Genomic DNA, 144,179 nt, shown 5'->3' with positions numbered 1-144,179 from the left:
CCAGCAGATGTGCAGACAGGCTCAGAAATCTCTGTGCTGAGTATTTCTAATCGACAATTTATCCGATTTTTTTTTGGAAATTGTTATATTGCTGAGTACTGGACTGTTCTCTATGATGTGAAATTATGAGTTTTTAATTATTGAAATGTGCCAGTTTGTACCTTTCTTTTATAGTAGATATAGCGGCTTTTTGTAGAACAAAATAACTGTTCTTTAAAGTTCAGTTATAGTTACAAAGCCTAAAAATCTGGAACAAAAATTTCCAAGTGACCTAGTCCCATTTTTTTTTCCCTTTCACGTTGGTCTCTCTCCCCTGCAGGTTTTCCTCTCTTCATCCTGATTAAGGCTAGGAAAAGCCTCACAGATTCTCTTTCAGATGGGAAAATTGCTTCCTATCCATCTCTGGCTCTGAAGCAATGTTAGCAATAGTTATTGTGTCCTGGTACTGTGACCCCCTGCGCCAGGGTGGGCTATGCTGGAAGCAACAGCCAGTGAAGGGAGCAGAAGGCACACGAGCTACAATTTGGATGCACGGAGCCCCTGCAAGGTTGCCTACGACCTTCACCACGTCTCAGAGAACACAAGTATTCTGAGAGCTGAATCCCTAGACAATTTTTTTTTTTAGCAGGAGCCACCTGCCACTGGGAGAATTATAAAAAGGAAAGTCTATGAGGGAGAACTCAAAGAAATGTATTTATCCCTTGTTTAAAAAAGATGAAGTGCTGCAGGGAAGTGTTGGTCTCTAGTGGGCACTTCCTAGCTGCAGCAAGTTTTCTTCGTAGTTAGGTAGTTGGCAATAGATCATCTACTGCTGTAATAACATGACTCTGAAGTACAATTTCTGATGCTGGCTTGGAGTTCATAGAACAAAATCCTTGCTCAGTTATTACTACACTCTCCATATGTCTTAAATAAGGCTGAGAACTACCTTCTTAGGTACAGGTCTCCTGGCAAGAGAACAATACTTGCTGTTCCTTGTGCTCATGAGGATGGGGCCATTTTTATAAAATTAGATCAGCATCAAAAGTGGGTCAAGAATTATTTCCATGTAGTAGAGACTGGTTGTCTGAGAAATCAGTGGGGTATTTTAAATGGTATTTGAAGTTCTTACTGCTTAAAATTAGACTGGAAATTCACTGGAAAAATACTTAGATAGTATGGCAGACCAGGTGAGGTAAGAGGTATGTTTTTTATCTGTGACTTAAATCCTTTTACAATTCCTTGCATGGGCACTGCCTTCAAGGTGATGGAGTGAAGGAAAAGATTCCTTCTTGTAGTAGCTGAAGACTGGGAAGTTGAGGTAAATAAAAGATTTGCCAAAGCACCTGTCAGGGGCACAGATACACACAATGGAAGAAAGCTTAACACGCTATTTTATAGAGGAGCAAAAGGCTATAAATACTAGGTAATCAGGTTTTTCGCTTTTATGGCTCTACACACCTATCTATCCCTTGGACACAGGACTACATTATTAAAGACAAGCACTGAACAAAATCACGAAGCTCCAAGTGCTTTTCAATTGCCTCATATTCCCAGCCTGATATTAAAAAGAAAACAAAAAAAGAACCAAAACCCAAATGAGAGACAGAAAAAAAATCCTGCTAAACATGAAGTGTAGCCTTAGACTAGCCCATCGAATGATGAATTATTATTATTATTGGCATGTCACGGTATTTTTTTTTTTTAATGGGAAAAGTGTGTTTGATAGGCTAGACTTGTGTTAGAGAGTGCTAACAAACACTATTAGCCTAAGCCATGCAGGCGTGGGGGTGGACATCTCTCCTGGTCAGACCCTGAACTGCTTTGACATATTATTCAGAAAGAAACTATGGAAAGGGAGGCACCCATGGCTGAAACACTTCTGGCCAGCTTTGGGTGTTTATCCACTGAATATCAGCATCAGTACAGCTCACTGTCAGCACTCCGTGTGCTGCATTTGCAGGCAGAGAATCAGGAATCCACAACGTCTTGAACCACCAGACAGTTGACGCTGGTAAACGGATTTTCAAACACAGAAGGGTCAACGCGTGTGCTATTTGCTAATGTTCTCCTTACAAACTGAAGTACACCTTTGCTTGCCTCTTCCCACAAACTTCTGAGTAAGTAAAAACTAGGATTGGTGAGTGGGCAAAAATGTCTTCATTTCACTTATTCCTGTTCCTGAGCACTATTGGTTAGAAACAATAGCTGCAATATTTGGAAAACCCAAATAAAATAGTGTTTCAAACACGGTAAAATTAATTTCCTTTGTCCTTCTTGGTAATGGAAAGTATTGAAAAGGAAGGTGGAGCAGCAAGCTCTGTGAGGCACAAGATAAATATTCACTATACAACAGGAAGAAAAAATCTCTAAATAAGAACATCACCTTCCTTCATCCACTCTGAGTACCTCCTGGTGTTTTAGCTCTTCATGACCTAGACCTTCTCGTCCATTTTCACTGCCCAGTGTAACAAGTTAGTGAAAAGGAGACTCTCCCCCTGTGTTGTAGCTGGATCCTACGTTCTCACTGAGCTGCCACCAGCCTCTTGTCCTCCTCCTGATGCCTGTGGCGCAGGCACAACCAAATGTCCACCAAAATATCTTCACTTAGGATAACCTGGCAACTGCTCGGAAGTAGAACATTCAGATGGAAATAGCTGCCACAGCCACGTTCATAGAAAATTGAGTCATAGGCATTCAGAATAAGATTCACTGGCCGTCTCAGTTTGCCCAGGTCCCATAAGGTGATTTTATATATAGTGGAGAGCACAGGCATTACACCTAACCTAGCTAGACAGCTGCATTAGAGTGAGATGAATCATCTTTCGAGGATTCCTACTCCTAAAGGAGCTACGGGCAGACTAGCTCAGGCTTTTGGTGCTATGTTAGATGACCATGTTACGGCAGATGAATCCATAAGAGTTCACAGAATTTCTTCTCTAAGTTCCTTCTCAGATCACAGAATGTCTTTAATATCTGGTACCAAACTTAAGTCTACAGTGAAAGGCTTAAGAACATAGCTATAATGGGACATGGAAAAAAAGCAGGAGAGCTCATGAACATCAGCAGTGCTCTAGATCCTTACAATAAGAGCGTATATGTTAAAAAGAAAACTCACAGAAGTTCTTAAAAAGTTGTCCAAGCTCCCGTGCTGCAGTCAAAAAACACCCTGCAGAGTTCCCTGCCAGTCTCACCCGGAGGAAAACTCTCTTGGTGGCCACGTGGGGAACAGCTTCACCTGTGGAGAGACACATTGCAGACATTCAGCAGACAATAAACTAGAATCTTTTAGTACCAGCACTCTTCCCAATGTCTGTCCTCTCTGTCTGAAGGGTCTAGAGATAAATGGGCCAAGTCAAAGCAGATGAGCTGGCCGGCTGAAAGTGGCTACAAGAGCTTCATGATGTGTCCCTACTCTGCTAGGTGCCTGGAAATGTGAAAGGTATTTTGTATTTCAGCATATTCAAATGTGTTTCCACAGTGGTATGGTCTTCAAGTCTTTATCCGTGTTTCATGTTTTGGTAGATAAATGCAGCTTGCTTTGGTTTAGGAGGAAGCATAAACAACCCACCAGCAAGAGATGTGTAGAAACACAAGTCTGAACAGTATTCAGCAAGCTGACCTTGGACTTACTTCAAGTAACTGAAGCAGAGATACACTGGCCATTCTCTACACGGTTCCCACCTTGGACGGTTGTTTCTCCAGGGAAAGGACAAGGGCTTGCAATGCAGAGCATCACACGCACTCTGCTCGCTTTCCCGAGACACTGACGTCTGCAACAGACCTACTCAGTGTGAGTAGCTGCACTTTGCAGCACACACATGCCCGCCATAAGGATTGAGCCTAAAGACAAGAGGAGTATAGATTCCCTGCCTCAGGGATGCTCCCTCACTCCTAATGGCAGTGAACTGTTGTTATAAAGAAGGACTCTCTGTCTGTCTGAAGAGAAGATGTTTTGCCTTTGAACTGCACCGTCTGTGCCTGTATGTACATTAGGCATATCCAGATTATTTTCCTGCAGCTTTCCATCCTTCAGGTTTCAGGAGGTGCAGGAACCCAGCCTACCGGTACATCTTTCTCTCTCTTTCTCTCTCTCTGCCTCTTCTGCCACTCCGGTGACACAAGTGATACACTGTGCTACACTCCCCATGCACTCAGCATGTCATTCTTCACCAGCTTGAAGTGTACCACGGGCCATTCCTACCACGATACTTAACAGCGCTCAGTAGTGACAGTAAGTCCTGAAAAGCTACCCCGTAGTGAGTCACAAGTTTGTCTTGGCAAGTAGCAGGCTGTTTTATTGGTTATAACAAAGGATTCCCTAAAGGTGGACATATAATAGGTTCCCAATTCCCGCTTCTGCTTAAATTTCTTATATTTTCTGTGTAGCTTGTGGTGCTAAAGCAGTTATGATACAAGGAAAGATTTTTGTTTTGTTCTGGTTTTATGTGGAATGTCTCCGAGTGCTGAGTGACTCAGCTAATGTGGCTTTTGAAAATGTACTGCCACAGCAAGACACTTGGAGATATGGGGATTTCTTCATTTCCTTCCCCTCCCACCCACTTTCTCATTGTTTGTAATTTCTCTGCCAGATGAGCTGAAAATCAAAATCTTACTGCTGGAGGGAATATAATGTACATCTGTTTCCAAGTTCAGAAATTAATGAGATCATATTGTTTGTGGATCTACAAAAGACATTCCCTTGTTCTAACAAAGACTAACGCGAGTCCTGCCTTGTTCCTGCTGCACATGGTTATATTATTGGTGCTTTATATTTTCCTTATTACTTTTGAAAATTATTGCACTTCATCTTGATCATGAAATTGGTATGACACACAACACCCTATAGCTGCTTAATTATGCATGTGAGTGTTTGGTTTATCAAAACTATGCCTTTCATGTGCAAGTCTCTAGTAAGGCAACGACTCCCATGTAGTTGCCTTGTGAGACACATCTCTGTATGACTTTGCAGCTACCTGCACCAGAGTGTCACAACATTCACATCGCAGCGTGCAACAGCATGCCACCATGAAACGCAATGAGAAAATAGGAAAATACTGCTATTATGTCATGCTGACATTGTCTACTGTAAAATTCATAGCAGCCACATTTCCCTGGCAAAGTACAGGACTCACTCTCTCAAAACCAGCCTCATCGTGGAGACCAAAACTGAGGAAAGAGCCCGCGGGTGCACTTCAAACATCATACAGCTACTGTTGCTGTCTGCAGCTTTGTTGCCTTCAGTGTCACCCCGTGCAATGGCACTGTGATAGAGGGAAAAATTTCCCCTTCATCAAGCTCAGGAGGAATTAATTCTCCCGTGCAATGACTCAGACCAAAGCGGACTGGACACCATTTCAAAAATCACCCCAGATGACACTCCTGGTGGTTTCAGCACACAGCTAATGATTTAATACTCCTTTTACTCCCAAAGTTGGCTCTCTGGGTATGGCAGGACAGTGCACAGAGCTAACACTGCCGGAGTCTGTTCTGAAGGTACTGTGAGGAGAGATTGAGTCATTCTGTCCAATTGCTCTCCACATCTTTCAACACTATCTTGTCAAAATATAGAGAAACACCACATGATTTCAGTATTTGATTGTCCTATATCTTTTGTAGATTGGAGGATTACTTGTCAGCTAGCACTGTCCCCCTTGATTTCTGTGTTAGACAAGTCTTGGACAAGGAATGTTATGCTTCTTAAACTATGCTTCTGCAAATCGTTTTCTTCTTTGGCTCATTAACTTGTCCTTGCTGTTGAGAAAGGACACTACTGCTTAGGAGTTAAACGTCCACTTCAGCTGATGAAGAATGCCAAAGATATTAGCATGGCTTCATCTCCATTTTGTCCACACTTAATATTAAATTTCCTTGCAGGTTAAGAATTATGTAAAATGCCTTAAATCACTGCAGAACTGTTTTGTGTGTGCTGGCCTGTCAGCAGTAAAATATACTAATAATAACACCGCAAATGGCAGATGGGCAGAACAAAGAGCTAGAATATGGCAAAGATAGTCAGGATAATGACATAGTGATGAGCAATGCAGCAGGACAAGAGGCTGTGGACCAATTTGGAAAGTAAATTACAGTGAGGAAAGTCTTACTGCAAATAGTCATGATGAATATGTCATTTTCCTACAGATAAGTGTCTAAGGATCAGATTAAGGACATTTCCCAAAACACTGGTAAGTTTATTTTAGTGAATTATGGTGTAATAAAATAAATTTTCCTATGACCGTTATCTGCTTTTCCATGTGCAATGACAGGTAGCACATTAACACATGAAAGACACTTCAGATATGAGGTGGGTTCCAATGTTCAGCAGATCTTGGCTGTGGACCTCCCCTTCTTCTCAAAGCCGGGCCCCTTCCCACCCTGACAAGTTATAATGGGATGGTGCCTGCCAAGGGCTCACTTTTTACCTTCAAAACTCCTTAATTTTATATGTTACCCAGAATTCCTTGCTTTCTAATAGCTGCAACTTAGTTTTTTTAAAAAGTAATTAGACTAGTTATGTATTCATTCACCTTTTGATAGAATTTTCTCTGCATCAGGGACATTACATTTAATAACCTAAATTCTGTCGAGTTACATCAATATAAATGCTACTCTCTCAAAATACGTAGTTTCCCACTCTTGACATTCAGTTGAATCTGTTTGTTGCTACTTGTGGGTTTTAATTGTTTTAATGATAGCTTTGGTGTTCTTAGTTTCAGGAAATTAGCATTTTAGATGGATTTTCTCCCTTTTTCTTGGCCTTTGTATAGACTTCTTTACTATTCAATTCAGACAATCAGGATTCCGTACTAACCATATTACTTAGACCATGAAAGCAGATTGGCAACAGGATTGCTACTTCATTTTATTCCTACAAACAAGAAAATCTGTCCAATTGCTAGAATGGATTTATAATGATTCATAATGGACTAATTGTTCACACAACCCTACCAATTAACAATACACCAGAGATTAATTTGTCTTGTGACATTTAGGGCACATGTTGCACCTACCAAGGGTATATGTGGTTACCCATTAAGGTAACCCGACAATCACATCTTTGACTAGCTCCAAGTCTTTCAGTGAAAATCCACCAGTACCTGTAATCACCTCTGTGGAAAACAATAATAAAAAACTATATTCCAGGCAGCTGTTGCCTTCAGTATTTTACATATTAGCTGCACTAGTGTTTTATATCACAAAATGTCCTTAGCCATAAAATAACTGCCATTTGCAAATACTTCTACACATGAAAAGAAGAATGCATGGAGTGTTTCTACAAGACTGCACCCTTTAAGTCCCTGATTCTGCAAATGTTTGACTTTGACGAATGTGCCTATTACTCGTGTTTCTAAGGTTAAGCATATTCATGTCCACAGGATCACTCCTTAGCTCCCAAGCATCTTGAAGCAGGAACATTGCCTAGAGATGAGTACACCTCTGGGAATAAATTTTCATTGATGTGCTTCCATGCACAGTGTATAAAAAATCAATGATGTATGTATTTCTTTTCTTTTAATGAGAATAAATCCAGCCTGTGTCATCAGCAAGACTAGTTTATCACCAGCACATCACAGCTAAATGAGTCACAAGTCATCTAAGGCCAGTCTTGCCTCCTCAGACCTCACTGTGTCCCATGGCGGTTTCTACCCACAGAAAATACAGCCTTTAACAGCACCTCATCAGGACTTACTTAGCAGAGGATACAATTACAAGTTCAAATCTGTGTGTTTTATATATTTCAGGTAAATATCATCCTATTTTTATAGGGCCACACTGTGATGGAGCTCAGACAGGGAGGTTTAAATTAAACTGCTGTGGCAGTAGACAACCCAACGGGTTTGAAAGGATGAGGGCTGTAAAAAACATTAGTCACATATCATTGTTAAATATCTTTGCAGAAGAGCATATTGAGAGTTCATTCCTGCTAATTCAGCAAAACAGAAGAATAAATGCAGTTTATTATTCTTCACACAGGCGTTTACTGTTTCAGAGGATCAGGATTGCAGCACTTGAGCAGCAGAGCAAGAAATACACAGGTTTGGGCAATCACAATGTTTTCACTAGTACAAGAAATAGCTGTATCTGCCCAAATACACTCTGTAGAGACCAGCAGCCAAGGTCTCAAAAATAAAGTTGTAGAACTGGGTTATTTGTTTAAGAGAGGAAAAAAGCCAACAACTACCCCACACACCGTAACCTCCAGCATGGCACTGCACACACACACACACACACACACATATTACTGCAACACCACCTTCATTGCCTCTGCATCTGCCTCAGGACTGGAGAGCAGAACCAGAGGCTTCAAAGCACAATCCAGTCAATTTTTGTGTGCACACGCACAGAGAAATTTTGAGGGTTCGGCTCAGAAATAATGCTCTGAACTCCTGGGGCACAACTAATTCATCCCAAGGCTTGGTACTATGACAGTCACCCCACCAGCGCTGCCGTGGGGAGGATACCCCACTCTCAGGAAGGCCTCACCCAGCCCCAAAAATCCATTTGGCTTCCCCGCCACTGGAAAGATCCCCGCTGCTGCCCACCCCACCCATGGGCATCCTCCACTTCATCCTTCACCCCAGACAGTCCTCAGACATGGTGGCAGCGCTTCCATTGCCCTCTCATCAGCAGATATCCATGGCAACCTGTCTCCAGCCCCGGGAGGAGGTGGCTAAACTGGACTGAAAGTCTCCCTTCTGCTCCTGCCTCCATCATGCATGGCAAAAGGACAGGCAAGAGGTTTCCTCAGCTCCCTCAGATCAGGATGTGCATTTCTGCCTCCCTTCGTTCCCTTCTTTTGAGCCGTCACTGGCAGTCTCACCCGCAGGCACCCTCACACTCTTGATATTGCTCACTTAACAAAGATACAGTTCGCTGGCGCTCCTCTCACACCCTGCTGAAATTAGCACTCGGTAGCCGAGCCTTGCAAATCACTGACAAACACAGAGGCTCTGGCCATGCCAAGGCTTTTGTTGTGCTGCCCTCAGAAACCGGGCAGACACGTAATAAATAGATTCTTAATAACACAATTAAATTGGGGGATCAAATAACTGTAATCATTGTAAAGTGGTTGTTGATGCCACAGATATTTAGACAGGATAACAGATTGCACATCGTGTCCCCTCTGCCTGCCAGCAGCTAATTTGCACACCGTGGCCCCGTGGCACAGCAGCTGAGCCCCCAGTGGATTTGCAGCAAACCTGTCGGCCATGGACCATGGGGTCCACAGACAGCAAGCACGCACAGATGCAAGCCTTCGCACTGATTTCTGGTAAATTGTGTTATCAGCAGCCCTGGACCGAGCTGGGCTGCCAAAGAATTTTGAACTCTGTTCGGGGAGTGTTTCCGTCCTCATTTGTGAGCTAATATTTTTGGATATCCAGCTAAATCTGAGTTGCAGTTTGGCTTTGTGTTCCTCGAATGAAACACTTTTTGTTTCACTCCGCAGCACTCCTTGCCAGACCCTTGGTAGGAGGAAAGACAGCGGAGTTTGATGGGAACATAGCGCCAGCACATAGTCCTGCCTCAGTGAGGCCGCAGCAGTTCAGAGACTGATGCTAAATCTCTGTGTTGCATCCAACTTGCGTCTGACTCCTGTATTACCCTAAAGAGAGGCTGGGAGGCAGTTGTCTTACCTTATTTTTTCCATGGAGAGACCTGTGTCAAATGCCTCTGAATCTACATTCCCCAAAATCTGCCTTTCCTTTGGCTAGTGCACACAAACCCCTGTACAGCTCTGCAGCCTTACAAAGGTCTTTCAGGATTAGTCACTGAATACAGAATCCATTAAAATGCCTTAGAATATACCTATGAAACATCTGTGACAAATTTAAGTTTTAAGAAAATAAAATGCATAACTATTTTATATATTAAAACATGAGGCTTTTCTTTTTTTCCCCAAAATACACAGAAAATTAAGAACATCTGCAGTCTGAAGAACTTCTTTGTACCCCCTTCTCAAATTCAGAATTCTGACGATTGTAGCGGCTGAGTTTGTGAATAGCATGGGTCGCGGATGTGCTTCAGGTGACTGATTGACATAACTGGCTAAGAACCGACATCTTCTTCAGCTGTGCTGTGAAAATATCAACTATAGCAACAACAGAAACCTGTGTTTTCCCCAGACAGATGCAGCGGATGGGCCACATATGTAGCCTATTAATATAGAGAGATGATATATACAGGCTTCCTGCCTCATCCTTCTAAAAAGGTTATTAACTGTCGTGCTCACATCTGAGGGGAGAGATTGGCCAGAGCTGTCATATGTTCCTGTCGGATTTTTCATACTAGCACTGCAAATTAGGGCTTTGGGGAGTTAGCAAAAAATAAAGATAGGTGCTATGGAGCTGGGAGGAGGAAAATGTTGAATGCCATATTTGCATAGGGTTTAACAAAAATGGGATCAGAGTGAAATTCAGCCCCATGCAGAGGGCTAGCTAGAGTCCCATGAAACACCCCATTAAACTCTGACAGCTTGCATTATGCACCCCACAGCTAAGGTAGATCCTTCGCACATAAAAAAATACTCCCATTAAAAAAGAGCAGTCTGGCTTTGATGTCCACGACTTTTCCAGCTGGCTCCAAAACAATACAATGAAGTATCAGCATACACCAATACCATCCTCGAGGACAACAAAGTACATAAAACGCAGCTACCACTAGAACCTAGAAGGGGAGACAGAGAGAAGGATCATAGCAATTTTCTCCTACACAGGAGCAGCCATTATTGGTCAGCAGCACAAGAGCTATAGAAGTGATGGATTTCTGCACTAGGAGTCCAGTTACAAGACTCCTCCACTTTTGCATGATCTGTTCACTGCATGTTCATATGCTCACAAAACCAACATTATCAGGCCTTATTCTTTCCTGCTGGCTATTTCTATATGATATTCTACATGTCACATCTTGTCATAAGTCTGGGCGTCTCAGAGGCGGCCCTGTGTGTAATTCAGGTCAGCAGGTCAAGGTGGGTGATTCTGCCCCTTTACTCTGCTCTGGTGAAGCCCCACCTGGAGTCCTGCGTCCAGTTCTGGGGTCCTCAGCACAGCAAAGACATGGACCTGTTGGAGAGGGGCCAGAGGAGGCCACCTAGATGGTCAGAGGGCTGGAACAGCTCTGCTGTGGGGACAGGCTGAGAGAGATGGGGTTGTTCAGCCTGGAGAAGAGAAGGCTCTGGGAAGACATTATTGTGGCCTTTCGGTACTTAAAAGGGCCTGTAAGAAAGATGGGGACAGACTGCTTAGCAGGACCTGTTACGACAGGACAAGGGGTAATGCTTTTAAACTAAAAGAGGGGAGACTCAGGCCAGACATGAGGAAGAAATTTTTTACAATGAAGGTGGTGAAACAGTGGCCCAGGTTGCCCAGAGAGGTGGGAGATGCCCCATCCCTGGAGACATTCCAGGCCAGGCTGGACGGGGCTCTGAGCAACCTGATCTGGTTGAAGATGTCCCTGCTCATGGCAGGGGGTTGGACTGGATGACCTTTGAAGGTCCCTTCCAACCCAAACCGTTCTATAAGTCTATGATTTGAATGTTTCTACTGAATCAAAATGCCTTATAATATTTCAACCCCCTCCTAATTTAGCCTGAGGACTTTGCTTCAGCCCCGTTTTGGCTCCCCACTGCCTTCACAGGTTCACTGCTTGTTCCTGCCTCTGCTTGCGGTCTTAGCTCCAGTGCTCAACCCATCTGACTGCATCGATTGCCCTGATGAAGCTGTAATAACTGCCTAGAGATGACTTCTGAAGAAAAGAAATGCAGAAAAGATGAAATAATCAATTCTGGTAAGAGTAGGATTCACGTTGTGAGTTGCCTGAAACCTGACAAGCCTTAAAAAAGAGCGTGACTGTTTCAAGAAACTGGCTAAAAACCTGGAACAAATAGTAAAAATCATTAACTGCTCACGTTTAGAAGTTCAAAATACAGAACAACCACAGGAGAGTTTATTTCCAACCTAACTGAAGCTTCACTTTCTCCTTTGGTTAGATGGTACAGGGCAGCTGGAGGCAAAGACTTGTCATTTTATTTATCTGTAAAGTACCATGCACACCTCTTGCCCCTTATATACAATAAAATACTAATAGTCATAATAGCAGCAATGAAAAGCTCTTGTGAAAGTTTGCTCTTTGGAGCCTTCAAGAGCCATCCCTACCCAGTTAAAAAAAGAAAGGAAAAAATAGTCCAAATACATCAGAGTAAACTACAAATAAGCACTAAAAGAGACTTCAGGATTTGAGAGTTTCTCAAAGATTTACTGTGCATCACTGGAAGGCTTTGCTCACTAGGAGAAAGTAACAAAGCTTGGTTATACAAGTAGCAATTTGACTTTAACAACAATTTTCCTCCTATTGTTTTTGAAGATATTAATGTTTCGTTAAAAAAAGAGCTTTCCCTACCCAGAACCTGGCTGTTTCTGCTTGATCCTGCAGTGAAGTCATCATAATCCTGTTTTATGATGCCACAGTCTGTTGCCATGAAAATAATTGTTGTGTCATAAATTCAGCGTTATAACTTTACTGTGGAATGAAGAAAGAGAAAACAGGCTCTGAGGGTAAAAATACCTGGTGAAGCAAACAAATGCCTTTGAAAAGTAGCCACAGAGGCTCAAGGGAAAAAGAAGACAGAACACCTGAAAAGTAAGCAGATGTCAGCAATGACACAAGTGAAAGTTGCCCCCTGTGTGAAAACTCCTCCACACAAGACTAATCAGAGGATCTAGGTCACAGAGTAGTCATGCCTGCGTGAAGGGTGGAACATATGGAATTTTTTGCTGTTGATTAGGGTGTGCCTATGGCAAGGCCACTGCAGTTAGGTTTGCTTCAGTTCAGAAATCCTCAGCTCAGCATAGTGGTCTGGTTGGGATTCAGAAAAGAAAACGTTGTGTGGGTTTGGTTTGGGGTTTTTTTGGTTGGTTGGTTGGGGGTTTGTTGTTGTTGTTTGTTTGGTTTTTTTCACAAATGCCAGAACAGACAATGTAGAAATCAGGAGGAATAACAATACAAGGAATGAAAGTGTCCTCACAGTCTCCAAGCTGGGGTGGTGATGCCCCAGGTGAGAGACCCAGGTTTGGGATGCCAGCTAGGACACAGGTCCCATACCATTCTGCTTAGGGTCAGCTTTTGCTCTTCACAAAATGAGAATAGTGATGTTTAGTGACCCATGTAAAGTTCATTGGGTTGGGATGAAGGGGATCTGGACTCTGTTCTTGTCACTTCCACCACTGGGTGAGTGATGCTGGGCCTGTTATACTGCTATACCCCAGTTTCCTCAGCTTAAACAGCGCTAACAATACTGATCTCCTCTATAAAGAGCTTCCCAGTACACAAAAATCTGGATGTTATTATAACGATTGGCAATCACATCACTAGGGTGGGATTAATTTGTTCAAATTCAGATGTTTAAAATATTTTAACTCTTTCATATCAACTCTAAGATCATTCTTATAGTCAGTTTAGACGTTAGCATTCTCTTTTGTGTCTGTGCACAATATCTACAGGACTTGAACCAATCACCAAATGTAAATGCAATCCTGAAAATGAACTACATATCATACATACATAGAATCACCTTTTGAAGGAACTGTTGAATTCTCAGGAATTGAAATCTTAACCTACGAAGTGAAACACTCTGGCTCCTCAAAGAAACATGTTATATAGCCAGCTCGTCTGGGCTTATTTTCCATATACTATTGAGACAGTAATAAATAGAAGTCTTACTTGTGACCCCTAAACGAATCAAGGCCATCCATATAGCTCTTATGGTGATGCCTGTTTCTCCAGTGAGATGGTTTTTTCACTTTGCTCTTCTTCTCTGAGTTGAACTTCAACAAAAGTTCAAATTCGGGACTAACAGTGATGTGGAGTTCTGTGGACTTTGGATAGAGTCTGTGCTGAACCATAGTGCCACGTCCACACCGGGCCTCATACAAGCATCAATGTGTCTTACAGATGACTGTCCTTGTCGTGGCCACCCATGATGTATCTTACAGGCCTGGCAAGGTGGGACAATATGACGCTTGGGGAAAAACCTCAAGTTTATTGAAGTGCCTCAATGCTCATAATGAACTTAAGAGCTGAAAGAGGCTTCTATTAAAAAAAAAAAAAAAAAAAAGGCTTTTGAATTGTACTCTCTCACCTGAGCATGAATGGGTCCAAATTAACATTTTAAATGAGGCAGTTTGCTGTAGATCCAAGCAGGTGATCAATCACACTTTATCTAGGTCTTTGCAGGGGAAGAGACAGTGAATGGAACTGCAGCATTTAAAAGAAAGAACAAAGACACAGATACACCAGCGGTGCTGCCTGTCATCTCCAGAATAAAGAGAAGGAGATTTTAGAGAGTCTCCACTACAAGGAGATGCCCTTTTATGAGCAAGCTTTATTGAAAAAAGCTCACAGCTTTCATTTCTGTGGTAAAACCTGAGAAATGGACCAAGCAAGACTAGCCAGTTCCATTCAAGGCACCGTTCTTATGGTCCATTTCCCTTTGACGTTTTCTGTTACACATTTTCCGTTACCGCACCACGTATTTGCTAGTTCATTTGGCAGCCTGTTCTGCCCTATATGCAGACCTCCTTATTATATCAGGTCATATATGGGGTTCAAGAGCAACTCAAATGTGAAAGGCAGCCCTCATTTAGTTTCATAGTTGTGTTGCAAATGCTGCACAAAGGCACCTGAAATTTCCTGAAGGACACATTGACCCACAGACCACTGTGGGACACCATGATTTTCCATCAATGTTGCAGGGATTGAGAAGTTTGAAGGTTTTTGTTGTTGTTGTTTTCTTGCAATGATTTAACAATGGAAATTTACATCACATGAGATCTTCCAAATATAGCCTGCACTGATGAGAAGAGATATATTTATCTCCCTTTGTACTTCTCTAAGACCACCTCAGATACAAAGAGCAGAAGTTATTTAGAGTGATGTCCCAGCTGTCTTAGCCTTTCTATAGTGCAGCTGAATACATGAAGTTGGACTTATTGACTAGGTTTACACTACTGAACACAGGAGCCCAGAAAAAGCTTCCTTCACTGAACTGGGGAAAGAGATTGGATTAAGGCAACAGAGATTTTGGCTTTTATTCAATTAAGAACTTAAAAAAAAAAAAAGACAATATAGAGGAGCAAGAAGATGTTTTCCGCTGCATATTTGCTTGCAGTCCAATGTATTAGAAGCTTGTAAAATTATTCATGGCCTTTTCCTCTGAGATACCTATCAGAGAAGAAAGAGGGTATCTGCTCTCAACTACTTTCTCCTAGGCTTGAGATAGTCTCTGATGTTGACTAGATTACTTGAAGTTCAGCATCCTGTGGCTAGAAGAATCAAATATTAGTGATGAAGACAAAAGCTGGATGCTTTATTCAGATAACCACCCATATTTTTTCTGGGTTATTTGAAATACACAGGATTATATCTGAAAAATTCCTGAAATATACACAAAACCCCCAACAATTTCAAGACTCATTCTTGTTGTCATGTCTGGGCAGACTCTACAGTAAGACATCCTTATTCCTTATTTATGCTTATTGCTACCATTACAGAGCACTTAAAATTTTTTAGCATAGATTTAATGAAGGCCATTCATTCTTGACTGTTTTCACCTCTGTTTTACCACGTGGTAGGTGAAGGACAGCAGTCTCTCCAGAGCTGCTTCTGTTACAATCCCCTTCGTTAAGTTACTCTCAATTAATTTCATATTTTCTGCTACTCTCCCTTCAGGGTAGGTCAGGTTTGAAGCAGTGGTTGTGATGCTATTTCACTGATAGCCATGTCCAAGAAATAAAAAGAAGAACACGGTTTATCTGAAAACAATACCTTTACTCTGTAGATTCAGCTGAGCTGCACATTTCTTAGATGCAAAATCTTTGCCTTTCGGTATGGATAATACCTTTCCTTGGCCAGATTCCAGAGGGATTTCATTACAAGTCTAGACATGGCCACTTAATTATCTCATGCCAGAAGGTAGAAGATTTATTAAATAAAACATTATTTGATTTAATTATGTTTCGGAACTGACTTCTCCATTGATGATCTAGAAAATACAGGAGGCAACGTAAACACTCACATCCAGAGGCCAGTGTGAGCAGTAGTTATGCTACCGCTTAAATTGTGTTTCTTGAACAGTTTGCAGGTAGAGAAAAAACAAGAAATATTTATTAAAATTCAGCTAGTCTTGTACTTTGAGGCTTAAAGACCACCCTTGCGAATTCGTTGGCAAGAATCCCCAATCCGAGTCAATTCAGCAGATGGGTGAAGAAATACAGATGAGTTTTCTAAAATGCAGAAGTATTCCCTATCTATTGCTGTCACTATCTGCACTTAATGTGAGTGACGGACATCACAAAAAGTGCCAATACATTACTCAAATGGTCCATCCCACTCGGAAGTAGGCAGCTACAGTAAAAGTGATGCTTGGACAGGCACTTTCCATTGGATGGGATTTAAACTAAAAGGTCCTCCCACAGCCCCACCGGCATCCCTCCAGAGAAGTTTTGCTGTTTTGTTATTTTGGTTTGGTTTGTTTTTTAATGATATAAACGTTGGAAACAGAGGGCCTAGATAGTATGCATGATCCACAAATGACAACTTCAATCATCTCTTTTCCTTTCCCACACCAGACTGACGCAACATTTGTAGGCGGCCTTGCTGAAACCCACGGCAGACTACTCCACCTCACCCTGCCGTTTGGAACACAATTGCCAGCCTCTCTCCACAGGCCGCCCACAAGTCTGGTCTCTGTCCCAGGCCCACAGATCCTCATCCCCGGGCTGCAAAAGCAGCTGCAAATTCCTTGGATATATACTGAGCAGGTGGCAAGTCCCAGATCCGTGCCAGGTGAAGGTGTCTTAGGCCTTACCTGCGTTCATAGAGGCAGAAATGGCTACACCGCTTACAGGACTAATCAGACCTGCATCCAGAGAGGCAAAATGCATACTTTGGAGCCATGACAGAGATCTGAAAACGGTTACTAGAATAGGAAAATGTGAAAGTGTGTGTGTGTTGGGGGATGAAAATTGGTGCAGGCAGCTGCCCATCACACTGCAAGTATACAGTGCACTGGGCAATGCTCGCAGAGGCACGAGGATTTATTTTGTCCCCACTCTGTCCGCTAGACAGTCCATGCTAGGTGGCTACTTGCCAGTTACCAGTTCTCCCCAGTACAACTGGAAGAGCCAAGGATCACGTCTCAGCATATGAAATGAAATTAAATAAAATCCACTTTTCTGAGGAAAAACAATTATCTCATTAAAGACACCATTCCCCATGTCAAATAACAGCATCAACAAAATTGTCGCCCGTCTACCCAGGTAAAGAGTAATTTTCCACATGTAATATGCCAGTAATTGAAGGAGCGGAGATCTTTGTGAAGAGACAGGAGTAGTTGTTTTTTACATATCTGATACATTTTAGCTTCACTATTGTGATGGATCTTGACAAAGGAGAGTTAAAATGTCAGGTGTGATTCAGTTTATATATCCGCATGTGCCAAAGGTCTGGTGCAGTACCTGTTCGAAATGAGCCACCTTCTGCCACAAAGGACCCCCATGTTCCTCATGGGAGGGGATGGAGTCAGTACCAGAGTCACCTCTTTTTCCCCTTGCACTTATATCAGCTTGTATATTCTAAGTATACACAAATGTGTTGTCTTCTTAAACAACAGGCTTCAAAAACAAGGAGGAAATATGTTTTCCCAGGTCTAGACAGCTCAAAGGGTTATGCAGCTACAAAGATCTATCCACAAGGGTATTCACATGAGAAGACACACGGGATATGATGGGGAGAATAAAAAGAAAAAAATCAAGGCAGCTCACGAGACTAAGAAAAAAGAAGGCATTAAAAAATGTAAAAATCCCTAAACCTGATGCTTTTCGTGATCCTAACCCATAACTGTTGAAGCTCTGAGAAGACAAAGATCATTGAGCAGGAATATTGGTAGCAGTTCTTCCACAAGGAAATAAAAGGTCATGATGACGTCTTCCCTTCAAGATGTAGTTTCCTAATTTTCTCCCTGGTACCAGGAATGAATTCACCAAGAAATCCATGCCCTTGTGGAAGGCGTGAAACCTTCTGCTTAATATTTACATCTTTACTGAGGGGTAACATGGAAAACAGGTTTGGGGAATGTAGAAGCAGGCAGCTTGGGGAATACTCTGGCCTGGGCTGAGCCTCTGCAGAGGCAGACAGCCACCTACTGCCAAAAAATGAAATAGAAAGCAGCCACACAGGCTTCCTGAGAGCTGCATTACAGAAAAAACATGATTCACATGAAACAGCTTTGCTTGGCACACCAGGCAATCCATACTAGCCAGCATCAGGACAAACCTATCTCCGGAAACATAATATTTTTCTCTCCCACTGACATGTTCGTGCTGCATCTAGGGGAAAAAAAAATCAGAAGTAGATGATGGAGTGGAAGCCTTTTCCATACAGATACGCTGCAGGTTTTCAGTTTCCATTTGTGGAAAATCCCTTCTCCCTCTCCCTCCACCCCGCTCCAACGCGCACAGTCGAATCCACGACGAATCCCCACAGACTGAAACGCTCTGAGCTCTGACAACGAAGGGCAGCGAGGGGAGGTCAGCAACGCAAATTGGAGCAACGGGAGCACAACGCAGGTAGCTGAATATCAGATTATCCAGGCACCGCAGCCTACAGCTTCCACCTGGAAGGAAGAGAAACAAAAGCCTCCCTTTGTGTCCCAGGGTTTTGCAGGAATTAAAACACAGCTCCCCTTTGTGGCAATCCCAGGCTCTCGCCAGGAACAGGGGGCAGCCAGTAAACTCCCCAGGCTGCCCTCCGGGAATGGCCTATTTTAAGCCTGCTTGCAAACATCCCCCTGTATATGTGCTGTGTTGTCACGGAAGAATAATTTAATCTTCATTGCCATCATTAATTTTTGACAGAGAGCACCATACGACATCCTGTTTACAGCCCACTAAATCTCCATTATGAAGCCATGCTTACAGAAAGAAGAACAATCTGAAGAGCCATGTTAACTTTTATGATTACATTCCAACCCTGAAATACAGAAAGATGATTAAAGTTACACATACACAAAATGTAAATTAAAAAAAAAAAAAGTTTTCAGGCTCCAGAGCAAGAAAATCTTGAGTAAATAACCTACAGTAATACAGCAGATACCTTTAAAATGCATGTGTAAGATATTGGCATTTATTAATTTATTCTTATTGCAATATTTACCCTGTTTTCTCCAGAAGCATTGAACAGCACAGGTAAGTGCTGCTATTCAGAGCCAACCAAAATTCTGTGACCGAAGCGGAGATTTAACTCTGGTCAGTGGTATTTTGCTGATACTTCTTGCACTCATATCCTTTCATTTAGAAACCTGAGGAGAATTTTGGTGAGAATTGTGAATTTCCCCTGGGGTAAAAACACTCAGAACCAAAACCCATCATCAGTGAGGAGAACTGAGGAGAACCGAGGAGAACCAAGAGCTCCAGAAGGCTTAAAACACGGAGGTATCACGCACAGACAGGGTTATGAGAGGGACTTGTAAATTCATCACCAAATTTGACCCGATAGCATCCACTTTTGCACAAAACCTACAATGAGGTAACCACCACCGAGCTGGTAGTTTGGAGAGTTGATGAGATCTCTGGTGCCATCACCTGCTGCATACACATGGCAAGAGCACGCAGTTGTTTCACAGAATCACAGAATCACAGAATGTTAGGGATTGGAAGGGACCTCAAAAGATCATCTAGTCCAATCCCCCTGCCAGAGCAGGAACACCCAGATGAGGTTACACAGGAAGGCGTCCAGGCGGGTTTTGAATGTCTCCAGAGAAGGAGACTCCACAACCTCCCTGGGCAGCCTGTTCCAGTGCTCTGTCACCCTCACTGAGAAGAAGTTTCTTCTCAAATTTAAGTGGAACCTCTTGTGTTCCAGCTTGAACCCATTACCCCTTGTCTTGGGCTGGCTCCATCCTTGTGACACTCACACTTTATATATTTATAAACATTAATGAGATCACCCCTCAGTCTCCTCTTCTCCAAGCTAAAGAGCCCCAGCTCCCTCAGCCTTTCCTCATAAGGGAGATGCTCCACTCCCTTAATCATCTTTGTTGCCCTGCGCTGGACTCTCTCCAGCAGTTCCCTGTCCTTCTTGAACTGAGGGGCCCAGAGCTGGACACAATATTCCAGATGAGGTCTCACCAGGGCACAGTAGAGGGGAAGGAGAACCTCTCTTGACCTACTAACCATCCCCCTTCTAATACACCCCAGGATGCCATTGGCCTTCTTGGCCACAAGGGCACAGTGCTGGCTCATGGTCATCCTGCTGTCCACCAGGACCCCCAGGTCCCTTTCCCCTACACTGCTCTCTATCAGGTCGTTCCCCAACTTATACTGGAACCTGGGGATGTTCCTGCCCAGATGTAAGACTCTGCACTTTCCCTTGTTATATTTCATCAAATTTTTCCCTGCCCAACTCTCCAGCCTGTCCAGATCTTGCTGGATGGCAGCACAGCCTTCTGGCATGTCAGCCACTCCTCCCAGCTTGGTGTCATCAGCAAACTTGCTGATAGTACACTCGATTCCCTCATGCAAGTCGTTGATGAATATATTGAACAATACTGGTCCCAGTACTGACCCTTGAGGGACTCCACTAGATACAGGCCTCCAACCAGACTCTGCCCCATTGACCACGACTCTCTGGCTTCTTTCCTTCAGCCAGTTCATGGTCCACCTCACTACCTGATCGTCCAGTCCACACTTCCTCAGTTTAGCTGTGAGGATGCTGCGGGAGACGGTGTCAAATGCTTTACTGAAGTCAAGGTAGACCACATCCACCGCTCTGCCGTCATCAATCCACCTTGGTTTCATCACCATTTCCCAGTGCAGCCACGTTACCGGTGTCAGTCCTGGCTGTGGTTGGACCTTCTCGTCTCTGGTAGGACTCCACACCGAAACAACCTGCAATGCTAGTGCTGGGCCGGCTGCAACCTGGTCCTACACATCTAGCCATTTTAGCGACAGTCCCTTGAACAACCAACTGCCTCCATGTTCAGGGTCTGCTCTGAAGAGCAGGAGATCCCTGGCCTAACACCTCCATCACATGCCTGTGCTCTGCTAGCAGGTCCAAGCAAGGTGGGTCACAGGCAGACACTTTATCCTTTGGGGCACTATGTGACATGAGAGGTGCTCACCAGCCAGGACACAGCACGCAACAATAGCAACATTTCAACAGGAGGGCAGTCTCATCGCTTAGGCCTAGGTTTACCCAATTAAGTTAGGTGCACCCAGTTAATTTAACACTTCCTCAAAAATCAATGAAACAAGAGAGGTCCCTCCAGAGAATAATTCCAGACTAAATTACTTGAAAGTTAGCATAAGGCCTGGCCTATCTTCTGGAGGCCTCCCAACCCTCCCCTCCTGCAGAGAGTACATAGAAACACTCAAATAAGTGCCTAAAGTTGTGGGCTAAATCTGGACAACAACTGTCCTCCAGCCCACCACCTTTCCTTGGCTTTAAGATGAGACTTTCTCTTTTGCAATGCTTTGAAGAACATCCAAGACACAGACAAGATTTCTAGCCCTACTTAACTATTCCAGAGGGAGACTATGTTCCTCCAATATATACTTTAGTAAGTATGACTATATATTCTATTAAGTATTTTGTGAAGCATTTAAGTATATATTTAACACAGTACTTCGGTTTCAATCCTGCTTCTAGCAGCAATCATTCTTCACATACACCCAGTCTCCTTTGGATTTAAGAGAGGTGAGTCGTGGCTCAATACTCTGAAATAATCCCCATTAACGTTAACTCCCGGTCATCAGGTTTTGGTGAATAAATAACCTCAGTGGCATTACTGAGGTGAGAGCTCACAACCATGCAGGGTAAACCCAGGTTTGTGTGGGTATCTCCATTCAGTGGGAGTCTCTAGAAATAATTTATCTGGAAATCAAGATGATAACAATTAGACACCACAGCGAACAACACTGTGGTTAAAATAATCTTCACAGATTAAAAAAAAAAGAGTTACATAAATGTTTATCATTGTGTATATTTTGCAAATTTACACAAACTCTGAGTTTCAGATTCATTAGTCCTTCCAGCCTCCCAAAACCTAGCAGCGAGCACCCATAACTCTCCTTGTTAGAGGAATAAACAAAATTCTAAAGATCGGGGGTTTTTTACTGATGGCTCTCAGATATGACTATCTTTATTTATTGATTTATTTGTAATTTTTATAATTAGCATGGCCTGTCGAACCTCACACTCCAGCCAGGGCATTGCATGGCCTTCATCTGGGAAACACTGATGTCCTGTTTGACACTTCATCCACAACTCACTCATACACTTCCCCAATTTTGGTTTTTTTGCCTCTTCCACCTCTTTCCTTAAAGAAAAGTTGTTCTCCTTTCTCACAGCCTAATGTCCCCACCTATTTCCCACACTGGTGACAACTGCCCTCCACAAGTCTTCTCCTCCCTCATCTAGACCCTGTGCTCCTTTTGCTTAGACCCACTTGCTCCTGCTTCCCAGCTCTATCTCAGTCTTCATCAGGGGTTTGCTAAGAGGTTGGCAAAGAGCAAAGCAAAGTGGGGACCACTCTTCGGTCCTCAAAGAGTCCACCTCACCTTTGCTGTCCGCACTTCTCTGTGGAGCTCCCTCTGCTGCTGCTGGTTTGCTCCACCAGCACCTGCCCCTTCGCTTTAGGTTTCTGGGCCGAAGCATAAGGAGCAGGGGTAGGAAACAGACAGGGAGGGCACATTGAGACCATCTTGTTTGTTTGTTCGTTTTTTTCTGAAGATTACATCACCTCTCAACTGCCTGGGTCACCACCCTCTCAGCCTGGCCCCCAGCTGTTCTGTCCCTCCCTGCCACATCTGCAGCCATCCTTGCCCTCTGTGAGCTACCGTGCTTTCTCCTTCCTTTCCCCCCAGCACGCAGGGCGGAGAGCAAATAACAAAGCTTTTAGTGCAGGCTGTGGTTAGAAAGGAACTGAGTGAAATGGTTTCTTTTGCTGACACTTCTTTGTTTCCATGGCTATTAGGGACAAAATTGAATAAGGAGGTAGAATCAGCAACCACGTCAGCTCTGCACTGTGGTTAAAGGGCTGCGAACCCTGCTGAGAAACTTGTGATCATCTTTTTGCTTTATTTTTCCTCCCCTCTACATCTAATGCTTTTCTATTTAATTGGTTTGACAACATTTGCCTAGTAGAGATCAGACATAGGATTTGGAAGAGAGAATAACTGTTAACGAATGTAACAATTACATTATGTAAATGAGAAGAGTGCTTAAATACTTAACTTAGGTATCAGACTCTGCAGAAAGCTCCACACCCCAAACCTTTGCAAGCTCAGTGCTGTAGTTTAAGTTAATCCTACATGGTATAATAGCCATGACTGTGTGTGGTTTTTCATGTGGACGGAAAGGAATTATTAAAAGCTTCTGTAAAAAGACGCCCAAAGGAAGCCACTCTCAGTACACAAGTTTTATTGGCCCTGCAAATCGAAGAAATATGCTACACACCCTTCAGCCCTCAGTACTGAAGTTGTATTTATCATTTACAGACATAGAACAATGTCTATTTAAACATTATATTTAAAAAAAAAAAAAAGGCTAAAGCAACAAACAGACCAGATGGATGCTGTTGCATTTGGAGGGTTACAAAAAGGTAACCCCAAGGAGGTCGCACGCTCTACTGTCTGGCTTGGTATTTCGGTTTTTCTGAAAAGAAGAATTCTTTTTCACCCACAGTTCAGAGGCCAAGCCAATAGGGGTTTAGTGCACTCGATCTTCAAAAGCTCACCTCATCCTTTCCCGGATTTCAGAACTTCAAATGGTGCTGAACTTGGTCTTTGGGAAGGGAGAAAAGTTTTACTCACTTAAGTGCTGAAGTGCCTTTTGTTTCATGGCAAAATCCAGCCTGTGGCTTATTTCATATGGGAAAAGGATCGGTTTGTGGGTGGCAGTAGTTGTGGGGGCCGTCAGTGCGTTTCTGGGGCTACCAAGGATTTGGTTGTACGTGCTTTCTCCTCCCTACTTTATTACAGTGAAAAGGAGGTAACTATTATCTCTTGACATGTTTACAGCTTGGAGAGGGTTGCTGGCAGACAGAAGAGAGATACCACGAACTTGATTTGTACACTCCAGACCTCATGGTGACAAGTGCCCCCATCATGCAAAGAAAGTGGCAGGGCTTTTCTCACATGACCGACGCAACCGCAGTCCTTGTTCTCTCCTGCAATACACGTTCCCTCCTTCCCTTGCGTTTCTCCTTTTTCTTCTCTGCCTTTGGGCCCTTACACTTTTAACTGTGCCTGGAATGGTTTGTTGCTGTGCACACATTACACATGGTGGGAGAACACGCATTTATTTTATGATAGATATATTGAAACCAGGCCCTAAACTCCAGCACACTCTATCTACTTAAGGCATCTGCAGCAGAAAATCTTTCTCCTTCACCTTTCCCTGCAGCTCCAGGCAAAGTTTCGTTGCTATTCATTTTCCTATCGCACACAGGATGGACTACACTTTATTTCTGTGTTCAGAGGTTTACACTGAGACTCTCTTTAGACTCTGACTCGCCTGGAATCAGGGGAAAAAAGAAGAAAAAAAGTACTATTAGCTTGGATGACACCGTAGTTGGAGAAAAGCTGTGCCTCAGGTCCTGGCAGGTGCAGAGGGACAGCGAGAGCACCACACTGCCCTCTTCTTCCTTTCCTGCCCTCCTGACATGGTGGCTGGAGACCCTGGCCCTGGGGTCCAGGAGCAAGGAAGGGACAGAAAGTCCTGTCAGGATTTTGGCTCACCCAGGGGAGCAGGGAGAGAGACTTATGCACACTCCGAGGAGCAGAGCATATGCCATAGCCCAGATAGCCCGAGGGTTCATGTTGTGTTTAATAGCATGTTCATTATAATTTCCCTCAAAGCATGCCATAAATGAGAGAGTCAGTAATTGAGGTCCTCTGAGGATCTAATCACACTCTTTATTTGAATCTCTAAGTATAAGCATAAACAAACGGGCTGAGGAGGCTGTCCATATTACATATTTCCACTTGCATTTTTTTCCAGGATGCATTTCTGACCAGAAACAAAGCCTTTTGTTTCATTAACAATTGTGCTAATGATTATGGTATTATACAAAGGGAAAGAAAGGAGGTACCATACCTCTGTTTTTCTTGCTGGTATGTGGGGTGGGTGGCAGAGAAGAAAAGAACAGGCAAATGTTTTAGGACCCACCACAGCCAGAGAAAGGTGGATATCGAAATCAGATGAATGAGATTTAATCTTTGGTGGTGTCTCTATAAAGTCAGTGCTGAGCCAGAAAGCTTGATAAAGACTAAATCAAATCTTCCCACTTCTATAAACAGGCATCCACAAAGTAATTGTATATCTGCCTAAAAAGATAATTGCCCTGAGCTCGTGGTGATCTTCTTAACGACTCACCCTCATCCTTCTTCCCACCTCTTTGATTTAATGGTAAATTTCTGGGGACACTGTACATCTTTTGCTGTCTTACCAGATTTATGTTGTAGCATCTCTCTATGCCCTGTTATATCACCCATAAATCTTGTTTCCAAAGTGCAGGGTCCTCCACTTAGCAACTTAGCATCATTTTAGTGCTTTAGTTCTCTAGGATGCTATGATAATTTCAGGTGGTTCTAGGAAAAAATACATACTTTTTGTAAGGAGTAACTAGGACAAATGTCAAGAAGCTAGAAGTCCTGAAAAAACTGGCATGTTTGAAAAACTGGCATGTTACCATGTGTTTTGGTATATATAAGCTGCTGTAAGAGCAGAAGTGTTTGTCACATCTCTTTTATGATGTCCTGCCATAATTCCATTTCTTCCTGTCTACCCACACACAACCACGTCACACATCCCCAACCCCCCCAACTAAACTAAAGTTTCTTTCCAGAGCTGTTTAACTGCATCGGGTTGCCTTCCACTGAGAGACAGCTAAAAAAGCCCAGCACCTTCACCTACTATGGGAGTTACAGTCATCCAGATCCCGGACCTTTAAGCAGCAGGAGCTGCACCAGGCACATGAAGCATCCTCCTGCATTGCTTGTGTATAACCTCTCAGGAGCACAAGAACTAACCCCGAGGAACTGTCAGACAAGGTGCTCTGCCTTTTCGCAAGATGGGCAGCAATGCTACTGCCCATCCGGCTGATAGAAACACATTTCTTGGAAAACCACAGGGCTTTGATGCTACATTTCTCCAGCAGGCCGAGGTTGGTGAGAGCATTGCCCACAGCCCAAGGAAATGGTCAGTGATCTCACCCTTTGTGAAGAATATGAACAGGAGGGGAAAGACTAAACAAGTGGGGACCAGCTGGCCTGAAAGGAAAACAAGATGTGCAGCCAGAACTGGTCCTCCTGCAGAGGATAAGAAGTTGGAAAAATAGGAGGAAAAAAGACACGCACCAACCAGTTTAATACTAGTTTGCACATTTTGTTCTGAGGAGAAATTCAATGGGGATCTGCCCAGTCCAGGCTGTAAAAAGAGCTGGTACCAAGCATCAGATCTGGGCTACCCTCCACTGCACTCTTACATCTCCCTCCACCCATCGGCATAACCAAATCACCCAACTCCTTCCTACAAACGAGAAGTTTACTGCAGCACTATGTGAAGTTTGCTCTTACACGGAAAAGAGGAACCAAAAGCTTTGTGGATAACTTTACCTATGTGTCTCCATTAGAAAACTGTTAGAAGTTACCCTCCAGTTGGCATATTATTATAGTTATGCACAAGCGTGGGTCACTGTGAAAGTAGTTAGGCCACTGTGAGCAATTCGGTGGTTTGGCAATACCTCACTTCCCTTCACTGGTCCATTTGGAGTAGGAAGGACCACATAGTTTTTACTTGTTTTAGCCAGAAAGTGATAAATGGATGTTCTTCCCAAAAGTCTGCTGCCTTTGCTCCTTTCACAATGTGCAATACCAGGAGTCAGTAACAAAAATACCCACTTGAGCCCATCAAAGCCCTCTGAAGTTTTCAGGATTACCGTAAGGGCAGAGGACACAAACATCACAAATTCTGGTTGCGATGATGGCTTGGCAACGCATCCAGCCCCAACCACCATGATTGCTCAGTGGGCAAAGGATGTCAGGGAATCTCTGCTCTCTGGGCTGCTCCATCCCATCCCTGATGCCAGGACCGCAGGCTACGCAGGATGGAGATGTGCCTGGTCACCAAATTTTTAAGATCCTCTCTCCCTCTCCAAAGCCTTAAGCACTGCTGAAGTTAACATTGTTTCTAATAGTTTCTTAAATAAACATGTAACATTAAAATAATTACTCTATAGATTCTCCCTCGTCTATATTTACCCAGGCATAATACCAGCTGCCTACACAATTTTTGTCTTGCTAATGCACAGCAATAATCATAGATCCACCCACAGCCCATCTATTTTGGTAGAGTGCAGAAATAGACATTAAACCTATAAATGTCAAAGCATGCCTTCATTTTAGATGTTAGTATTATTTAAATTAGCACTTCAATGATGTTTCCACAACGTGATAGCTTTTCAAATGATGGTATATTGCACATGAAGTGCACTGGCCCTGCTTTAAGCACCTTCAACCCATTAGGCCCATCTATAATTTGGTGCTTTCAGAAATGCAAACACATTGTAGAAGAGATGTGGTCTCTTTGTTTATGCCCAGAAGTCCTCAGGGAAATGCAGATGCCGTAATTACCAGAATATGGTTTGAACATCAGGCTCTGGTCGGGAGGTAAACGTGCCTCGTGCTTGTTGTCCACACGTATTTGAGAACAGCTGTGTCTTGGTGGTAAGAACAGCATGTTATCTTGAATGTGTCCTCCGCATCTCAGAGTGAGTGCGACATCTGAAAGCAACACTGTTGGAGGGGGGAAAAAAAAATGTTAACTGGAAAAATGGAAGTAGCAAATCATGTTTTCGCTGTAGCTCTCGGAAAAATAGGAGCAAATCCTTCATTTTTGTACTGATCACTGAAACCTCAGAAAGCTTAATTAAAATAAAACCTGGAAGGACTGGTTCGTTCAGGCTTAACGGGCATAGAGAAGCCTATTACAAGGAAGTCTTATTTAAAAAAAAAAAAGTGCAGAATTGAACTGCAGTTAGACCAGATCAGCTCAATGCTGGTTTCAAGACACATAAAAATAAATCCTGCTCAACCAGAACAGTACAAAAGGAGACAGCCAGGATCAGATTGCTGGGGACAATATGCTTGTTGTAAGGTGTAAAAGTGCTCCCATAGTTCTCTCACACAAGAACAGAGGCTGAACACTGCAACCGAGGCATCTGTTTCTGACCTGTCATTCGGTAAGTCTTCTCATTACAATAAATTCTTTGACCACAAACATCACATTTTATTACAAGCGGTGTGCAAATAGAGCATCATGCTTCATCAGGCAGGGGAATAAGTTAATTCTCCTAATTTAAAAAAGGGCCGTAGGGTGCTGCTCGCACACTGCATGGCATAGGAGGCGTGGAACCACGACACTGTCACAGACATGAGCTGCACGTACAAAAGCAACAGTGACACCTCGTGGGCAATATTCAGGTACAAATATTAATGACTGATTTCTTCTGAAGTACCAAATTCAGCAGATTGAGCCCTAAAAAATTAAGGTGAATGTTTTTTGTTGCACTGGGAAAAAAAAAAATAAAAATAAAAAAACCCCCACCCTTTACTGAAGCCTGGAAGGGACAGTGCTGCCAGCCCAGCAGCTTCACACAAAACCAGTCTTGTCTCCTCGTGGAGAAGTGGTGATGGATGCTGACAGGGCTTTGTGGGTCTACAGCAGGGTTTTGGTTAGCATCAGGTGTACACCTTGCAGGAAATCTCCCATGCATCCCCATTTACGCTGATTTGGTTTGGATTGTAGTGCTGTCTCAGCACATAAAACTAAACTGGGAGAATCTTTCGGAAGCACAAACTGTGCGTGACAAACGGGCATTCAGTCCACAGGACAAGATTGACCACGTCTGAATCGAGGAGCCCTGAGATGCAGCACAGTGGTGATGTCCAGGCCCCCCAGAGCCATGCACAGACTGCACTCCTGGATGTTCAGAAAGCCAGGCTTTGCATGGTGTTATTGTGGCTGCTTCCAGGCTCTGGCTAGCCCAGATCTACTCTTCACAGTGTGCCCAAGTATCTCTGTTCCCCAGAACTGCTACTGATGATAAACTAGGAGGAGCTGTGGACTCCCTCAAGGGTAGAGAGGCGTTACAGGGAGATCTGGATAAACTAGAGAGCTGGACAATCACCAACCATATGAAATTTAGCAAGAGCAAGTGCCAGATTCTCCACCTAGGACAGGGCAGTCCTGGTTTTATGTACAAATTCAAGGACAAGAGGCTGGAAAGCAGCCCTGCAGAAAGCGTTCTGGGATATGGGTTGATGGCAAGTTGAACGTGAGCCAACAGTGTGCCCTGGCAGCCAAGAGGGCCACCCGTGTCCTGGGTGCATCAAGCCCAGCATTGCCAGCCGGGCAGGGGGGTGATTGTCCCACTCTGCTCTGCACTGGTGCGGCCTCACCTGGAGCGCTGTGTGCAGCTCTGGGCACCTCAGTATAGGAAGGACGTCGAACTACTAAAGCATGTGCAGAAGAGGGAGACCAAAATGGTGAAAGGCCTCAAGGGCAAAACTTACCAGGAGAGGCTGAGGTCACTTGTCTTATTCAGTTTGGAGAAGAGACGGCTGAGGGGTGACCTCAGCACAGTCTACAGCTTCCTCATGGCGGGAAGTGGAGGGAGAGGTGCTGATCTCCTCTCTCTTGTGACCAGTGACAGAATACAAGGAAATGGAATGAAGCTGAGTCAGAAGAAGTTCACATTGGACATTCAGAAAAGGTTCTTCACTGAGACGGTGGTCAGCAGAGAGTACACGCAGCCAGTGCAACTTGGTCTCTGTTTTGAAGTCAGATATAGACCTATTTCCCACACTAAAAATTGACATCTTAGTCTAGCATTTTACAAGCACATGCTCACTCAATACTTCTCCCCACGTATGTTCCAGCAGAACACAATGTATGGCGTTTCAGTCATCTTTCAGCATGCACTCTAACCGAAAATAAACCCAATATATTAGAACCTTCTAACACACTTTCATCAGGGTGGAGACTTGAATAAGTTGTAATTTGAGTACAGGAACAGTTTGGGCAAGCTCCAAGAGAAATTCTTCTGATGGTAAGACTAAGAACAACAATTCCCAGTTCCCTTGTTAAGAAGTGGTTGCTGAGCAAGAGTTCTGAAATGAATGGTAAAGGAATGGAAAACCTTCTCAACTCAAATGAAACCCCAGCACATCATTTTGGTAAAGAAGCTCCTTCCTTTGGTCCAGAGTCAAGGTCAACATTAAAATAAAACCAAACACCACACCAAGTACCAATCCATCCAGATTCATTGCAAGCCAGTGAGCACACAACCCATTAGGTGCTCAAGGCACACAGTAATCTCAGTTTTATTTCTCAGCTTTTTACTGTCAACTGTCGAGTTTAATATGCTTTCAGGCAGAGTGATCTAATATATTAAACTTTAACCACATAAACTCTATCCCTTGTACACCAGATGTCTGGAGGAAGGATATAGCTAAGCATTCAATATGCCTTTTTGGAAAAGAAAGTTAAATTTTGTTCTTTCTAGCCACTAGAAAGACAGAGGAAGGTAAAGCATACATTAAATGCATTCAATGGCTAATACTGACAGTAAAAGCTGAACTACAGAAATACAGAATCAATTACAGTTCTTCAAATGGACGGTGTAGCCTGGCATAAAGCTTGGAACGTTATGGCCTGCACATGCCTGTCAACACCCATCTATGACTACAAAGACTGAGTGGATAATCACTATTAACACCGCCTGGTGTTACTCACCTTCACACACAAGAGGCTATTCACACTAATACCTATGTGGTTTTAGGTCTAAATTAAGTGTCCAAATGTAGACTCTCTCAAGTAATATCAAATTATTGGATTAAACTGCTGAAATTCTTTCCTACGTTACAAATTGTTTGGCTTTCTTGTAGTGATATTAAGCAAAGCAGTGTCATGTTGAAGAGGGCGTAATCAAACCACAAGATCAGCTAGATTTGTGATTTCACGTCAGGTCTTCAACTGGAATGTGCCAGTTATCAGGAGACTGTTTTTTCAGTAAAATCTAATGCTTTTTTTTTTAGAGAAAAGTGAACAAAATGCAACTTAAAGGCACCTTAAATAAATATTCCCCTTTTTAGAAGAGAAATACATAGTCTCTTTTTTAGGAGAGGAAAAAAAAAACCACACACACAACAAACACAACCACCACCAACCTCCCTCCTCCTCCAAAAACCCAACCAAGCAAAACCACACACACCCCCCCAAAACCAAATCCAAACAACCACAAAAACAAAACAACAAAAAACACTTTCTGGACACTACTTCTATCCATGAAAGATGTGAATACCAGAGACTTCCTCAGGTTAGCCCTTCTTAATCAGACTGACCTATTTCAACTGCATCCTGGCAAGCAGTACTCTTCACTTATAATCTAGTTTGCTAGCTAAAAGGACACATCTCTTCCCAGACTTCAAAAAAACATCTCCGCCAGCAGAAACCAGTCTAAGTTAGCCGCTCCTGAAAACAGCTGATACTTTTTCCTCCCAAGTTACTTCTCCACAAGTTGACTGCAAAAACTGAGGGTGCCATTGTGCTTAGCTCAGACAAAACAATAACTTTATTCTGAAAACATTTTTCCCAAACAGAAAAACACGACACAGGGATAAATGAGCAATTTGTCCAAACCAGGAACCGGCCCTTCTCCCGAGCAAACATCCTTGCAGCTCTGTCTCTGGCCCACTGCACCTTAGATTTCCTCCTTCACAGTTGCACAACGGCACCCAGAAGAGAACAGCTGTAAAGCCATTGACACAGAGAGACAAACAGAAGGACACAAACACACACAGACTATTCACAGTCTTCTAGATAATCTTGCTGGTTATTCATCTGAAGATGGTCTGGAGCATACCTGACTGAGGGCAGACTTCAAGCCAGACACCCTAGAGATACCCCGTTACAAGCCACACTAGTGTCCAGAATACAAATGCTGTTACAAATGATCTGATGTCACTCGGCACTTACCTCCTTGTGGTTTTACTGCTGCAGTTCATTCCTGCCTGTTGGTAACAGTGTCCTCCTCCTCCTCTCAAGCTAGATGTACAGTGTAGAGTTCATAAAATTACTATTCTCAACATGCATGCGTACTAAATGAACTGCTACAGAAGAAAAATACCTTATAATCATTTCATCTTCAGTTAAGAACAATGCAAGACTATTTTCCCCAGTAAGAACTTCTATTCTCCCTGCACCCTTTTGCAAACCTTGGGGATTTTTTTCCCCACAACTAAAAACTAAAAAGATCCTTTTCATCTTTCATGTAAACAGTACTATTGAGAATGAGATTAGTACTTGAAGTGTAGAAAAATAAAAACCAGCCAGAGGCCATAGGGAAATGCAGCAATGACATTTATTGGAATTTCTCCAGGCATTACATGAAAAATCTTATAAAGGAAACAGAGGGTAACGCACATTCAGTGCATCTTCAAAAAAAAGAAGACGTCTCTGAATAACCGTGATTCTTCGCAATACGTACTACTGCAGTTCCTGGGATTGGGTTTGTATGTACACACCAGCTAAAACATATTTTGTACAAAACTGCAAAGAACTGCCTTTTCACTTGGCATTTCCCCATCTAATACAACACAACATTCTTGAAATATCTAGACAGAGTCCACTTGATTTTATACACAGTGTTAAAGACCTTTCACCCCAACTGTAAAAAGAAAGACTTAAGTAAATCAGTATCTTTAATCAAATAAAACACCATGGAAGTAAAAAACAATAACAACAAACCCAGGAGACCCCAAGCCCCTAAGTTCCACAGCAACGTGCAGCAAATCAGCATTGCTCTTCACTTTTACGTTAACATAAAGCATAATACTTAGAAAGCAGTGATATTATGTCCTTGCTTTCTAAATTGGACAATCTTATGCATAAAGACACTGCTGGATTTGGCACTTTGCTTAATTGTTTTTCTTACTAAAAAGAATAAGTGTTTCCTGAAATACAGTATAAATGGTAAAAGATAACATGACCCACTGTAACACTCAACAGTTCAGACATGCACTCCAAAACACATGTCTATTACACATTTGTCTAAGCCTGCTTAAAAATTCTACTCAAACTTTCAAATCTATATGCATCTTTTTATACCTTTATAAACATATTTTTTCCCTTGAAATGGTCAGAGCTTACCTCACCTTCTGCCCAGAACACAAAATCATGACTTTTGTTTTAAAAAGATGACCACAAAGCAGTATTAAAACAGGAATAACCTGGAAAGCATTATTAAAACTGCATCTGTACTTCGGAATCCCCTTTGAAATGTATACCCACTGTGTATGCGAAAACTGAAAGGTATATAATACTTGACACTTACTTGGTCCTCATGCTCAACATCCCATAACCTGCCTCAATTCTTTCTTCAAATAAAATTTAAGAACAGCTCTCTGGCTCCTGCTACGGCAAGACAAGGCTTCTTGCAGTATTTCTTTGGTTAAATGAGAACCTCTTGCACACGTAACTCTTATGACAGCAAGTCTCCTGCGGAAAATTAACATCAGAATCAATACCACCCCGCAGCCTCGCTTCCTTCCTCCTGTCATCATGACCAAGCCCAGGACAGGTGGAAGCAAACGGGCTGGGAAGTAGCAGTCGCCGTTAGCTCTTGCCTTTACAGGTGCTGCGAGTGTGTACAGATAGCTACTTCTTAGCTCTGAGTGATGGAGGCAGAGCTATGACATGATGCTTTTTGTTTCCAGTTCCAACTTGCGCGTGGAATTCTGCTGCTGACCGGTACAGCCCGGGCAGCGGATGGCACTAGAGCTCTTTCTGTACGAACCAAGTCATGAAAATTAACCTGCTTGTTGGTCTGTGCACACAATGTCAGTAGAATTAAAAGAGAGGCACGCATGAGCTCACACAGATTTTCCACAGAAGATGTGAAACATGCTGCTCTTTGGAGGGAAGATTACATTCTTTTTTTTTCTTCAAGTATTATTCAACATACATATATATAAAGATACGCTATCCTCACTTCACTGCAAGACAAGCATATCTAGAGTGAATCTGTAGATCAACATTATCTTGGCTTTGACTACCGAAATTTTTCTTTTCCTTTAGGTCAACTCTAAATATACATCAAATCATCAATATTACATATGAGAACCCTTTATTTTCCCCTTCTGATTTATTTACACAGTCATAAAAAAATTATGAGCTTGAATTTGCATACTGACATTTGAAGGCGCATTTGTAGCTGTAAGTGTCCCAGCACTAGTTTTGGATAATACCGTTGCCTATTGCTAATTTCTCTGAAAGCAGCATACTCATCTTTTCTTTCCCTTTTTTTTTTGGAAGAAATGCTGCCTAGAAAACTCTGGTTTATGGCTTACCCCTTATTTTATTTTATTATTTGGATTATAGTTTACTTCCTTTAGGAGCAGTTCACAGTCAGACAACGCTTCTGCTGGCAAATACTTCATCATCTGCTCAAGAGTCTTTTGATACGTTATCTTCTCCTGTTCCAGGGTCTGAATTACAGTCTTCATTTTGTTCTCTCGAGTCAAAATAGTCTCCAGGCTGGATTCCAGATTCTGAATTTTAGCATGAGCAACCTGTAAACAATAATATTATCTTTATAATAAATTGAGACATTCTGAGTAAGGGTTTTTTTGTGTTATGATATGCTATATGTTAAGGAAAGACCTTAATTACACAAATATTTCTAAAAGACACCTGTGTAGGCAGATGATACATGGAACGCCTACTGTGTATCATACACAGAATCTCCTTCTAGTGGCCAGATCAATCTGAAGGATTTGTGAAAGCTTGACAAGGTGAAGGAGACATGCAAGTTGCAGCAAGCAAGAAACAGTTGAGAGTAACAAGGAACTGGAACTCCAGGGAGCAAAAAAGAAATCAGCAGCTGGAGTGACACTGGAAGAGATGGCTTGTCTGACAGTGATGAAGCAATGGGAACCCTATGCAATAAAGTAAATTAGCACGATTGAGAGGTTAGAGGGAAAGAGAACCTCAGTGTTAAGGATAGAAGCAGACCGCTTTCCCTATTTTCCAATAAAAGACCTATAGCTTCCTCTGGGAAAAAAACCAAAACAAAACAACTGGCTGGTAATCAGAAGCCCTGGACCTCAGCAGTAGCAAATGTCTCTCTGTGGGAAGTGGGGGAAATTCTGACCATTCCTAGGAAAGGGCCCAAGCAGAGTAAGCAAGAAGTTATACAAACAAAGAGATGAAGAGGTTGAGGAACTGAGGAAGATGCATTGAAGTACAGCACTCTGGAAGAACAGAAGAGCTTTGACAGAGGCTTTCAAATCAGTCACTCCTAATTATTTTATGCCCTTGGTGCATTTTCAGAACAGAGGTAAAAGCCCAGGTACCAGTAAATAAATAAATAAATAGAAATAATAAGGTAAAAATAATAACAGTAAAAAAAAGCAAGTGATCCCTGTTTTCAATAACAAAAGAACACAGCACAGCACCCTCAGCCTATAAACACAAAAATAATGAGGACTTGATCTTTCCTTTCCTCCTTACTTGTATTTTCAGGTTTCACAAACTGAAGGTGCTCTTGAGCTCTTCCCAGTGCTTTTTTAAATTAACAAATTCAGTAAGAAATGGCCTGGTGATGCAAAAAGAAGAACTTGTCTTTCAGGCAAATGCAAGACAATACTTATTGAAACCTGAAATAAGTCTTGGCCAGGCTATGGTATAAAGGGCAAAATAGTGAAGGAGGAAAAGAAGACTTTTAAAGCATGACTTTATCAGGCAAAGTCTGGTGGGCACTCAGTTCTATTCAAGTCTGCTAGGAGAGATCACATTTCAAAAGTAGGCCTATGAGCTTCAACAGAAGAAAACAGAACCATACTGCCTACAAAAGTCTGCAGAAAGCAAGCCTACTGCACTACGGATTATTTCTTAAAATTTCCCAATAAGGAAGCAAAGAAATGAAGGGACAGCAAACTTGTTTTTCAGCAAGATGCACAAATTTTGCCAACAAATTTTATGGGACATAAGGGTAGAGATACTTTGAGAAAAAGAAATCCAAATCAAGAAGGAAAAGTCCAAGAAATGACAAAGGAGTTAAAAATATGCCTAATAGAAGTAAATCACTGTAATTGAGAGAACTGCTCAGCTGAATAAGATCTTGCAGTTAGGAGACCTCTCATTTACATTTAAAAAAGACACTCCTCTATTGGCTGAATCATAGAAATAACCTCTCCGTGGGTTTGTAGTCCTAAATCGTTTACCTGTAGCTTCTCCAACAAATCCATGTTTTGTCTCTTCAGATGACTGTTTACCCTCTCCAGCTTCTCCAGGGGTTCACCTTCATCACAGGGATTCACATTTTCCTGCAGCTCATCCTGAAGTACATGGTACTCTACTTCATAGGCATGGAGCTGTTTTGAAATATCCATCTCAAACACCTGCCATGAGAGAAAAAACAGGTTTTAACTACAATAGAGAGCACTTATTCCCATGAATGTTTGGTTAAGAGGCAACTCTGCTTGATTAATGTTTTTTCCTGTTCCTCTCAAAAAAGTATTTTAAGGGGAAGTCTACAATAAGAGCATTTTAGCATCTAGAGTTCTTACTGCAGCCACAATAAATCGTAAGACTTCAGAATAAATTGGATCATCACTTCTACAATTACCAACTACCATCTCTTACTATGAGATGTATCAGCAGAAAAGCCTTATTTAATCAAATGATTTTATAATATTCTTGCTCAGGAATATTAAGAAGTTCAAGAATAAATTTTTAAATTCAAGTCTCACCCACTTGTGATGGGAGCAGGATCACACAATGAGGAAGAATAATCCGGGAATCATCAGATCACCACTCAGAACTGGATCTCTTGACTCCAAGTGCCCATTTATAGACTTTTATAAAACACTCTTCATGGTTACAGTTTCCCTGTGTTCTGTCTCTGCGTGAAGATACACTATTTTCTTATTGGGATGCTTACGTGACAAAGCATTGTGAACGCTACAGAACTGAGCATCTAAGCAGTGATGGGACCATATGACCCTTATCTGTTTATTCATCCAGTCAAAGCCTCTCGGCTTCTGAAAGCTGCCAAATAGTTTAAGCTAGGGAGGGAAGGATCTCTACTGTGACATTAATTCTGTTCCTTGTTCTAGAGATCACAAACATTACACCAACAGAAGACACAAAAAGATACCCTAGCTAAACGAGTTCTGCATTACATCCACCGTTCTTCAGGTAATTCAAAAAACAAGGTAAAACTTTAAATTGCATATGGTGTTCAAGCTGGGCAAGTGCCATTTTCCTCTATGTAGCTACCCAGCCAATTCTTCATCTTTGTATCTTAGTCCTGCATAATGTCTACATTTTTCTTTCATAATCACAGAATGGTTGGGGTTGGAAGGGACCTCTAGAGATCACCTAGTCCAACCCACCTGCTAAAGCAGGTACAGCTAGAGTAGATTGCACAGGAATGTGTCTGCTATAAGAGGACAGTCCTGGGAATTACAATGCTGAGACAGCCAAATGACTCCACCTGTAGCCAGCCTAGGTAGGAACAATCCAATACAGGCAGTCCACACATGAATACAGATCCAAAAAGCTGCTGAAGGCGAGCAGGTGACCTTCCTCTCAGAGCTGAGCTGACCTGTGTACAATCACATCCACCTCCATTCAGACTACATAACCCATTTCTTTACTCAAACCCAGCTCTGCACAGAGCCACTTCTACCGTGCTCACCACAGCACGATTGCTCTGCAACCCACACAGACGACAGGACAAAGATTTAATTTCTATTTGTATCAAAAATACTGAGCTATCATCTCTATCGGCACCAGAATTAGTGAGTCGTGAAGCCAGACACTAAAGTGCACTTACAGGTTTACTGTGGCAATCACAATCAGTGCAATAAGTAATTAAGACTTAGATGTCATCTAAAAATGAATTCTTAACTGACAGCACCTAAACATTCAAGTGTTAACCAAGCCATTGGAATGCACCAGTGTTAACTGCACTCCTGCATATGGAGATGGCTTTCTAGAGCTCTTCAGTGATCTCTGAACTGCCACCTGAAGGGTGAAAACTGTTCGCATGTTCACAGTTCAGGTACCAGACTGAGACTCATTTTCAATTTGCAGCTTCAGCAGAGAAGAATAGGATGCAGAGAGATGAAGGTCCCAGCCACTGACAGTATTGCACAAGAACCTTGTTGCTTCTCCTATATCAGCATTGGTAATTCTTTTTCTCCCTTCTATCACAGAATCGTTTAGGTTGGAAAATACCTTTAAGATCATTGATTCCAACCATTAAAAAAGCCCTGCCAGGTCTACCTCTAAACTATGTCCCTACGAACCTCATCTACGCATATTTTAAATATTGCCATGGATGATGACTCAAATACTTCCCTGAGCAGCCTGTTCCAATGCCTGACAACCCTTTCCGTGAAGAAATTTTTTCCTAATGTCTAATCTAAATCTCCTCTGATGCAACTCGAGGCCATTTCCTCTTGTTCTATCACTTGTTACTTGGGAAAACAGACCAACCCCTTCCATGCTACAACCTCCTTTCAGATAGCTGTAGAGAGGGTTAAGGTTCTCCCTCAGCCTCCTTTTCTTGCCCATCGCCACAACGTTGTTGTGATACCACTGAAATAACACTACTGCAGTCCTACTTTCCCTTACCCGAAAAAGGCAAGGCAGGTATCAGTCCTGAGGAACTTTTACCTTTGGCAACAAGCACCTGCCAAATACACACCAGGTAAAAAGGTGAAGTTGCATGACGGCACCCTAGAAGTGATCCCCAGGAGGACAGAAACTGCCCACGCGACAGAACAGTGAAAGCTTGCTTGACCTTGATTTTAATACAGATCATGAAAAACAGGGCATCAATCTCCTAACTTCTAGGATTTTAAGTTGGAGGTGTCAGGAAAGTTCCTATGGGGATACCTGGCCCTGTGCAGCCAGAACTTCGAAAGGTCAGAAGGAGATGTTGCTGTGATGCTGCCTCTTCCCACTGTGGCAAGTTGTGCTTCCCATCATGAACTGCTGGTCTGTTCACCCACTAGCAGGGAGTAACAGTTGGGTTTAAGTTTGGAAAACAGGCTAGTTTTAAATTCCATGTCACCATTAGAAGGATATGAGCAAAGTCATGTTTTCCCAATACCTGGGGCACAAAAGAACGTTTGAACTAAATCTTCAGGCAGCAACTATGGTCTTGCTAAAATTGCAGTTCAGAACCCATTGAAATTAGCTTACAATATCCTGTTTCCATACAAGCTACTGGGAAGATGAACCCTTTGCATTTCAAACCAAAACGAACTTACTGAGAAGACTTTTACATATATGTTAGGCATGATATTTTTCCAAGTAAACCGAATGGAGGGGGGGGGGAAGAGAAAAACAACCTTACCTGGGTAATAATTTTTTCCATTTGAGGCTGAGTCATATCTGGAATAGTGGTTTTAAGAAAATCAACAATGTTCTCAAAACTCTCACATCCCATTATAGATGTTTCTTGACTGCTAAGGAGGCTCAGTGCTACTTTAAATATGACTTCTGTTCCTTGAAGAAAAATAATGTCTAAAAAATAAAATCACGAAAATATCTTGAAAATGAGAGCTAAAGTCATTAGATAAACATTATGTTTGCTGGGATGTTTTTCTTTTTAATCAATCATACTGCAGATGTATTCAGTTCAGGAGAAGTGCAATGTCTTATTTCAACATGACATGCACATAAAAGCATTTTCTGTCATCTTACAGATGTGAGAGAACATTAAAGAAAATATCGCATGCTTGTTATGTCTGTAACAGTTATCTGCAATAAGTATTTCATTACTGCCTACTGTATACTGTTAAGTAACTGCTAACTCTTTTTAAAGTGCATTTATGACTGAAAAACAATTGGGAAGTGGATCACAACACGATGTACTGACATTTTACTGTTTTCTACAGGCAGAAGCTAGACCTTAAAAAACGGTAATGGAGATGCCATAACCAATCATATTATTTTCAAAATCCATACTAGTGATCACACTGGCTATAATTTAAGCCCCAAACCCTTACTTTGAGGTATAACTATGTGGATAAGAAAGGCAAGTCCAGGCTCTGCAGGAGTCAGTAGACACAGACTGCACAGAAACTGGAAACTTGATCACAGTAACTGGAAACTTGGTCTCAGCAGCAGTGATGGACTTGCAGTTCATAGAATCACAGAATGTCCTGATTTGGAAGGGACCCACAAGGATCATCAAGTCCAACTCCTGTCCCTGCATATGACAACCCCACAGTTCACACCATGTGTCTGAGGGCCTTGTCCAGTCTCTTCTTGAACACTGTCAGGCTTGGGCCCGTGACACCTCCCTGGGGAGCCTGTTCCAGTGCCCCACCACCCGCTGGGTGACGAACCTTTTCCTAATGTCCAACCTAAACCTTCCCTGGCACATCTTCCTGACATTCCCTTGGGTTCTGTCATTGATTGCCAAAGAGAAGAGTTGGGTGCCTGTCCTTCCTCCTCCCCTTGTGAGGAAGCTGTAGACCATGTTGAGGTCTCCCCTCAGTCTCCTCCAGGCTGAACAAACCAAGTGACTTTAGCTGCTCCTTATACAGCTTCCCCTCCGAACCCTCCACCAACTCTGTAGCCCTCTTCTGGACACTCTCCAGTAGTCACTGAGATGAATGCAGCACACAAGCAGTTCAGATAAGCTTCTTGTGCTGCTGGCTCTGTCACACCACCAAGAGCAGCGCCGCACAACCACCTCGATTTCCGATCCTGACGCTGACAAGCTCATCCTTGGCCCTAACCCAGTGTCGCAGGGTAGCACCAGGACACTGGTGAGGCAGCCAGCTCACTCACACACAACTCCTACAAGTCTCCCTTCTCAAGTCTATGACACACATTCAAGCAGTATAAATATCTAATTTATGATGGGTAGACACTCAACCATCTGTTCCTAGTATGTGACAATGGCCCATAAGACACTGAGGATATGGGAATCTAAAGCATTAGGAAGTAAAACAACACGGTGACTTTTCAGTCTTAAAATCAGAACATGCCTTGCTCAGCTCATTTACAGAGAAATGAACACTGACCCTCCCCATCCTTAAAAAAATAGTTTTCCAAGCTCAAAGCCTACTGAAGTTAAAAAAAACCCCAAAAAACCAAAAAAACCACCACAAACAAAAACCAAGCACTTTATCTTTGAAAGCCAAATTAAAAAAAAAAAAATGCTTGAATACCCTGGAATTCAATAATCCCACTGGGAAAGAGATGCACTCATCATGTGCATATCACTGAAAACCAGATACACCAATCATTTGTTCACTCAAAGAGCACTCAGAACAAGTTTGCTGTAAAAGGAAAGAATTGTGTAATGGAGAAATCACTAAGCCAAAAAATAACCCAAAACCAAAACCCAATCAAACAAGGCCCTCTTCCCCCCAAACTACCACACCAAACAAACTAAAAACCCAGCACTCTCCAGTAATAAAACGTGAGATAGAAGTCAGATTGAATTTCTTAAGAAAATACAAAAGCTGCCATATGGAAACAGAAAAATCAAATGCAATTAGTTTTACATTAATAAATATTTTTTTAAATGCTATATTACTAGAGTTTTGATTAAGCTGGCAGTTCTTATTGACAATAAAAATAATACAAAACCAAGTACTCGACATGCCGATACTGTAAACACTACAGAGCACAATCAATATTTAAGCTTCTGTACTTCATGTTACCTGAAGAGGAAAGTACCACAAAAACACCTTTTAAATTGAGAAAGAGGCACAATAAGACTGGAAAACTCTTCAATATATATATACACGAATACCTGAAAAGACTTTAAGTTCCAGTTTACATGAATTTTTATTAGAAAACGAATTAGAATCAGTTATTCAGAAACACTTTCTTGAAAACCAATGCCTTCTCTTTTTTCAATTTGCAAGTTCAACAAGATGAACTTCTCTATACACATAGACTGAATGCTTGATGCATAAAATACATTTGCAACAACCTTCCTGCTGTTCACACTTCAGAAGTCTCTTGGCTAATAACAGCAGACACACTTAATTGCTCAAGTCTGATGTTTCAAATAATACATTTCACTTTTCCTCTTTGAAAGGGGGCCGATAACCCACTTTGAAGAACATTGCTACTTGCCACCCACACTAGTCACCCCAAATGTCCCTAGTATGTAGAAAACTACTCCCTGAGTGTTTCAAAACACAACAGACAACATTCTTCTGTTTATTATTGCAATAGAATAAACTTTCTTACCAAATACTCTGGCTACAAATCCTAATGGAAACTGAGATGCGAACAGTGTAAGAAACCACGGTGCAGCATAAAGACTGGGACTGATTTCATTTTCTTCAAGATGATTATACAGGTCTCTGTGATAATCATGAAGCAGCCTTGAGAGCTGATACATCTGAATCTACAGTGCATGATGGGGTTGGGGGGAAAGAAGTAGAGAAAGAAGTTCAGCTTTACTCAGTTTTCCAAACCATTCACATTTCACTCAAGGGAAATTAACTCCAGTACAGATGGCAACGTAAAATGAAGCTTAATTGTTGCCCAGGGCCTGGAGTGATATCTATTCATGTATAAACAACCCACCCCTAATGAATTAAAATCAACAGAGTAGTCAATAACAAAGAACAGTTTGACCCTGGTTCTTAATGATGTATCATTTCAGATTCATAGGCATAAGAAGAGAATATATTGATCTAACTCTATTGACAAAACCAGAACTTTCGGTCTCGCAGCACTGGAAGTAAAAGTATCTTTTGCAAGATGTCAACACTCTCCATTACAGAATTCAGCTAATTCTGGCTAATTTCACACATTTCAGCTTTTATCCTTTGAATCTTGCACACATTTTTGCTGCATTTAAAACTCCTGTGCTAGTCATCACTGTAGACAGCTGCTGTACCCACATAGTGCATTAGATACAGTGGGTCAATAGAGCTGTCCCACATACATATTTCCCAGCACACCTCCCACATGCCAGCGGTCCAGGGAAATTTAAGATACTGATGCAAAAAAGTGCTGCTATACAACCTGTAAAAGGTTGCAAGGCAAACTGGTTAAAAGTTGCTATTCATTGCTAACAATAGCACTCTACGGCAAATTATTTTCTTGCAATTTTGATAATTTTGCTATTTTATATTCCACAGTAAGCCGCTCATAGCACAAAGCAATGTTTCTCTCAGAAAGCAGAAGAAGCAGACATACATGGATTAGCTGTCGGGTCCAATTTTGCTGTCAACAAGTGCCTGATGCTTAAGGTGGATCCATTCCTCAATAAGGAAATGACTTAGTGGATTCAGCTACTTTCCTACTTTTGGTGGTCATGATTTTTTCCCTACCACAAACTGGCTGCACTTGAAACTGTCTTATCAGTCAGCAGAGTCCGCAAGCAGATCACTTCTCATTCAGACAAATTAGCTAAATTTGTGTGTGTCTTTAAGTTCTTCCTTTAATTGCCAAAGATACTAATTAAGCACAGTTTGGACAGCGTCAATAAAACACACATTTACATGTGAAATTAGAGGAGTACCATAGAGGCAGTAAACCAATTGGATCGGTTCATTATGAACTAAAGATCTAGATTATTACCTTTTCCAGACAACAATTAAAAATATAAGTCAAATAAGTTTTCATTATCCTAAAGAAACATCCAACGTATTTCTTCTATAGGACAGAAGCTAATTCTGCATATAAGCTTACTTTCTGTTTCAGTACTGTAAATGCAAAAGGATTTGCAAGTGGTCTGCTCCTGTTAAAAACTAAAGCAAAAACAGTTAGGCTTAACCAAGATCCTGTAAGCCATCTTTAATAGTCTAGTTTGTCTGGAGCAGAAAAAACTTGCACTTCTGTCTAGAACAGGATAACTGCCTAGGAGCAAACTGTGTGGAAAGAGGTAATTTCATTTAAAGGGCAAACTGTACTACAAGTGGTAAACCTTCTCAAACTTAAAAGGCATTTTTCCTAAGAGCTTCGGATGATGAAAGTTTCAGACTCATTTAAATAAAAAAGTGAAACCTGGACATTTGAATGCTCTCAAACCATCAGATGGTACTGAAAACCTACAACTGCAGTATGACATACAGACACTAAGAGAGCATCTTCTTGGGGGAAAAAAAAAAAAATCCCACAACCACACACTTATCCCACTTTGACACCCAGTGGTTCAAAACACATTTGCGGTGGGGGAAACGGGACAGGGAAGAGGCAAAATTATGCCCTTTATGGCTATTTACCCTTAATTCATCACAACAAACTTGTTATAGCATACTTACATCCAGAGTAAAACATCCTTCTTTATCATTTTTAGAATTAGCACATACGATTTCTTTAACTACAATCTGTTCTGTTGTTCTGGACATTTGCCAAATAAGCACCTAATTTGACTGACCATGAAAAGTGGACTGAAACTCCCTCTTAAGATTTTACTTAAGTGTCTGCCATGCAGAGAGCATGAGGAAAGAGACTTTTTTTAATCTGCCTCTTAGTTTTCTCTTTTTCCACTGTGGATTACAAACTTTAACACAGCTGAGGTATATCCCTTTATAATATTAGGGACTTATGGAATAACAACTTATTAATTCAGTGGACAGTTGCATCTCAAGGTCAAAGACTCATTAAACTTTAAACCTTGGAGTTTATACAGATCTGAAAGATTTCTGTTTCCTTCCTAAACAGGCTCGAGTATCTATAGCTAGCTATTAAAGACCAATAGTGCAGAGCGTGCATCATTTCATAAGCAAACTAAATGACTAAAAATTCATCTGTTCTCTTTCTGTGTTGGGGGTGATGGGGTAGAGAATGATGAGAGAAAAGGGGTACAAACGATGACGCGACACAGAGCAGCCCCAAGTACAAATGCCTGTGGAGTACACTGACTGGCCACTGGGTGCCACTATTGATTTGACTAGGAGTCACTAGAGAAAAATCTACATTTAAGTGCTTAAGGACTGCAGAAAAACAAAATCAAATTTATTTTTAAACTCTGTCTATACAGATGAAAGCATATTGGGGCTTGTTTGGCATAAGGGAGAGAGAGAAGTGAGGAAAGGAAAAGGAAGAGCAAAATAGCAGAGAAAGAGTTTCCAAACAGGAGATGATAGGGACGTGTGACAGGAAAAGCCTGCAAGTTCTGAACTTCTCTGTTTGCAAATTCAGAGTTGAAGAGGGGTTTGACAATAACACTTGCATGCATGTCATGACCTCCAGAACAGCACAACAAGCTTCAGAAGGCCCTGGAGAACAAGAGCAAGCTCTGAGATCTCAAAACTCATTTAAAACTCTGGTTTGCTTTAGGAGAAGGATGGACTTACCTGTAGTGACATCATGTCTGGCCTGTACTGCTTACGGAAGCCAAGGTCATACATGAGGAATTTCAGCATTTCAAAGGCCTGTTCCTCACTCATATGTAGAAGCAGCACTCCAGCTACAAAGCTTATACCTTGACAATAACCCACTTCTTTGTCCAGCAAAGAATATGCTTTCAGTAGATTGAAGAGTGACAGCTGTCCTGCTCCCAGGTGGGCAGAAAAGTAAGGATGTGTAGGGAACGTCCGTCCTGATGTGAAGAGAGAAGAGTAGTTGATATTCAGTTCTTCTCAAAAAAAAACCCAGATCCATCTGGCAACCAGCACTTCTCTCTTCTCATAGACCTTTACTCTTTGCTTTCACGTGCAGGTTCATTTTAGACAGATTGATCTGTATTTTACTGATTTTAGGCTGCATCCATTGAGCTCATTTCATATTCTAATCTGCACAGAATTTGCAGAGACAACTGCTTGATTTCTCTCCTCAGGCAGATGTAGAAGAGCACAAATACAAACAGCATAACCTAAGAAATCATTTGCTTAGAGGACGCTAAGTGGCAGACACAGAATGTATCCTGACAACACTGAAAGTGCGGCTGACACAGTAGCATCTATCTCCAGCAACAGCTTCCATTAAGATTGTTGTGTTTCTGCCCAAAGACACACGAAACAAGCCAGAAAAGTCTCCCAGCTACAAACAGACGTACCTAGATCTACAAGGATGGCGTGTTGTTGAGCAGTCAGTTGTTTCAGAAGTTCTTTGTAAGAGATGTCAGGAGGCTGCTGCTTGTTTGGCAGTCTGTGTCTGACTCGATGCTGCACAGCCAAAAACTGCCAAATTTCTCCCCGACGACTTTTTGGTACACCTGCGGGTCAGTCAAAAAAAAAAAAAAAAAACAAGAGGCCTAAAGAGGGGCATATTTTCAGTGCTATAACACAATAATTTAGTTTTTCATAATCTTTGCCTTTGGCAAAACCACCCTGGAGGATCCCTTACAAGCAGTGAGCTTCAGAAGTTGTCCACTCTGCAGTGTATTCCCTCAGTAGCCACGGTTTGTCCCACTAATTCATTACAAATTTAGGGTAATTACACTGAGTAGTACATTGGGCAACAACTGAGGTACACACATCACTTGTTTTGCCACCTCTGAGCTGTTAGTCTCCAGCAGGAAAAGATGCACAACTGCAAGCAGAACGCAGATTGTCCCGTTTAGAAAGGCTGAACTAAATTTAGAAGTGTAAAACATACAGTGTAAAACATCTCCTCTTCCCCCTCCCAAAGAGCTGCTCATGTCAGTCCATAGGTTCGTATAACAGAAAGATGTACAGACTACAGAAGGCTCACTTCGAACCTAAAAGCATTGATACTGCATACCAAAGGAAGGACACAGAACCACTCATATTGAAAGACAGCATTTCTCTCTAGTCAGCCAAGAACCTGTGAAAGCATGAACTAAATTAAAGTACTACTTCTGGTATTTCACATACATCCCCCTGACTTTGTAAACTGACCTTTGGAAGTCAAAATAAATTGTCAACTCTGCTAATACTTTCCAGGCAAATAATTACTTAACAAGAATACAAGTTAGATAAATCATATCCTTGTTCCCAACTCTGAATGTCAGTCCACTAGCAGAATATAGGGCAGCAATGCAAGTTGTTTGTTGGTTGTCTTCTGCAGATCACTAACAGGAACTGCCTTATTTCTACCACAATTTTCTCTGGTAGCAGTTTAAACTTCCCTTCTGTACCACTAGCAGGTTACACTGAAATGTTATTTTTCAGCATCTGTAATACAGACATGAGATTCTATGGAGGAGAGCACAGTGGTGCAGTCAGACCAGATCCATAGGCCCTCTGGCCTACAGCTATGCCATAGAAGACCTACTTCAAGCCAAAATCCCCAGCCTTTCACTTGAGGAAACAAAATACAAAAAGACCATAGTCCAGACTCCATAAAATGTGGTCCTTTTGACTCTCTGAAACTTGGTTGTGATTCCCCTAGGTTTTGGGTACAGTTCACATTAGACATTTTGGTCCTGTCTTCTCAGTGAGTAATTCAAATCAGAGCATGTGAAACTCTGAGTCAACTGGATAGGAACCACAGACCAGAAACCAGAAGGTCACAGTGTCAGCTGCAGAAGCTCCAAGTTCAGTCTTCAATGCAATAATACATAGGCACAAGATGCTTCTTTCAGAAGTATGATTATAGATGTTTGCTGACATGGTAACCTGTAGGCACAGCAGAACCTGTTTTCTGTTTGGCAGCAGAAGGTGGATACATTTGCAAAAAGAAGGTCATTTTCTCATTATTTTGTGCTACTGGAAAAAGTGTATTGCTGGCAGTTTTCCTTCAGTATCAAAAGGCAACCTTGCAAAAAAACCAAACAAAAAACTTCAGACTTCAGAGTTAAAAGACATCCCACATGCATACCTTCTTTCAAAGTGGAATGAATATCTTCCATGTCACATCGGATTTTGGCTCTGCAGTTCAGTAACTTCTTATCCCAAACATTTATGACATCTTTCTGACATGTACCAACTTCATCATAGTCCAGTTTGACTTTTCTTGATTGGAGCTCATCCCTGCTTGCTAGAGCACAGAAGACAAAGGAAGAACAGATGAAAAACCAGAACATCAGAAAACTGGAAGAAACATCAAATAACCAAAACCCATTCAGGTTACATATATCTTCCTGATAACCTGACCAGGGATAAATATACCTTCTACAATTCATCAGAGATGAGGCCAGTCTTTTGTCATAAGATGCTGCAGGTAACAATCTAACATCTGTCACTGGGCCATGAACATTAGTAATTCATGAAATACATGAAAACATTTTTTTAAGGCTTGACACAAGAAGAAAAAACCACTCAAGTACAGTCAACTTCACCTCATCTGCTGCTTCTTTCAACTGCAAAAACACCTTTGATCATTTTTCTCTTGTTTATATTTAAGATTACAATTGTTTTAGTATGGGAAGTCCCAAACATATGAATGCTTATATTAGAGATTTAGGCAAGCAAGCTAGGCAAGTCTTCTAAACTGAAGTCTGTCACACTGGTCCCAGTTTTCACATGTCCCTTAGGAGAGTCATAAGAGCTCTTGGCACTGCTACCTGGCATCATCAGGCCAACTAGAATTAAACAGAATGAACTATCGTGAACCATATCCAGAAAGGCACATTTGTGCTGAAGCACAGAACTCATGTGGCCATATACTTAAAGAATTAGCTGCATAAGACTACCTGGCATAAGACATTTATTCCAGAGGACTCACTATTTCTGAAATAAAGCTGCAGAGTTACTCTGGAATTTCATGGAGGAGCAGTTTTCATTTCCATTACTGAGAAATTAACTGTCGTTGTTTTATTATACACAATATACATGCAGAAAACCACTCAGATTCCCAAACTACTGGTTTAAAAAAAACCTGGAAGTGAGACCTTCATGTGTTTCAATTTACAGAGATAGGTTTAATTATCATTGGACTGAACTGTACATTCAACAACATGATCTCTGAAAACTACAATTGAGTTTATCCCAAATTTGTCTTGATTCATGTGCAGTACTTGTTCCTTGCAGGAGACTCGTTCCTCTTACAGATGTACTGCCCACCCCACCATCATTTCTAGGTGAAAGAAAACTCTCACATTACTACACAAACTACAAAACAAGACAATCAGGTCCTTTGTCTGATCAGCACACTTTGGTTACAGTCCATATTGGATGAATCCAGAAGATCATTGCCTAGCCCACTCCAAAAATGTAGGTGGCATTTTTTTTTTCATTTCCAAAAGCTGTATGTTACACCAGTGAAATCATATCTATTCAAGACTACAGGGGGGCTTGCAGAAGCAACATTATGCAAGGCGCAGTACACTTTCACAAAAACAGGAATGTGATCTTACCACAAGAATTTGCAGTCTAACTGGGGCAATTTTAAATGCTACTCTGTTGCTGTACGATTTCATTTGAGAATGCTCATTCTCATAAAACAGTATGTGACAGATTCAAGATGACAGTAACGTACTTCAGTGTGACAACAAACTCCAGAATTATGTGCACGGGTTATCACTCACTGAACGGTACTTTGGCTCTGCAGTTAACCCTAGTGAAAGTCAGCATCTTGCCTGTCCATGGTACTTGTCCTACCTCCTGTGCCAACCTTGGCTCCTTGCAAACATCCTTACTAATGTTCTTCCTAATCACTGCTAGGTGGCCTGTTACTTTTTGTAGTTCTTGTATTTCTAGGTGATCTACTGGAAAAAGGAGCTTTTAGCTGCTCATAAAAGAAAAAAAAAAAAAAAAAAGGTTTGTGCAATTGACAGAACTTACCTTCTGTAAAACAAAGAGCTAATAGATTTCAAGTCTCCTCGACAGCAAAAGAACAGGAAAAGAGGTTCTATTAATATTTTGTAAATAGATTTTAAAAAATAAAAAAATAAAAATCAATCAACAAAACATTAACGGAGAACCACTGAAAACAATTCCACAGCAATTTCAGTCTCAAACCAGTCATATACAGCTGAATAAATTAACAGGTAGGAACATGACTTCAAGCACAGAAATGGCAGTATTTCTGTAATATTTCCCATTCCTGACATCTATATTTAATTGTAGGCTAGAATGCCAAGCACTGCCCAAACCAGCGCTTGTTTGGAATGTATCAGCTCTGTGTATGTCCTGTCCATAAAATGGCCCACATTACAGCAGCCCACAGGAAGGATGCCTAGAGATAGGTGTTAAGACAGTTTACTTTTCACTCTTTGAAAATAAGATGATAAATACCAGCTAGCCAGAGCACCAATTTCACTAGCAGTACTTACAAACCTCCATACAAGAAAGGAGACGTGCTCCTTGGAGCACGAACCTAGATGTAGGCTGGCAGACAAGTTCCAGTTTGGAGTCTTGACTGCTGATGCTCCTGTTTTCATCACAAATGATCAGGCAGGAAGAATTTGCTTTCTACAAGTCTCTTACAGAATGGAAATATCTTGTAACTGAATCTTAAGGAACTGGACTGATTTAACGACTGCATCTGGATTATTGTGTTCAGTTCTGGGCCCCTCAGTTCCAGAAGGATAGGGAACTGCTGGAGAGAGTCAAGTGCAGGGCCACAAAGATGATTAAGGGAGTGGAGCATCTCCCTTATGAGGAAAGGCTGAGGGAGCTGAGTCTTTTTAGCTTGGAGAAGAGGAGACTGAGGGGTGACTTCATTAACATTTATAAATATATAAAGGGTGAGTGTCACGAGGATGGAGTCAGGCTCTTCTCAGTGACAACCAATTATAGGACAAGGGGTAATGGGTGCAAACTGGAACACAGGAGGTTCCACTTAAATTTGAGAAGAAACTTCTTCTCAGTGAGGGTGATGGAGCACTGGAACATGCTGCCCAGGGAGGTTGTTGAGTCTCCTTCTCTGGAGATATTAAAAATCTGCCTGGATACATTCCTGTGCAGCCTCATCCAGGTGTTCCTGCTGTGGCGGGGCGATTGGACTAGATGATCTTTTGAGGTCCCTTCCAATCCCTAACATTCTGTGATTCTGTGAACAGTTTTCAATACCTCCAGCCACACAGGTGGGTACAGAAAAGAGTTTGTCCCTCAGCAGCTCATACTACCAGAGGGAATAACATGAAATTGGTCACTGCAGCAGATGTCCAGATTTCCCACTCCACAACAGCAGACTAACCGTTTGCTAAAACAATAAATGAATATTTTGGCTGAAGTTAAAACACACTTCTCTGTAGGTGTTCCCTATGAATCTAGGAGTTTCCACAGAAGTGTGTGCCAAAAGGGAGACAAACTGTGGAGAGGGTGCACAGAGAAATGTATAGGAAATACATTCAATGATGTACTGTTGTAGGGACGTGGAAGGACTTCTGTCCTGCTGTTTTCTTTCCTCTCCCTGCCTTCTCAGTAAGCACCACTAAAGAAGGAAAAAGAGTTCACTGACCTTAATAAGATCAATATGGTTTTTTGAAGAATCGGACTACCATATAATGAGGTTATACACCATACAGAAGAAGATGAGGGCAGCAATTGTAAAGACGACGTGAAATTTTCAACTTGCGCTGAAAGCTACTAGTCTATTATACTGAAGAATTTCTATATGCTAGGATAGACATTGCATCCTATCTTTTATTTGTGTGCGAGTCTTGACCAGCCATAATAAAATATCTTCGCCAAAAGCTCAGGCAGCTGACAAGTCAGCACGGCCACGTTCAGATCCCTCACTAAGAGCACTCAATTTTCAGCGTACATTGCTCATCTTCCAAAATAAGAACTGTCTGACATACCTCAAGAACCAGTTGCTCAAAAATCATACTTGGATTCAAATATTTATAAATTATCACTGTGATATGTTTAAGGAAGGACAGGAAGCCTGGACAGAAGGACTGAAAGGAGATTTAGAGGGTTGACCATGCCTAAGTGTTCACACGGCAACTGTTGTGGTTCCACGTTAGAATTCCTAGACTAGAATACAGACTGCAGCAGGCTTTGTCTGACATGCACTAAAAAAGGAAAAGTAATCACTTTCTCATTTTCCTAAGGCAACTCATTAGAAGTTGGCAGCTGGACAGAGAACCTGGCAGACTGGGAGATGTTACTGAGTGAGCACATTTTTTTCTAGCACTGTTAACCAAAACGTTACAGCATCACATCTCTGTTTGAGGTGCCCAACACAGTACAGTTTTCAGCTTCAGGCAGCAGAATACGTAGTAGATTTTAGGTGTATTTTCTAAATAGCTAACCTTCCAGCTTCTGGTTTTCTTTTTCCATTCGAAGTAACAGAATTTGTTGATGAATAGCTTTTCTCCACAGACTTTGTAGTTCTTCCGAGTTTTTCCTCTCTCCAGTTTTATCTGGACCATCCTCATTCTGCAATACCAGCACAAGAGGGTCCTCCTCCAAGGGTGGAGCAAGAGGAGATAATGGTAACAATTCACTTCCATCATGACCATCTGCAAAGAATCAGAAAGATATTACAGGAAACTCAGACTGTTTGACATATTATGAAAATCTAAGTCACAGCAGAACAAAAATAGCCATCTTCCACATTCAGCAGTGAGGTGCTGATTCCAAAGACAGAAAAATGCAGTTCAATAGCAGAGAATTATTTTTAAATAAAGTGTTTTACTTAAATAGTTATATTTAAATGAAATCAAGTTAAATAAAGGATCACCCAGTATTTCAACACTTTCCCCCGCTAGCTCCTCTAAAATTACAAAGAGACGTTTATTCATAAAGACTCTTTTACAGCTGAGCTTGTTTACTACTGTGATTTACCCAAGGCTCTGTACTAAAAGCAACTTTTTCCATCTGCTGAGCTGCACTATAGGCAATGCTATAGCACTTTATGGTCACTAAATTTTAGAGTTGGTCCCATGGTTGTGAATTCTGCCAATGAGACTATATCAACATAGCAGGATTACAGATATTTCAGAGGTTTCTACCTTAAATCACCTAAAGCTACAAGAATTGTTAACACACTCAACTGGTGCTATGTGCAGTACATGGACAAGCCAGAAAAAATTCCATTTTCTGCAAACAGTGCTATTATGTAAGCAGGCTAGGGTAAAAAAATGCTAGATGTTAAAACGGATATCTTTGTCAGCAAGAGGCAGTTCTTCGTTTCCCTGCTTCCAGTGCAGCCACAGCAGATTGCAATTAATTTTATTTTGATGACAGAATCCTCTGTTCAAAGCAACAAAGACCTAAAGCTAACCAAGCGCAACTGTTCTCTAGTGAGGTTCTAGCAAGAAAATTATATCAAGTTGACTTCTCCCTTTCATATTTTCACATGTTGCAATTCACTATAGTAATAACTAGTCAGTAACAACTGCTTGTTTATTTTCTTTAAAAGCACACACAGACCTGGATGCTGCATCTTGGAAGGAGATTTATTCATAGGTGAAGCTACCTGCAGGAATATTCTCCGCCGCCAGGAGATGCGGCGAGGTGTGAGTGTGGCACCCGCAGCATTTAAAGATTCGCTGCTGCAGACGGTTGATGTTCTTTTCTTTCCCTCCCCGTCACTGAAGGAAAGAAAAAGCAGATGGGGTGATCAAAGTCAGTCATCTTCAGAGGAGGGGAAATAAAACCACCTTTATTAAGTCTGTCTAATGTACAACCAAACCCACAGGAGCATTTGCTGGGAAGCTTTAGAAGGCAAAGTGTGCTGTGTGTGAGCTTCGCCTTGAACACAGAAGTGCCCAGTTGTTTTCTGGTAACGAAGTGCTGTGCAACTTGCACTACTTGCCCCCAGGAAGAATTCATAGCATTCGTAAAGTGCTCAGCTGGAAGCTCAGAATAAAAGCTAAACTTCCTGAAAAGCTAAGAGAAAAACATAGTAATATTTAGCCCCTAAAACAGAGAGCAATGGGGTTTGCTTTGCCATATATTAGCCTTACAGACGTGATCTGATGCAAAAAAACACAGATGTTGCTCTGGCAGAGCACAATGCTCCACTTAATGCCATTTTAAATGGCATGATGAGCTCACAGGTGAATATTTCATTGGAGGCAGTATTCTGGACTTCTTACAGAGCCTCTTTCCTGTGCTTCAAGAAGTAGACACCTTACTTGCACAAATGGGGCCAAACATCCTCATGTTTCATAGGCGTCTTCAGCTGAAGGAACGGAGCCTTCAGAAACAGAGGGTAGGCTCAGTTCCTACCACAATGATCTCAAGGAGTTGATCTCCTCCCCAGTCACCACATATATTTAAATAATAATAATAATAACAGTAATAGTAGTAATAATAATAATAATAACCAATGTAATAACACAATGCAATAACCATATTAAAATAATATAAATTATAAATAATATATTAATGTAATAATAAGTATATTTACACAGTAACTTTAATAGTAGCTTATATTGCTGGAAGAGGTGAGGAGAGGATATAGGGAAGCATTGCCGGGAGGTCATTTTAAAAGGACACCAAGCAGATCTCTTTACTGACTACTGCCAGAGGTAAGGACATTTAGCTTTCAGAAGTACTTGAGCCACTTTCAGAAATATTTCAGCATTTTGTATTTAACAGTAAAGCAGGTGCACAGATCTCGTATAGCAAAGGGTACATTGATTATCTGCCAAAAATCCTTCCATGCAATGTCAACAGCGTGACACACAACTATAAGCTTCTTGGGAAGACAAAATTGAATTCGGGGAACTGTGTATACAGCTTCGTCTTCATCACAGGGAAAACCGTTATATTAACACAGCAGTATCTATGCTCAAACCTTCATCCTGTGAAGAATTTCCATGCTACAGCACAAAGTCTGTAAAAAGAGTTAGATGAAAGGAAAGCCCAGCATGTTAAGCGTTCACTATGTTTGTGGCAGTAAGTTAGTTACAGATGATCGCAGTTTGCCAGCTGCGGTTGGTCCCCCCACATTTGGCTTGCACAAAAATATGAAATCTGCAAGGCAGACAGACTAAAACTTATTGAAGTTTCAGCTAAACCACCTCAACCAGCACATTTCATATCATATACTCTGTGCTGAATGACAATCCACTGAGCCAGAATTAGCCTTTTTGGTGATCAAAGCTGTCCCTGTGATAACGTTTTACAACAGCTCCCTGACATCTGTAAACCTCAGCGAGCAAACTGGACTCACCATCTTACACAGGTATCAGACCCTGCTTCCATATCCTGGCAGAGAAATAATCATGTATTCACATGCACCTACCCAGCATTATGCAGCAGCCCTGCTCTCCTCTAAGAACAGCACTATGGGCTGGGAGCCCTGGATAACAGATAGTCTGAATTATTCTCTACTCTTGATTTAGTTTCTACAGTGCCTCAAGTTTCCTATGCGTCAAACTATTAGTAAGTGGCCTCAGAGCCCCACGCTGCACTAACCAAAACAGCAACAGAAAACCCTGTGATAATCTTTGGCTAATTCTAAAACAGCCTTGGGTGATGGGGTAACCACTGCTTGTGCTAGCTAAAGATAGACTACAAACCTAATTTTGATTCTAGAAGTGCTGTCTTCCAAAGGTATTTCAGCTCAACTCTTCGAAATAAGGTATTGAGTTTGGCTATATTAAACATTATAACTCATGTTTCTATAAATAAGGTGGTGAAACAACTACTTCCTATTTCAAGTCTTACATATCACATGCTAGAACACAAAAACTGAGTCATTCCAGGGCTTACTAAATAGGAGCTATGTAACAAGGGAATGAAAACTTCCTTTCTATTGCTATGTAAAAAAAAAAAAAAAATCTACATTCAGCTACTGTGCCCCTAAACATGCAGACAGTCCAAGGAATAGTATTCAATTTACAGTAGTAAAATTTACAGGAAAATCAGAATAAGAAGGTGGATATTTTAGTCTATGAAACAAAACTGTTTACATCATTTGAGTCTCAGAGTTCATGGTGGGATGGATTAGTCACACGTGCTGTATCGTGAAGTGTGCAAATCACACAGTTCTGAGGACCTGCATTTCTGTTATTAAACCCTCCCTTCCAAAATTCCCCTGGCATTTTAATCAACTAACATTAATCATCTCCTTTTTCAAAGAGCTGTTTGGCAAGCAATTCAAGGAAAACTTTTGAAAGTCTCATGTGCACAATTTGCCATATTCAATGGAAGGCAAGGGCACCTGTGAAAACACTGAGATTTAGGAAAAGGAAGCTAGAAAGGGAGAAAGGAAAGCCTCCTCAGTTCAAGAAAGACAGACAAGTCCTAGTTTAACATCAGATCTGAAGGTGCGAAACAATACCTACAGAGTAAAAGCAGGAAGAGTAAGATGGTAGCGCCTCCTATCCTGTGACGGAATGGTTGAGAAGGTTGGTGCGAAAAACAGATGAGTTAACTCAGTTACATATTCCCCACCTTGAAACAAGAGTTGCACAATATTTACTCCTTAGACTTGACCATCCCTCATATCTAAACTTAACCGGCTGGCTTCACTCTTGCTCATATTTGCAAGATTACTTCAGGTTTTAATGCAGCTGTGAATTTTAGCAGCCAAGCAGGCATGTGCTCTGCTCAGACAGGCCAGCAACACCTCATACAGTTCCTCTGAACAGGGTGGGGGTAAAGGGAAAAAAAAAAAAAAAAAAAAAAAGTCTATCTGGTCATTAGCTATCAGCTTCCTGCAAAATGAAGATGTTTATTACTGTGAGTGGAAAGACTAAGAGAAAACAAAAATTTCTTAAATGGAGTTCAGTCATTGCTACTGAAAAACAGAGCAGCATTTTCACTACCTGGGGAAACAGAGTTTCACAACTTTCCTGCCAAGGCCCTGATACCAAACCTCAACCACTCACGGGAAAAATTCTTGAAAAAGACCCTGTTCTGACAACACACGGGCTTGAACAACTACATGAGAAACATCTTGCAATGTCAACTAGCAAAAAAAGTTCCATCATTAATTCCAGTTTTTAATGATGTTTTCCACTTTAAGAAAAAGTTGCTACCTCAAACTCAATAAATTTATAACTCCTCTATAAACTATGGATTATAGAGCATAAACACCGGGGCAAGGCAGAGGATGAATATTTCTTGGGTTGTACAGTGACATAGCAACCAAGAAGAAAAAAAAACAACCCATAATTACTTTCTACAAGTTCCTGTCCTGCTGCAGCCTCCCAACAACTGAGCAAGATAAAATGCATCACAGTCAGTGTGCTGCAAATGAAGAGATGGCAGCATATAAAATCTTAATGAACTGCAGAAGAAATATTGAAGAACTGAATGGACAACTAGGACATGATTGCAAAAACCGATTTTTTTTTTTCTACTTCATTTTTTAAAATTTATTTTAAGAAAATGACAAGTGGATTATGGTACAGCTTCTACATCAAAATATTTCAGCTTGGTAAAAACAAACATATGAAACAGCAAAGCCAAATAGTTCAATAGAGAAATTTCACAAAACTGAGTATTTCCGATTTATTTTACTTACTGTTCCTGTTTTAATCACTTAATATACCTCCCATGCAGCTCTGAAAAAAGGCTAACAGTGTAATACTCTATATTTAAGACAAATGCATCACAGTTCAGTTTGAAGAGCAATGGTTCTCCATGAGGCTACTTAGCCTATGCTCCTCACCCAACACAGAAACCAAGATGCATTTATCAGCTTGTACGCAACAAAAAGTGAAAAGCTACCAATTCAATATAATGCCTTAAATAGTTCAGTCTGTACTTTCATCCTTAAGCTATTACACATTCAGGTAACTGCAACTCAATCTCACAAAAGTGTCATCCCATTCACTATTCTATCAGATAATGCTTAGTATGAAGATGAGACAGCTAGTTTAGGAAAAAAACAAAACAAGCAAGAAAACACCACCAGCTTGTTCAGATTACAAACATTCTAATTGCTTGGTTTCAACTACCCAAATCTCTTCCCAAAACTGTTCTTTAAAATGCTTCCGAAGACTGCTATTAAAAAACGACAAAGCTACCCCATTTCTTGGGAACTCTTTATACAATACTTATCTGAATTATTTTGCACTTGAGTCCATGCAAGCCAACTGATTCAAAAATAAACACTGCTGCTGCTCATGCCAAGGTTTGCATTTTTAACCAGCTTGCTTTCATTTCAACTTCTTCTCTTGATTGCTCTAAGCAGCAATTGAATCAACTTGACCTACTTTGCAATTTGGAGGCTGTGATGGTACAAAACCCTCCAGATCAAGTACAGCGACACAGCTGGTATTTAAACTCCCAGGACTTACACTGGCAGAAGTCTATATGTAAGCCTCAAACATGAAGCCTCCCCTCTGGGAGGAAGAAAAACCAGTTCCGATCAGTTTTTCTCTCTCTATTGGTTCCCACGTGTGTCACATATTTTTATTCTGCATAATTACTTTCTGCTATTTTGTTTAAAGAACATTCTCAAATATTTTACTCTCTTCATGAAAAATGAAGCAGTTTTAGAAAAGCAATCTGTTCAAATTCAAGTGGTAATAAATCAGCTTAAATTATCCTTGCATAACAATGCTAGTCAAACCTGTGCTGAAGGTTGTCCCATTTTCAGAAGTGCTGGTTTTATTTTTCATATTAAAAACCCAAAGATTCTTCCAATACCTTTCAGGAGTAGCTGTTGAATAAAAGCCAGAAATTCCCGAAGTTACAGAAATGAAAGTTTACCACATTATGCTCCCAAATTCCTGTTAGTTTACCTCCATGTTGGCAGGATTTTTTTTTTTTAATCCTTATATGTGCTTGCATTCGGTATTAGATGCTGTACAATACACTTGTCAAAAGTCAAGATTATGTGAACCGTTTCCATCCTAGACTTGTCTCTAAACAAATTAATCCACAATGCAACAAAAACATTCTGAAGGCACCTATTAATAGTGTTGATGCCCAACTTAATTCCTTAAAGCAGAAAATGTGTCGTTGTTTTCTCCCTTCCACATGAAGCATTACAGCAGTGATCATCAGAATTAAACCCCAAAAGATCAGCTGCCCCACAAACACTGGGAAAAAAGAGGTTCACTGGTGAAAGACATCTATCTGGAGCACAGGGGTTTTTTTCTCCTGGCTTTAGGTAACCCCAGCACAGCCATTTAAATTCTAGTAAGTCAACTAAGGCTTCCTTTTTACACTTCTAGGGCATGATTCACGCTCTCTAAATGAAGACGTTCCCAGTGACAGGCACAAATGGCAATGTGGATAACACATGGAATATGGATAAATAGGCAGGATCAGCTCTGCAAATGTCAGAATATTAAAGAAAATCACATTAGGATGAGAGCAACCATGCTGCAGAAACAGCAGCTTCTCTCTTTTGATTAGATGAGATGAAGATGTCTACAATCAGGTGAGAGCCACTGTATCTCCAATGCCCTAGTCACAAATTCAGAAACTGATACCATATGCCAAATGTGATGTAAACATAGATTAGAATCACCTGAAGCTGGCTCTGCTTCTGCACATCGAAGTTCACCAGAACACTAAGAAAAGCTGCCTGCTGCATCACGTGTAACCTCAAAGCTACATGATATGGGAAGTCAGACTATAAAGAATATTTCTCCAGTGCAAAGTGGGTAGAAAGGTGGGGTCAGCTTAAAGTGACTCTGTCTTCAAAACTGTGAAATATTTCTAAGAGTGGTTTTGGAAAGATGTTCTAAACTTAAGTAATGATTAGTATACATTATCCCCCTATTAGAAAGTGAATCTAGACAATTTAATGCATATTTCTTAAAAACTGTGAGACTGGGGGGAGCGGGGGAGAGTGGGACAGGCAGCCGTGGTCCTGCCACTAAGGCTATGTAGTCACCTTCCTGTAAGAATGTCTCACCTTATTCCATTTATACACAGGTTTATTCTGCTGGAAGGACCTAAACTCTAGAAATTTCCCACTAGGTGTTTTGTAATTGGGTTTATAGTAGTTTTTGGATTCATGCCATACATCAATTACAGATTAGAGGTCAGAAAGAGACACTTTAAATGTCAGTGAAATCAAGGTAGGATACAGTGTGCTTAAGGAGATGATATGTACTTCATATTTATTTTAACTTATATATTTTTAGAGATGACTAACCTAAAATGTTCCTCAAAGCCACCTTCAGGTCAACTGCCTCTCACATTAGTTTGCATATTTTACATAATTTCCCACAGTCTACCCTAAATGGGGATGATAAACCAATTTGTGTTTAATTAAACTGCACTCCACAAGGTGAAAAAATTTCTTCAGGCACTCCTAAAAACTTCCACACTCATCTCACACAACTGAAAACCCCATGTACTAGAGTCCTAACACACCTGGAATCCAGATTTCATCAACACTTGTTTTTGGTAAGAATGCAATCTACTGTTATTTTTGTAGGGAGAAAGAGTTCCAAAGGCATCTTCCACAACTCCACAAGTTTCCATTGGGAATGACTGGGGGAAAGCCACTCAGAGATGAAGAGTACCAGAAACACAAGTATAATTCAGTGAACAAGGACAGTTCGATGAAGGAAAAAGGAGCTGTTGTTGACAGAAGAGAAATAAAAAGGCCAGCAACTGGCAAAAACTCATGAAGTTCAAAACTATGGCTCCACCTTATTCACTACAGTCCTACTTCAGAAAAATAACCCATCTGCAGTTTCCTCAAGCACCCTCGTGAAGGAGAGCCTATTCTTACAGTAAAATGAAGTGTGACTTCCATTCAAATACTTAGTGTTTCACACTCACGTCAGAAAGCCCTTCTTGTACCTTCACTTCTTCCTCACTCTTCTTCAATTGCAAGTTATTTTACAGTTCTCCCTAAACACCTCACATCTAGTATCAACCAGCTAACTTGGCATTTCCCCTTCCTCGTGCACAGGCATCCCACATTAGTACTGTACACTCTTCACATCGCTCTTCTGTTATTTTCACATGCCAATGATCACAGCAACACATGCTGGTTTGCATTCAGCAGAGGAAGCATTAAATCAGTGTGACACTCCTGAAAACCATTGCATTTCAAGCGACAAACCAACGGGACAGATTTGCAACGCTGCAATAGAAATAGGCCACAGCTACTAGATGGCAGTACACAAGCCTCTATTTTTAAATTTTAAATTTTATTTGCATCAAGTACTTAGGAAGTCTGTTAGAAATGCAGGAGCACAAAGCAGAGTGGGAGAGATCCCGTGTGCTGCATTGCACTAGGAATCCTGTTGTTAAGCTGGTGGAACTGAAGAACTAAGCAGGAGACAACGCTCTCACCTCTTGGAGAGGTCACCTTCTGAGGGCTGGAGCAACCTCCCTGAGCCCTGGTAAAAGCTTTTCAGGAAAGAAGGGGCAGAGACAGAGGAGGGGAGACCAGGTGACGCAGATTCACTCTCACTGAGAGCGCGCTGAACCTCGACAACAGGGCTGTGCAGGCAACAAGAGAACATAGCAGATGGGTCAGCATGGGTTCGGATACAACAACAAAACATTCAGATTAAAGATACTGGCCAAATACCTCATCTTGGCTTACAGTAACCTTGTTTCCCAGAAGATAAAATGTACCAAGTGCACCACTGGGCAGGTTCCCTGATATTGATTTTGCTCTTACAGCTGACTTCTTTCAAAAACATTTAAATGACACTGCAGAACAGGCAGACCGTCTTATTTCTTTAGCCTTATTTCTTCTCAAAGCAAATTCAGAAAAAGAATCTCTGAAACATTCAGAAAATATCCTTAGAAACCTGCTTCCAGTAACATGAACCACCTTGTTTCTTCCCTTCAGTTTTCCCTTGCTCTTGTAAATAACGTGTATTGCCGGAACACATTAGAAAGTAAAGATTATTTAAATGCAATATTTTGGATCAATTTTTGTGAAGCATTCAAGTCAAGAAAGGTAGGCCTACTACACAGTTAACCATTACTTAATAATAGTAACAAGTATCAGGGGGACATAAAAAGTGTTTCTTTTACTTAACATTTTTGATTAATCCCCAGTAGGAAGAGAAGGAAAAATCTCAGCTTAGAACCAAGTTGCTACAAACTGTTTTGACTGAAAATCTGCTGATGATGCCACTTAATCAGTGACTTCTTAAAAGTTATTACAAATAAGTGAAGTCAGCAAGTCCTTCAGTTTGAACTGTCAGGGTTTCCTGTTTGCATACAACATGGTCAGTCGAAAAAGAAAATAAAAGAACAACCAAAGTTTATCTCAGTAAAAAACACATTATTTATCTCTTCAGAAACACAATGTAACAAGGCTATTTCTAGGCTAGTTTCTTACCCTTCAACCCCTTCCATTCTCCTAAACAGAAAACATTTTTGCCTTTCTCTACAAGCTGGCGCAGCATTCACACAGGTATTTTAATCTAGACATCAAAGAGGCAATAAATCCTTATTTAAAAACATTTTTAGAAAAAGCACACAAAAGGCGTAATTACAGCCAAGCACTGAAACAGACTAGTAGTTTGGAAAAAGTGCTCCTCCAACAGGAAAAATTGAGCTCATTTGGACCTGCATCTTGTAAAGGTTTTGGAGTCTGCATGGTCACTTACTGCTGATAGTCAGGATGGAGGCAGAGAAAGGGCGTGCAACCAGAGAGGCCCACAATGAGCTGTGGGGACCTCTTCTGACCGAGTGAAGGAACTCCTGAAGTTATTCCACATGTTAATAGCTGGAGAGTCTCCAAAAAGGAAGGGGAAAGAAGTCACACAGGGAAGCTCCGGAAAAAGGCAAACAGGGAAACTGCAAGCCTCACAGTCCAGTGGAGGTGTTTAATCCCTAAGTCCTTTCTTTAGACTTTAGTTTTAATTCTGGTCACGCTCTCTGGGAGCTTGGCTAACACAGCAACTGACACTTGAAGCTGTCAGTGCCTTTTTCATCCTGGTGTAAAACCATCAGGCTATTGTCTCTGCCGTTAAAAGCGGTGAGGACATCTTTTCCAATGGGCTTGACCAACACTGCCAGAAAGGCTCAGCTCAGGGGTGACAAATAAACAGACTGGCACCGGCATCCAGCCTGATGACCAATTTGCTGGATTGACACTTCCTCCGAGTCACTAATTCAGGGATTAGCGAGTTAACTGCAAAGCACCAAAACTTCTCGGACAGAGAAGACGGGCTGAAAGTAAATAAATAAAACCCTGAGCAGTGCAGAAACGGCTTCCATGAGCAGGAACATGGGTCAGGCTCGTGTACCGAAATGGCAGGAGATGGCGGGCATGCGGGGCTGGCAACATCCCGACTCACCTTGTCACCTCGAGGCAGCTCTGCCGCAGCAGCGGGGACCGGACGCTCTGGGACCTGCCGTTCTGGAAGGTGATCCTCCGCCTGGCGCTGGACGGGGGGTGGCTGAAGGTGTGGGCTCGCCTCCTGAACTGGGGGGAGTCCGAATCTTCCTCGGGAAAAGGCTGCCAGCCTGAGGACACGGGGGATGCCGGAGGGGTAGCTGGCGGGGAATCGCCCGGCGAAGCGTCCTGGAAGGAAGTGGTGGTGGAGTGAGGCCTCCCGCCCTGTGCCCTGTCGGGGCTCACCCTAACCCCGGCGTGTCGCGCATCGGGGCACCAAAGCCTCTCCCCTTCTTGGTCACAGCCTATTGTATGCTAATTATCACCAAAACCAGACATCCTTTGAGAATGTACTCCAAACCAGCAGCGCCCTTCTTTAAAAAAAAAAAAGAGGAAGGAGGAATAAAACTACATACAAAATGCAAGCAACATACTAATTACTCTAGGTACACTCTCACAGGGATCGGCATTCCAGCTACTGGTGGCTCTTTCGGGAAAACACAGGAATTGAAAAGACTGGGGAAACTGCTTTTAGCTGGTTTCCTCGACATATCGCGAACATACTTCCTTCCTGTACCGTCACAGCGATATCCTGGAAGAGAGACTGTTATTACACAGCCAGTTTATGAGCAACTGTAGCAGGAAAACCATAACAGAATCTTCACCTCATGGGAAAACCAGCAACCAATCCTCACGTGAGGCAAAACATGAAAAACAGGAAATAAAAAGAAAGTGAACAGAGTTCCGCCCCCTTGCCCCCATGCAGCATCCCCAACAGCTGGTTTTAGGTCAAAAATTCTTACTTCCCCAAAGCAACTATTACTTACAGAAATTATTCTTCACCTTCAGAGCATTTCCTTTTGTTGAGAGATGACCTTTTTTTAATTACTTCAGCAAAACAAAGCAGAAGCTCACCAGAAATTCCCTGCTTTTTGTAAAAGCTAGGGAAGCGTAGAAAAAAAAAAATGACTGGCAATCCAACAATACAGTGAAGCTGAAACTTCGAGTCAACATACATGCCAGCTTTCTTACACCCTCCAGCTCTCAGTGGAAACTCTTATTTGAATTTCATAAATTGATGTGCTTTGTGCTCCTTCCTTCAAATTGAAGCAGGGTGCCATATTTACACTTCATTAACACCTGCGCATGAAAACGTGCCAATTTTAACTAAGCTCCTTACGTACTTTGTCAGAGGCAATGCTGTTGCAGCGCTCAAAGCTGTCCACACTTCCCAGGCGGCCTCGCATTCTGTTGGCTCCCTGCAAGAAAAAAGGCAAGTGATTCAATCTGGTCTTTTTCCTCTTTTTTTTTTTTTTTTTCTGAAGGTTAAGCAAAGATGGCAACAGCTGTGCAGGTGAACACAGGATGGTTCAGGCACGTGACACATTTGATGTAAGACCACAGATTGTGGGGCAAGCACTGGATTTTACAAGGAGCGACATCTTTAGCTGGCAAAACTGTATCTTCTCTTCCCCTGCTCCCAGGAGTTTTAAACCTGCAGCTCTGTTGTCCGAAGTAACTGAGTACTTCTTGATCCGTTTCGGTAAAATAGCTGAGTTGGCTTAAACAGCCGAGTTCAAAAAGCTCCAGACTTCAGTACTGCAGCTAATGGATACATTTGACATACTACGATCTAAATAAAGAGTTTACTCCGTATCTACACATTTTAGACAAATTAATTCCACCTCAGTATAAGTAACTAAAGCACTAAAACTGGGAAAAAACACTCTCTGGCTGCAAATCCAGTCAAATAGCACCAGATACAAATAAGACTCTTCAGTTATAATGCAGATAACCCTGAGGCAAATTTGCTAGAAATTAGCATTAGCAGATCCTTGCTAAAATTGTTAATAGTCACCTGGTTTGACAGGAAGAGGTGACAGACTACCTTCCACTCCTAACTGACTCCCATGAATCGTGGGTGATGTGTGCTGTTGGACACTTCCAACTGCTGATTAAGTTGCTTTCAATACTTTACCAGGGGAAAAATAGACTAGGTTTTAGGAAAACTATAGGTAGAGTTCCTCTTAGTACGCTTGCAACTACAGGGGAAGTTTTGTCAACATCAGCAGTATTTATTTAGCCTACTTTTTCCTGGTGAGGTTTATTTCCAAGACTTAGAGTGCCTTTTAAGTACATGATCCTGTTTAAGCTCATTACCAATGAATACTCTCTGCCTGAAGCATCTCTTCACTGACCCTCATGCTAAAACAAGAGCAAAGGATAACTTAGAAGTTTCTCACTAGCTCTAAAAGCACACACTTTTGGCACTGTAAGAAGGGCTTCTTGATTCAGAACAAACAACAGAAGAGGTTAGTGCAGCATGGGTTGAAACAAATCTGTTCATAAGGTCAAACAGAGGTTATATTTATTTTTCTGAGGTACCTCATTAGGAAGCCACAGCCTGTTTTCAATTCAAACCTGACAAAAATAAGATCAGTCCAGCAAAACAAACAAGTGAAAAAGTGACATTCCTCTGGGACTAAGAGAAGCCAGAGCACTGAACCCAGAGTCTTTCCTGTGGCAAGAAGTGAGCAGCTACTCCTTCGAGTAGCTTAAAATGTCACTTGATTATATTTATCTAGCTAAGAAGTCATCCACTTAAAGTGTTCCTCTATATCTGGTTACTACTTATCTCTAATTTTGCCAAGATTGAGGCTGCATACGTCTCTCCCCCACATAAACTGACTTTTACTTTTTGCTTGAATCTTTTTATCTACAAAAAGGTGTTGAATGCAATTTAAAAAAATTATTTCTTTCCCAGTCTCTAAATATACTTTAGAATAAACATGAAAAGTCATGCAATAATTAACATCCCATCACATCAATACCATGTGATTTGCAGCTGGTTTAAGGAGTGGAAAATCCACCACATCACTAGGTATTTGGGGCCTAAATACCTTTAGGAATTAGCCATGATCCATTAGGCTTGTTGTAACAGCCTGATGAAGAATAAGAACTATTGAAACAGTCATTGTATAGCACATATATGCACATAACACAGAGTATACATGCACAAAGACACTTATCATATATACCTGCTTTAACCAAATAATAAGTGGTGCACTGTAAATTATTTTTCACAGTCTTGCATTGTGTAACCTCTAAATAGGTCTGCAGAGATGAACACACCTACGTGTTATCACGATTCACTACAACATGCTGCTGTTCCTGATTTCTTGCAGTTTCAAGTTAAAGAGGATAGAAACTTCCTCACAACAGCAAGTCCGCTGCATAAATAGCAAACTTAAAATGGCCCCAATCCAGTCTCCTGAACTCAATCATGGACTGTATAGATCCTTATACTATAACATGCAGCATGTCACAACGGCCCTGGTGAGAAGAAACAACACTACATAAAAACAACAATATATTAGCAATTTCCCTTCAGAAGCTCTTCAATTTAAGCAGTGCACTTCATCTAAGTTATTCTTCCTTGACGTGATCAGCGCACTAGCGTTGCCTGTATATGGCAGGGCTGCTTTAGTGGGTTATTCCCAGTGATGTACGCCCAATTCCACAGCCACCGTAGGGTTAGTGGCCCCCCATCAGAGCTAGATGACTTTCCAGTCACATGTCCTTTAGATGTGGAAAAGAAATCAGACTCGCCACAGGCATGACTGTAGCTGTCACCATTTGATGATACTCCAGACTGCTGAAATTATGATCTTCTGACTGTCATTGCTCTCTTTCACGTGGGCACTTTCTCTCTCTTCAGACCAAGTCCCCAGTGTGTAAAACTTGTTACACAACACAGGCCAGATTTGACCAGGAGAGTTTTAATGCTAGCTTCAGTCCTAGGTCAAATTCACGTCTAACCTTAAGTACAAACAGTTCTAAGGATTCTCCCTGGCAAATAATATTTTGCCTCCTTTATAGGGAACATCTGTGGCATTCTACGTTTGCAGGTTACTTTATGACATACCCAAGTGCAACTTAGGTCTTGATTTAGCATGGTACTTTTAAAATTAGTAGCAGAAGGAACTTAATTTCACTGCTCAAATTATATTTAGCCCTTGCCATCCAGTATTCACAGCTCATCACACGTTCTCTGTAACAACATGCTGGATCCCAGGCACCAGCTTTATTCAGATACTCCTCTAGATGCCTCTTCTCTGCTTTCAGGACTCTCCCTGCTAAGTGGGGGACACTAAGCAAAACTTGAAATTCAGACTTCTTTAAAAGGTTATGTAACATAAGAGAGTTCCAGGAATTATCTGCAATTCCACACCATACCTGGCTAGCAATGAAGAACAACTCACTATTTTTTTTTATAACTCTATTGCCTTTTTTTTTCCTGCAAAAGAACAACTTCGTTACTACTTTCTAAAGATTCTTAGCGACCAATATGAGTAATTTTGGCTATGAGAAGTATGGCATTACTTGTCAGAACCAAAATATTTCTAGCCTATGCAGGCACATTTAGTCCCACTTTCAAAAAAAGATCACGTGTCTCTTTATGGGATCATACAGCCATCCTGGTTTTTTTTTTTTTTTATTCTGAAGCAATGCATCTGATAATGCTCAGCTAAGTCGTCACCTACAAGAAACATTCATTATGCAGAAAAAGCTGCTTTTTGTGCTCTCTGTATGTATGGTCTTACCATAAATTTTCTAGCACAGTCAAATCACAATCGACCCAGCTATAACCCTCAGATTTCAAAACAGGGATATCGCTTCATTAAGTATTTAATAGACTGAGGTCAGAAACAAACAAAAAAAATCTGATAGGTCTTTACTGTCAAGGATATCTGGGAGAGCTGCTGACAATGAGTTGTTAATCTTACCCTTGAGAAGATATTTTCCAGAGAGCTAGTCAAGGATTTCTTGGCCTTGTTTTTCAGAACGTCAAGTTTAAACCTGCCACCACTGGTAGTGCTTTCTGGAATTGCACTGTTAGAAATGGTCTGTTGAAATGAGCAAGGACATAATTTAGCTTGGGCAATTCTTTTTGCAATTGCAGACCTCTAAAGACTAGAGCTGAACAAAGTTACGTAATAAACAACATAACCTTGGCCTTTATCTAAAACAAACAAACAAAAAACCCCACACAAACAAGAAACTCAAAACAAACCAAATAACCCCAAACACCCCTCACCCCCAAAAAAACAAACCCACAAAAAACCACAGTTAAAGGCACATTTCATCCCTGAAGAGGAGGGAAAAGGACAGAAGACGTATCCTCACAGTGTAAGGAAATCTAGACCTGAAAATAACTGGTTATCTTTCTTCCCTCCTTTCCTGCCCCCCAAACTTTAAAGAAATAAATAAAAGAAAAAAAAAAACAAGCAAAAAACCACAAACCAAGCATGCCACTGTATATCAACTCAAATTCCTTTGCTTTCACAGTCCTCTCTGAATTACAACATCAAGCTTCAGCTACTCCTGATGACCTCTAGCAGTGGCCCTGCTAGTATTCAAGGTTGCATTTGAATAGGGTGGGAGGAAGACGATGAATGATACACAAATAAGCTAAAAATAAGCTTTACCGATGGTGCTTCACCAATGTGAATGTGCGTTTTCTGCTTAGATTCACAGAGTTGGCGCAGATGTAAGATGACAAGTTCATTTTCTTCCTGGTCATTCTCAGGCTTCATTTTCTGTCAGTAACAGCAAAGAAAACACAAGTTGTCTTTCAAGTCATGATTTGCTTATTTTCCCTTCCATATGTATCTAATCTTTGAAGTTTTTATATATATATATATATACATATATATATAAAAATATTGATATGCCAAATTTCAGAGTGCACTATTAGTGTGTCAGATTGCACCACTGTTTGTGTGCCCTCATGCTCCTGAGCAAAACAGACGAAAGCTTTCCATATGGAGAATGTTACAGGCTATGGAGGGGAGGGAGACTTAGACCCACACGTTTTGTTTCCTAAGGCTGTCTACCATTGTATAGCCTTATAAATGGAATAAGGAACCATACAAATGACACAGGCATTCCCTTCTTCAGGCAGCCAGAGAGAAGCACAGCCTTTGGAAGCCTAAATTATTGTAAACTTCATCTGCTTGAGTACACCTGCTTATAGCTCTTGCCTCAGAATAAGTCAAAAGAGCGCTTCTGCAAATACAAACCACCTCTTTGATACCCACATATCTCACCTGCTCTCAACTCATTCCCACATTGTTTTCAAGTAGGGAAATGCATTTACAGGTAAAGAACTAAACACGGAAAAAAAAAAAATACCCTGAGTACAAACACAGGGCATCTCAGCAGACTTGGGAACAAAAACTTCTGATGGCAGAGTACCACACATGAGGACAGGTTGGAGCATGCTATTTCAGTGTGACATTTGGTGGAACAATAATAAATTCTAGATCAACTACATAACGAAACAAACAATCAAAACAAAAAATGTCCAGTCCATTTTATCATGGTCTTTCTCAAATTTGAGACAACAGCGTCTAATGTATTACCTGAACACGTTCAAAAATGTCCGCTTGCTCATTATCACTTAATGTTGACAGATGTCTCTGAATGACAAGTTTGGCTCTTGGTGGGTAGAGCCCTGAGAAAAGAAAGGAACATTAAAGCTTCTAGATTCTCAATTGACCTCTCAAAAGAACTTTCAAAAAAAATTATAGTGGAAGATATACCCTGCATTTGAATTTATATAAGTTTAATGTATGGCAGCAGTATATCTGCAGTATCCATGACAAAAAATACTCGAGGTTTTGCTAAACCACATGGGTTTGTCTCCTTTCTTTAGCAGTGAAAACAGAACTAGCAGCAGCTAAGTGGCTGGCTCCTGTGTAAAAGCTTGTGGTGCTCCCTACCCCACTGATGTCTTCTGTCCTAGTACCACCAAGAGGTCACCAAGACAGAAGCCTGAAAACTATATGAGAGAGGAGAAAGAGAGGAACAGATCAGGGCTATAACTGGAAACATAATGCACGAGATAGTCAGAACTATTCAGATGCTTTTAATTGAAAAGTTTAGGTGCATTTCTACACAAAGAAGGGGTAGGGTATAGGTCATACCAGAGAACTGAAGACATTTTTAAAAACAAGAGCAGCATAAGAGCCACAAGAATAAAGCAAAGAATTTCCGATGTTTGATAAAGCGCACATTTGCTCACAAGGCTTGTTCTAGGAAGCTACAGAAACTGCGAAGAAAACAAATCCTGAGAATCAGATCAAGATATATATTTTTTCCATTCAAGGTAGATATAATGCACAGAGAATTGCAATCAGAACAGATCAAGCTTTTCCAAGTCATGAAGTCCAGGGTTTGGTTATGATAAACTTCTAGACTCTAAACAAAGCAGATGAAGAAAAAGAAAGGGACACTAAAATAAGTCTTTCAGTTACTAAGTATGAAGTTTATGAAACGACTATTACGGCATTCAAGTTGTTACCCTAGAAGACATTTTATTTTGATACTGGATACTCATCCCAGGCTTGTAAGTACCTGTATCCAAGGTACTAACACTGCCTTATACAGCAGCCTCTATAGTTTTTCACTGACAGAAGACTTACCCAGGTAAGCTTTATCACTTCCAAATATCTGTTGTAAACCTGGAAAATACCAGTCACGAGCTAACAGAATTTCACTCCACTAAGATTTTATGCTTTGCTTTTCATCCACCAGAGGGAAGTAAGTAGCAACAGTGACTTTTAATGCATGGGAGAACTGGCAATTATGAGCACCATCATCAACAGACCAGAAGATAAAAAGACTAGTATAACATATTTGGGGTTTTTTTTGCATACAACACTTTGCAAGGAGACACAGTGGAGTGACTATAAAAATAGGATCCTGCTACTAACTTTTCTTAAGAATTTCTATCTCATAATATTTTTTGTGTGTGTTCTGGCACACCTCACTTCCAGAGAAACTACAAAGGCTTGTGTATTAGTATTTGAAGCCATGTAGTTGCCTTAACTTTCTATATTAGATATTAATCTCCTAACTTAATAGTTTATTTCCCATAATAGAGCTAGGTTTTGAAGTGTGTAAGAGAATAAACACAAAGACGGAAAAAATAACCCCACACAGAAAAGAACAAACACATGAGAAAGCAAGACCCTTTTTGATCACAACTGCCTTTTTACGACCCATTTTGAAAGCATGCATCTTCAGGAAAAAAAAAAAAAAAAAAAAAAAAAAAGAGATGAACTGGTGGGTTTTTCTGCTGTTTAACATTTAAGAGAGGTGCGATAATGAAAGCATATGTTTTTATAACACAAGGTATACTATATTCAGTTGCAATATTATTACTGTTATCGCCTGCACATGATTTATACTATATTCAGCTTCAATATCATTACTTTTCTGTCTTACACTGTTGAAGTTGAAAGCACATGGCGGACATAATGAAAAATCAACATATACTGAAAATTCTTCTAGAATAATCAGAAAAAAACCCCCACAATTAGAAGATCAGCTCAGCTTCTACCTTCAATTCTTTCACAAAGTTTGTGCAATGAATGCATAGGGCAGGCCTCACACAGTTTAATCTGCGTCTTGGCATTTTGCAGAGCTGCAGCAGTGCTAAAGGCTTGTTTCAGGGTGAGCATTACCTCATCGACCTAAAGGAGAGAGAGGGAAAAGACAGTATATAAATGAAAAAATGTACCATTTCAGCACAAAACCCCACAGACCCATCCTGCTGGCAGACAGGAGCTCGAAGGCGGTGATTGTCCCGCTCTGCTCTGCACTGGTGCGGCCTCACCTGGAGCGCTGTGTGCAGCTCTGGGTGCCACAGGATAAAAAAGATATTAAGCTGCTAGGGAGTGTCCAGAAGAGGGCCACGAAGTTGGTGAAGGGTTTGGAGGGGAAGCATATGAGGAGTGGCTGAAGTCACTTGGTTTGTTGAGCTTGGAGAAGACTGAGGGGAGACCTCATGGCGGCTGCAGCTTCTCACAAAGGGAGGAGGAGGGGCAGACGCTGATCTCTTCTCTGTGTCGACCAGTGACAGAACCCGAGGGAATGTCAGGAAGATGTGCCAGGGGAGGTTTAGGTTGGACATCAGGAAAAGATTCTTCCCCCAGAGGGTGGTGGACACTGGAACAGGCTCCCCAGAGAGGTGTCACGGCCCCAAGCCTGACAGTGTTCAAGAAGAGACTGGACAAGGCCCTCAGACACATGGTGTGAACTGTGGGGTTGCCACATGCAGGGACAGGAGTTGGACTCGATGATCCTTGTGGATCCTTTCCAACTCAGGACATTCTATGATTCCCATGACCATTCACTTTTCTCCATCCTACTAGACTGGCTCCCAGCCTCATTACAACCACCAAATGATCTTTACAGCTGGCCTGCCTGGCAGTCAGTCTGTCTTGATCTTTCCTCTGCCTGTACCACAAATACAACAGTACTATGTGCCCGCACACCAGCACTGGAAAAGCTCAAATTTTATCTAAAAAAGGTCAGAGGTGACAGTGTTTCTCCACACTTATTCAAATGCTCTCCCAGACTTTATATACAAAGCACTCAAGAGTTCCTCCCTCTATATTTTAGGGGAATACAATGCTTACTAAAAGCTGTTTACTTGAGTCTTTGCATTATCATGTAAGGGAGACTACAGCTTGATAACAATCTTAGGAAAGACACCAGTATTATATTTCAGAATTGGGTCCCTGCTCTCACCTGTTGCTTTTTTTTTTTTTATAAGTAGGAAGAAGAAAGCTGAAATATTTGACATCAAAACCATGCTGTCTAACATTGGAAACATACAGACTTTTTTTGAGGGTCTGTCACTCAGAGGAAAAAATAAAAGAAACAAAAGAAGGGCACCTGAATGGGGAAGTTAGAATTAGTGTGCATCCCATTACGTTTAGGTTTTATTTAATTATTTATAACCTACAATTTGAAGCACTACCAGTAATTTCTGGACATTCTCTCCTTTTAGCAATAAAGCGGGGTATTGAACAGTGAATATCCAACTTGAAATATAGAATGATCATTTTTAAAAACTGGCAGCAATGCCTCTCAAATGGAAGATCCACGGAACAGTGCTAAGCATATGGATTATGACTACACTAAAATAATGAGAACTGCAGCACAGACCGTAGCTATGTTTAAAGCAAATTTACACAAGACGACCAACACAGCCTGCCTGGCAGCGCAGAAACCAGAAAGCATTAGGTTTTACAGCTCTGCCCTGCCACAGTCAGACTGTCACTGGGGTCCCAGTGATCGCATCTGAAAGTAGCTTAGAAATGTTCATTTCATATTAGAATGTGGGCATATCCACATGGATCACTACTAGAATATGTAAAGAGGTGCATAAATACATGGTTTCTTTATACATCACGTTTTAAGTCTTTGAATTATGTGTGGTCAGATTTAACATTTCCTGCTAGTACAAAGATAGAGCTAATTTCATAACAAGCTCCCATTTTGATCAAAGAGCAGCCTCAGCTACCATTGTACACCCAGGGCTGTATGTCAGCTGTCTGAACTTCTATTTATGTGAATCTGTTCACTCTCAAGCTAGTCAATGGCTTGACAAATTACATTTTCTGCTAGCTAGTAGAGCGATTTTTAAGGTTAGCTGAGAAAGAGATAGTAGCTGTTAGCACAGCCATCAGGAATAAATATGTTTTGGAACAGAAACCAACTTCCTTTAAAGTGTCATAGCTTTAAAATAAAAATGTAGTAGCCAAAATGATTTCCTGTATGCGTCTCACATTATTAAGCTACCCGTATCAGTTAAATCAGTGGCACCTAGAACTTCAGTTGACTGATACAATGGTCAATGGACTTTTTTATAGTTACATCCACACATATTATGCTTTTCTTTTTCTCTGATGAGATGCTACTTTCTTCTCCTGAGGAGCAAAACAGACCACAGGGAAAATGATAAAGCCACATGCAAGCTAAAGACACATACAGGATCAGGCCAGTAGTTTAAACACTACCCTGAAAAGTACGTTCAGGATTTATCATCAGCTTTGTTACTGATTCAGTACATGGAATTACACGTTTAATGGGGAACCACATGTCTCAACAATTAGAAATGCAAGAGTTACTATCAAATATCAAAACAGTCTGCATGTGTGAACTCATCCATCTGGATTTTTTCTATTTGTTATTGATATATGCATCAGGAGAGTACCGGGATATGGCTGTATATGAACAGAACGTACACATTTCCTATTGCATGTTTTCATATTCACAGCTGAGGTCTCGCACCTGAGAAGACATGACCACTGAGGCTCAGATGACACAGCAGAATAAGAGTCTCCCGCGGTTTAGGAAACACCTCAGACATCCCCTGATGGAAAGGATAGGATCATTAATAAATACTCACCAGAGACTCATTTGCACACTGGAACACATAGCAAACATACTGGCTTAACCCAGGTTCAACAGATTCCCGGCAAATGAAGCCAAAGTGATCAACATGTTTTATACCCTAAAAGAGTTCAGAAACAACATTAGTGGACTACTTTATAAACAGGTTTAGTTTCCAAAGTGATCCTAAAAATAGTTACCAGACTCCAACATTTGCTGACACAAAAATCTAAGAAACTGTAAATGCATACTCCTAATGATCTATTTTATAACTACAATAGGGGTTTATTTGTTTTGGCTTTGGTTTTTTGGTTGTTGTTGGGGTTTTTTTGTTTTGTTTTTTTGCATTTAAGTGTTTATATACAAAGCTCTTTACACAATCAAAAGTTATACAGCAATGGATCTGGACCTGAATTTCTTCCATTAGAAAAACTAGATTTTCAGGGAAGCGAACAAGAGTCCTAGGTTGTATTTGAAATTGCCTTTGTGGTGAAAACTTGATGTAATGAGCCCACGCTAAAACATGGGACTGGAGTAGCATCAAAGTAGCAACAGATTTTCACTTTCCTGTAATACAAGATTGGAGTACAGCAAAAAGAGCAGGGAGTGAGTGGTGACATGCAGAATTCCAACCAAATCCTTAAAAAAATTCTTTGAGTTATATACCAGAAGTTTCAAGACCTACTACACATTACTACTGATGTTTTTCTTTCAAGATCCCAGTCTAAATGCTTGACAGAGAACATTGCCTTGTTAAAAACACCACTAGGGAGATCAAAGAGAACTGTTTCCTAAGAATCACTATATTCTCAATTCATGGAACGTGACTCGCTACTGATAAAGCTTTTGCCAATGTTTTTATCATCTGAGTATGGTAAAAGTAGATTTTCTCCAAAAGAAGGCCTAATTCCTCAAGTTCAAATACAACAGAAAGCAGAACTCGGTTGCTTGGATCCATCTCCAAAGAAAACACCTATATCGTAAGAGAGGGGAGGAGGCAAAACAACTTGTCACTACAGAAGACACTCTAGACAAAATTGGTAACACACTACGTGACAGACTGAACATACTGTCACTACACACTGCAGTTTTTAGAACCAAAATTCCAAAAGTTACCTTTGTGCTACTTAAACGAAACTTAAGAAAGCTGCAGAGGATATCTAAGATGGCACAAATGGCATTAGTTTACCATAGCCCACACTGATCTGACTTAATTGAACCCATCTTCCTGCGACACTACATAATAAAAAAGAACAGATGTATACACATATGTTGATCTACAGAACAGTGAAATGTTGTTCTCTGTTTTGCAAGGACACCATATTTACTTAATAAACACGTATTACTGGTGAGATGCCAGTTCCCTCACTGCTGACAGTGCCTGAACAAGTATACTGCTGTCCAATTTCGCAGTCCCCACAGGAGAACATTTGTGGGGGAGATGGACGTGGCACTTGCACCACTGAAGTGTAAATAGCACAGTACATTCCTCAATTAACAGGAACTCCACCACTTCTCTTTAAAAGGGTCGCTGCACTTGCCATGCCAAAAAAGCCAAGATGTTTGTTGTTCTGGGTTCCTTCAAGGTCAGCAACGTTGCAACAAGAAAACTTGTGCAGTTGTCCAACACCTGAGCTTACACAGGGGTTTATCATCAATTGTATTTGCTGCTTGGACAATTATATGGAGTGCAGATAATGAATTGAATGCAGCAGATCAACCATACTTAAGCTACAGAATAAAAATACGTTTATTAGACCAGACTCAAAGAATCAATAATGCAAGCTGAAGAGAACATCTCCTTTTCATTGTTTGTAAAGCTTAGAAGAACAAACTTTCCCAAGCTGCAGTCTCACAATACGCAGTAAATCAATGCCTTATAAATCCACAACAGAGAAGCCCTGTGGCTAGCACAGAGTTCTCAACAGCAGCACTGGTGAGGTTTATGCAACCAAATTCTTCATCTTGAACAAATTAATGTTTCACCTCTATTGAACATTGAAAAAAACCCCTGACTTAAGTAGCAGTTTTGCATTAAAAACAAACCAAAAAAACCCCCACCCCACAGTATTTTTAGTGACTATTTGTGTTATCCAAGCATGCAAAATAGCAAAAGCTTTGTTCCAAATGAAAAAGGTGGTGTGAAAAACTCCACCTCCAAAGCCCAACACACAGCATTACCTAACACTATTATATGCAGTTATTTTATGGAAGGAAAGCCAGGCCTTGAAGGTCTGCCATGGTCTTGCTGGCCTCCACCATCCTTTAAAGTCAGCAGAACAAAGGTTGTCCGTGATTAGAACTGCTTGCTTTGACTATTACCAGTATGTACATGCAATCTAGGACCTCGGTATTTAAAGCTGAAGTGCCACTTTTATTCAGGTTGGTACACCCACAAAGCAGGAGAAGACTCAAGCTGTCCGCGAATTTTCCTTTTCATACCACGACTTCAAGAATCTCTTTGATCTGTATTTATTATAAAGCTATTAATACATCATTGTTTGATTATACTGTCCCATTCTAGATTTGCATTTGCCTTTTTTTTTCCTACCAAGAGCAATATAAATTGCAGTTAAACAGCAGACCTAAGGGCCTAGAGCTTAGTTGGCAGCTCAAGATTCCACTTGAGTTACAAGCGTTGACCAGTTCTTAATTTGTATTAGCATTTGTAGCACAGTCATGCAAGAGCAGATTTGTTATTAGCATAAAAATGAAAGCACTTGGGAGTGAAATACAGGTTTAGAGCATGCCAGAAGTGTACTTTGAACTCAAATAATAATGTTTAAGGAGGCCTGAAATGATACATGTGCATAGCGAATGAAAGAAGGTAATACTAAACCAAGACCTCAAAGCAGAAAGTACCAAAAGCAACAGGTGCTGAATAATAGCAAGATAGAAAGGTAAATCACTCAGCCTTGCCATTTAACTTCATAAGACACATACATTTATTACTTGACATAGCTAGGTTCATCTATTGCCATATTCTCCAGAAGAAATAACGCAGGTGAACTGCTGTTTTTCTGGAGGGTTGATCTGATGCTCTCCTCCTTTCATTTCAAAGGCTTTCATGAGCTTAGCTGCTCAGAGGCAGCACACTCAGAGCACCTGAAACAGAGAGCAAGCTACTTCCAAAATTATACCAAATGTTCTCCCAAAGCAGAACAGTTTATACTTTGTTTTCTGACCAATGACCAAAGTTGCCACCACCACAGCTCAGAATGGTTATCTTGAACTCATCTTTTCTGTACTTAAGCTCTTTGGGAAAGACACTGCATTATTTTTGTGCAGTATCTACTTGAAACTGCTACGAGACAAGCAAAAGTCCTGATTTGAATAAGAGTTCTCACTCTTGTAAAGGCAAAGCTACACTTCAAGTTTGCTGCAAGTGTTCACGAAGCAATCACAGTTTAATATCCCATTTCTTCAGCTGAATGCCCCAAAGAAGTCAATGCATCAAACCTCATGCAGGATTTATGTATACACTAGCCACAAACACTCAAAAAAAAAAAAGAAAAATCACTCTGCCCCCACTGTGTTTGGTGGATTTTTTTGTAATTAAGGAGCCAATGGGGTAAAATAGCTATTTACTTTCATTCATGGTAATTTATATAGGATAAACTGTTTAAAAAAAGGCCTTTGAGACTGAATAAGGGAAAACAGCACAGAATGCTCAAAAAGAATTCTACATTTTTTTCTCCTGCCTATAGATGAGCAAGGCAACCCAGCCAAAGAACAAATAAATTCCTTTTCTTCTGATGATCTACGTGTTGATTCTTATTAACACTTACCTGAGAACATGAGGAAATATCTTTAAAATTCTTTTCAAGCACAACAGATTTAGTGTCCGGGCTGATGAGGTTAACTTCAAACCTTCCAACCTGGGACATGGTGGGGGGAGAAAAATAAATCTATTTTATGACTGTCCTGGAGGCACAACATTAACAGCAACAAAAATGTCACAATCTAGCCCTTTCTTGTTCACATAGAATACCTTCAGCACAACAGCTTACTCAGCAGGAACAAGGGTGCCATAATTCAGCCTATGTTGAGTAAGAACATTTCAGCAAGAACAATACACTTGGTTGAATAGGAAAAAGACTTGGAAAGAAGACAGGGTTTTGTTTTTTCTTTCCCCTCCCTCCCTTTTCTTTTCAAGTTATTTTGGTCCAAAGATCACATGTTTGACAGACAATACTAAAACCTTTAGTAAACAATGTGGGTAAATTAAAAGCCGCAATAAAAACCAGAATTTGTAGGTTTTTTTTTTTAAACTACACTGTAGATCAGCTAAGAAACTATGTTGATCTTAAGGTGATATTTTTGTTTTTGTCCAAATTCCAGATGAGAAAGAGGAGGCTCCGCAGCAAGCTATCTCTCAGCTTTCCCAAACTGCTGCTCAAGCATATGGAACTTATTCCATAGAGCTTGGGCAGTTTCTCGGCTAAATCCTTTTCATTACTAGTGATAGCTGCGGCTTTCTAAAGGGCAATGCATTCTCACTTCAGTTAGCATTTCCCCAAAAGAACAGAAGGCAAGAATGATCTTTAAAGCAACTGGAAAGACAAAACCCAGGCATTTAGCCCCCTGTTATTTTAAGGTCCAAAGATCCTTCCTTTTATGGGTCACCTCCTTTAAGTGTCCTTTTGTTTTCTCAGTACAAGCTCTGAAGATGTCAAATGCACTTTGGGCAAGAGAAGAAATAACCATGGCATCTGAAGGAAGAAGCCTTCAGTGCAGAGACCTTTGAGTACTCATCTGGGAAAGACAAGGTGAACATCAGTACAAGTTATCGTAAAGCAGCTGGCTCAAACATAAGGCTGTGAAAGCCTTATGTGAAGTTGTGAGCTTCTTTTTAACGGCACAAAAAAAGAGGATTTGTTCACATGGAAGTCTTCATCAATTCTCTTTTTGAAAGAATATGCATTTTTTTCAGCTATGTCCCAGATTCCACCAATACAGATGAACCACGACTGCATATAAAACAATAATTTCCCTAGGAACTCTGCTCCTGTAATTAATTACTCCATAAGTAATTCATTTTTCTTAAAATTTACCTGAGCTCATGAGTTGAGGTGACTTCCTTAAGAAAGTTCAGCTACTTGTGTTCCAATCATTTATGAACAGATACATGAATATTTATGACAAATCATGAAACCCCACTGGATCCATACTACTTATGTTGTAAAACTTGCCTCGGCTTCAAACTGCACAGGGGAGGATATGGTGCAAAACCAACCAGAAATTGCTCATTCTAGGACACACCTGAAACAACATCGTCCTGTTCTTCTCCGAGTCGGAGGGCTGAACATGACTGGGTGCACTTGCGTGTCTTCTGCGCGGCTGTATTTTCAGGTTTGTGTCATGAACTTTTCTTTGCATAACTGCAGTGACGCTGCTGCACCGGGAGCGAAACTCTTGCTGTTCGTCAAAGCCAGAGTCCTCCAAAATTCGTTCTGGGAAGGAGCCGCGAGTGCTGGCCAGGTTGGTTAAGTTGGTCTGGCTGCCGATTGTAAACATCGCAGCGTGCCCTGTGGTGTTATTTGGGCTGTCCAGCTCCTCAAATGGGCTATCTGATGGAGAAGCTGGCGCATTTCCTTCACACAGGGGTAAGTCCAAACTTGACTCGTTATTCCGCTGCTCGTTTAATAGTTTCAGACGCTGGCGCTCATGAAGGCTGAATTTCTCAATGCAGTCATCAATTAGTGTGGAGGGCGCTTTCTTGTGAGCCACTGTCACCTTTCCACAGTACAAGACCTCAAATTTTTGAGAGTCGTAGAAGGCATCTTCACTATCCTTACTTGGTTTGGCATCTTCTTTCAGTGCTGCTTTGGAGACTTGTCTTATGCTGCTGATGACATCGGGAACCTGAGGGACAGTTTGAAAGGTCTGTTTAGAGGCCACAAACGAGACAGCACAGACAGGGATACATCAAACATTTGTTAATGTAAGTATTTACACAAGTTCTCCCTTTAGTAGAGCGCCACTAGCTTCTTGGCTGACAATATAAAAATAGTCAATTCTGAATTCTGTATAGACAATTTATGCAGTGGACACAAAACAAATAATTTCTAATTTTTTTTACTGGAACCTGTTTCAGAACAGAAGGTTTTAAATTACCAGAAGGTCTACTGACAAATGTTCACTTTGGTTTTTTTTTAAACACAGAATGCCTTCTCTTTTCTGTAGCCCTTTTCCCAAACCAGCATCTCTTGCTGATGTATTTTGCATAGGGCCATCAATGTTTCTTTGTTTTTATTTTGCAGAAACAGGTATTCCATTCTTAGTACAGTTGAAGAAATAGTTTTGTGAAAAAGAGACTAGAAGTACACATCAGTTTCAACTGACATTTTTGGAATAAAGGTAGCAAGCATATAGAAATTATATTGAAGTACCATGTACAATTGTATTAGTTCTCATTTATGATCAACTACAAAAACCTCACCCCATCCTTCCTATGGCATAGATTACTTTAAGGTCACACTTCCCTGCTGTCACAGTCATCTTGCAATTAAGCAACACACCCAAATTGCTCTTCTCCTCCATCACTCTTACCTATAGATTCCCACTATACTCTGTAGCACCAAACTGCACATCTCCAGTAGAAACTCTCGATTTCAGCCCTATATTACCCAGTCTTTTAAGGCCACCTGGTTCTTCTTCCATCTTATCTCAACCACCTTGTGAAGATGTCTGCCTCAATCAACAATACCATAATATCAACATATTTCATATGCAAGCTCCTTTTTCATTTTGCCTTCACTAAAGAAAACAAGCATTTGTCCAACTCTACTGACTGCAGATCAGAGTGATTCTAGTTGTTCTTTTGACAGTACCTACCTCTGCTTAACCAAACCTCTTTCTCACCAGGTCTCATCTTCTCTGGAAGGAGAATGAATGGCACCACATTACACGCACTGGGGAAGTAGTGGCCAAGAGAGAATATCTATCTGATTTTCTTTGTAAAATAAATTGGTTCTCAACACTTACCCAATCTAATGCAATCTAGCAATAGCTTTTTTATTCCATACAGCTTCCTACCATATCTATAATATTTGATTATTTGTTTCAAACTATTTTTTATTTTAAAAAAGACTCTGAAGTCACAACTTGGTAAATATCTCTCTTAGAAAAAAGAGATACTACAGCATCTCTTCCTTTGAGTCAAATGATACCAGTTGCAACTTGCTAATGAGGCAATAATCTCGTATGCCAACACTTTTGCAAGTCATAGTGGAAAATTACCTCATCTTAATCCCCGTCTCCCATGATGCACTCCTCATCCATTGGGCATTCAACTCAAATCTGCTTCCAGTTCATTTATTGCAAAATGAAGTTCAATTACCCTAAGATCTACTGACCGTTTGGCTTTCATCCCTATAGATGTCATCATCATCTCAGTTTTCAGTGAGGCTAAAAGTTAGTCTTGATATGACACGTTACCAGAGTGTATTTAATCTCCACTTGCTCTCACTACCAGGCTGCTTTACCATCACCCAAGGTGCGTTTCCTCCTGGCCATGCCAGCTCAGCTGGACATGGACAATTCTCACTTTATACATGACGGTTCATATTCCAAGATGTAGCTCTTTTTTTACTTATCAGTCCTCGTATTCTTTCTATAGTCTATGCTTAAAGGAGCTCTAGAATGTAAATCTCTTAGCTCTCTATTTTGGCAAAATTCACAAGCTAGTTGTCTTTTAATTAACGTTTCCCTTGTTAGAATCCAGAACAGGAAAATTCACTTATATTTCTATTCAAAGTACAGTGCCAAATGGTAATTCTATCCAAAATGCATAAATTCTACATGCAGTCAACTAGAATAAACGACATCAGCTGCTTAATCGGCAATTTGGATTTTTTTAAAAAGTGTACTATCACTTCCACTCCAATAACCAGGTTCTGCCACATGCCCATCACTTTTAACATAAAAGACTGGAGAAGAAATTCCTAATTCTTTCTAATAACAGTCAACAGCCTCCGAACACATCCTATCCCTCCCTCCCTGATCTGTCAATGTGCAGATAGGCTGGGGATAAGGCACTACCAACTATACCACAATAGGATGCCCCATCCTATGGGATGCCCCATCCCCTCCTCTCTCGGAGATCTTCCCCACAAGCATACACACAGAGTTTTAAGTAACTGCAATTTATTAAAAAACCAAAACAAAACAACACAACACACCCTACCATCCTGCTATTTATCACTTGATTTTATTTGCATCTTTTCCAGCTCGTGCATGCTCTTCAGATACTAGTATTCGAGTCACAAATACTATTTCACAGTCCCTGCTCCTTGTATAGCTTTTGCTTCTATCTACCATATGAATTGCTACAGGATTTTCACTTCAGCATTGAAGGACCCCAGCATTAAAACAGAAGTTTCAGCTCATACTGCTTCAGCTAACCCTTACTCCCTGCTTTGTTTACAAACTTTTTTACAAACTATGTTATTTTTTAGAGTACACCCTCATCAATATCCACTTTTTTCCTGTTTTTCTACCTATCCACAGAACTGAGACCCACTTAATTTCCACAGTCAACAATACTTTTCTTTATACAGATGAAAACAATGTAATACAGGGATATCACAATAGATAAGAAATATCTGTCAGGATGTCCAGAACCAGTTCCAGATGCTTGTTGGTTGTTTCACAGATTCTCTAGATAGTATGGTGTGAAAAACAGCTCCAAATATAAGATGCAAGACAGACCCTAACATTGCTAAGCAATTAGTCATACATACGGATTTTATTGATCTTCAGTGTACAGGAATAACTGTACACTGATGACAATGTGCCAGGTTGTACTATTAGACCTGACCCTCTTCACTTCTAGAGTGATACAACCTTATCAAGAACCAAGGGCCACTGCCATCTGACACACACATGATCAGATTACAAAATTTTCATTCAATGTTTTGACTTTGGGCAAAAACTGTAACTGGGATCAAGTGGAGTCTAAACAAGAGTTTGCATCTATGTTTTCGTGAAATGCAAGACACAGGAAAAGTTACACAATTATCAAGCATAGCAACCATCCCAATATGGTTTTTTACACATTTCTTTGGCATATATAATTGGTTTTTTTGATATTTTGCTCCTCTGTATAGCAACAAGCCCCAGTCACAAAAGTGTCGCCATCAACATTGTGTAACTTTTTTGGATTTGGATATGAACTTATTACCTGTTCACGGTGAAATTTCAGGGCAAAGTTAGACAATAGGATAGTAAGCAGAATGGAGATTTTAAAATACTGAATTAACAGGATGAAACTGCTTAACTACTTTAGAAATCAGTTTAGTAATTTTAAGACGACAGACTCCTGAAACATTCAAAACTTATTGATATGTTTCCAAGTTCTAGTATTTTCCTGCAACAGTCTCATGAAATTAAGCAGCCACAGGTGAGAAAGAGGATTCTTATTCCTGAAACCCACAGAGCCATTGCAGATTCTCCTGGACATATACTACCAGCTGTTATAGGAGAGAAAAATCAGTTAAATCAGTTATCACATAGTTTTTCAGCATCCACCTGTATATGAAGAAAATAAATCCTTAAAATATTTAAGGAATTAATCTATTTAACATACTAACAGAATCACAGAGTGGTTGGTGTTGGAAGGGATCTCTGGAGATCACCTAGTCCAACCCACCTGCTAAAGCAGGGTCACCCAGAGCAGATCACACAGGAATGTGTCCAGGTGGGTTTTGAATGTCTCCAGAGAAGGAGACTCCACAACCTCTCTGGGCAGCCTGTTCCAGGGCTCTGGCACCCCCAAAGTAAAGAAATTTCTCCTCGTGTTTAAAGGGAAGCCCTGTGCTTCAGTCTGTGCCCGTTGCCCCTCACGCTGTCGTTGGGCACCACTGAAAAGAGTCTGGTCCCATCCTCCTGACATCCACCATTGAGATATTTATATAAGCATTGATAAGGTCCCCTCTCAGCCTTCTCTTCTCCAGGCTGAACAGACCCAGCTCTCTCAGTCTCTGCTCATAAGAAAGATGCTTTAGGCCCCTAATCATCTTTGTAGCCCACCACTAGACTCGCTCCAGTAATTCCTTGTCCTTCTTAAACTGGGGAGCCCAGAACTGGATGCAGTACTCCAGATGCAGCCTCAAATTTTTGTTGTCAAGCCTTGAAGATAGTTGTGTCAAAGAAGGAGGCTGGAGCAGAGGGGGACAGGCAGTGTATTTGCAGGATGAGAGAGGGACACTTCCAGTCCAAACAAACCAAGTGGTGCCAGTGATGGGACAATGCCAGAAACCTTGATTTTCCTGTGCTTTGCCTCCCCCAAGTCACAGAATCACAGAATGTTAGGGATTGGAAGGGACCTCAAAAGATCATCTGGTCCAATCCCCCCGCCGGAGCAGGAACACCCAGATGAGGTTACACAGGAAGGCGTCCAGGTGGGTTTTGAATGTCTCCAGAGAAGGAGACTCAACAACCTCCCTGGGCAGCATGTTCCAGTGTTCCGTCACCCTCACTGAGAAGAAGTTTCTTCTCAAATTTAAGTGGAACCTCTTGTGTTCCAGCTTGAACCCATTACCCCTTGTCTTACTGTTGGTTGTCACCGAGAAGAGCCTGGCTCCATCCTCGTGACACCCACCCTTTATATATTTATAAACATTAATGAGGTCACCCCTCAGTCTCCTCTTCTCCAAACTAAAGAGACCCAGCTCCCTCAGCCTTTCCTCATAAGGGAGATGCTCCACTCCCTTAATCATCTTTGTGGCCCTGCGCTGGACTCTCTCCAGCAGTTCCCTGTCCTTCTTGAACTGAAGGGCCCAGAACTGGACACAATATTCCAGATGAAGTCCCATGGTCTAGGAGCCTATCACCCTTTTCCGAGTACTGCTGGGCAGAGGAGGAAAAAGATGACTACGTCCCAAAGGGAGCTGCAGAGGGCTCCTCATGCAGAAAGGTAGGAGCCAATGGTGCCATGCCAGGACAGCAGTTCCCAAACCAGAAGGAGAAAACAAAAGCGTAATGAAGGCCATGCCTATAAGTATTATTCCTGAAGTTTCCCTAAACTGTTGAGGAGCAGCAGACTATTACGTGAAGTGGGAAAAAAAAAAAATATTACGTCCCCCTTCCCCCCCAAAAAGCACCAAAATTTTTAAAAAGTACAGAAAAGTACAGTGATAGGACAATACAAGCTTGTTAGAGACAGATGAATTCCCAGTCTATACAAATTAAATTGACAAGCATCTCAAACTGACATTCTAAATGTTAATTGTCCAATATATTGTATTTACTGACCACAGAATGTAAAGAGTCTGTTAACTTCTTACTTTAAATGGTTAAGAGAAGAAAAGGGTGAGCTCCCAAAATAGAATCTGCAAGGTCCTTAAGAGCTAAAACCCAGGAGCACTTATGTCACCAGGCAAAAAAAAAATGAAAAGTTTTCAGAAAAACAAACAAAAATCCTGACAAGCTTCATGAAGAATTAGATAGATATGTTTTATTATCTAGATGAGAGGAGTAACCAACATGCTTATTCAAATATGTTGGAACAGCACACAAAGCTTTTTCTAGTACAGCAGTGACCTTATGCTTACACAGTTACGGGCACACTGAACTCCATCAGGTTTTAATAAATTGATACCAAACAAAATGGAACTAAGAGCTTCAGATGAGCTTTTCTCCCATCTGGCATGTCAAGAGCTGCACATGCCTGTCGGGAGACAACAGCGGCATGTGAACTTTAAGACCCTTGAAACAGTACTCATAGTAACTCCTAAGTCCCTGAATAGAGCCAAGAGAACTCGGAGGAACAAAGATCCTTCTTCAGGGCCTGTACCAAAACCCCCACAAATTAATGCTAATTCCAGCTCTGCAGTTCATAGGCTCCATCCAGTTCTGTCCCTTGTGACCAGAACTACAACAGGGCCAATATATAACGGGGAGCAAACACCTTCCTTGCGCTTTAGTAGCACACTATTCAAAGTGCATGTGAATAGTACTGCCAAGAACTATTCTACTATACACCAAGAAACTTCACCATGTTCAATACAGGAAGGTGTTTTCACGTTGGAAATATCAGTTTAACTGATGTAACTAATGGAAGCTCTTCTGACTTGATTAAAACCAAAGAGAGGAAGATATATAACATCAAATTAAAACTTTTATGTCATGCAACGAGTGTTTTATAAACATTAATTCTAACTTTATCAACCCTGCCTTAAAACCCCCAGAAAGAACTTGAGTTGTGAAGTGTTTATCACCAATATCTTGAAGTTGCAAAACAGAGAGGCTATCAAGCCTACTAAATCATGCATACTGCAGCATAACACCAGCACAATTTATGACAACTCTGCAATAGGCAAAGTATCTCCATGGTGATACTGCATGCTTTCTTGTATAGTGGTGACAGAAGCTGAAGCATTTAAAAAAATATACTCCCTTTGAGTTTACAACAGCCTCCGGTGAGCAAAGGTGGAGCTCCCATTTTGCTGGAAGAATAACATTCAAATGCATCCCGCAGTAATTACCAAATTTTAACCCAAAGTTAAAACTTGAATGCTGCAGATATTGCAAAGAACAAAATTCACTTGCTGTATCTCATTATTTCCACAGCTGGACAGAATTTCACTGTGCAGAGAAGCTGCAGCTCTTGCTAGTTTGTCTCTAGCTTCTACATGGAAAATTTCAGTCTGGAACTTATTAACAAAGCAGAGCCCCTCTTCATACCATAAGGCTTATAAACATTAGTCTGTGAAGTACTAATCTAACAAACATGCCTAGCAAATTAGGCTCCTTAATGACAGGAGTTCCAGCAAGGCGATTATTTCCAAAGCAAGGAAGAAGCTTGGCTCCTCTCACTCCACCACCATGGCAGCTGCAGTGCCAGATCCCTTCCACCATGCAAAGAGACGCGAGATGAATGAACTTCACACCTGCACGTTAGGAGAGGCTGGTACCTTCTGGCATGAGCTCCAGTTCAGAAGCACAGGCGTGTCCAAGCAAAACCGTCACAGCACTTCGGTGTCACAAACACGAGGACTCGGGAGAAGATTTTGATGATAAGTGAGTGCACAAAGACCACCCCCCCTCACAAAGGGCTGTCAGGGCTGCCGCAGCATTTCCTCAGGCTCGGTTCGTGATACCACGGCACAGCGAGAGCTCCGTGCAGCAACCGTGATGCTTCCAAAGCCAAACATTTCCTGACGTTGGGCTGGAAGTACGTGTGCTGCCTTGGATTTGAATAACGAGTCCCACTCATGATCCAGTTGCGTATATTAAAAAAAATGAACAAAAGAGAAACAGGATACCAACCAGAAATCAACGCCCTGTGTTTTGCCAGGTATTGAAAGAGTTTGACATCTATCAATTAAAAACAAGCGCAGCACTAGAAAAAATTAGGAGTTTTTGTACAGCAGTCAGACACGACTCTCAGCATAAAGCTGCATATCCACAAGGCAGGAGAACCCAGCCACAGCAGTGAAACAGCAACAGAGACAAAATGAGCCACATATCACATCCCGTTATGTATCACATATTCAGAGGTGAAGTTCTTATCTTACACAAAAACACACCCAAATGCAAGCCAAAGTGCAGCTATCAATGACTCTTCTCAACCAGAAAGAAGGGTGGGAGAAGGAAGAAAAACAAAACCCAAAAACACACAACTGTTTTAACTGCTATAAATGTTTTTAGTGCCATCCAGTTAGTACAGCACTGATCATCCAGACATGGCTTCTAAATCTACAGCAATCTGCTGTTTCACATGCTGGTGACAGTATTCCACTTAGCAGCTTTCACCATTAAAAACGTATCTTTCCAATAAAGAGATAAAAGTCTAGCTCAGAGTGATCCAATTTATGCAGTCACACAAGCAATTTGTTGACTTAGTTTATGCTAGAAATATTTAGAAACCAGAATTTGTCTCCGTCGGCCGAAGGAAAACTGACCATCTTCAGTTTTACAGAAACAAGGAGAATTTGTAGCCAAAAGAAATGTTGCCACAAAGGGAAAAGAATTACAGCTGAATTGCTAAACATTTCTATAACCCACCTGCACTTAGTGTACTTCTAAAAATACAGTTTAGAAAACACAAAGTCAGGTTCTCAGCAGGCAGTAATAAGCATCTGCTCTCAACTCTGATTCATTCTGCTGCAAGTCTGGGCTAACACAACACAAGCACAGTAGCAGGAAAGCTGGAACACAGGGGCTGGCAAAGAAAAGACCCAGTTAAAGCAGCTTTTGGAGCTTCAATCTGATAGTCACCCCTGGCAGCCAGTGCTTTCACATTTCTGGCGTTCTCTACAGGTATAGTTGAGAAAGCCAAAGCTTACAGCAGCTGAACACACATGAGGAACAAGCCGAAAACCCATTAAAGAACTGCATATAACAAAGTTTTGCTTTCAGGAGACAGGGTCTGTATTTCTTTTTTTCAGGTGACTGCTCAGGACCCGATTAGGTTTGTTTCTCAAGAACAACTACAGAACAAGGCACTTAATTTTACTCTGACATTTAACCTCATGCCACATATTGGGGAGATCACATATTCCTGCTGAAGGAAAAGCTGAAGATGACCACTAGACCAGCCTAAGGGGGGAAGGATTTTTAGACGGACAAGCTAAAATAAAACGAAATAAAATTCAGTTCTCAAAATAATTCTTCCTTGAGATCAACTCAGGAATTACCTATGCTGTTTCATTTTAATATAGTCAACAAGCAGAAAAAAGTCTACTGCAGTTATACGGCTTATGCTTAGAGAACCCATCACATTACCTAATTTGCTGCTGGAAACTTGTGGATCACCTAACACGTTTCGTGTGCTACACACGTGCCCAAGATGCTGCTTTGCCAAGTATCCAAATAAGCGATATAACGACAGAAGGTGGATCAAGTTACTTAATGGGAAAGAATGTGTAAGAGTTACAAGATTGTTTGGATGCCTGAGCAGACAACAGATGCCTTTTTTTAAACTTGCACGCAAGCAGTCTGCAGTGGTATATCAAAGAACTTCAGTGACGGCAGTGACAGCACAGTGCAACAGGAACATTAAGTAAAGAAGGTTCTTGCGTTTAGTATTTTGCTCCTATGCTTATGCCAGACTGATGCTTTTCCACCTTTCAGATACAGCTCACACACTCTGCTTGAATACTTTGCAACCCATAGGAAGTGTCAGTACAGGGCCCTCATGATGATCCTTATGATCTTTGAATATGTAGAATAGTAAGTCTCAGTTCACCTACCAGCTATATACTTTGAGCGTTTGTAAGCATATGGAAAGTTTATTTACAAGTTCAGGACATAGCTCCCAGTGAAAGATTTAGCAAAGTACAGCTTGCTTGTAACATCAGTTCATCTTGAACTTTCTAACTGCTTCAACCCAAGTTTTTCCAAATTATAAAAGCACAAATTCAGATATAAACTAGGAGTTTTCTCCTGAAAACTCTGCATTTTTAACTTAATTTAGCACTTGATTTTCTAGGAAGATGATGTTTTTTAAGAACTCCATCATATTTAACATATAAGCTATTTTTAAAAGGGTTTTCCTGAGGAGATAAGACTGTCACATGGACAGTCCCCAACAATTAATACATTCTCTGCATTCATTTCCTTTTGGGGGAAAAAAAACCCCAAAAGCTACAGTTGAAAAGCTGATTGAAGTATTTTGCCCATTTATGGTCACTATCCACATCTCAAACACAGGTCAGAAGAAAGTGAAGTTCATTTTAGCAGATTCAAGGTGTAAGTGCTAAGACTGAAATAAGTGTTCTACGCACCATGTTCAAGGAAGCGCGAGAGTTTTTTAATTCAGTGGTTTCAGACAGAAGCTCTCAAGATTTTAACTTAAAAGGTGAACTAACATGTTGATTCACTATGGAATGGAGACACCTTGAAATGTCTGTTTTTCCCTAGCCAAGAGATCAAGGTTTCAGGACTCTTCCACAGCAGATAATGATGACTCCTAATGTATCAGCCCAGATACGGTTGAAGACCACTTGCATCTGATTTCCATGGATGGCACCACATTTATAACTTATTTGCTACAATAACCATCTTCTCTTCTATCATAGAAGAAGAGGAGAGTAAGTGGTTAGTAATTCAGCATTTTTTCTGGGAGATGGGAAAAATTACAGACTCTGTTCAGTCTAAGAGATCTAGCAGGTGTCTATGCATTTGGTCTGGAAAAAGTAAGGCACTGCAGTAACTTCTAGCTCCCTTAATGAGGCTAGAAGATCCTCAATGACGTGAAACCAAGAAGTTAAGTCTTCTCCTATCTGATGTTTTCCCAGAAACTCTTGCCTGCAGTGTTGAGAGGTTTCAGACTAAAAACTTCCCTTAAAAAATGGCTCTGCTTATAGAAAGGTGAACATCAAAACCAGTGTCAAGCAGCATGTGACACTGCAGCACTGAGACACAAAGAATCACAGAATCACAGAGTGGTTGAGGTTGGAATGGACCTCTGGAGATCATCTAGTCCAACCTACCTGCTAAAGCAGGGTCACCCAGAGCAGATCGCACAGGAGTGTGTCCAGGCGGGTTTTGAATGTCTCCAGAGAAGGAGACTCCACAACCTCTCTGGGCAGCCTGTTCCAGGGCTCTGGAGCCCTCAAAGTGAAGATGTTTCTCCTCATATTCAGATGGAACCTCCTGTGCTTCAGTCTGTGCCTGTTGCCCCTCATCCTGTCGATGGGCACCACTGAAAAGAATGTGGTCCCATCCTCTCGACATCCGCTCTTGAGACATTTATAAGCATTGATAAGATCCCCTCTCAGCCTTCTCTTCTCCAGGCTGAACAGACCCAGCTCTCTCAGTCTCTGTCCATAAGAAAGGTGTTCCAGTCCCCTAATCATCTTCGTAGCCCACTGCTGGACTTCCTCCAGTAGAGTTACGAAAGTTACTGTTGGGTTCGATACTCCTTTTCTCAAAAGAACATTCACTAAGAAACTGTGGAAAACAAATGCATGCGTGTATCATCAGCGTATACAGAGTAGAAAGTAGTGGATTGCAACCTAACAGCCTTTCAACAGCTTCTCTACCCCTGGCCAAGCAACGTTCATTAGTTTTCAAATACTTTGGAAACACACACCTGTACAAGTTCCAGCTTGTCTGGTTATCTCACAGTTCACAGGAGCAACTGCGTTATCCTGCGACAGTATAAAATGTGCAAGTAACCGGTAGTACAATTAACTTTTCCCAGATAACAACCAGCGAACAACCCTGGCATAAACACAGCGGAAGAGGATTTCAAAGCCATATTGATCCAGATGCTAAATTCCCATCCGCTTGGAGACCAGGTGCTGGGCAGAGCAAGGGCTTCCACCTCACTGGATCTTCTCCAGCATCCAAGTCTTGAATCACCACTTTGCAGGATGGGGGCAGAGGAATATTGAATACTGTGCCTGAAGGCAGAGCTAGCACACCATAAACCACCAAGTGCTGCTCTCACTGCTAGCCACGGTAGTCTAATCTTGTCAATCACTAACACTTAAAAATACTAAGATTTCATCAGCTGCTCATGTTAGTTACAAAAAGAATGAAATACAGTTAGTTTTGGTGTTCAAAAGTAAATTTATACAGCGACAGTTAAATGGGTATTTCAGATTTAACAGCTGAAAGCAATTAAGTGCACAGTTGTTTTACTTTTTCACAGGAGGAATTCCAAAAGAGCTACAGAGTTACAGTTAATAATAATAATATAATAATAAAAACCTCAACCTTCAAGACCCAGGGGCAACAGAAAAGGAAATGCTTTCCCAGGAAGTTTTGAGACAGATGAGTCAACAAAGTAAAGAGACAGTAAAGGTCCTTTCAGAGGGACAACTTCACAAAGCAAGACTCTTACACCAATAGTAGTGCACATGATGAATAATCTAAGGGTCTGATAAAGACCCATGAGACCATTTGCATATATTCCCATGAAGTTTGAGAGAGACTGTTTTGTTTTGATTATGAATCTGGGTTTTATAAAACTGTAGGGAAAACAGGAGCACAAAAACACTCAGTTACTGCGTGAGGAACAAAACACAATAGGTGGTGAACACAGGGAATCAAAACGGATGGGAAGGAGTTGTTTCGGAGGGTACATGGGGAGTTTCTGGCTTTTTTTTTTAGGTGATATTTTCATATATGTCAGGCAAAGTAGACTTCGCAGTGCTTCACTAATTGCTACTGGTAGATACTACTTGTTTCAGTACTGCTAATCTTTATTTTCTCAACTTAGTATGCCTGGTACGTGACAGATGTTTCTGAGGGAGCAGTTGCAGAACATGGCCTGACAGCATACTAAGATTTAGGGGAACAGCTTTTGGAATTGGCTTGAGTCTATGCAGATAAGCAGAACAGGCAGGTTGCATTAACTAGCGCTAACATTGCTAATAATGTTCATAGGAAGAGTGGCATAGGCTTTATCGTGTCCTAGCAATATGATCACAAACATAGGCAGGATTTCTGGAATTTATGTTAGTTATTAAAGCACACTAAAGCCCAAACTGTTTCACCTTATGTGGCAGCATCTTCATCTTAGTAGTACTCTTAGCACATCTTACTATTAGCACATCTTACTTGGGTACGTATATATTAAGGTACTTTCCCTGCATGCACAGGAGAAGGGCAGCACAGCCCCAGTATCCAGGGCCTGGCAAAAGTATGCTTAGATATAACATGGCAATCCCCATAACATTGCTCCTGTCCAGCCTTGAAACTAAACTCCCCTTTCTGGACTGACAGGGAGAGGGTTGGGAAGAATGGTTTTGCCACTGACAGAACAGCATTCTCACAACGTTTAAATGTTATTTGGAAGGATAATATAAATCACATTCACTTCAGATTACCGCAGGAGTTTCTTAAATCACTTCAGCTAAGGTATTACTTGTCATGCTTAGCTGCAATCAAAGCAAGAGATGGCTTCACGTAACTTAAAAGTTTCACAAATAAGCATCTGAGTTTTTTCATAAAAGAAGACAGTTTTATCTAGACTGATGAACTTAAAACTCAATTTATCCACAGATTCATCATGCCACAGCTGAAGGGGTTTTTTAACTTAAAATAGCCTAGATTATGAAATATTTCTTTCTGCAACTGAAAGTCAGTTTGCTGATGAGTTAGCAGTGAACATGTAACTATTAACAGAAACTGGAAAATAAGCTCCCTTAAGGAGTGAACTTCATTCCTCCTGCCCATCAACTCTCCCTCCCCTGGGAAGCTTAGCCTATCTGGGAATTATCTACATCAGGAATTTATTCTTGGTCATATCTGGATGTTCTGTTCTCACTGGAGTCAAGGCTGAAACGTGTTTTGCAAAGCCAGCGAGGAAACGTGTCAGCTGTATCAATAAGAGCAAGTACATTTCGTAATATATCTGTTCTGTGCTTCCCAGCATCACATCTAGGAAGGTAAGGTATGTCTTACCAAGCCGCAGCCTTTTGTGTGGCGGGATTTGCAAACATGCCTTCTAATCTCAGCTGTGACACTCAGAACTGCTTACAAAACAATTCCATACATTTCTATATAGTAGATACTGGTACACTTCAGGGAGGAAAAACAGAAATCTCAACTGCAAGGGTTATCCCAAACATGACAGAAATATACAACACTAGTTAGATTTATTATTCTCTAGGGAGTTTTTAAACCATTTGGCATAATCCCAGGTGCTGTAGTATCTGTTCATGAACTCTCAGGGAGCTGAAGCTAGTAAAGGATACACATTGGCACATTTCTGTGGTTTTGCTCTCAGAAATACTTAACAACTTGCATAAATTAGGTAACTTCAAAACAGAGTTATGATACAATGAAGCAGATATAACAGATTCATAGTTTATCAAGAGAATTTTTATTAGAACTATAAAAATTCAGAAATTAATATGGATAATCGGCTAGCAGCAAAATCTGAAAAACGCATAATTCATTTGAGAAGCCAAATTAGATTCGTAGAGCAAGGTATAATTCATAGGGATTCACATGAATAGAAGTAAAACTGAATATATTAACGCCACCAGAACTTCGGATTCTGTAGTTCTTGGAAGGAACCTACCTGGAAGCTGAAATCATGGTTCATGCAGCTAACAGCTCGGTAATATACGTGTAAGCAGGAAGAGCACATTATTATTGATATGGTATTGGTCCTCTCAAACCAAGCAGAGTTCTGCCTTCAGAGCAAGGATTGATATTTTAAGCCATGATACTAGTTTGGGGAAGAGATAAAAGAGAAAGCAACTCCAGCTGCTAAAAGCAGATCATATTTGCTGTCAACCCCGAAACTCCCAAGCACCTATCAAAACTGCAGCGGAGAAAACAGCATAAGTATTTCTTAACCCGTCAGTTGAGGCAGCACGATTAGAAAGTCTCAGATTTACAAAAATTACCCAAGCAGTGACAAGAGGACAGACGAAACTCCCACCAGGAGGGGAGCCCCCCTAAATGGCTGGTCCTTAGAAGGATTCTTATGTACAGCTGGGAAAGAAGAGAGAAATGTACCTGGAAACTGAAAAGCTGAAGAGCTTCCCCACCACCACCTCCCCAGTATTTTCTCAAGATATCACACCAAAAATGTTTATACCTAATTATCTATCATTATAGATGCATATGAATTATGCGGACACAGTTATGTTTCTACAAGTCAGATGCTCACAACCACAGAATGTAAGGACATACTTCCACACATCCATTTACAAAAATCGTCAAGTTTTGCCACCCCAGCTTTACCCAGCACTTTCACAGGCTTTGTGTGCAGGCTGTCCTGTCCCTAAATACAGACTAAGAACTGCCGCTGTAAGACTCATCCTGCTGCTCATAAAATGGCGTTTCAGAGCTCTTAAGTCTCTAGATAACTTAAAAATATCTAACATACTGAATAGGGGAGGGAGCTGCTTTTTATAATACAACAGGTCCCTTTGTCACATTAAGAACAAAGCTGTATTTATATAATTCCACCACTTATCTGAACACCACCCCGCGCTATTTAGCAAAACACACACCGTGCTTTTGTGATAAAACACCCCGGGCTAAGGCGGCTCTATCTTCCCACCGGGACATAAACATCCATCCATCCTGAGCCCCGTTACAGGCACGGCAGGTTAGGGCCAGAAACAGCCAATTTCAGGTTTATGCACTCAGCTTGGATTTAATCAGCAGCTGCTCAGTAAAGCCTCCGCACGCCTGCAAGTCTGAAAGAGCACCAGCTGAGGGACTAAACATTTTTAGACGGATGCTGCTTGCATAGCATATTAATACAAAACTAATCAAATCATGTACTGTGCTTAAGTCCTGCGTTTACTTTGACAGACTAAGATGACAAAAAAGGACGAAACAAACGTGATGATGGAAGAGACAGCCTGAGAACAAATGAGGGATCCAATGCTTGGTTGAAGTTTTTTTGTGGTTTTTGTTCTTGTGTTGTTTGGTTTGTTTGGTGTGGTTTCTTTTTTTTTTTTTTTCTTTTCTGACTGAAAATTGCAGAACAAATGTAAACCCCCTATGTTTTCCCCCAAAGAGTTAAATTTCCTCAACTTTAGTACTCTCCACTGTTGCAACCTTGTGCCAGCTGTGGTCAAGGAGAGTTATTAGAATACCTACAAGATTAGCTTATAGGGCTGAAAGAAACCCTGCATCCCGCACACAGGGAAAAGGGACATGTCAAAATAAATCAGACCTCAAGTTTCCTTTTCGAAGTAGAGACTTCTAACCACTCTTCCAGCTCCAAAAAAGCAGGTCCAGGAACCTGCAAACCCCTCTCAGCTAATTAAAAACTGGATGGTGCGTTGGACGTAGGTGGCGATGTTTTTGGTAGCAGGGGTGGCCTCTGTGAGGAGAGGCCGGGGCTGCCCCGTGCGGGACACAGCCGGTTCCAACCCACCCACCACAGAGCATGGCTGGGCCCATCGGCCAAGGCGGTGGCACCCAGAGGAAAATTGTTTTAAGAAAGGGTAGGAAAACAAAACAAACCAAACAAAAAAAACCACAACAAAAACAAACCCCAAAACAAACAAACAAAAAACAAAACAAAAAAAACCACAACAAAACAAAACCAAAAACAATGACAACAAAAAACCACCACCACAGGCAGAGTGAGGAAGAAAGTGTGAGGAACAGCCCTGCGGACACCACGGTGAGAAGAGGAAAAGCTTCATGGTGGAGCAGAGATGCCCCTGGAGGAGGCCAGGCTGGATCGGGCTTTCCCAGTGAGGGCAGCAGCCCGTGGGGGACCCACGCTGGAGCAGGGGAACAGCAAGAGGAGGAAGGAGCAGCAGAGAGGAACTGTTATGGACTGACCCCAACTCCCACCTGCCATCTCCCTGCGCCGCTCAGGGAGGGGAGGAAGTAAAGGAGCCAAACGAAAGAGTGAAGTTAAGCCCAGAAAAGAAAGGGCGAGTGGAGAAATATTACATTTTGTCTTTCTCAACATCCAAATCTACTTTAATTGGCAATAAAGGAAACTGATTTTCCCCCAAGCTGAATCTGTTTTGCCCGTGATGGTAACTGGTAAGCGATCTCCCTCTGTCTTTGCCTCAATCCACAAGCTTTTCCACCCTATTTTCACTGCCATCCTGGTAGGGTGTGAGTGAGCAGCTGGGTGGGTGTCTGGCTGCTGGGTCGAGGTTAACCCAGCACAGTTAAAAACCAGAGCCACGATTTTCATCACCATCCACATGCTGCCAAGTAAACTTTTGTTTTGTTTTGTTTTTTCCTTCTGTCAAACACAGACTGTTTTAACACCTGGATTTTTCAGGCTGTTACACAGCATAGCATGGATGACCAATGTAGCAACAGCCGCTGAACTGAGAAGCCAATACAGGTCCTGCCATGTGCCTTTGCTACTGGTGGCTGACGGACACACCAACAGGGCACACTTCAAACATGAACACAGAAAATTAACACTCGGCAAACACTAATTCTGCCTCCGTATTTGCTGCTTACAGCAGCATCTCAGTTCCAGGCCTCAAGGTGCACACCACTGCTTTTTTTTTTTTTTAATTCCAACTTGAGATTTTTGCATCTTAACTTTTACATTTTTACCACCACATTCAGCTGAGTGTCTCAGCTAAGAGCTTCCCATTTAGACAGCCAGAAACCAGACAGGGAGACTTTTTTTTTTTTTCCCCAAACAAGGTCCTGAAGCCATCAAGGAATAGGCCAAGAAACACCCACATGCAAAGGTGCAGTAAATAAACCTTGCAACATGCACAGTGGACTTTAGAGAGCTTGGCAAAGAAACAGAGGTGTGGCTGAGAGGCTACAATGCCCATCCTTGTTCTTATTGTCTTGCTATATTCTCCGGGTTCAGTAAGGACTCTCTGCAAGTGCTTTTAATTTTAAAAGCAGAAGCTACTAAAGTATGCCTCATTTTATTCTGAAGAGTGAAAAGAAAAAAAAAAAAAGAATTTTTTAGTACAGCGTTAATTGTATTTACAAGTGCAATCTCATTTCTTTGGCAGATCTCTCAAGTAAGTTTGCCAGTAAAAGGTTAAGGTTACAATACTGAATTTGTTAGAGTCCAATTGCTTGGGAGAAAAAGAACTTGATTTTCCAAGACACTCAAGAATGACACGAAAAATGGAGACATATGCTCTTTCTGGCAGTAAACTCTCTTGCCCCAGCAGCATTCCTCCATTATTGTAAAGATGCAGGCTTTAAGCCCTCTCCTTCCAAGGCCAGGTCCAGAGGAATCCAGATAGCCTGATCAAGCATTTCTAGTCAGCAGGTCTCTATGAAAGAACAGAGGGTCTTCCTCTCAAATCCACCTGCAAGATCAGAGTTTTAAATGCCTACATACGTCCATCTGATCTGATATATGTGGTAAGACTTCTACCAAGTAATTGCAAAGGATATGCAGTAGAAAAAAGCACATTTTTGCATAAGAATTAGTATTACTTGTGTGAAAGCTGCTTCTGTATCAGAATGTTTAAACATCAACAGCTTGGCTATAAGGACAAAAGGGTTGGTTGGTTTGTTTTGGGGGGGCGGGGGATAGAGTAGGATTTGTTTTCTGCTTTTAAGTCTTTTACTTCTTCTCACCTAGCCCCTGACAATTGAAGTAACTCATTTGTTCCTTGAAAAGATTACCCTTTTTTTGGTCCTTCTGTCCTACATGGTCAACTACGAAGCTAGAGAAGAAATGTTCTTTCTTTTACTTGCTAGTAGAGAAAGGGAAGAGTAAACAGAAACTAGTTTTCTCAAATTCTGGACTCTTCCGCTAGTTTATCATTTAAACAAAAAAGTCTTTGCTATAATGTGACAGAAAAATGGAGTGTAGGTATTTTGGAGTTTGTTATAGTCTATGTTTAAAAGCTTCTCTACTTCCAACTGGCCAAGTCTTTATTAGATCTTTATTATGTCTTGTAGCCCATAACGAATAAGTTAAACCTGCACATTTTCAAAGAATTGCAGAATGGTTGGGGTTGGAAGGGACCTCTGGAGATCACCTAGTCCAACCCACCTGCTAAAGCAGGGTCACCCAGAGCAGATCACACAGGAATGTGTCCAGGCGGGTTCTGAATGTCTCAGAGAAGGAGACTCCACAACCTCTCTGGGCAGCCTGTTCCAGTGCTCTGGAGCCCTCAAAGTAAAGAAGTTTCTCCTCACATTCAGATGGAACCTCCTGTGCTTCAGTCTGTGCCCGTTGCCCCTCATCCTGTCAATGGGCACCACTGAAAAGAGTCTGGTCTCATCCTCTTGACATTAATCCTTGAGATATTTATAAGCATTGATAAGATCTCATCTCAGCCTTCTCTTCTCCAGGCTGAAGAGTTTTACCCCTCCCTTCCTCCAGAGAGGAGCATGGGAAACTCTGTCTTCCCACAACCTGAACGAAATAACAAAGTCCACCTTTCCCAAGAAGAAGACAACAGAAGCTAAAGCTTTCCCTCTGTTTCACCCGTGTCATTCATACATTCGACTGCACACTGGTATTTCCTAAACCAGCCACGTTATTTCTAGCCAACCTACAAAAGTTTACACAAGGTGAACCAGCAATGTCCACTCAGTATCTCTGTCAGTCTTTCCAAAATTGCTCATAATACCATCATTTCCTAAGCACTCAAGGAAATGGTTTGGACTATGCCATTCCCTCAAATTTCAGCAACAGGAAAAAGTAACTGTCAAATGATTTTTTTTTTTTTTTTTTTAAATACAGGACTGAGTCTTTATGCACCAAGCAATTGAAAACACTGCAACCGTGCAAATTGAAGGTGAACTTGGAGAGATAAGATATACAAATTCTTTACAGTGAATTCTGCCTAGCAACACTTGAAAGCACTGGCAAGCACTATCAAACATTTGGTTAAAATTGCATTAAAAAAATTAAAAGCTCAAATTTTATGTAGTCAGACTCAATTTATATCCAAGTTCATTTTTAGGCATGAAGTTCTGTTTCTTCATACTTCGAAAAATGAGATTTTGGATACTTCCTTCCCTAGTAAAGTCGATTTATATTACATAGCACATAAGTAGCATGAAGAGCGCAATCTGATCTGTGGTGGCCGACGAATGACTGACAGAATATCAACCCATTTATATATGTTACCACTTAATGGGATGGTCTCATAAATACAGAGCAGAATGTCAAGAAAGCCTTCTCATCTCATCTCCCAAAAAGCCAGGACAAAGCCTTTTTCCAATGCTTTTGCAAAACCAAAATAAATTCTCCACAGCTCTTGTTTAATAACAGGCTCTCAAGGAACTTAAAAAAAGCTGTTAGGAAGGAAGTTATTTGCCTAACTATGGTTCTTCAGTCCAACTCAATAGGGCTGGGAAGAGACTGAGTTCTGAAAAGCTTGTTTTGAGGATTCAGAAACCAGGCAACACAAATAGGCTGCATCTGCACGTCTTAACTTTTGCTGGAAGCACAGCGAACTTCACCATTTACAGCAGTGTTCCAGCTGCTTACATTCTGGCAAAGAAGGGCTTGTATTGACAACCAGGACTTGACACATTTATTTTTCATACACCCTTAGGTTCCTATTTTCACACACCTTAGGTTCCAGGGCAGGAAGCAAGGCCGCTTTCTGTTTACAAAGCATTATCATTTATCATTTCACAGAATGAAACTATTAAAATAAACGTGCAGTGTAAGAGAACACAACGATGCTATTTTTTTTTTCCTTTTTTTTGCATAAAACTGGTGTTCGGAAACAGCACTCAGACTAGAATTCCACATTGCCCGACTCAGTTCTGGTCTTCGACAAGCCCTGTCACTCACAGAGGTGTCTGTCTCCGTTACTGCTGACAGGTTGCAGCTGAAGTCTTTTCCTGGGAGACAACCAGGAATATACAAAATGCTGCTCACACACAAGCAGTTGTGTCCTATCCCCAGTGTCATGAGGGACGGAAGGATAATGCTGAGGAATGACATCCTCAAGCACAGAGAGAGAGAACAGACATTCAGTGGCCTTCTTTTGCTGGAAATCACCTGATGTGCAGCACTTCAACTTCATTCCTCACTTCAGATATTTGAACCTCTTGGGGAAACTAGAGCTCCCCAGTTCCTAGACAGCAAAAGGAGAGATGTTCAGAAGGAAACACCTACTTATTTAGAAAACAAAGACCTTACTGGGATCTCCACAGCTAATTTGGAGGTGCCCCATCTGCCCAAGGGATCATTGCATGTTGGCAGGCTTCTCACAGTGGACGAGTCACAAGGCCAGGCCATGAGACTGGAAGAAATAATCACAGGTCCCATGTGAAACATTAGGTATATTGTAAGCCTCATTTCCTGACTAAAAAAAAGTTTTCTGAAATTGCATCATCAGTTCCTTCTTGTCTTCCCTATACTCATAAGCATCTAGGACCCATGTCTTCCCCAAATTCTGATCACTACCTCACCACCCAAAGAGTGACCTTTCCCGGGGAAGGGTGAGGGGGTAGAAGACAAAGTGAGCGAGTGGCTGCATAAAGAGATGCCCACACAGACGAGAACTGTCGAGCATGTACCAAAGGCATCTGTTCTGCTCAGCTGGCCAACACACACACAAGTGTGTGCACAGCAAACATCAGCCGCAGCTGGCATAACACACTGTTCCTTGCCCAGCAACTAGCTGAGAACACAGGGTAAGCTGGAAAATTAAAAGACTGTTAAAAAAAAAAAACACACACACACCACACAACACAAAACCAAAAAACACCACAAAAACCAAACTCCAAACTTGATAAATTGCTTTCTATGAAAAAAATTCTTATTGTGCTTTTGTGTATTTTCCCTTCCCTCTTATTTCTGCTTCATCTCACCAGATGATTTCACGTTCATTTTCCAGGAAATGCTGAAGGCTCAGCAGAATCTCCCGAGCTATGCAGCAGATTAGAATACAACTTTCTTATCTCTTTAAAACAGAAGGAAGTGGATCAAAACGAGAAAGTCTGTAACTCAAGAAATGGCAGGAGTGCTTGTTCTGTAGCAATCTGGACTCTTCCTATTACTGAATGAGAAGCCGTATTACAGTTTTACACGGACACTAACACAGCGTTAGTCACTTCAGGAACAGTGAAGATCAATACTTCTGTCCTGCTCCCTCTCAGGCACACACACATTGCAGTATTTCATTGGTTACGGTTACAGCTCTCTAGAGCATGAACCCAAATAATTCAAACAGCTGATAAAAATCACACAGACTACATTATTCATTATCACCAATGCTATACCAATTTAGTGTGTTTAATCCTGACCTGTTCATATTTACACTTTGCAGGATGTAATTCAACACCATCTGCCATTTAAGAACATTGAAATCATTGGATAATATTTGCCTAGCTTAGATACTGCCCCTGAAGACAAATCGGAGGCTTCACAGCTGAACTCTGCAACATCAAGATGGAGCCGCATCCCCAGCAGGACAGCAGTGAGCCTAACGCATCTCCTTTAGCATGTCCACAGCTTCCAGACATAAGGACTTGACATTTTCCACATATATAAGAACTATCCCTCACATCCTTCCACAGAGTATTTTCAAGGGTGTTATACTACCAAGCTGGAATAGCTATTGTTTGTCTTCAAGGACCGGAATGATTAAGTGGTTGAATTCAAGGAGTGTTACACAACCCTCATGCACAGAAATAATTCTTAAACCTTGGCAGTGACAGCAAGGATTTTGCTATCCTGTAAGACAACGCCACTTAAGCTAGAAGCAAGGTAAAGACTAAAAAAATTAGTAAAGCTGACTTCTGGCATACTTATTTTCAACAGAAAGATGGGCTCCAAAATAGCACATAAGACGCTGCTGTAGAAGTACTGGTGTCTGGCTGGTCAGGGACCTCCAAATCCTAGACAGCTATGTAATACTTAAAAACTAAGTCTGGGTCTCATGCTGATTATTTTTCACAAAATGAGCTGGAGCAAGTAATGCACACAATATTTCTGGGCCTGTCAATCAAAACACAACTTTTTCATGCTTTAGACAAGGCTATTTATTATGAGTAAACAGACAAGATTAATAATTTAGTGGATGGTGAATAAAAGATGAAGAAGAATTTTATTACTACAAATGACTGAGATACAGTAACCATCTGATGTGGGAGACTGAACTTGTAACTTGTAGCTGAATCCCATCCTGTCCTGTCCGATCCCCAAAAAGCTTTTTGTTTTTCCCCCCCAAAACGAGTCTGCCTTTGAAGAACTGGAATTCCTACTGCAGACAGCAAAAACACAGATCACTGAGAGCTTTCCATCTCGCTGACACATCTGGTCAGGCACTGGCACTCCAGACTCCATAGACCGAATTTACTAGACCATTACCGACTACAGCAGCAACTTGAACACCTCTGTTAAGCACAGGTTTAGGTGCCTATGGGGGAATAAACTCAAGACCATGAAACAGCAACAGAGTGAGAATCCACTAGCACAGAGCTCAATTTTTTTATCATGCGTCTGTATATCAAGCCCAAGTTTACTATCTAAGTATCCCAAACTAGGCAAGAGTCTCTTTGAAGACAAGTGAGCATAGCTTATCTTCCTCTGTTGCCTTCCGCTTTCCAATTTATTTAAATATCTAACAATAAGATTCAAAAATCCCATCTGTCTTCCACCGCAGTCATTGGAAGGACTCATTTTTAATGAGTGCAACATAGAACCAAGTTTACTGAACCCAGTCTGTTATTTCAAAGGACAGTGAAGAGAATAAAGCTTTGACTTCATCTCTCTTATTTACTTACCATTCTCCTCCTATTCATTTCCTATTACTTTTCTGTCGCTGCCTTGTGCGAGTCAAATTAACTCCTACTTTTAAGAAACTTATTCCTCCTAAAGCAAATCCTTCATCAACTCCTCAGTTATACCATTTAAAAAAAAAATGGGTTAAGGCAACAGGGGGCAATTCCAACTACTGAATTATGAGAACTTATGTACTTCAATTTTGGTTTGAATTTAACCTCCTTCTTCAGGGAAGACAATAGTTTGCAATAAAAAAAAAAAAAAGCAGCTTGACATCTCCTATCTTCCCCTTATATTACACTGTTAGCCCAAAGGTTCTTTAACCCTCCATCATGGCTAAATGAGCAACTGCCACCTAAGCTGCTTATTGACCAAAGGATAAACACCAGGATATTTCCTACGGCATTCAGCATTACCCGACAGCTGCATTTCAAAGGCTTCCCCTTCAATCTCTGGTAATAAGTGCACTCTAATATAAAGAAGGTGACATATCTACTAATATACCACAGTATTTTTTTTTGCCCTATCACCTCCACTACACCCTCACGTGGCCACCGAGAGCTGGTTTCCTTGTTAATGTGTAAGCCTGAAGAGACGCATTGATTTCACAGGGGGCAGCCTCCCTGCTACCAGCTCTGAATCCTTGGAAAGAGCTTATGGTCAGCAGGATAAATCCTACAGAGGCTTGAGCTGAATCATGTCTAGCAAGCTCTACAGTCCCACCACAAAGCTCCAGCGAGTAGCTACAGGATCAGCTCATGTGCATTTACTGAACAATTTATCACACTTTGACAGCTCTGGGAGCTGCAGAAAGCCCTGCCAGCCCTTCCCTTATAGCAGGGAGTCTCTGGCTTCAAAAAAAACCCCATATTGCTCAAGTTTTAGATATTAATCAATGTTTTCTTGATGACCCTTGCTCACAGAAAGCAACTGAACGTATTTTAAAATTAGCTTGAGATACAGGCTTCCTTTTGTGCAGAAGGTGCTATGTCCAAATGGTTAACTTTGGGCAACAATACTGGTTAAGAAAAAATAAATTTAAGGAGTCTGACAAAGGTCCTTCTTGGCAGATCCTAACTAGCAGACCGGCTTCACCAAAACTGTGCCTTGCATTGAGTTTTCTGTGAAAGAATATGAACCTTCAGAAAACAGTACAGTCTACTATAAAAGTAATTAGCTTGCAAGCTGGAGGGGAGAAAAAAAAAAAATCTGTCTACACGCTTGTCAGTTGTACAAGTAAATCCACATTTACCCTTCTTCTACCATCCTGTGAATCTGTAGAGTCAACTTTTCAAATCAATTAATAGTGATGGAGCTATGCATACAAATAAGTAATTTTTGCATCCAAAAGTTAATTTTTTCAATTTCATACCCCTGCTTGAAGAAGACCTACAAAAAAATCTTTATTATTTCAGCACTTCTGGGTTTTTCTTTTTCTTTTTTTTTTTCTTATTTTAGAAAAGCAAAGGGTATCAGGTCTGAAAAGAGACTCAAATACTGAGACTCAAGAGTTCTGTGGAAGATAAACCCTTGCCAACTGCTTGTAACCTCTCAACTGATTGCATCTGAACTACTTGAATAGCAAAATTGGTTTTTTTATCTAAGCTGGGAGGAGAAAAGAAAAACAAATTTGTATCTAGGTTCAAATTGCACAAAGGACTTGGTTTTTGGAGTTGTAGGAGAGAAGACCTTTGGCGATTTGAATTCTGACAACAGAAAAATTAAGCATGTGGGGGAGAAATAATTCAAATAAGGTCAGAGAGGGTCACCTGCAAATGATGATAATGAAGTAACCTGTGGGAAAGAATCTGATTGCTGGCTGAACACCTTCCAGGTCCATCACCTGGGAAACAAGGTATTGCTGAAGTCTCATGAAACCAAGCTACGCTATATCAGTTCTTTGCCCATAACTGCCATTATCAAAGTATTTAATGAAGTGTAACACCACCTGTACTCACTTCAACTGTTCCCCCCCCACCTTCGCTTTTTTCTTTCCTGCCCCCATCAATGAACTGAAAGATATTACCCAAGAAATTCCTATAGCTATGGAGACAGCTCAGCTGCAAAGGAGAAACAGTTGGATAACAGTGAAGAACTAATTTTAGCTTTTAATATGAAGACTGCTGTTGGAGTTATATCTTATACAGATATAGACCTCTCACATGACAGCCTTTCATTAAATATTATGGCAGGAGTCAAAAGACACTTTTAGGAAGCCTGGAAAAATTAGTAAGATATTTTGTTCCCAGCAACAGAAGGCAGGACAGCAGCAGCCAGCATTTTCCCAGTTCTTTGGGGAAAGCTGCACAAGCATTAGTAAAATCTGTTCTTTACTGAGAGCCCATTCTGACACTACGTGGGCAGATGTTGCTCTTTACAACTCCTACTTAAAAGTATCAATAAACCAGACTAAGAATATACCCAGTCAGCTATACCTCCTACAAAAGAATATCCCTGTATATTTTTGTCACAAGTGCCAACTATCATGCCATTAAATATTCCAAAAGATGCCATGATTTTTTCCCAAACTATAGCTCTGCTAGAAGAACAGTACTGCTGCTTCTGATATGTAGGCAGACACTACCTGGCAGCACATAATTCCCATCCTAGACTTTGTTCTTGAAAATAGTAATAAGTCAGGGAAACAACTATCTTGAAATATCATAAAATATTATTGCTACCTCAGTGACTGAGTCTGGCAGTCTCCCCAAAAGCATCAACATAAACAGAAGTGGTCTTGTGCACGAGGTAGACGTGCTGATAAAGGTATTCGAAGCAGTTGTTCCCATTACAAAATGCAAACTAACTGAATGCACCGAGTAAAAAAAAGTGTTTTCAGATGGACCAGGCAAGTTTGTTCTTCTGAATGGAGCATTTATTCCACAGGCATAAGGCTCAGGCTAACAACTTACCTAAATCCTAGTATTTGGAACAATAAAGTCAGAGCAATACATCACCATTGAGTGGATACTTTTAAAATCCTCTGAAATGACCCACACATGCATCTAATCTAACTATCTGAAAGGAAGCATACAAACACTCTAGAGGAAAGGACATAATTTCTGGAAGAAATGACCAACCTGAAATAAATGCTTGAGACACTCAAAGAGATCACATTAGAAAGGTTCTGCATCTATTGGGTGAGGAGTCTTGCTATGTATCAATTCCTAATAAAGAAATCTAATCCTGACTTCTACCCCTTTGGATCAAACTATGTTACCAAAGAGACTCAGTATCTTAATGGAAGGGCAACTTAAAAATTTTAAGTGTCTCAGTGACCACTCAGAAGTCAGAGCGTGCATCTTTACTGCACAGTTATCAGGGAACTGCCATCTTTGCAGCTGATAAACAACTGTATCGATCCACCCAAGCAAAGCTCCACAATGTGCTTAAAAAACACTGTGTGGCATCTCCCAAGGCTGGCTGCGCTGATGCCCTTCATCCGAGCTGAGGGTGGGAGAGAGGTGCTGTATTACTACTCCGAGTAAAGCACAGCCACGGCAAAGCTACTATTTACCTGCCAGCACTTGAGCTGCGTTCCCTGCGCCTGCTGCAAAGCAGACAGGTCCGAACAAGAGCTGGAACGCATCTCATGCTCTGACCTGCACCTCTGACAGTCTCAGGGCTGCTCTGAAGGTTTTCCGCACCAGTGCTGCAGTCTAAGGGATCAGAGCTTGGGTTTAGCGGGATTGTACTCAAAAGCAGCATTGAACCAATTCACTACTAGGTCTGAGGATCCCAGGCACCCATCTACCTGCGGCCAGCAACAGGGCTGCTGCCACCCAGGAGGTCTCCTCCATGGAAAACAGAGTATTCCCCGAGAGATAAATAAGGGAAGTGCACTTTCATACCTTCCTAAAGATAGAAAACTCTCATCAAGACAACAATAACGTACCTAAGCCTAAAAAGCTTCAATTTACCTTCTCAAATGTGAAGAGTTAGGTTGCTCTAACTAGGAGCAGGGGAGACATAATTCTGGTCTCTGCTCAGAAATATCTTCGTTTCTCTTCTTCATCCTTTGAAGTCCAAAGGATCTTCATCTGAAGTTTAATTAAAACTATTTGTCTTAGGAAGCAGTGGTGCTGTTTCGAAGCTTGGTTTTTGGTTAATACGATTGGGAGAGGGGTACAGGAGGGAAGAAAATATTCTGTGCTTTAGTCATTCTTACTAGGAAGAAACGCAAGGGAAACAGCCTGTAGCTTCTTTTCCCCTAAAATATACATGCTCCAAAGCAGCAAGCAGCACCACTGAACACTAGAAAAGCCTGACCTGACTACGCAGTACAAATGCATCACCTAGGTTTATATACTGCCTGTCATTCAACAGGGAACTTCAAATTCATACTTTGACAATTTACCAGTCATATGTTTCCCACAGGTTTCTCTTTTTGGGGCAAGGAGGAGAAAAAACACATCCTTTAAGGATTACATTTTGCACGTGCGGTGTAATACAATACCACACAGAGTGAAAAGAATGATGCGCACCAGCCTGAAACCAACAAAAATCCCCTTCCAGGTCCAGAGCGCTGCCAACATTTTGGGGTTTTGTTACACAACTGCATGAGCTGGTTCAGCTCCCACTGTGCGCAGATTTTCTCTGCTAGTAATTGTTAAAGACCGTTTTTCCCCGCTGTGTTATGAAACAATGGGAAGGATAAATGTACCCAAGAGCAGTATGTGAGTTGAAAATTATTGTTATCAAGTGCTGGTGTTTGGCATGAGATGAACTAAGTTCTGTTACGTTACAGACAGCTCCCCTCTGCCAAAACTCTAACCTCATTTTTCCAGAGGGAAAAAAAAAAACCAACAAAACACAAACCAACAACACTCAACATAAGTAAAAACATTTTTAGGAAGGTTATCCACATTAAAAAATATAGAGCTGGCCCCATTATTCGTTAGGTATTGGCAGTAAAATGAATAAAACTAAACCCGGACACATTGGATTTGATGTTTAGAAAAATTCAGTAGCATGAAGACCTTAGCTTTACACATAACTTGTCTGTTGTAGCACAGGGCAGTAACACCGACAGCCACTACCATGCTTCGGTCCACTTTCTTTTTAATCAAGGTTGTTTGTTTATTCAGCTGTTCTGAACTGGGTGAAAGTACGGTTTTGCTTAGGTACACTTCGGTCACCATCAGCTCTCCCCTAGGAATCATTGTTCACGACCACAAAATTTGCTTATCTTAATATTTCAGTATATTCTCCTATTTGTACCGAACATCCTTTTTTATCAAAAGGTACACATACCACTGGGTTCTTTGAAGCACTTCAAAGCTTCCCTTCTTGAAAGCAGCTCCACAAGCACATACCCAGCCTCAGCTCACCCCTGCGAGCTGCGGCTTCAGACGCCTCTTTCAAGACGCGGGAAGCGTCGTGTGAGCCCGGAGCCTCGCACATCCAGCTCCAGACACGGGTGGATGGGGTGGACGGCACACACACCTTACAGGAGCCATGGCACGAGGACGTTGCAGCAGGAGAGGACGGGGGATCGGAGCCCTGCTTTAGGAGGATGCTCAGGAGCAAGGCGGGAGAAGGCTGGAAAGAACTAAGATTTTTCTAGATAAGTGGCGTATAGCTATGTAACTGTTTATTGCATTAATGATAAATGCAGGCACTTGAGGACTGAAATACTAAATACATGCAGCTTCTCAAAAGTGGATAGACCATGAAGTGCACAAGCACAGAATGTGTTTCAAATAAGGTTTTATCATTTTTTTGTAAGAGAAACAGCATAATTGGGGGCTAAAATCTTTCAGTTTTTACCCTTCGGTAAAATACATTACAGTAGCCAGCTGAGATCTGAAGGATTTATTTGTACATGACTACACGTGATTTCAGTGCTTTGTAATGCTACAGTTTAAAAGAGGGGAACGTGTGGAAGTTTGGCATCCATTTCATAGGCACATTGCTTAAGGCACTCTGAACACTGCAAAGGAATAGACATAATTTTTTTTAAAAAGCCCTCTCCTGCCTTACTGGAAATACAATCATCACAAGTCAACAGAAAAACAAAATTAACTGATACAGGATAAAAAAGGAGGGAATAAGACTTGGCTCTTGGTCAAGTTTTACAGCTTCAAGACTGTAAAAATAACATAGAAGAAAGCAAAGATCATCCTTTAAACACACTGATGCTGATTTTTTTCCCCCCAGACTATTTCAAGTCTTCCTGCAATAACAATCCTTCCATCCCCCTTATCTCCTCTAGCATTGTTCTAGTGCATGTAGGGCAGGACCTTATCAGGAGTTTCACTGCCGGATCTCTTAAACCCTGCGCTTGTGAATTAAATACTTCTGTTTACATTTCTTCAAACGGAAATTGCTGGAAGAATGAAAGGAGTTCATCAATGTGGTCAATGAAACAGATACAGCTTAGGTTTAAAGCCCACACTCCTTAGGAAGCTGGTGGCTGCAGTTGTGGTGTACCAGATTATGGACAGCAGAAACAAGTTTGTGCTTGTGCAAACATTATGCGCGCTCTTAACCACCTAAGTGGCACAAATCATCTTTGCTGTTTGGTGCAATCAAGTGGAGAAGCAGTAGCAAGGCAAGATGTGCAATTTGTAACTATAACAAAGCAAAGACAACAAAGGTAAATTTAAATGTTGTAAGAAATAATGCATGTTTTATCTGATTTTTCCCCCATTCCCATTGTTACTCCATTTTCTCAATCCATGCCTGTAGCTCACAATCAAGTGTAGTTTACATTAATATTTGTATAACAGATTCTTAAGCCACAGTTTGGGTTCAATACTCGACAATGTTACTCCCGCAGCATATTGAGCTTCAGAGCTACATGCTTTGATAAGCCAGAAGAGTCATAGTATTAAGACAAGACAGCAGAAAATCCCTTAAAACCATTGTAAGTACCAATTAGGTGCTACAATCCCTACAGAACAATTTAGTTCTAAAGATCTCAGATCAGTATTTTGCATTTACTGTAATTTCACGATCAGTGATGTACACACTCCTTCTTGTGGGCTATGAGAAACATGCATGAGAGAACCCAGGAGACAAGTACCTGACAGGACCACAGCACATGCCTATTGCTACCGTTGGACAATGACCTTTTTTTCAAGTCAGAGACTAATAGTTGAAAAGAAAAAACACTTCACTACATACTCAGCAACCATACAGAACAGGAGAACATCAGCACTGTCAGCAACCAAATCCCATAATCATTCCCAAAGAAAGGTTGAGATTCTATAGTTTGAGACCTTTTTAGTCTGGCATAGAAGTGATTTCGTTAGCAATATTAAACTGCAATGTGAAATTTGAAAGATCCTGGCAGAAAAGGTTACCATGTTTTTTTCCATCGTGACGCTTTTAATCAGCAGGCAATTTGACAACTCTATTCTGGAAACAATTCCTGATACTATTAGGGAAATAGTTCCGGCTCTGAAATTCAGAGTCTAGGTTTTTCTCATTAATCACATACAAAGGCAGTGAAATCCAAGCATCATATAAGCGTTCAATCATGAATTAAGAGAGGCATTGGCAAACTCCTTATTTGAAACAAAGGATAATCCAGGTAATTTACAGCACATAACTTTTGTCATACTCCTTTGTAATACTGGAAATAACTTGTAACTTTATAAACGGATACATTAATTCCCTTTAAGTAAAACGAATTGGCTATTCCTGAAGATGCGTTCTGCTAACATACGCAATGATTCAGAAATGTTGTATTTTTGTGCTGATAAAACGAGCAACTTTTTAATGTCCTGCTTCATGCGTAGACAAAAAGGAAATGAGCCATAAAAATGGATGCTGAAACTCTCTCATTCATCAGACTGAGGAAGATGGGCCATCATTACCCATTTGTTCTCTACAGAAACTCCTCTTCATTGAGAAAGAAACTGCCTCTTCATCAGTAAGGCTATTTTATTTACATAGGTAAGTAGACACGATTGCTGTTAGATGTGACCAGTTTCCCAACAGCTAAATTCACCTGAAGCTGTCCCCACACACCCAGAAACTTTGCTGTCAGGGGCTCAGTCATTTACGTCCCATAGTACCAGCCTGAGGAGCTACAAGCACCTTCAAGTTCCTCAAGAGAAATGCAGCAGCCAGTCAAAAAGGTCTCCTCACACCTACTTTCCTTTAAAAAACATATCCTCAGTGGTTTACTTCTTCATATCAAGTCATTTTGCAGCTTTCTCTTGTTCACTGTGGATAAGTAGCTGGCCAAGTATTTTCACTGGTGCCCTTAAGGCCATCAAAACAAAATCCCCCAAAAGTGCTGATTGATGCCTTACAGCCTACTGCTTGCCTTCAACTCCAGTGCAAAGTCTCATCCCTGCTTCACCCACACTGTGCCTCCAAATTCGCTCCCAGGCCCCCTGTTGGCTCTCATCTTACCCAGTTGGTTTGCTCAAACATGAAGCATTAAACCAAGGATTAACTGCTGCAGGGCAGCCTTACAAGGGAAAACCAGTGAGACTGCATCAAATTTAACCTTTTCTCCCCTTGGACCTTCAATATTAACTCATGTGCTGCTCTCCACACACAATCACCCCTGCCCTCCGTTCCACCAACACCCAGGACGTATGATCACTTCAACACCATGACATCGTGTCACCCCTGTGGCTGCCGACTCCGACCTCATGTTTGAAGCAGTCTGAACCACACAAAGCACCTACCTATCCTCAGATAGCCTCAGAGGCCTTGTGACCGCTCCACGAGAGACCCGGATAACCCCAAGCAGACGCTGGGCAGCGTGGACGCAGCCTGTACCCCCTGGAGGGAGCTATCTGGGCAAGCCTGAACACACGAGTCCCATCTGTTCACTGGTAGAGTCAAGAACCGCTTCCCAGAGCAGATGCCTTCAGCAGGATGTATGTTAATTCAAACGGGGAGCTCTTCAAGGGCAATATTGTGCCTTTATTTAAGCGTGCACAGCTCCCACGGCAGCGCAGCGCTGACTCCTCGGCTGTGCGAGAGAGACCGCAACTGCTAATGCGATCGGCTTCACAGTAATCAGATGAGATCTGCCACTCGAAACTGTTCTTTACACAAAACACTACAACATCCAGCCAGGCACGTGCTGTTCACGATGTCATTATCCTTCAGGAATGTTAGAACTAGTCGTGCCTTCATATGCCTCACGATATCAATATGTTTAACGCTTTCTGTTTCGGCAGTCTGGTTCTCTGAGAAGGACAGGCTTCCACCATAACATACCGAGCTTAACAGGAGTCTGCTTGTAACAGACCTAAGCCCTGCTCCTACCTGAACACCGAAATGCTGTTTGGTGAACAGATGCACCCTGTATCACTGATGGAGGTGTCATTTCAAAAGGGTAGTGCTTCGTGAAACACGACACGCAGTCACAGGGTTTTTCACCCTCACCTCCCGCAGACGTCTCAATTTGAAATCCCAGCTGTAACGACTGAAGGTACCAGGTAGCTGCTCTTTGGATGGAGGAAGGTAACAGCCTGATGCACAACTTGGTGCCCTAAAGCTGACATCTCTGTACTACGGTAGAATTTTCTTTCCTAGCTTCAGCTTTTGTCTTCTCCCATGACTAAGAGAACAGCAAAATGAGACTCCACCTTAGCCCAAAATATTTGGGGAACAGGCCCTACTGCCCAAAGTGATTCTCCTTTATCTCCCCCATGTTCATAGACCTCTGGAGCACTAGTTCTGCAGCACTGACATTTCAGCTCTACCTGATATAGAAACACCATGCTCCACACAAGCACCTAGTGACCTCTGTATTCAAGCAACTTGTAAATCTATGAAGGTACATATGCTATGACTTTTGCAGTCCTCCTTTGTTTTTTCCTCAATCCTATACAAGCTTTTATCCAGCACAAAATCCAACCAAACATAATGCATACCCCAACAGTGTAGCTATTCTCATTGGAGTTTCCTATTGAAAGATAAACTATTTTAGAACTGCTCTCCAAAGGGACTGCTCCAGAATACATCGTAAGGACAACCCACACGGCAAGCTGTTCTGAAGAGCCTGTCCTACCATCATTACCCTGAAGTTTTACTACCAAGGCAACACCACCGAAGTCTCGTAACAGCATAAGCAGACAAACAAAGGCAAGTACAGAAAAAAAAAAAAGGAATAATAAACCTACAACTAGAGTACAGATTTTGCATAGGAAAACAGCAGCTCCAATGCAGCAAATACAAATTATGTCCACGGCTTTAGGGCCAGCACTTTTTGTAGCTTCAGTCTCTCGTCACAGCAGTAACGATTTAGATATAAATCCTAAGCACAAAAACACTAACATTTGTGGATTTATTCCACACAAGAGTTTTTGTAATTAACAAAAACCAAGATTTAGCTACTCATTCGCAAGGTAAAAAACCCCAGTTTGTATAAAAGAAAACACTACACAGATAGAGGGAATAAGAGAGACGTACAACACTGACAAATTACCAATGATAAAAACTTCTTTTGCGGTAGCAGGGCGAGTTAATGAAACCAGACATCATTCGAGTCAGCCCTGGAAACATTCTAATAAACTATTAGAATCCTTAAAGTAGAACACTTACATGATTAAACCAGCTACTAAAGCCAAGTTGTTTCTTTAAGTCCCTTTGTTCTCTTTCACAGCTTTATAAAACTGATGCTTATCTACAACATAAAGGAAAAACAAATACAAAAAAACTTACTTTTACAAAAGCTGTTCTTTTGTATCTATTAACATACCGAAGGGCACCATAAATTTCCATTGAAACACACATAAAAAATTAACACATATGAGTTCCTTTTCCTAGAAGTCCACTCATGTTACATATCCTATTTCCCCTCAAGAATGCTGGCAGCTGAGCACTAAGGAGGTGGGGCCAAGATTTTACATAGAAAACACCTGATACCACATTCAAAGGCTTATATTTACTACAGGTGATGTTTGCTTAAGGTAGTACTTGAAGTTATTTCATTAGTTTCCTCTTAAACTAGCCAGAAAGAGATGCTCCTGAAGTTTGTCTCAAAATTTATTGATATACGATGTACTGTTACATTCCTAAACTGAAGTATTATTACATAATAATCAGAATTTCATTATGAAATTAGATATACTACCACTTTCTAGTTTAAGAGTTTAAATCTGAATAATACTTCGCGTGTTTCTAAATAGTGATATTTATGCTATAATCTCATAAGTCTTCCTGACTTATTCTGTACTATCGTTTCCAATTGTGTCTTGCTAGTACGGTAAAGATGTAAGAATTATTGTGCCTTGGTTGTTATTCATTTTCTTCCAGGGTGAGAAGTTTGCTTAACTGGTCCTATATTCTTAGAATACTATATGCCGTATGTGTGTATTACTAAGCTTTCCTTTACTTGGAAAGGATTTTGCTGCTTTTTAGCCACTGCATCAACTGCGTGTAGGATCTGTACACAAAAACTCTTCCATCTTTACATTAGTAGGTGTCTGTACTGCCAGACTGTATACGTCAAGTTTTAGCTGATTTTCCTTAAAATGAGGAAGGGAAGAAGGAAATAAAACACCCTGCTAATCCAAATAAAACCTGTGTAAAAATGACAGAGAGAGTTTACTTTCCAGAACTTCAATGACAACCTGCCTTTTTTTGATCCAACCATTTTTCTGGTTCCATTGGTAGTTCTGCTAATTCAGCCTAAAATTTAAAAACAAAGCTGTATTGTGTGGGGTGTTTGTTTTGGTATTTTGTTTCGGGGTTTTTTGTGCATTTGTTTTTTGGTTGGTTTGGTTTTGGTATGGGGGGGTACTTTTTGTTGACAAATAAAATGTAACAATAAACTTCTGCCTTCAACTGCACTATGTTTTCCTATAGCTATAGCTGCTGGAGTTCCAGCAGGGTAACCGAGGGCATAGCCTGCAGGCTGAATGCAGCTGACCTTGCTGAACTGGGAGGCACAAGAGGTCTATGGGCCACCCACTCTGCATGGACAACTCAATTAGAAACATGCGAACGCACCTGCTTAATGGCAAAACATACAAGGGCTTTGATCATGCACGAGGAACACGGCGGCTGATTAAGGTGTTAATTCTCTCAGTCGCTGTGTCCCAAGGAAAAAACCTATGCCAATGCTTCCATCATCTAATGAAAATGCCTCTTCAAATATTCAGCAACTGTGAGCTGAAGCCCCTAGTTAATTTAAACAACACTGTTGGATTATTTTGCTTTTGCACCTGCTATTCAAGACCTGTCTGGTATGATCTTTTCAACTTAGGGTGAGATAAAGCACTGCTGACATTGTAACACAAAGAAAACACTGAAGACCTGTTAAGATGATGTCCCATTCAGAAATACAACTTTGGATGGAAGGTGCTTAACCATTTAGCAGTTTTTAAAAAAATGTGCATGGTACACATCCTACAGAAATACAAGAACATGCGAAATAATGTAGTAAAATACAGCTAACTATAAACCACGCTAAAAGCTTATGGTTAAAGCTAGGGAATGTCAGCATCCTTTGTATATAGAGGTCGCGATTTCTCTTAGTCTGTAGCTTTCTTGTGGAGAGCCACAGCAAATCTGTCACTGGACACCCGAACTTAGACGTGAAGAGCACTTCAACGGTTTTCCCTCCTTTCGCTGTTCCCCGGGTGTTTCTGGCAGCTGCAGGTGTCATCCGCTCAGCTCTTCTGCAGCATGTGCTGCTTCTCCCTACAGCTCAGTCTCCCCCCAAGAAACATTAAAGTTTATTTTTAAACAAAAGCATTAAAACAGACATCATAAAAACTTACCATTTTCTCCCTTTCTCAAATAAATGTTTTCTTGCCCTTTTTTTTTTTTAATGGTAACTAGCAAACCACATGCTTTGTAGTTTGCTGTTGCTCAGTTATAGCTATTGAACTGCATTACAAAAACAACTAGCTAACGAAGCTGAGAGTTACTCTTTTGGCATTTCCTAATCCTGTAGGAGAAAAGCTTTTCAGATGATGGAGACTAAGAACATGGCTGTAGGCACAGAAGGTGGAGAAGCCTTCAAGTAGTCTTAATTTGCAATTCATAACAGATGCAATAATCTGCAAATCCAGGTTATTCAGCAAATATGTACATGTACTAAATTTTTTTCCAACCCCATTGCTTTAAAGCTTACTGTTAAAATTAATCCTGCCTGTCAACTATGGCATAATTTATCTAATATACCAATTTTTTCCAGGAAAGAACAGCACAATGTTACGGCTTAAAAACATCAAATGTCATCTTGCAGCCGTATTCCAACCAGAACTTAAATTGCAACATAATTAAATATAGAAGCAGATGAAGTATAAATAACTTCAACTGAATGCCTATTGCAGAAACATCTTCACCATTTATCTCCATTTTACAGGATTTTGGTTTTAAAAATTTCAAGTCACCTTCCAATGTATCTAGCTGATCTGATGTCTTCAGCCAGTTTGGGAACCTTTCTGACAGCTCTTGAACAAGGAAAATGACAGTTAAGCAAATGAGAGAAATACTCCAAGAAATACATCTAAAACAGCTTTTGCTGAGATGCAAATGTTTTATCGGTCCAATTAACACCACTGTTAAAGCATGTTTAATTTCTGAAAAACCTTTGGAGGAAGCCTTAAATAACTGACATCCTTCCCCTTCAATTGAAATACGACAGCTTAAATTATACACAATCAAACACTCTGGCCAGCAGCCTGCTGACTGCTAGAAATATTAGGAACTTCAAAATAACAGGACAGTTTGGCAGACTGTCTTTGCACTGGAATAGTCTGAAAAGAAGCAAGTCCAAGGATGCTACATTCGCATCCTCCTTCCCCGGGTGAAGACACAGGGCCTCTCCAAAGGCATTTTTCTCATAATATCCTTGCCGACACTTCACGCTTCTCCTTTGGAGAAGCAGCATAAGGCTTCTGACAGGAAAAGATTTAAATATAGGTAGGGGTAGTAAGCAACATAACACACGGTCACTGTGGTTTTATCTTCTCCTGCTTGTGTGGGACAAGGAAAATGACCCCAGGGCCACAGGTTCCAAGTACCTACTACCCCCATTTGCTTCCACTAACTAGTTCTTGTCGTGTTCTTTTATATCTAAACGGTGAGGGGAAAAAGGTGGCCCTGGAAGTGCCTGGATTGTGTGTCCAGGAGGATGGGAAAAAAAAAAAAAAAAAAATCACACAGGCAATCAGAATTTTCTGGTGTTTAAGGGAGGCTGCACGAGAGAGAAAGCAAGTCCTACCGTTCTGGCCCAACGCTAAAGCCTCTCTAATGGATGCTAAGGAGCAGGGTCACATTTAATCTCTTCCCAGAAACCGCAGGAGCACAAATGACAATCTCCTATTCCACTTCTGGGAGTCGGCAGCTTATTTTGCCTGTGAAAGAACTTGTAATGGCTAATCATAAAGCAAAGATGCTGAGAGCTTGAGCAAACTCCAGAAATAAGCATACCCAGGGCTTCGGTACTGCGAGATGCAGCCAAGGAAAGGTCCAGCAGACTCAAGTCATCTGGCACCGTGCTTTCCACAATTATATATGAGCTTTTTATTTTAGTTACAAATCATGTGGAATCTCTGAGTTTCGACACTTCCAAAAATACTGAAAACTATTTGGAAATCTTATGATCATGCTTTCAAGTTGTGTTTAGAGAAAACCCTTCAGAACACATCACTGGCGTTCTTACTGCTCACCATTTCCTTATTGGTTTACGTGCCTGTATGGTATTTTATGTCAAATGTAAAGTTAGACTGGGAAGCCAACCATGGGAAGCACAAAACGCAAATTAATATCCCAAAATGAATAACTAATTTGTTTCTCAGCCTATACATGTTACAGATGTCAAAGAATGTCCTTTACATTCAGTGCTTTGTTAGATTTCAGGTTATTTTCTCCCTAATAACTGGGTGTCTCGATTCACCTCTAGGCACATACTATTTTTTCTTAGTCCAATCCTTCCCCATTTAACCTGTTTTAATTTTTGAAAAATGTTCTCAAAATTTTCACAGTCCAAGTACCAGTTTCATCTTTTTTTGACATGTTACTGGTAGAATGAACTATTCTGTATATGTTATTTTATGTTGTGTTTCTTTTTTTATTATTTTATTTTTATTATAGGCCTTTAGTACTACAGTTACTATCATAGTGAGGTAACTGTGTCTGTACTGAAAATCAGTATCTAAACTCATGCTTTAACTTAATGTTTAACCTAAAGTATGCTAGATACACTAAAAAAACAGGACTGCACAGCTCATACTTTAAAGCATTGACTTCAAAACTAGAAGCATCAGTAACTGTTTTTTATCAAACAGAACTGAGGCAAATTTATGCTTCTTCCTTTAATAAATATTTGCAACTTCAACTAATTTCATATTTTTGAGATTAACCAATACTTTCACCAGCCTGAATTTACCTGTACTTAAAACCCAAAGTGCAACAATGGAAAAGTGAAGGAATAGATTTACCTTTTTTATTTAATAATGAAGAAGATGAAAACTCAACGGAAAAAAAGGTCAGCCACTGCAAACAACTAAATTCTTAAATATATATATATATATATATATATATATACACAGAGAGAGACAGAGAGATGGACTACTCCATGGACCAACGTCTGGCTAAAAAAATCCAAGCTTTAGATATAATTTGGGAACTCTTAAAAATAGGGATGGTTATTAAATGGAGACTAATTTTTACCTTATCAGCACAGGATGTTTATTCCTGATCAACTTTCTACATAGATGTTAATCTTTAATACAGTAGAAATAGCTCTCGCGTAACGCAATACTTGTCCATGGTGCCTGGAGCTTATGTTCTATCAAAGTATTTTGATGTTTCCAATAAAGGCTTGAAGTACTGTATTCATATTAGGAACCCTAAACCAGGAGGTGCTACATGGTCAACCTTGAACCACTGTAAATTGAGAATATATGTAACTTTAAAAAAAAACAACAACAAAAAAATCAATTCTAACATACAAGTGATGGGCTAAGGAAATGCATGTCAGGAATTCTCATATTCTGACTCAGTGCTCGGAAGACAGGACCAGCGTCAGCTCCAGCTAACCAACAGATCTGGGATGCAGCTTGGACCTTCCCACCCTGGGAGTCTGGGAGTGGTCGGTTGCCAGACATCTGCTTTCAAAAACAGGCAGAAAGCAGAAGAAAAAAACATCATCTGATAAGAAAGCAATGCCAGTTTCTGAGGAAAAGGGATTCATTTTGCTATGCCTGGTTTCCAAAGACAGATTTTGACCCTTTTCCATAGCATGCAAACAGCTCTGATATGGCAGTGTTAACTTCACAAGGTGGGTTTGTTCCATGATGCTCTTTGAAAAATGAGGTAGACTTGGTCTTCAGATTGAGGTGTCTTCTGGGGTGCAGCATAGCTCACCTCCTGCTCTGAGGGCTTTATGTCTAATGAAAAAAAAGAATGTAGGAGGTGGTGTGAACTCAGACCTTGTGCTATGGACAGAGTAAAGCAGAGTCACGAGCTGAAAAACATTTCCCGGTCTCCCGTATTACGAGTACCAACTAAGAACCTAGTTTATTTTCCGACATCAAGAAACGGTCCCTATGGATTTCTCCTTGAAAAGACAAATCTGGCATCCACCTTGGATTTGAAAACTAAACCAGAGCAATTTGTGCAGATTGTTTGTGCAAAACAGAGCATTTTTCCTCAACTTAAAGGTCTATAAAACTTGCACTGAGTAACTAAAATAGACTATTATTCTGCTGGGTACATGAGGCAATCTTCCATGGAAATTTCCTTCCTTTTGCAATCCTAATTCAAACGGTGTGCTGGTAAGTAACTGTTGAACACTCAGCTGCTCCCATCCCATAGTCTGTTCCAAAGGTTTCTGAACCTCATCAGCTCATTAACAGTCCTTAAAAAACAAAAACACATTGTGAAAGAGTCTTAATGAATGAAATGTCTCCATCGTATACTGTAGTTGGGGTGTGCATATATATATTTCAATAAAACTGCAGAAATTAGACTCATTACTATTTTCGTTCCCAGTAAATGGAAAGATTCTCACTGAAAGGGTGAGGATATGGTGCTTTGGATGCTGGCTGGATGCAGGACTGAATCTGCTGTGCCATCTTGACATAAAGCGACATGCTCCACACAGCACAATTCCAACCTGCTTCAAAAGTTAGGAAGTCTGAAGGACTATCCTCCATCAAGTGTGGTGTTTATTGTTGGTGTTCTTTGTTGTTGTTGTTTGGTTTTGTTTGGTTTGGGTTTTTTTTTGGGGGAGGAGTGTTTTTTTTGTTGTCGTTGCTTGGTTGTTTTTATTTTATTTTTTCATATAGTGCTCACTCTTAGCAGCATTATGTGAAAAAGAAGTAAGCTACATGATGAGCTCTCTCTTTCAGCAAGTTACATTTCAGCTTATTTCTGAACTTTCAATGCTTGCTTCTACTTAGGTTAGATTTTTAAAAAATATTTTCAAGTGCACTTCAGCTGGACCTAGAAAGGCACACGATAAACTCCGCTTGAAATAAAAGTTGTGTTAACAACAGACATCAAGTAAAATCAGCTGTTTCTGTAAAGCCTAATTCTAAAATAAAGTATATGGTCCACGATATTGTCCAGCTGGAGCGTTATGTATTTTAACAGACCTCTGTGTTAGGTCCATTTGCCTCAGCCCACAGTAGGTAAAGAATTATGATCTTCGCATCTTAGCTCACACTCAAAAATAAAATCTGTTTATTTTAAACCTATTAAACAAGTTTGCAATATTGAATGGACACGGGGCACCAAATTTGCTTCTGCCTCAAATTCAGCCTCTTGAAACTGGTTGTTTCGAATTCAGAAATACCTGACAGTGATTAAAAACAGTTTGTCTGCTCTATGATGAGAATAAGGAGAGACCAAGCAGCCATTACCAATAAATATAGCTGGAAACTTCAAAGAGAAACTGCAAAGTATCTGCAGACAGATTACCCCTGTCTTCACAGGTAATCTAGGTGTTATGATTGCTGAAAACCTGGGGAAATCTGAAGAAATGATAAAAAACTGTTTCAAAATATTCAGTATCTGTCTCTCAGGGAATTTTACGTTTAGTTTTAGGTAAATTGAGATATTTTAAGAGCTGACAGACTTTTCCTCTCAAAGCTAATCATATCTGCCCTTAATACATGTTAACATATTCTAAAAAGTAGCTGCTGTATATTTAGAACGATTACTAAAAGTAAGGCTTAAAAAAGCTGCCCTTTGTATTTAAATTCAGTACATGAGTAATAATTTTCCTTCTGAAACTGCTTGATAAACAGATTTATTAGGAAATACCTTCTCCAAAATGAGATCAGTCGCTTTCAGCTATGCACAGATCAGTCTAACCATCACATCCCAAATTCAAATGCAGCTAAGAGCAGTTTTCATGGATGGTAATAAAAAGGGCAATGCTCTCTTTACTACAGAGGCATGACTGAATTAATTTCAGCTGTGAAATTACTTTTAATGCTATTGGAAGGTCTTTCTCTTTAAAACGAAATTACTTTTACTGAACTACACACTGCTCTAGTATTTCCTAGCATCTCTAATTTACCAGTTTTGCTGTTTTGAAATATTATGGAAATAGACTAGATTTTCATCTACCTTTTGCATAACATCAGGGGAACTTATACCGTGCTCCTGGCTTGAGATGCTTATGGCTAAGCCAGGCAATTACCTCCTAGTTTTATCCTGACCTAAGAAGCACCTCTTCAGGGCTCTCTTATTTCGGAAGCAGGCTCAGCACTGGACCTTACATATGGGTTTCACCAGCTCTCCAAACCATATAAAATATATAGTCCAAGTATTCCGTCTTTACTGTCTACTCTTAAGGTACAAGGGATGACCTAACACTGCTGTGCCAGGAAGATACTCTGTCCCCTGGCCTTTTTTCAGAAGTAAGAATAGGAGACGGTGAGCAAAGAATCAGCTAACTGCATCACCATCTACTGTCCTTCCTGAAGATGATCTCAAAAATAGGTCTCCCTTTTTAGCGCTTCTCCTACCCTCAAAGACCAGGGTTCCTCTCTAGTTCCTCTGGCTGGTCTGTCAGACCACCTGGAGGGAAACAACAGTGCTCCGGTGCTTAAAATGCATCAGAAAACACAAAGCTCTCTTAAAAACATGAACGGAAACAACACTTCTGAACAGGTGAATTTCAGCAGCAGTAGAACTGTGCTGCTTGCAGAAAGCTGAATGCTTGGGAGGTCAGGCGCTAACACTCATGTAGCAAAACCAGGTGCCCATCAAATGTGTGGCTGCTAGGTCAATGAAGGTCTGATGCCCTGGCGAGTTCAAAAGGAAAACGCCCTGCCCTCCACTGCATTTAAGAATCATAGAATACCAGGTTGGAAGAGACCACAAGGATCACCTGGCCCAACCTTTCTTGGCAACAGCACAGTCTAGATGAGACAGCCCGGCACCCTGTCCAGCTGAATCTCAAGTGTGTCCAATGTTGGGGAATCCACCACTTCCCTGGGGAGACTATTCCAATGGCTGATTGTTCTCATCATGCACAATTTCCCTCTTGTGTCCAACTGGAATCTCCTCAGGAGTAACTTGTACCCATTACCCCTCACCTTTCGCATGTGACTCCTTGTAAAAAGGGAGTCTCCATCTTCTTTGTAGCCACCCTTTAAATACTGGAACACGGTGGTGAGGTCTCCCCTAAGCCTTCTTTTCTCAAGGCTGAACAGGCCCATTTCTCTCAGCCTTTCCTCATACAGCAGCTTCTCAGCCCTTTGATCACCTTTGTGGCCCTTCTCTGGACCCTCTCCAGCCTGTCCACATCTGTTTTGTATAGCAGGGACCAAAACTGGACACAGTATTCCAGGTGTGGCCTGAAAAATGCTGAGTAATTTCTATGTATTGAATTTTCAAAATACAAAAGGCATCTGTGAATTTCAGTATTTTAAAAAAATGCCTTTTAAGTGAAAAAAAAAATAGAAATAAAAACAAGGTGGTAGATTTTCCCACCTTTCTTGTTTTCACACACAGGGAGTAACCACCCCATACCTAGCAAAAGTCAAAGTGTGAGCACATTCCTCTTCCCCACATCTGAGAAAATACACCTCATCTTGACTTGGATTAGAGTAAACTGCTGTTGCACTTCTCTCTCAGAGAATCAGCATCAGAAACCTGGGCTCCAGTGAGATGCCCAAAAGGCAAGTTACACATCTTCTCATCTCTTCAACTCTTTCTGGAGATCTGCCTCGCGTTTAGCATTCACCTTTTAGAATGAGCCAAAATTCTGACCCTATATAACCTGCATCTGTAGGGTGGATGTTCTTCTGTGAGGGAGTTGAGCTTTCAATTGATTTTACCGATCAGCAGAATTTCTAATACTGATTTATCATTCTATAATATAGATTTGTAAGCACCAGACAGGGAAAGATGTGGCCCTTTACTAATGATTATTAAAACCAAGATGGAAATCTTAGTCTAAAGTTCAAAGGAATAACAGGAATTAGTAGGGATTTAATGTCTTCTAATCTTTCAAAATGCTGTCTGTTCTATTATAACCTCAAGCACAAAAAAGGAAACATTCACTATGTTAAATTTGAACATGTTTTTAACATACCTAATCGTTCATTTCCACACACCCATGTCTGTGCCTAAATTAACTCATAACACATTCAGCTTCATTCCCTTTTTCCCCTCACATTTTTGGTAAAATTCTTGTCACTTCTGAGCTGAAAATGTCTTACAGAGACACTCCCATACACCCCAGAAAATCCATATGAAAAACTCAATGATACATTTGGCAACTTAAAATAATGCTCATTCCACTATGGAAGAGTATCACTTTGGACTCTTTTTTCCCCTGTTAACACTTTTAAAATAAAGACTGCTTATGTCTCCTGGAATGAAAGGAGGCTCAGCTAAACTAAGTTCACACTACAAGGCTCTGATCACAAATTTGCCAAGCTTTCTGGACTAACATCTTCAAAATAGTTCAATTACTTTTCTTTGAGTTTTGACTCCCGCTAAAAAAAAATAAAAATTAAAAAAAATCTCAATCACCGCAAGCAACTTTTCCAAGGTATTTGGACACACGAACTCTTCAGTTTGGTCTTTGTGTATAATCTGAGATTGTTGTCTCTACCAAAATCTATCCAAATTATAAATCTCTGCAAAATGTTGGCTAACAGGTGTTCATTAATAAGTGTACATATAAAGTGGTCACATCCCCCAGATGCTAACCAGACCCTGAAAGTACTTTCATCCAACCTTTATCAATTTCTGCCTGCAAACACAGCTCACAGTGGATTTGCAATATGCCCAGGTCCACAAATTCAGGAGCAGGAAGGAAATACTGACTTCGGATAACAAGCTAGGGAATGGTAAGAAGGAAAAACAGGGACCAGAAAGGATTGAGAAGAGAACTGCAGAGGGAGCTGAAAGAGTAACAGAGACTGTGGTCAAACACGTGACAGAAGGAACAAGGTAAAAGGAAGCAAGAGAGATTGATGGGGACCTGTGTCACACCAGGGACTGCCAATACAAAAACACTGACAAAACCACAGAGATCAGAAAAAGACCCAAGAAGTCAGAGTCACACTGAGTGCAAACAAGGACTGTGGCAGCGGCAACCTGCAAACTGGGAAGGAGTTACAACGGCAAAGGAATGGCAAAGATGAGCTGGAATCAGGAAGTAGAATTTAGTACCCACTATAATTCTCAGCCCAGCATCCGAAATGTTTTCTCTCAGTAAATGTCTGGAAAAAGTTAACATTTGTTTGTTTTTTTCCATTAGCACTGGAGGATGTCTTGTTTATTGCCATCAGTTATCCAGTTATCTCAAAAGGGGCAGATCTGCAGTGGATTTAGTGAGATTCTTGAAAATTTCTGTGGTTAAAGACTGATTTTATTTATTTATTTATTTTTAATTCACAAGATCCCTGGCTCATTCACATCAAAAAAAGGACACAACCTGAGAACAAACCAGAACTGCAGTGGAAGACAGTCCACTTGTTCCATTTATAAGATTTGTTGTATGTGGCCTGAGGAACAGAAATTGGGAAATGAGGATGACTTTGTAGTTACAGAAGATAAACTGTAGGGAAGGAGATAATTTTTCTGTGGGTTTTTTTTTTTTCTACCACTGTGGTCTCCTGTGGTGCTAAGCAAAGCGCTTAAGCATCTCTTAAGTTTCCAACACCTTGTGCATCTCTCAGTGTCTGGGTGACTGATTTAAGGCCTTGGTGTCCGATGAGCTGGAAGGCCGGGAAGTTACAGCTGGAACAGAAGCCAGTATAATGCCCGGATATATCAACTGTTTTGTCAAGACAGTTCCTAAACACCCTAAATTGAGCATTGACATAATAGATATTTTAAAAATCCCTCCCTGGGATTTTTTTTTTTTTTTCCCTCCAATTTAAGACACTTCTTCCCTTCTCTCACAAATGTGAAAATGAATTTAATAATGCTTTTGTAAAATATTCAGATCTGATAGTAACAAGTAGCTCAGGAAACTCTTTGAAGCAGTTAACAATGACATCAAGGTGTAAGACAAAATATTTGTGACATGGTAAAAATAATAAGTATACAAGAAACAGTCACCAGGTTACTTTCTACAGACTTTTTGTGCATTCTGCCATCTATGGGGGCTCCTGCAATCAAGAAAGGGACTTTGTGAAAGAGCAATACCCTCACCATTAATGTCTATGGCATACCTCTTAAAAAAACTACTTTTTCCAACAGATCTCAAAGTATGAGTCTGTCACATAAAATGACAATTTACTAAAAACAAGCAAACAAGCAAAAAAAATATTTGGAAGAAAGATCCAATAGCAGGTTCTAGAGTTTGTAGCAAATCAAGTTCACAGCTTATTTTCATGATATTTTGTAATTATTTAAAGTTGCTATTTCACAGCAAAGTGAAGTATGTCTGCTGGAAGAAGACAGGTGACATCTGAGATATATTCCTATTAAAGTGCATTTCAAACCAGCCAGCAAACAAGTAAAAGAACATTTGTAAAGGTCTTGGTAAAAATAAAAATTTACAAAAAATTCACGTGGAAACAAGATGTAACTAAGATGCTCTTCGGATTAACCCGCACAGTCAGATTTTGGGCCTACAACCAATTTCTGGAAAATTCACACACGTGAGCCAGCTCCCTGAAGCCAGCTAGACTTGTACAAGAACACTTGGAAGACCTGTGCCTTTAGAAATCAGCTTGGAAAGAATCGGCACTTCTGAGCATTTAAGCATACAGATATTAGCAGAATAACGTAGTTCCGTGCAACAAATGGTGTGTTTGTGCCGGCCCAGCCGTAATGCCGCGGAATTGTGTCCTGAGCTCAACCGGGAATTGCGGCTCACGATGAGGCAGCGCGACTGCAAGGTCATCGAGAACGGTTGTTTGCAAGCCGGGAAATAACTTGAAGTACTTTATTAGAAATTACATATACGATCCCTGCTGAGAAGCAAGGGATCTAGAAGGCAAGGCTTATAGGAAAGGAACTTATTTACATCATATGTAGAGTTGGACTTTTTAGAGGATCAGTCCCACAAACAGGAGGTCAATATTTGTTCAAACAGGACTCATGTTGTTCAAAGCAGCCATCGGCACCATATTTGCAGATTCCTCTACATGAAACGGCAGAACTAGCTAGAAAAACTCAGTTACACTTGATCGCGTCCAAATTATTTCACAAGGTCTAGATGCTCTCGTGTATTTTTATTCCAAGGTATGGATGTTTCTGCTTTATATCATTGTGTTGGGGAATTCTTGGGGTGCACAGCAAAAGAGGCAATTCTCATATATAAACATTAGATATTCAGAATCTGAAAAGCAAAGTGAAAGTCACCTATGCTTGAGAAAACATAATAATAGTAGAAGCTGCAGGAAAATTTTACAGAGATAAAATTATCCTTCACAGAGAAGCTGGAGAATTACACAAGCATTAGAGATCCCCAAAGAGTGAAAAGAGGCATTTTTATTAATCTGGACTATTAAACATTGCTAGTGATTCAATCTAGTCTTGAAAATATCTGATCTTTTTCATAGTCTTAATAAGTATTCCGCACATAAAGTCAAAACACCACACACAATCAGTACTTTCTTTTAAATTTACTCATCTCTAAAAGATTCTATCTAGTCTAATTAGATAAGTTTATTTCCAACCTACAAAAAACCCCACAGTGGCACAGAGAAGTGATACTTCTATGAATGGAATTGCCATGCTTGAGGAATTCAAACACGTTTTCATGCAACAGCACCCTTCAAAATACGTGATTTTTTTTTAATGTAGTTAATATCTTCTCTTTCTTGAGCTGGTGCCATCTGTTTATACTCCGTGGGCTGGAGCAAGAAGTATGCTCTGATGTATACTGTCATATACACTGCTGCTAGACACTGAAACAATCCAAGTTGACAGAAAGAAGCCACTGGATGAAATGGGTGATGAAGCCCTAACATAGCGCTCTGAGCTCCCTGGTCAAGAGACAAGGACAAAGGTCTGGCTCTCGGTGGTGCTTGCATCTGTGAGGGCCTAGAAGTAATTTACTTGAATAAATTACTACTCGTTTGAGGGGGTTTTTTTTGTTTGTTTCCTTCATGTTACTATATTCAAACTACACAAGTTTCAGTAAAGCAGAAAAATAAATTAGTAACCACAATGTTAAACCCTCCTGATCAACTACCATCCAAGATGGATAAAAAAAAATAGAGCCAGGAGGAAAACCTGCACCAAAAGGAAAAGAAACAAGAGGTTACATGACTAATGGGAGGGTACAACACTCAAGAAGGTATTTAGATAGTTATTTAGCCTGTAAAGTTGTAATGCCACATCTGTAAGCAAACTGGCAAATAACCATGCCTGGTATGAGAAATTCAAGAAGTGGAAGGAAGGAAGTGGAAGGAATTCAAGAAGTGGAAGGAATATATTTGTCAGAGTCACTTGTTAATTACTCAGGAGCCCAATTATCACAGACACAAGAAGCGTCCCTTGCCTCCAAGCTGCCACTAATCCTTCCTCCAGCAGACCACAAGCACTCCCATGGAAATGTCACAATTCCCTGACGGAGAAGGAGAATCGCTCCCTCTTTTCCCCTTAATTTTAACCTACACTGCCATATTGTCTTGGAAACAGCACTCTGAAATTCCATGATGTACAGGTTCAAGTCCCCATGAACTTGCCAGCTTCTTTAAGCCCAGTGAAAGAACTAAGGGCTTGTTAAAATCTCCACCTTCTGCCCCTTGCCACAGTCCACTGGGGCAGGGGCCTGCGAGTTATTCTTGATGCTCAGTTTTGAGCCTGCTTGCTCAGAAAAAAGCATTTGCCAGCTGGGAAGCATAGGCACTATTAAGGAAGGTAGACATCATCTTCAAATCAAATTTCAAACAGCACCTTATATATGAAAATATTTCCTTGATAGTTACCAGGACGCCTATCATAACGAATTAAACATGCTTTAAAAAAAAAATCATTATTAAGAACCAATCTGTCAAAACAATCTTCCAGAGATAGTCTTCAATGACGACAAACTGAATATAAATTTTTGAAAGGATTAATTTTACATAGTTGCAGGGAGAGCATATTCTGAGGCTCATATTAAAGACATCCAAACCTCATTGGATACATACAAGATCAGCACAGCGACCTACAACAGCAGCCTTGTACTACATTAAGATGCAGAGAAGTTATAGCCAAGGCATTTTCAAGGACAGATATTGACTTTGATATATGAACTGTAACTGCATTAATAGTGAAAAAAATTGTCCTCTGCTACTATTTCTAGTGGATTCGTGCAGAAGAATAAACTAGAAATCGGTGATTATGCCAATGTCACGAATATGTTTGCACATCTGAAAACTTCAGGCACTAGAAAATGCTGCTTAAACAATTAAGTGTTCCAGAGATTAAAGTACACTTATCTGGAGTGTACTTTTCCAGGGCAGTCCTTACCGGGCTCAGGTTTACTTTGCTCTTAAGCAGGCAATCTACCAGCTGTAGCAGCTGCCGTGCGATAACAAGCATCCTTCAGCAGCAATTTGTCTCAGTACCGGCTCTAAGTGACTCAGCTGTTCATGTCACGCTCCAGGAGCTACTTTGCTAATATTACAGCCTTTACCCATACAGCACAGCATCATTTCCCTCCATAACCGAGGCGAGGTTTTTTGTTTGTTTGGGGTTTTGTTTAATTACTCATATCTTCTTTCTGAAACATGACACGATCACTTTGATCACCAAGGAAGCTAACTTTCACTTCTCATTGGCCACACGCAGTCTTGACTTAAAAATAAACATGTGCTAAGCCACGTGTTTTAAAATAAAGGACGTGAAGGTGAAAGCAAACTTGTAATGCAAAGGAACTTTGAGCAAGTGAAAACAATAGAAAAGCTCTATTAAAACTGAAGCAATTGTCATGCATGCTTATTTTTACATAAAATTTTCTCTTCAAGTTTTTATCCAATGAAGAGCTGTACCAGAACAGACATTAAAAAAAAAAAAAGAAGGAAAAAAAAGAAAAAAAAGAAAAAAAAAGAAAAAGGTTAATGGCAAAAAAAGCCCAAAACATAGGAGCTAGTCTTGGTGATATTTCTATAACATGAAACCTGAAACTAGCAATATGAAAAGGAATAAAGTTAAATTTTTTATAATTCTGATAGCTACCTCTGAAAAGCTGAACTCCTGGCAACATGCAATCGAAAGAATGAATGGCTTTTTTTCTTTCAAGTTTTAATTTGGGGCCAGAAGGCTTGTGGGAAACAATAAGGGGAAAGGGATTATTATTTTTTTTTCCTATAGTCAGAATCATGACTTTTCTTGGTCAACAGTACTGCATGCAGTACACAAAACTCCTGCAAAAACTAGATTATAATCCTGGATTGGGAAAATTCCAAGGAGCTGAGAAAAACAGAAGGGCAAGAGACATGACATGAGAAAATAATAAGCAGTAGGCCTGTATACACATATGGTAAAAAGATTGGAAAAGCCTGCAAATTTGAAAACTAATGCACCTGTTGACAAGCAGTAAGGGATCTCGCAGTTTTCTGTGTTCTTTACTGTTCTGTGGGCAGCTCTGACTTCCGTACCAGATTCCCCATTCTAACCCTGACTTCATCATGGTCACTCACAGGCATCAACTGGAGAAAACATCCTTGAAGAAATGTGTTCCTCTGGATGAACGCTCCCAGCGTGTACAACAAGGCCAGCAAATCTACGTGCCAACAAAAATTGTTATGTTTTCTTATGTCTCTGTAGGGCTCCAAATGACAGTAGCGCCACGTACTGAAACTGAATTAGAAACCTGCCACATCCTTATCCACCTGCTTATTCAACTGAGCTGAAAGATATTTTGACATTTTAATAGGAACAGTACTAGTAGAAACGGAAAACTTTAAGACTATTATTTTTATGACGTAGTAATACCAAGAGACTGCTATATTTGATGGAAGGATGATACTTCAAGCAGTATAAAAACCAACGTGTGCCACAGACCAGTAAAGCAGTTACGACCTTCCAGCAGCTGGTGATCCTATAGGAACACACTGTGCAATCTGGGCAGGCAGACTTGCGTAAGCTGGTTCCTATTTAAGAGCAGGCCTCTCTGGACAGAGCCTTCAGTTGTTGACTGAATAGTCCCCTGAAACCAACCCAAAGCGATTAAGCCCGGGATGAAAGCACGAAGCGGACCCTGCATAGTTTCATGCAGGGTTCATGTGGGTGCGTAACAACAGGCCTCCCAGAAGCAGTGATCCATTACAATTTATGGATGCCGCTCCCTGTAACGTGGCTGGGGAGCCCACGTGGTGCAGAGCGCTCAAGCCAACTAACTGACCTCTGTAACAGGACACCATGAACGTTCCCAGCAAACCGGCCCAGTACGGGGCTGAAAGGAAGTATTTTCTGTATGTCACACAGGTAACAGACTTAAGTACTTTATAACTGATGGACAGAAGAGTATCACACAGAAATAAAGCTTGAACTTTCTGAAAAGAAACTCAGGTGATCATCAAATCATAGAATCATTTTGGCTGGAAAAGACCCTCGGGATCATCGAGTCCAACCATTAACCCCACACTGTCACTAAACCATGTCCCTAAGAACATCATCTAAATGCCTTTCAAACACCTCCAGGGATGGTGACTCCACCGTTTCCCTGGGCAGCCTGTTCCAATGCCTCACAACCCTTCCCGTGAAGAATTTTTTCCTAATATCCAATCTAAACCTCCCCTGGCACAACTTGAGGCCATTTCCTCTTGTCCCATCACTTGCTACTTGGGAGAAGAGACCCACACCCTCCATGCTACAACCTCCTTTCAGGTGGTTGCAGACAGCGATCAGGTCTCCCCTCAGCCTCCTTTTCTCCAGGCCAAACAGCCCCAGCTCCCTCAGCTGCTCCTCATCACACTTGTGCTCCAGGCCCCTCACCAGCTTCATCACCTCCTCTTCACTCTTTCCAGGTACTCAATGTCTAAGTTTAAACCTTACACCGTACCTGGTATTACCTGAAATCAGTAATCCCACCCACAAAAGCATGATACAGATGCAAGCATGCTTCGAATCATTATATAAAATAATAAAATATATAGCAGAGTTGAGAATTTTACCAGTGTGTTTTTATCTTATTAGGTGTTAACAATTATGTACGTGGCTGTGTAGGCACACACGAGCTGGGTGCTGTGTTTCTACAGGATGGCAACAATACATGGGACTCCGCAGAGCATTCCGAGTCTCCCACAGAGCTACAGCAAGAATTTTAAAATCTGCAAAAGGAGTGTCAAAACCAGTGGAACTCAGCAGGAGTTTTTCAGGTGGTGGTATATTATGTGTATAGAATGTAATAGTACAATTGCAGAGCATAACAGCACGACCAGACAGCTAAAAAATTGCCAACTGAGCCTGTAATATTGGATAACAATGAATTAGCATTGCCACGTTGAAGAAAAGCATCAGAATGAAACTGCAAGTTTAGCATAATAGGAAAGTTATGATATTCCAGTTTATATGATAACATGATGCATTACCTGATAGATAAAACACAGAAACCTAAACGTATACATCCCTGGCTTGCCTGAGGCTGAAACTAAGCAGAAGTAACAGAATTCAGCTGAATCATGCACTCTTGTGCTGCAGAAATCAAGTATTAATCATCTTCTAAAAATCTGACTTTTTTATGGTGGTCACGTGAAAATTCTGAGCAGAAGCGTATCAAATAGCCTGTCAAATCTGAAAAATTTAGGCTCAGGAAAGATATAAACCGGCTAAGCTTCTGTTCAGCTTACTAACAATGGTATTGTTAAAAAGGATTGCTGAAGTTTTAACCTATAATTTTCACTAAACACAAAGAAAGTTCCCTTTCACATTCCCACACAACGACTAGCAAGTGTATGATCTTAAGGGAAAGAGACGAAGTGCAGAACGGCGGGTGAACATACAGAAACAAAATGCTTGGTTACATAAAGAAACATCAAGCTCATTAATCTAGCAGTCTGGGCTAGTCTCCACATTTCTCACACTCCCAACTGTGATGCTGTATATTTTAAGGGCAAACTGCACACTAAGCAAAGAAAAAAAAAATTTTTTAAAAAAAAATAAAAAATGACAAAACCAAAAAGCATTCATACAGATAACTGGTGTGCTCCATTTATATATATTTTTTGTTTACATTGCCTTCTTCTGTGGTGCTTTTGCAGACAGAAGACCACTATGGAAGAAACTTATTTATTTTGTAAACTTCATGCCACCCTACTAAACTGCAGATATTATTTTTAGTTCTAGCACTAAGCAGACTGGGAATCCGAGGCACAGTGCCAGGATGTAAACCCACTCCTTCTGAGCTGGCTCTAATCATATTGCCTTGCTCCCACTCTGCTCCCCTGTTTAGGTCAGCAAATTTCCTCAGGGCTAAATCTGAATACATGCACACATATGCCGTGCATAATCTGGGTGTGTTTCCTCATAAATAATTCAGATAAAAGCGTGATGTGCTTCTCCTACTGAAAGGCCCACTTTATTTTCTCTTTTGGCAAGGTTTGCCCAAAAAAGTGCTGCTGAAGAGTAGCCAACATCTTGCCTCTATTTATAATGTAGCTGGTTTACAAAAAGAAAAAAAGTGGATCCTCTTTTGCAAACTGTTTTGTACTGGACAAGCTTGCAGTCCTGCTGCACAGAAAATTAGTGGACTCTCATTGAATATGACCACAAAGTCAGGCCAGAAGTTTTTTCTACAAAATGGATACTTATTTAAAATCTTCCTCTAAAAAAAAGTCTTGTACACAAGCTTACACCAAATGTTCCAGGAAAAGCAGTATTTTCCACAGAAAGCTCTCCTGTCAGATGCTATGGGATTTGCACGTATAAGCAACAATTTAAGCATATTAAATTATGGGTTTTGGTTTGTTTTTGTTTGTTGTTGTTTGGCAAGGGGTTTTTTTGGTTGTTTTGGGGTTTTTAAGTATAGTTACAGGAAACTGTTTTGCAATTTGTATCCTAAACTGCTTAGATTGCCACAGAAGTATCATGACACCGAGGGCAGTCTGGTATTTATCTCCATTGCCAAGCATGGTGGCAGGTCGTACTCTCAATCCCTTCTCCTTCTAATCTGCACACTAGCAGAAATGATTTTTTTTTTCCCCCCACCTTAGACTACCGGAGTCATAATTTTGCAGGCGATGACAAATCTGGGACAAGCAGGAATTGCAGAGCTTTGTACATGTACTGCAATCCACCTGTGGACATCAACCTGAAGGTCATACACCAGCTTTCAGCGCAGGGTTTAGCTGGAGTTCATGTGCTGCTTTCCTTCTACCCTTCCAGCCGAGCGGTCCTAAAGAAAGGAACTGGTTCCTCTCTGGCAAAGACGGCTCTGTTAGATATGTACTACCCTACTTCTATTTTTATTTAGAAATCCTACCGTAACTCGAGTTGTTAGGAATAATCAAGCCAAAGCAAGGACAAACTATGAGAAGGCATATAAAAATATGTTTCAATGAGTTAGCTTTGCATGTGATAGTCTTTCATTGCTCTGTTACTGAATATTTACTCTAGTTCAGAAATACTCAAGAACCCACAGAGCACTGACTGCTCCCAAAGTTCCTGTGACATTGCTTTTTTTTTTTTTTAAATGAACATAACAGGAAACCCATCTTGGCATCACAGAGTACATGAAATATATTTAACATCAGCATCCTAAAAAACAAATATTTATTCATCTTGCTAGGAAAAGCGAAATTGTGAACAGTCTGGAAGGCAGTCATTGCTATGCCCCAGAGGATAATATTCTGATTTCCCACAACATGTTTTTCATTGCATCAAGGATCTCTAAACAGCACTGTACAGATCTACACATCCTTGCCAAGAGGAGAAATGAATTGAAATAAAACACAAGCCCAGTCATTTTAACAGAGAAAGCTGCTTTTTAAGGTTTATCAACGTGCAAAAATGAACTTCACAACTGAAATAAACTTTAAAAGTCAGCTGTAGTGGGAGGGGGAAAACCACAGAGCCAGGGATGGTGAAGCTGGGAAAAAGCCACACTTCCACGGTGTTGGGTTTATCTTATCCAATATCTTCTGCAAGTCTTTCACACAGGCTTTGAACAAGGAAGTCTCTCATGTTTGCATTTTAAATTTATTTAATCCTTCGGAAAAGTGTCACGTGCCCAATACTGTAGAATCCTTCCTATCTTCAGCAGTTCTGAAGACGCAGAACAAGAAAAATCTTACCATACTGCCCTTCTAAATTTCCAGAAAAGATCATTTGTAAAAGCCTACCTAATTTTGAAGAGAAAAAACAATAAACAAGGAAATTAGGGATTCCATGAGAAAGCAACCAGATTTGAGTGGAAATGAAGACAACTCACTATTACAAGTAACTTGTAAAGTCAGGAAACGTGATTTAGTAGATACAATTCCTCCAAAGCACTAAGCAGAGCCATTTTTTAAAAAATCAAAATAAAAATAATTTTTCTTTTTTTGCAGTGGTTCAACCGAAATATTTTGTCTGTCTTACAAACAATCCAAACCAAAGGGAATTGTAATACATCTAGATAACTTCTTATTAGTGTGTGACAACTTTCAGAGGCTCTGAACTGAAAAATAAAATTTAAGACAAGTTATACACGTACTTACTATTTGCCATCTACCTCGTCTGAACGGTCTTCATGGTACAACAGCCTTTGAAGAACACATTGTAGGTTTTTTTTCTGTTGACGCCAATAACTAAAACTACGTAGAAGGACAGAAAAGCCATGTTTAAGCAAGCGCTGCAGCTGAAGCCAACACACAAAGTTTCACCCCAGGATGGTAAAATGATACCTAGAGGCCCCACTGCTGCCATGGGTTTCCCTTTTTTGCCCAGAGAGGGTCTCCTTGGGGAGCGGCAGAAATCCCAGCAGCACCATACCCTCCAGGAGAGGACTGAGTAATTAACTGTGTTCAGAATGAAGAGTAATTGGATTTTTCAAGACATATAGTTAACTCTTACAAAGACATAAAAGTTGAGACTCTAATATGGGCTAAAACGAGCCCTTTGGGGTGAATGCATGCGGTTTTGTTTGCTTGTTTGGTTTTTCATGTCCTTTTCCCTGCAGTCCTAAATATTCTACTAGGACTAATCCCCTACGGCACAAACAGGCTTACCTCTGACCGATGCCAAAAAGACTCAACCGCCACATCTACAGGACCACCAAATTTGTTTGTTTGCCCACCTCACCTAGTTAATACACCTGGAAAGGGGCGAGGAAAAACAAACCAACCAACCAACCAACACCATGTTTGTGGATGAAAACATGCATATCCAAAACTGATGCATGTTCTCTGGTACCCAAAACAGATCACATAAACGGGAGGTCACGTACTTCATCTATCCCTGGGGCAACTACTTCCACACTTCATGCTTTCTGCCCCTCTCTGACATTCTGTATTGCCTTTTTGCACTCTGAAGACACCTTCAGGGCAGATTTAGTTGTTCATGACACGATCGTACGCTATCGTCCATTACTAATGCCCTAATTTATTTTGGAACCCACGTTATTGCACGTGGTCTTGATGTACCTATTTGTGTCAGAACATAAGGTGACAAATATTACAGTCTATACAGAACAGAAAAGTACAAATCCTGTTTATCAATTAAGTCACTTGGCGGCCTTAAATCTGCTCTCCAGCTGCCCTCAAACACCACGTTATTTAATGATCTATACAAGACTTCCAGTAGGTCTGGTTTTTCTACCCAGTCATCTCCTTGTGGTCTCTAAAGGCATCTCAGAACAGTGCAGAATGTGAAGCCAGATGATACCAAAATTCACATACGGGACAAATGATAAAAGCTACACGGAAATAAATTCTTTTTTTTTTTTCTTCTACCTGAACTTCAAATAGTATATGAAACCACAAAGGAAACAAAACCAGGTGGCAGAGGACAGCTGCCACCAAGAGGGGACCATGCCAACACTGCTGAAAATAATGCATGACCTATAGCTTAGACAGCAATCTCCATGATCAACACCCAAAATTCATGACTGTATTCACTACTTTACCTAAGAAAAACTCAAGAGGCTCAGGGAGTTCCAGGCAAATGGGGAAGACGGATGGAAGAGATGCAGGGAAGGCTGAGCTGTGCACATCAAATGCTACACCAAACTCTAGCAAAGAGTCGAGGTGGGCAGGAGTGAGTCAAATTACTATTCTAAGGTGACTGTCTAGAAATTGAATCTTTTTAGCATTCACTTTCATAAGCACCAGCTTCAAGCATTTTGGTCTGAGATTTTTACCGTCCCTAAAAATCAGACCCTCCCTGTTGCCAAGACATACATAAACTAGTCAATCCTTTTGGAAGTCAATTTTCTTTTTAATTATTTTTTAAGAGGAACTGCCTCTACATTTGAAAAACAGGACAGAAAAACATACAAACAGATAACCAGAAGAGAAGCCTTGATTTGGCACACACAGATGCTCCAAGTTCCTTTCTTTAAATAAAACAGCCTTATTATCCAATCGCTCTGTTACTTACAGCCACTCTCAGTGAGCTTACATCATTTTATATCTTTATCATTCTATATTTTATTTTGCCTTTCTGAAAATACAATCCTCCATAGGATTGCTTCTACTTTCCAAATAACGGGGTGGTTTTCAGGAACTGCAAAAGGAAAAAGGAATTAATTCTTTCTACAAACAAAGCAGACACGATAGTATTTAAAACAATTCTCTCTTTCCTCTCTTAAACATTAATGAAGGATAAAAAGGCTACCTATCAGCATTCAGAAACAGGTTAACAGTTTAAACGGTTTTATTATTTCTTCTGTTTGTGATGTGGCAGAGAATTATCATGGAGAAGATGTTCAAAACTGGAACTCAAAAAGAGTTCAACAAGCCTAAAGTGAGGAGCACTCTCCTTTTCAGAAAAAAAAAGTGCGAAATCTATCATTAAGGAAAACAAAAATGAAACCTTACGCTCCCAACTTTCAGTTCCACTTCTCAAGTCTTAAGCCAGACACTGTTAAAAAAAAAATAAAAATAAAAATAAAAATAAAGGAGCGCAAGAGTTTTCATCCAAGGCTGTGTAGCCCATGTGGGCTGGGGACAATGAGGCTGCTCACCAAACAATTCTGCACTCATTGCAAGCTTTTAGCATCCATGCTTTGTATTGAGTCATTTCTTTTCAGTTTGTCACCTCATGAATGAAATTCTGACCCACACAAAGTTGGAGAAATTTTTTTTTGTCTCTCTATGACTTGTTTTCTTCATAAAACTGGGACGAGCTATCTTTCTCATAGAAAAGTGTTACCTCTGTCCTCTGCAATCAAAGTGCACTTGAGTCGATTTAGGAACAAAACTCTGCATCTCTCTCATTTCTTGCAGAATCCTTCAAAACCCAGAGCCCATCTTTTTTTATCCAGCCTGTTATACCTATTCAAAACAGAGCTTATCAGATGAGTCAATCTGTGCAACGTTTTACTATGAAGTGCAACGAGGCTGTACCTATGTACTTAATATTCCAAGAATTTGCTACCATTCAGACCGTGCTCCTGTCACATAAAAATCAAAGCACAAAAGAAATATGAATGTAAAGGTCACGAACTACCAACTCTCTTTTTCAAATGTTTCTAACTTCCATTCTTCAGTAAGAAGCTTCACAGAACTCGATATTATTACAGCATAAAAGCCTTCTTTGAACAGCTAAAATGAAAGAGTTTGTATTGATGCCTTGTTTTTCAGAATAAACTGTCTTACAGCCTTGCTTTACTGAAATACATTTTCTACAGACTATTAACGCACTTGGAATAGACAAACATGACAAAGCAAGGATCTGGGTTACAGGCAGGCTGCCTCTGGCTCTTCTCTCTCACCATCTACCTCTCCAGTTCTTATCACAGCTTTACTTTGTCAGCAAAATGCTCCATTATTTCTGCTTTGCCTTGAGACAGCCTAGTCCCCCTAAGACATGGTTACAGCAGAATATCACAGCTACAGATTTTACACAAAAAGCTCAATCCTACCGAGGTCTGTGCATGACAACATTATTTTTTTCACAGCCAGCTTGGATTAGTTTTGAAACCCCATAACGATATATTTGGATCATTGCTTATGAGGTTTCTACAAGAAACATGAAATGCATCCAAGTAAGTTCTTGCTTAAGTGGAGGAGACAACTATCTTCACTAACAAGAATCAATTATAGTATAACCAGATACAGGATGCCAGTCTAAGTTAAAAAAAAATAAAAAACCCCAGGCTTATTCACGTTTCAAGAAGAAAATGCACAATCTAGATCAGCATAGTAATTAAAAAAAAAAGTGCAGAAAGAGATCAGACCATAAGCTTCTCCCCTAGAGAACAGTGAACTCAAGGCAGTTGTCAAACAGCATTGATTCATTTCACACAATTAAAATCTGGTTTACAGAATAAAATCAGTATTTCATGGTAAAAATCTATTGAAGTTGAGACTGAAAACACTAACCAAAAGGGCTTTTCTTGGTGGCTGGGAGAAGGGCATGCCTGATATATTTATAAACGCTAACTTTTGGTTTAAGAAAAAAAAAAAAAAATCTCTTCCTGGGGTTGTGAAGAAAATCTGCCAAATATAAAATGAGACAATGCTGTCATTTGATGTCTACAGGCTGACTCCATGCATCCTAGACAATTCTCAAGTGACGGCAATACAAAACTAACAAATCTCTGGCTGCTATTCAGAAGCTACTAGCCAGCACTAAACCAGACAACTACCCTCATCCACTTCAGCTGGCTGCTGCTTTGAGAAGTTATGAGGAGTGGCAAAGACACGAATAATTCTGAGGAAAAAAGTAAAAAACTTCTGCTCCCATACTCACCAGTCCAACAGCTCCAGAATTTTTCTCTCCCCTTGTAAATAAAGGGCAAAAGAAAGAGACTCCCCCCCACCCCGGCCAATAAAAGCATTTTAGCATCCACCCCCACACCTACAGCTGAGCTGTGGGTTCGACACTGCCAAAGTACTGCTCCAGAACAGGAGTCGACCCACTGGCTCCTACTTTTCAGCTTTCCCTACAATTTGCTGGCTTTCAAATAAAATGTAAAGATTATTTCAGACCACCTCACTCTCTCTCATTTTCTTTCAGTCACAGCAAGTAACATTAAAAAAATGTTATCTTCCCGCTTGATGTTATCAGAGCACATATCGTATTGGCTTTTTATTGGTTGTCTGCTAAAGAAATTTGCAGGGAATAGCAAAAAGTATTGCTTTTTTCCTGCGAACAGCAGTCCCTTTCGTGGTCACAGGGAACACACGTGCAGCCTAGACCCTGCACACCACCACTGGTGGACAAAACGATGGGCTCGAAGCCAAAATTTTCATTGTCAACTACATTGTTTTATGAATTACTGTGCCAGCATTAATCTCTTGGAAGTCAATCGTTATTCTCTCACTTCCATAATTTACATCTACTGTTAAAAATTACGGCTAGCTGCCTTCTAACTCAAAGACCACGCGACATCTCCTGCACCGTTCCTTCGTTCCAGAGCGACTGCTGAACTTAAAACTACCCAGACTTTGGTACTACCCCTGGCTTTATGGTTATCTCCAGCTAGCCTGAAGTCAGCATAGCTGCTGAAAAGGCAATCCCCCCCCTTCTTTTTGGTCACTCATTGCCATTTTGTTCCTCTTGCTGTAAACGGCATTAGGGTCGTGTAGTAAAGCAAACGAGGGAAGCGGTTTGGAACTAACCCAGCGATGGTGGGGGAAAAGCCAAGTTTAACGCCCGTCAACTCCCTGGTCCTGTTCGCCGTGCGGCTGCACAAACAGTTGTGCTGCCACGAGGACGAAGCCGAGAGGAAGGAACGAGAGGTCGAGGTTTGAAGAGGACAAGATCACCCCTCTCAGGAGCGGTGCCAACTTACGTCGGCTGGAAGCGAGTAAGGCCCAAGATGGAAAATGAGGTCGCCTTAAAATAACAGCCGTGCAAAATACTTTCTAAGCTAATGCGCACCACGAAGCTCACATAACCGATATGAAACAGAAGCACGTACTTAAAGATGTTGAAAGCGTGCGTCTACTTTATAACAAACAATTAAGAGCTTCGAAAGAAGATTTCCAGAGCTAGCAACCTGCAGCCTGATTTCATCTGCTCGGGACTAGCCTTAAGCACAGATCAAGAGCTAGAGATCTGCACAGACTTAGCCAACCAAGCCTCAACGACTGGTAACAAAACTCGGGAGGGGGGAAAATAATTCCACCTTCTTTTCCTTTTGATGCCTTAAAAAAAACCTGCCTGGTAGTAAGATACTTGTGAATCACATCGCTGCCTGTGTGTCTACTAGTCCTACTATAGTTCTTGGTCTGGAAATCACGTGCTGAGTAACCCTCACGCAAGGGACTTATTCACTAATGATAAGAACATTAAAAAAAAAAAAATCTTGACAGCTAAAATTTAGACAATCTTGTCAGAGCAAGATCAGAGCTTATCAAAGGGAACTTGTTCTCACTAATAACTTCCTTCAACAGGAAGATTTTACCTATAGCATCAATTTGATTTAATTCCATGCACATAAGCACATTTTCCTCCACGAGGAAAGACGGGAAGACATATGGACAAAAAGTTTAGTCAGAAATAGTCTCCCAAATAGAAACGTACATAGTATTTTGCATGTTCAGAAGAGTAATAAGGATCCGCTATCTCGCAGCATGAGGTTGTCTTACAAACTCATGGTACCGAGGCAGACCTACCCCATAAATCAATTTGATTCAACATCTTCCACCAACAGCAGGAACCTAGGATGCCTACAGCCCATACAGTCAGACTCCTAAAAGCACATTCGGGCTCCTCCCTTGCCAGGCACGATCCTCTCCGTTTCACGCTCTTCCTGCGTGCTCTCTCCTGGCAAAGCGCAAGGGTGGCAGCGGTTGCCAGCAACTTAAATGTAGTTACCTCCACTTGGGATACTGCCTGTCCTATCTTTGATGATGGCTCAAGCCACAGCTATGTATGCAATCTAAATCCCTCGCATGTCATAATCTCTGGCAGTATGTTGGCTCAAATAAAAATTAATATACTGAGAACTTTTCAGTCATTTTCTTAATATTTCTTACCCTGTTCACTTTTTTTTTTAAAAAAAAAAAAAGAAACCAAAGCAACTGTTCAGTAGATCTAGTAAGTCAACTAACTGGTTTCAGTAAAATTCAGCACTTCTAATTGCACGCATTTTTCCTCCATATACGTCTGTGAACTGAGGGGAATGTGTCTTAACATACTGAGCCAAAGGACTGCTACCGAAAGGCCTTTTTATTGCTGTCACCACGCGAAATCAGCAATCAAACCTACTCATCAAACCGCCGTCGCTCACATACTCTAAAACAGGGAGGAGAAAGAATTGTGCTGCACATTTGATACACAAGCCAAAGCCTGTTAGAGAGTCAGGAAAATACAGTCCTACTGTTAGGTCTTTTTTTTTTTTTCCAGTTGGCACTTTATCAACAATGTCTCCACCCAAACCTTGGTTGTTTGCAGCAGTACCGAGTGTGCCTGAGCACGGCCAGGTGTCCTTAGCATGACCCACGAGCAAAACAAGGGCCCACTGGTCACAAATGATGGTTTCCGCATGAAAACACTGCCCTCGCTACTCAATTTCTTCCCAACACTTACACCACCGTAAGGACGGTCTAGCACAAATCCTGCGTTTTGCTCACAGAGCAAATTGCGCGCTCGCCGCTGAGCCGCTGCACGATGCCAGGCCCTCCCTACGGAAGGGAGACCGAAGAGAAAGAAAGGGGCCCCATCTCCCAGCTCATCCTTCGCAGAGGCTGGTACCCGCAGGCCGGCAGGCGGACGCACCGTGCGCTCGGGGCAGGGGGTGGCACAGCACCCCACGGCCGCGCGGGACCGCGCCCCCCACCCCGCTCTCTGCGGCCCCCGGGGGCGCTGCAGCCGCCCGAGCAGCTCGGCGCGCCGCAGGTGCAGCCCCGGGACGGCTGCCCCGGGGAGAGCGCAGCGGGCACGGCCGGCCCCGGGGACGCTCCCCCGTGCCTCGCCACGGGTGGGTGTGTTGCGGGCGTTACGGTCTCGCAGCGCCTCGCAAGCGCTGCCCTGCCCCGTCCCAACACACCGACCCCCCTCTGCCATTGCGGGGTCCCGTTCCGGCGAGGGGGGAAGGAAGCAAAGCGCGGGGGAAACCTCGGGCAGCGCCCCCTCCCTCTGCCCCCGCCGCCACTCGCCTGGTTGGGGTCGGTGGCCCGGAAGACGTGGCAGGCCATGGGGGAGTCGGGGTTGTCGGGCTGCGCCTTGATCAGGTAGGCGAAGTAGGTAAGGTCGTGGCTGTTGTGGATGAAGCGGGCGATGTGCTGCGCCTTGTGCTCGAAGATGAAGACGGCGGGCGCGGGGCTGGCGGGGCGGCCGGGGCCGGCGGCGGGGCCGGGGCTGGCGGGGCCGGCGGGCACACAGCGCAGCGAGGGGGAGCCCAGCAGCAGCAGCACCTCCCGCGCCGGCACCGCGCTGCCCAGGGCGCCGCCGGGCTCCTGCCGCTGCCCGCGGCGGCGGATCTCTGCCATCAGCCAGGGCAGCATGGGCAGCGTGGTGCGCCGGTCCAGGCACGACGAGCCCACATACCACAGCCTGAAACGCTTCTCCCCGGCTGGCGCCGGCTGCGGCTCGGGCTCGGGCTCCGGCTCCAGGGGGTGGGAGAGCGGCTCGCCCTCTCCTCGCTTCTCCATGGTGGGTCCCCGGGCGGAGGGCGCGGCGCTCGGCGCCCGCTTGCCCCCGGCGCCAGGTGCAGCCGGCGGGGCCTGCGCTCGGCCGGGGCCGCCGCTAAGCGTGCATCCCGCCGGGTGCGTCTGCGGAGCCGCGCCGCCTCCCTGCCTACCCGTGCGGGGTCAGCCCGCGGGGAGGGAAGGACGGCAGAGTCACCCTCCTCCTTCTTCTCCTCCTCCTCCTCAACGCCCCGGGGAGGAGCGGAGAAGCTACGCCCAGAGCGGGCTCCGCGGCCCGGCCACCCGCGGCCGAGGGGCGGGACGGCGCCGCCCTGGGCTCCAAACAAAAATACAACGTGGCCTCCGCGCCCCCGGGCGCTGCCGGTCCCGCTGTTTCTGGGCTCTCCCTGCGGCCCCGCAACGCGACGGGCCGCGGAGGGAGGAGGAGGAGGACGAGGTCCGCAAGGGGAGGAAGGTCACCGAGCGGTGGAGGGAAGGAGATAGGGGGCCGTCCCCCGCCCGGTTTGCAAAAGCTCCCAAGGCTTTTCCGAGTTGGTTTTGCTTTTGGCGAGAAGCCTCCCCGGGGCATCCCCCGCCCGGGGCTCCGCTCCCCCACGCAGGGAAAACGAGCCTTGTCGCAAAGGCGCTGAGGTGCTGCCGCGGCTGTGTCACACCGGTGTCTCCCTGCCGAGTCAGAGTTTAATTAAGACTGATTTTAAAATAGTTTTTTCTAGGTTTCTTTTTCCTGCTAGAGCTTTTAA

General features: G+C 41.3%; 1 protein-coding gene across 1 annotated transcript; it reads right to left on the bottom strand.

The window, feature by feature from the left end:
* Positions 1-32,437: 32,437 nt before the first annotated feature.
* TBC1D4 (TBC1 domain family member 4) lies at positions 32,438-143,619 on the bottom strand. Its single transcript, XM_065631485.1, has 20 exons — positions 142,948-143,619; positions 79,585-80,187; positions 78,111-78,200; positions 74,339-74,443; positions 71,480-71,612; positions 69,498-69,589; positions 68,562-68,672; positions 67,860-67,979; positions 64,257-64,331; positions 63,035-63,261; positions 61,065-61,214; positions 53,268-53,428; positions 52,145-52,354; positions 47,821-47,979; positions 46,094-46,252; positions 45,393-45,637; positions 42,328-42,487; positions 39,464-39,633; positions 36,318-36,494; positions 32,438-34,664 (listed from the first exon to the last, which is right to left on the bottom strand). Exons 1-20 carry the CDS (start codon positions 143,440-143,442, stop codon positions 34,446-34,448), a joined length of 3,861 nt encoding a protein of 1,286 aa, XP_065487557.1. The 5' UTR covers positions 143,443-143,619; the 3' UTR covers positions 32,438-34,445.
* Positions 143,620-144,179: the final 560 nt, after the last annotated feature.

Source organism: Caloenas nicobarica, chromosome 1, assembly GCF_036013445.1.
Source record: "Caloenas nicobarica isolate bCalNic1 chromosome 1, bCalNic1.hap1, whole genome shotgun sequence".
Lineage (NCBI taxonomy): Eukaryota > Metazoa > Chordata > Aves > Columbiformes > Columbidae > Caloenas > Caloenas nicobarica.
The sequence above is the reverse complement of the archived record's forward strand: the minus strand, read 5'-3'. Positions and strand labels throughout refer to the sequence as shown.

Bases quoted from the DNA above. Each gene is read 5' to 3' on its own strand.
- TBC1D4 (XM_065631485.1), bottom strand. From the start codon at position 143,442: ATGGAGAAGCGAGGAGAGGGCGAGCCGCTCTCCCACCCCCTGGAGCCG. The intron at 68,673-69,497 runs GTAATACATTAG...TGTTACTGACAG, and splicing joins ACATTTTTGAACGTGTTCAG to AAAATGAAGCCTGAGAATGA. The intron at 63,262-64,256 runs GTACGTAAGGAG...ACTTCCTTCCAG, and splicing joins ACAGCATTGCCTCTGACAAA to GACGCTTCGCCGGGCGATTC.